The 133,470-nt window shown below is 39.5% G+C and overlaps 8 protein-coding genes and 1 long non-coding RNA gene across 20 annotated transcripts; 6 read left to right on the top strand and 3 right to left on the bottom strand.

Moving 5' to 3' along the window:
* The first annotated feature begins 8,537 nt into the window (after positions 1–8,537).
* LOC136177318 (uncharacterized) lies at positions 8,538–11,283 on the top strand. The gene is made up of 4 exons (XR_010664945.1): positions 8,538–8,849; positions 10,441–10,548; positions 10,726–10,778; positions 11,113–11,283. It is a non-coding gene; the product is annotated as an uncharacterized lncRNA (long non-coding RNA).
* Positions 11,284–40,202: 28,919 nt separating this feature from the next.
* On the bottom strand, positions 40,203–60,197 carry LOC109986767 (alpha-1,6-mannosylglycoprotein 6-beta-N-acetylglucosaminyltransferase B-like). The gene is made up of 20 exons (XM_020637555.3): positions 60,129–60,197; positions 59,329–59,419; positions 56,813–56,872; positions 56,410–56,465; positions 54,136–54,251; positions 50,752–50,881; positions 50,531–50,670; positions 48,760–48,824; positions 48,096–48,269; positions 47,824–47,991; positions 47,471–47,640; positions 47,232–47,363; positions 46,617–46,750; positions 44,984–45,126; positions 44,667–44,822; positions 44,404–44,550; positions 44,191–44,307; positions 44,028–44,102; positions 43,666–43,826; positions 40,203–43,519 (listed from the first exon to the last, which is right to left on the bottom strand). Exons 4-20 carry the CDS (start codon positions 56,433–56,435, stop codon positions 43,321–43,323), a joined length of 2,253 nt encoding a protein of 750 aa, XP_020493211.2. The 5' UTR covers positions 56,436–56,465; positions 56,813–56,872; positions 59,329–59,419; positions 60,129–60,197; the 3' UTR covers positions 40,203–43,320.
* tbc1d24 (TBC1 domain family, member 24) lies at positions 60,119–71,839 on the top strand. 2 transcript variants are annotated; one of them, XM_020637541.3, is made up of 7 exons: positions 60,119–60,272; positions 63,051–64,150; positions 65,957–66,115; positions 66,555–66,618; positions 67,398–67,493; positions 70,246–70,492; positions 70,612–71,839. In XM_020637541.3, exons 2-7 carry the CDS (start codon positions 63,171–63,173, stop codon positions 70,764–70,766), a joined length of 1,701 nt encoding a protein of 566 aa, XP_020493197.1. In that variant the 5' UTR covers positions 60,119–60,272; positions 63,051–63,170; the 3' UTR covers positions 70,767–71,839. The 2 variants fall into 2 exon arrangements, with proteins under 2 accessions (XP_020493197.1, XP_065805648.1); XM_065949576.1 differs by lacking the exon at positions 60,119–60,272 and adding an exon at positions 60,287–60,466.
* A 2,943-nt stretch (positions 71,840–74,782) lies between these two features.
* atp6v0cb (ATPase H+ transporting V0 subunit cb) lies at positions 74,783–82,697 on the top strand. Its single transcript, XM_020637554.3, has 3 exons — positions 74,783–75,057; positions 80,178–80,361; positions 81,241–82,697. The coding sequence occupies exons 1-3, from the start codon at positions 74,985–74,987 to the stop codon at positions 81,443–81,445; spliced, it is 462 nt and encodes a 153-aa protein (XP_020493210.1). The 5' UTR covers positions 74,783–74,984; the 3' UTR covers positions 81,446–82,697.
* A 286-nt stretch (positions 82,698–82,983) lies between these two features.
* Positions 82,984–86,203, bottom strand: nubp2 (nucleotide binding protein 2 (MinD homolog, E. coli)). The gene is made up of 7 exons (XM_020637550.3): positions 86,050–86,203; positions 85,450–85,565; positions 85,142–85,340; positions 84,842–84,996; positions 83,943–84,053; positions 83,759–83,828; positions 82,984–83,242 (listed from the first exon to the last, which is right to left on the bottom strand). The coding sequence occupies exons 1-7, from the start codon at positions 86,063–86,065 to the stop codon at positions 83,103–83,105; spliced, it is 807 nt and encodes a 268-aa protein (XP_020493206.1). The 5' UTR covers positions 86,066–86,203; the 3' UTR covers positions 82,984–83,102.
* A 532-nt stretch (positions 86,204–86,735) lies between these two features.
* Positions 86,736–92,652, top strand: spsb3b (splA/ryanodine receptor domain and SOCS box containing 3b). Of its 2 annotated transcripts, none has more exons than XM_020637546.2 (7): positions 86,736–86,889; positions 88,590–88,725; positions 89,849–90,032; positions 90,172–90,359; positions 90,512–90,614; positions 91,465–91,590; positions 91,686–92,652. In XM_020637546.2, exons 1-7 carry the CDS (start codon positions 86,849–86,851, stop codon positions 92,222–92,224), a joined length of 1,317 nt encoding a protein of 438 aa, XP_020493202.1. In that variant the 5' UTR covers positions 86,736–86,848; the 3' UTR covers positions 92,225–92,652. The 2 variants fall into 2 exon arrangements, with proteins under 2 accessions (XP_020493202.1, XP_020493203.1); XM_020637547.3 differs by having other exon boundaries at positions 86,780–86,889; positions 88,557–88,725.
* Positions 92,387–97,442, bottom strand: LOC109986758 (probable crossover junction endonuclease EME2). The gene is made up of 8 exons (XM_020637545.3): positions 96,841–97,442; positions 95,798–95,919; positions 95,492–95,587; positions 95,253–95,371; positions 95,078–95,156; positions 93,653–93,768; positions 93,345–93,534; positions 92,387–93,071 (listed from the first exon to the last, which is right to left on the bottom strand). The coding sequence occupies exons 1-8, from the start codon at positions 97,343–97,345 to the stop codon at positions 92,916–92,918; spliced, it is 1,383 nt and encodes a 460-aa protein (XP_020493201.1). The 5' UTR covers positions 97,346–97,442; the 3' UTR covers positions 92,387–92,915.
* A 408-nt stretch (positions 97,443–97,850) lies between these two features.
* On the top strand, positions 97,851–105,506 carry mfsd1l (major facilitator superfamily domain containing 1-like). Its single transcript, XM_020637544.3, has 13 exons — positions 97,851–98,081; positions 99,597–99,697; positions 99,811–99,920; positions 100,006–100,061; positions 100,173–100,316; positions 100,409–100,567; positions 101,420–101,535; positions 101,639–101,739; positions 102,355–102,466; positions 102,640–102,777; positions 102,876–103,015; positions 103,095–103,206; positions 103,520–105,506. The coding sequence occupies exons 1-13, from the start codon at positions 98,060–98,062 to the stop codon at positions 103,661–103,663; spliced, it is 1,455 nt and encodes a 484-aa protein (XP_020493200.1). The 5' UTR covers positions 97,851–98,059; the 3' UTR covers positions 103,664–105,506.
* A 1,563-nt stretch (positions 105,507–107,069) lies between these two features.
* On the top strand, positions 107,070–129,269 carry LOC109986755 (actin-binding LIM protein 1). 10 transcript variants are annotated; one of them, XM_065949760.1, is made up of 19 exons: positions 107,072–107,479; positions 113,004–113,144; positions 118,457–118,640; positions 118,723–118,832; positions 119,517–119,643; positions 119,740–119,833; positions 120,347–120,434; positions 120,547–120,608; positions 120,741–120,797; positions 122,324–122,398; positions 123,198–123,368; positions 124,994–125,023; positions 125,168–125,294; positions 125,438–125,527; positions 126,958–127,005; positions 127,833–127,897; positions 128,251–128,296; positions 128,398–128,787; positions 129,189–129,269. In XM_065949760.1, exons 1-18 carry the CDS (start codon positions 107,167–107,169, stop codon positions 128,412–128,414), a joined length of 1,845 nt encoding a protein of 614 aa, XP_065805832.1. In that variant the 5' UTR covers positions 107,072–107,166; the 3' UTR covers positions 128,415–128,787; positions 129,189–129,269. The 10 variants fall into 10 exon arrangements, with proteins under 10 accessions (XP_065805837.1, XP_065805838.1, XP_065805834.1 ...); XM_065949770.1 differs by lacking the exon at positions 107,072–107,479 and adding an exon at positions 107,769–108,355; XM_065949765.1 differs by lacking the exon at positions 123,198–123,368 and having other exon boundaries at positions 107,070–107,479.
* The last annotated feature ends 4,201 nt before the right edge of the window (positions 129,270–133,470 follow it).

Genomic DNA, 133,470 nt, shown 5'->3' with positions numbered 1-133,470 from the left:
TTAATTGAATAAATAATCAAGGGAAATACTCACTGAACGATGTACAAAGAATCCTTCATTTAACATGTCAAATGCATTTACAATTAGAAAACATTATTCATTTATATTTTACATGTGATGACAGAGGATTGTTTCAGGAGTATCTATGCTAAGTTGGCTTTGTGCTTCACAGGTTTCCGTGCCAAACATTTGATTAAATATGCATATTTCATCAGTGAACCAACAGGCAAGCTTTGTTTCAAACAAATCTGACTTCTTTTTGGAATACAAACATGTAGTTTCTTCTATAAATGAGCAGAGAGGAACATGTTGTGAAGAGCCAGGGAGGAATAGGGTTGACAATAAGTCTTCAAAAGAATCTCTAGTTCTGGACAGTTTTATTTTACACAAGACCCTTTCAATAGTTTTCCAATGAAAACCCATTGTCAACATTTTCATATTCTCTTTCCACAATTTTTCATGCTCTGAAGTCTTCAATTGTTGCCAATAAAAAACTAGACCTTGTAAGAATGCTCTTCTTTCCTGAAGGATGAAGCCCTCTGTCAGGTCTCCACCCAAGGCTATACTGTACCGTACTGCATTAGGCTTGGCCGATCCACTTCAGGCCCCATCTGTTGGCATTTAGCACCAGCTTCTCCGCCTCTGCACTGATCTCCGGTCTACATTAACTGCCCTAATTTGTCTGCCAAAGCCCACTCTGATTGCTACCATGTGATGCTATGTGAAAGGTGAGGGATGCCTACTTATCTGTGAAGACCGATGGACAATAAAAGAATGGGGAGGGTTTAAAACAAGACAAGCAGGTTTAAAGAAAAAAGGTTGAGGAGGGGGAAGGAAAGTGATTATAGAGTAACATGAAGAATGGATGGGTACAAGACGGGAGGAACGGGCAGCAGTTAGGAAAACATGGTTTGTGAAACATGCGGGTGACCTATGTGGTTTGAAGGTTTTATGAAGACAGGGGCCTTTTCCTGCATTTACTTGCACCAAGTAAATGCAAGTAAACTTGCACTATCCACCATTGACCCTGTCAATGGTGGATAGTGCAGTAAACGTACCGGGTAAGATTTTGAGGGACACTGGTTCCTTAGGTTAATGTGTTTTGGCTTCTGTTCTAGTCGTCACACAATCTACTGAGGGTCTATGGAAGGAGGTTTCAGCTGCTGTTTCAGATTGACAAGCAGGTTATTTGAAGCATGATGGTGCTTTCATTCTTACCACAGTTCAATGAAGCCACATTCAGACAGCATCGTTTCCCTAATGTTACATGGAAAACTAAATGTCTACATTTTCAAAGAAAGCACACTGTTCTCTGCTAACCCAGGAAAGCTTAGCCCAGTTGTAGAAGTGTGCCCTGCATGACTTGACTGCCGCTGCTCACCAGGATGTCGTTCTGCTATGAGGACACTTTACCCAGAGAGCCAATGATGGCTCTTGGACTGTTATTCCACCACCATGTCAAAATCGGCCAAGGATATTTGCACTTTATTATGTTGATGTAATGTGAAAAACCGCCAGAGGGTCGGGGACCCAAGGATTTGATCCATGTCGGTTTAACTACAACTTTTTGACAGTCTTGACGTTAAATCATTCACTGGCTCAATAAACTCTGGTCTATATAGTCTTGGTTACAATTTAAACTAATGTCACACTGTGCTGCTGATACTGACAAAAAGATTGCACTGTGGCCCACGAGTAGCATCCCAGAGGTGGTGTAATCCTTTCAAAGTAATGCCTCTCATTATCATGTTCATTTGGAGACACAATTAATCAACCCCCAAAATTACGGATTAAAAAAAAGTTTGGGATATTTTCAGAGAAGACATTTTTATGGCAAAGCTTGCTATGGGAGCAGAGGGGCACTGTTTCTCCAATTGTCCATCGCAGGAAGTTCTGGACAACCGAGGCCTTGTGTCTGCCAGGGAAAACAGGAATCAGGCTCTTGGTTCAACAGCACAGGCACCTGTGAAAATATGGGCAGTGCACCACGTATCAAACCAAATAAACTCACCTTGGCGTAGAGCAAAGGTATGTTCTGATGACAGATGCCACTCGGCAGCAGTACCCGCGGGCCAATAAAACACCTTGCTGGCTAGTGGTAAGGCTGAGGACTGGTTTTCATGGCAGAGAGGGTGCAATATGTTGTGTGGATTTATGTTATAGTAAAGCAAAAATAGAGGCCAAAAAGACTTGATTGCTGAACTGAAGAGTTCTAGGCTGAAAATAAAACAACATTAAAAAAGCATGCATGCACAGAAATAAAAATCCCTGCAGTTGCAAAACACTTCAGTACACCTAAATCAAGTAATTGAGGCTTCAACAAGTCATGTTTTAAACAACAAATTCCTATGATTGTATGTCACAGTTCAGTGGCTGGCAGGGCTGCACAGGACCCAAGACCTGCCATGGTGCTGTAAAACCAGAGGAAACCACATTTCCTGTCCTCTACTCCTGTTTCTTGAGCTGTAATGGCTGAAGCCAAGTTTTGGCCACAGCAACACAAGCAGTGGCTGCATGTGGTAGAACAAGGCCACAAACAAGAAAGCCGTTATGTTTTACTTTGGCTCTGTAACCTCAGGGTGGCATTACCAAATCTGTGTTCAGTAACACACTACAGAGCCATCCCGGCATTATCTATTCTTCTTTCCTTTATCTCTTGGTGAGGGTAATAAATGTGTTATGCTTCAAAAACATTGACATGCCTTGGAGTGGTATGGCGTGTTGGTAAATCATTACTTTCAAGCATTCATGGAAGGGGAAGAAAAAGTACCTCTTTGGGCAAACACGAGTGACTGGAAATTATCCATCGCAGTGCCATAGACCAGAAACTCATAACCACAGGCTGCATAACGACCCAAATATTTTCCTCTTTTAAATAAGGGAGACCCCACCCTTGTGTCAGGGAAGCTTTACCTCCAAAATGTTATTTTATTTCCATTATAATGTTCAGAGAAGCTGAAACTGATGATGAAGAACATGTTTTCCTCATGGTTACCACTGTCATTAATGAGGTTTACCATAAAGTGTCACTTCTGCCACCTGCAATATTTGGCCTATATAAATCATAATTCATATGTGACATGAAGAGGAGATAAAGATGTTTGCTTTTAAGTTACTTGCCAAAGGAATAGCAAGACATACACTTCAAATGAATGCAGGTGTACAAACAGTGCCACAAAAAACAAGTGCTATAGTATTCTGATACTGGACTGCCAGTAAGAAAAGAGAGACTCTTTGAGTAATGCTCCACCTGAGTCTGCACCTGCCTTTGCCATCCTAGAAACCCGAGATAGGAATAGAGGTTGGGAAAAACCCCAAGGAAGCCATTGTGACAGGGCAAGATGCGCTTCTCTGTCATTTTGTTTTTAAAGAATTACAAAATACTTTGGCTTATGTGGACTTAAAAAGTCCTTCTTATTTGCAACAATAATCTCCACTCTGATCAAACCAGTGTGCTCTCTTACGTGACCTGTAGGCTTTATATTTATTTTCCCTAATGCCTTTGCTGTGGAAAGTCAATTCTGATGTTCATATGTGAAGGCTCGGGTGTTTACATAGCCCACTGACACAAGAAGGTCATTTCAACGAGAGATGAAGCAGCTTTTGGCATAATCAAAAACACAGCAGACCTGAGCATAGCATCATGAAGAAGCACTTAACTCCTGAATCCAACTATATCCCCTGTGCTGAAGCGCTACAAACCTACAAATGACAGTTATCCCTGGGCTCCAAGCTCCTGGGCCTCTTCAGGGGGCTATGTGTGCCAGGGTGCTATGACAAAGTTATGATTATTATTTCAAGGCTGAGGTGAGGAGAGGGTTATTGGGGAAAAGGGAGGGAGGCCGTCGTACCACACAAATAGCTGATATAATAACAACCAGGTGAGAGGGCTTCGAAGGTTCACTGGACTTTAAGAGATTCCTGAAGCTCTGTGTAATTAAAAATATAAAAATGTGGATGCATTATGTTTGAGATTATGGAAATAGATAAAGCATAAAAGATAGAAAGAAGAATTTTCTTTCTAGAATAAATAAATACATACTTTACCAAATTGCCAAGTTTGAAATGAAACAAGTCAATAATACTTTCATAATTAGAACATCTTTGAATGCCAGAAACTCCATTAGTCGCTGGCATGTTATACCCTTCAACAAGAACTTCTCTTCATTCTTTATTTATTTTACAGCAAATCTTACAAGTTCGTTTAGGCTGACAGTCAGTGGGAGTCAATTACAGGACACCTTTTGATAAGTCCCTTAAGACCCGTAGGTTTGTGGTGTGAACTGCGGTATCGGGTTACACATCTAAAGTGAGCCGCAAAAGGTTGACAGTAATTAGAAGGTGTTGAGCTACAATATTGCTAACACCGGCCCTAGAATAACTACTGTGGTTATGACTTTTCAGCGGTGGTAAGCATGGCCTACTGTGGAGTTTAATCGACTCGAGCACTTTGGAGGGTACTGATGATGACCTGTAGCCGTCAGAGTTTTACATCAGAAATATATAGACCTGAATATTTATCTGTGTTTAGAAAATGTAAAGACATATGTCATCAGAAATAAGTCTCTCGAGCAGGCATGTTTAATTTTCAGTGAGGTGAGTTTTCTACTCAAATGTTTGCTACTCAAAATGCATTATTAATCAAAGCTCCAGAGGAATGTACCATTAAAAAAATGTATAACTTTATTAAGAGTCCCTTTAGTATTATCCTTTGGATTCCCCCCAAATTAAAGATTACCTGTTTCACCCCATGCCATTATAGAGGTGACTATCATATCTCGGTGAAATAAATGCGTCCTTTCTTTTTTTTTTTTTTTTTACAACTGCAACCATCTGGATTTAATTAAGGGGCCATCTGGATACCCCCACAGCATGCCCCCCCCCACCCCCCAAAAAGATTGAAAGTAACACATGCATGCAGGTCTCACTGTTATACCTGGGAGGCGAGGTCTTTCCAAGAAGAAAGGTGGCCATACAGCGAAAATAGGGGGACGTTTTTAATCTGTGTGAATTGGAAGTCCTGAATCAGTAGTGCGATTATTATTCATTTGATAATTTTCCTGTTATCAATGGTACAGTTCGGAGTTTTATTCATGTCAACAACAATAGTCAGTCTTTCATATTTAAAATTCTACTGAATGTCAAGCCCAAAAGCTAACTTTCATCCCCAACAACTACCTCCCAGCTGCCATCCTTCAGCCTTGATCCAGCCCAAGGAATCCCCTCTCTTGCTCCTGCTGTCTATTTATACTGACATCCCCTACCACTGTGCGAGCTGCTGTGTCTATCCTTCCACTTTTCTCCCACAGTAGAGAGCACAGCCTGGCTGCAGATGGCATAGACCTCCACCCGTTAGGAGTATTCCGACTCACAGCCTCATACATACCTGTGGCTGGGCCCAGCTGCAGCAGTCCAAACATACAAAAAGCCAGCATTCCAATACACCCTGTGGCTTCTGCTGCTTAGTCTGCTTACCATCAACTACTGACTCTTCAATTGCTGCTATAGTGTTGTGGCAGTGTTAGAATAATATTAGATGAAGTTTAAAGTGAAGCCCCCAAACCCAGTGTTCTGGCACCTGATTGGTTAAGTCTTATCTGTCTCCTGATGATATCACAAAATTGTTCGACTCCTGATTGGCTCAGAGCGTTTGTTCAGATTGAGTCATGTCAATGCAATATTTCCAAGCTTATGATTGGCTTAGAAATACTGTCTTGGTTTCTGAATCATCATCATCATCAACCTTTATTTAAGTTCTCGGAGAGATCATTGAGGGTGACCCTCATTTACAATGATGCTGAGAAAACATACATAAATGATAAACAACGAGAAATAAGATAAAGCTACTACAGAAAATAAAATCAATCAAAGTGCAATAAGAACAATAAAATATATACATTAAAATAATTTAAAAGCTTGAAATTACTACAGTGATAAGTCAGCAATTAAAATCAAATAAAACAGTTACAGTCAGGTATTGGGCGGTTAAAAATAATATTTCTAAAGTGTCCATAAAGGGATAAAAGTGCTAAAATTCAGGTCCTGTTGTAAAATGTTCCAGGAGTTTGCAGCACTAACACTAAAAGCAGTTTTCCCCAGGTCAGTCCTGGCATGAGGAACCTGGAGAAGCAGCCTCTCACTCGAGCGGGTTAAAAATGGACCAGGGTTCAGATTTAACAAGGAGGTGATATATGATGGAAGCTTTCCAGTAAGGGCTTTATAGATAAAAAGATGCCAGTGGTTACTGCGTTTCTCAGTGAGGGAGGGCCAACCAACTTTATTATGGAGAATGCAGTGGTGAGTCATGTAGCTATCACCGGTGATGAATCTAAGCGCAGAATGGTAAACAGCATCTAAGGGCTTTAGGGTAGTGGAAGAGGCATGCCTATAGAACACATCACCATAATCCAAAACTGAAAGAAAAACTGCTTCAATTATCCTTTTCCGACAGGACATAGGGAAATTTAATTTATTTATATGTAAGTAACCAACCCAGTCTCATGTTAAAATGTGTAATACCTACGTTGGTCCACAGCGCAAAACGTAGTCGTTTCACAATAAGGGCTCTAAAATTGTGACATGTCTACGTTTCCTTTTGTCTATTCTTTTGTATAGGCATACCTCAGGTCACGTGACTGCCCAGTTTTCCCCTGGCGAAAAAATAAACATGGCGGACATCCCTTCTATTTTCAGCGGAAAATGCAATATTTTAAGATAGTTTGAGGCTTAAGTGTCGTTTTGATAACCTTTCTGGTGACAAATGTACATTGTATATTCATAATCTTCGTTCGGTTTATGTTTATGATCTTTAGTTTGTTCGTTTCTACGAAGATTCTTTCAGGTCTCGATAGAGAAACGTTGGACTGTTACGTTTTCTACTGTTGCTATGGTGGTAACTATGGACGCTATCATCAACGAACCGGAAGGAAGTGGATGTTCGGTTAGCGGCTCTTATAACTGGTTACATCAGACCCTAAACTCCTATGCAATAAATAATGATTTCTGTTACATTTTTATGGATGTCTTTCATTACAACCAAATTTAATAAAACTATTGGAACAGATCGATGCATATTAGCAACATTATAAACTATAAAATGTAACAATCCTTGATACATAAAGACAATACTGTACAGTTTGTGTGATTTATATGATTTCATAATCTTATTTAACAAAATAATCCTGATGGATTAGATTAATACCAGAAAATGCAATCAAAAAAGTAAACGGCCGGCGATAAGAACTACAAACGGGCGCATGACACTGACATCAAATAATGACGTATTGATAATCGTCACTTGTGAGTGACCTCTTCATTAGATCTTTCAGGGGGTATTTACTGATGCTTTTTAAGGTTGGTTGCAAAAACACATTTTAAATCTGTGTTAACCAAAGATCCCATTCCAGGAATCTAAGCAAAAACCCATTCAATGCTATCGTCTGCCAGTGTACTGCTGACATGCGCAATCGTGCAGTCACGCCCACTGTCGGTTTAAAAGCCGAGGGCACGTTCACTATCGCGTTAACGCCCCCCCCCTCCCTCCTCTCCGTAGACTCAAATTTTAAATCCCTTTTTCATACACTTATGTTTGACCTAGAACCCCCAAATTCACCAGTTGTTCGTGAGATTGGGAACTGTCACCAAAACAAAAATCAACTTCCTAGGTGTCTTCTAAGAGATTTTGTGAGCCCACAAGTCACTCTCAATTTGCCAAACCTTTCACAATTGAAACACTTTTATCAAAACATCAAAAAAGGGTGTTAAAGTGTGAAAATGTTCCAAAAGACAGAGGGTCATTCTCCACTATATGCTGTATGCTTTGTGAACAAGACTGATGTTAAAAACTCCTTTTAAAGGTGATTAAAAGAGCTAATTTGACCATTTGAGGCCTAGCAGAGACATGAAGCCTTTTGACCTGTTCAACCCTGTTGCTCTATGAAAGACATTAAACTGAATATTAAAACAATGACTTATGAAAAATTAGATTACCTCTTCTGTAAGGAAAGAAGGATAAAAAAAAGTACTATGATGAATTAATATGGACAAGAGCATAAGAGATTTTTACTTTTAGCCATAATTCTAAACCAAGCACTTAAGGTTGTCCTCCAAGCTCAATAGTTCCCCAGATTTCATGATATACTTACACCAAAACAAACAAACAAACAAAATTTAAAAAAAACAGAAAAACATTTCATGTACTGGGCTTTGAAAGAGCTCTATGAAAGTATGACTGCAAGACCACTTGCCTATGAAATGAGAATATTTAAGTTTTTGGCTTAGAGCTGAACGACATACATCGTTGGAAAGGTCTCATCCTGGAGAGTAACATATGTGAAGATGAGGTTTCAACCATAGACTGTAAAAATAATGGACGGGACAAGGTCCCCGGTCTAGTGAAGCTTTTATTTTTAGAGCTCCCCCTGCTGACTGGCTGCAGTACAGGTCATAAACCCCGCCTCCTCAATAATAACAGATGGGATGTGGGTCAAACTGTAAAGTTAAAATGCTCGTCACATAGTTTTTTTCCAAACCTAAACTCTGCTGTGATCATTAGTTATTATCACCCTACATTGTGTTCAAGTGCTCATTTTTCTGTGAAGTTTGTTTTAAATAAGTTATTTGAGGTTGAAAAACAGGATTTTACGTCATATTTGACGATGATTGACAGCCGCCGATCTTGCGTAGCTCTGTTTGTGAATAGCAAAAGTTACGTAGTGAAGGAAAGCCGAGACGCCATTGAATTTTTCCGTTCAGTTTTTTCGTCTTTTTTGAGCTGGCAAAATGAGTTGTTCTGCAGTAAACTGTTCTAACCGACCTGTTGGATCTAAGGGATCTTTGCAGTTTTTTCGGTAAGTAAAAAAGTGATTTATGTGTCATTGGTTAAAGTCGTTATCTAGCTAGCTAACACATAAGCAGTCTAAGATTAGCTGAAATGTTGTAACGCGAGGTTACTTATCCAGCATGATTTATCTTTTTATTTAATTTTTTAAAATGAGCAAACCTAATAACTGACATGCTATGTTTCTTGATATTGTTATGTCGTTATTGTGATTGAAATTGTATTTAAAACCAAGAATCGTTATAAAAATCCGCTCATAGATGCGGTTCATTGACTGTACAGTTATTTTACAGCAAAAATAAATATGTCTGGTAAAGTCTCAAAAGTATCTAGGGCAAAAACAAAGTCATAATTTAAATCTGGCCTGCTTCATTACTAATGTGTACATGTTTACAGTCTGAGTGATAAGTGGACTATACCGAGAGTAACAGGTTTTACTTTCACCGTGCAGGCTGAAATTCATAGTACTATATACGAGGGTAGAATATTTATCTAGCTATCCAGATAAAACTAAAGGTAAGATCTGATTTAATATAATTGTTACTGATTTAAGAGACTAACCGAAACATGAACGCAAACATCAACAACCAACTCATCAGCGGTGTAATGTAATATTATCCGAGCATCATGCTGCTTAAACGTGATAAATGTTCTGCATTGTCTTCCACACACACCAATTCAACAGTCACAAGTTGATCATATTGTAAATTTAATGACACTCATAGAGAAATTCTTCTAAACATTGACAAAACCTGACAAACATTGCGGTGATTATGACTGTGTATCTGTATTTATCACCTTTGAAAGGAAGGTGCTAACCCAGGAGGCCAGTGTTACACACAACATGCTGCTGTTATTGTAGTTAGGAGGAGACATAGGCTCAATAAAAGAAGACATAAAGATCGCGTTTTCCCCCACACATGTTAATATGTTTTAAATGTCATGCATTTATTTTTGATTTCGCTTCAATAATCGTTAAAGAAGAGAAACACCAGGATTAAACTACAGGCTATTGTTGCCTTTCTATAGCCAAAGAAAGCTGAACTTTCACAGCCTCTGCATTCAAAACAATTTCAACATTGACATTTATGTCGTCCTATTTCCCTCTTTTCGTCAACATTATATTTTAAACAGGGATTTCCTTTTTCTCGGGCTGTGCGTCTCTCCCATGGTCTCTCCCCCAGCTCGCCCCCTCTGGTGTGCTCCTCCCTCTAAAGCTGCTGCTACTCTGTAGGACGCTCTGATTGGGGCACCTCATCAATAAACTATTTTATATTTTATAAGCAGTTTGCCACCACACTGCACTTTTACTCTCCAAAGGCATATGAGTATGTGCGTGACAACTTTAACAAAGCTTTACCACACAGTCACACCATCTGCACAGCTGGTCCAGGATTTACTGTAGCATCTTTTACAGCTCTAAAAGGTCATGTACAGGCAAACAGAGAGAAGGGAAAAGAAACAATCTGTGCTCTCAAATAACAAAGCAGTCTCAAATCTTTTTGAGGAATTACAGCTAATTTTTTTTTACTTTGCATACAGTACATCCTCTGATAAATAAAGTGAAGTACTTTGATTGCATTTCTGTGGTGTTCCTGTAGGAGACCATGATGCAGCCAGACTGAAGCAGCAGGTTGTGAAGGTGGACGCCATCATCTTGTCTTTGCAGTGCTGATTCTGAAGAGCATGTCTTCACATAGGACTCAAAGGTAAAATTATCTCATATGATTGGACCGTGTTATTGTAACCGCTATCGGCATCAAAGTAATTTTAGTAACAATTTATAATCCTTCTTAAAATGTAAGGAAGACTAGCAGAAGATTTTAACAGCCTCTATGGTTCTGCAAGAAGTTCATGTTTTAATTGTTCTTCTTTCTGTCTTCAAGGAAATCAGTGCCCAAAGGACAGAACAGCAGTCCAGACTCTGATTCCAGCTCCGGTGAGGTTCTGCACACAAATTGGCTGTCTGATTATATGAGAATGTTTAACATTAGTTTAATTTATCAGGCTGGCCCATGTGATGACAGTTTAAAATAATCTTCAATAGAAAGTGGCAGGAACACTTTTGTCTTAAAACATAAATTCATAAAGCTGATCATATTATTGAATTCATCATGTCTCATAAATAGTTCTCCTGTCTTAAAAACAAACTTTAGAACCTGAAGCTTAGCAGAACCTGAGGACAGATCTGATTTCAGGTCTGAGGCATAAACATCACAGTGAAATTCATTATACTTTACATTTAACTCTGTGATTGTTTTTCTTTATTACAGAAGATGCTCTCAGATTCAGATCCATCAGCAACCCCTGACAACATGGAGGACTCGTCCCCTGAGCGTTTCCTGTCCTCTCTCGATGGTCTTCTTCTCTTCAGTTATTAACTCTTGAAAACAGCAGCACAAAATGCCAGACTGTTTGACAAGTCTGTGATTAAATAAAATGAAATGGAATCTCATGCGTATCTTGCTATGCTTATTGGCTTTAAATGTTTAATATTAAATAAGTTTGAAGGCCATTTATCTCAGACGAGCCCGGCTGTAACAAGCTGAGCTTGTCTGTTAGCTTTGCTGTTGTTGGTCAAGAAGAAATTAATGTCAGTTCAAGGACTTTTCAAATGTGAGCTATAAACTTAACTGCTAAATTATTTTTACTGTGACCAACACTTTGCAGTGCTCCAGTTAATCAGAGACAGTCATATCAGATTTATACAAAGTTTATTTAAACATTTTATGAAAAGAAATCTTCAATAAACAACCCCTGGCTTCATTAACCATGTGAAAAATAAGTAAGGGAGACCATCAGGTCCAATTGCTGGGACATAGGAGAAAGTATAAAAAATAATTGAACAAAGAAATCCAAACAAAAATCAAATAAAGTATAGAGATCCTGGATGATTGTTTGACTGTTGAAATATGATGCAAAAGCAAATCCAACACAACCCTCCAGCATCTGGCCTTTCAAACACAGGGCAACATCATGTTAAGAAAAATAAATTAAATATTGACCTGGATCTCTGTGTTTTATCTGAGGATGACTATGGTAGCCTTCTCACTGTTCACTGTCACAAAGCACCAGACTCTGTCCACCTTCTTCAGACGTCGATCAGCTCCTCTGGGTGATGGCAGAGAGGACTCTTCATCTGGGAGAGCTGCTGGTGTAAGGTCATTTCTGCCACAGTGGATGAGCAGGGCATCTGGCACAGGTGAAAAAAGGAGGAGGTTCCTTCAAACTATGTGACCCCAGCCTGACCTCTGTAACAGGTGTACAGATGAAGGTTGAAATGAGTCATTTTTAGGTTCTGTTGATTGTAAAATGGAAAAGAAAACATCACCTTTCTAATTAATATTTAGCTAGTGTATGACTCAGTGTGATTTTTATTTTTAGAAGACTGTATTGTTAACAATAGCTTGTTTTGACAATCCTCTTTATGAAACTTAAAAACAATCACAGGATATAAACTTTTAACAGATGATTTTAACTTACGCTTCACCTCTGTGGAAGATGTCAGACCAGCTGCTTTTATCTCTTCTTTGCCTAAATGAAGACACAAAAAACAATTGATTTACTGTTTATTTAAATATATTAGAAAAGCAGACATGAATCACATTGCAGACTATCAGTTTCTAACAAAACCCAACATATCTTACCACCTGTAGCCTACGGTCTGTGGTGCTAACCTAGCTTAACGATTTCGTTAAAAACAGAGGACCCAGCAGCCCGCGTATTTTCAATAATGATCAAAATAACTGGATTTTTAAAAACACAGTGTGTTTAAATATTAGACTTTGAATACAGCAGTTTGTTGTACTTACACATTTCTTCATCGTAGACCGGCAGAGCGCTTTCGGCGTAGCTGGGCTGCGTAAGTCATCAGGGCAGTACGCTAAGTGGGCGGGGCGTGTTACCAGGGCCAAATGACGTCAAAACCGCAGGATGGAAGCGCCCCTAAGCGGCGTATTTTGGCTTCAAGAACGTTGAGTGGGAACAGCTACAGTGCGCGCCCACTAGTTTCAACATGACCCCTGTTTTGAAATAATGCCCTTTGAACCTTGACCCAAGGGCATGTTTGAAGGCTTATACCTCAGCAACAAAAGGGGGTACAGACATGGGAATAACTGTTTTAGAGAGGTTTTGGAACAAAGTACCATGTGAGGGTAGTCAGCTCATCAATACAATAGGGGGAGTTGCTATATATGGTTAAAATACATTTTAACAAATGTATCAATAATTTTTTTAATATCTGATGACATAAATGTGTTAACCATCCAATTAAACTCCCCTGTGTACCCTCAATTAAATATTTATTACTTCTTAGGTAAGGGAAACACTGAGATTTGTCTAAAAGACTACAATTCCTCAGAGTCAGGTCATACAGCTTGATACTGAATGGCGCCATAATTGTAGTCTTTTCCGTTTCCAAAAAAAGGTTGTAACTAGGATTATAAAAGGCTTACAAAAGATATATTCACTGAATATGTCACGGATCTCGTGTGGCCGAAGTATTTATTGCATAGTACATATATTTTGACTGCTATTCTAGAAATGGGAATTTTGGTATTTATGTCTGGCGTTGTGCACAGAGGGAACATAATTAGGGTTGTAAAAAATGTATATCTACCCACTATATCAAATATTTACTAAAGCCGAATGGGTTTTGTAAAATAATCTAGACTATATATATTGTAAAAAAGTGGTCAAATCAAACCTGTTTTAAAAGATAGCATTAATCTGTCAGGATTATTTTGTTAAATAAAATCATATAAATCACACAAACTGTACAGTATTGTCTTTATGTATCAAGGGTTGTTACATTTGATAGTTTATAATGTTGCTAATATGCATTGATCTGTTCCAATAGTTTTATTAAATTTGGTTGTAATGAAAGACATCCATAAAAATGTAACAGAAATCATTATTTATTACATAGGAGCTTAGTTTGATGTCTAGGGTCTGATGTAATCTGTTTTAAGAGCCACGAACCGAACGTCCACTTCCTTCCGGTTCGTTGTTGATAGCGTCCATATCTGGCAAGACCTGAAAGACTGAATAAACTTTATCATTCGCAATGGATTGTGGGATGGGTAGTTCCTTGACTCCGGACGAAAATGATGTACACAGTCTTGAACCTATACCTTTGTTTCCGTTTGTAACGCCGTTTTGGTGCCGAATTGAATGTACTATAGTCACGAGTGTTGGGGTAGCTTGTTGTCTTGGTCCCAGGCACCAATCTCTTTATATAAGGATTTTGTGAAAAATCAATGGAGGATTTGAATGGTAAAATTTAATTCCGGAACCAGAGTAGTCGAAAAAAGAGCCACGAAACGAACATCCACTTCCTTCCGGTTCGTTGTTGATAGCGTCTATAGCAACCACCATAGCAACAGTAGAAAACGTAACAGTCCAACGTTTCTCCAGACCTGAAAGAATCTTCGTAGAAACGAACAAATCATAAACATAAACCGAACGAAGATTATGAATATACAATGTACATTTGTCACCAGAAAGGTTATCAAAACGACACTTAAGCCTCAAACTATCTTCAAATATTGCATTTTCCACCGAAAATAGAAGGGATGTCCGCCATGTTTATTTTTACGCCAGGGGAAAACTGGGCAGTCACGTGACCTGAGGTATGCCTATACAAAAGAATAGACAAAAGGAAACGTAGACATGTCACAATTTTAGAGCCCTTATTGTGAAACGACTACGTTTTGCGCTGTGGACCAACGTAGGTATTACACATTTTGACATGAGACTGGGTTGAGGTAACCAACCTTTTGACATAGTTTGACAGTAAGATTATCTATGTGAAGTTTAAATGTTAGTCTGTCATATCTATCCATATACCAAGATATTTATAGGCTTCAACTCTCTCGATAATGGATCCTAGCAGGGTGGTAATGTGAAGGTTATTATCAGTTTCACATTTAGCCCTAGAAAACAACATACATTTAGTTTTCTGAGCATTTAAAACCAATTTAATGTCATTAAGTGCAACTTGGAGAACATTAAAGGAATGTTGCAGGTTCTCCATGGCAAGCTGAGCAGAATTAGCAATACAGTACAATATTGTATCATCTGCATGTAAGTGAGCATGTGAGTGGTCGCTAGATAATAATGGAATCATTTTATTAATAAAAATTGTAAAAAGAGCTGGGCCTAAGATTGAACATTGTGGAACACCCTTAGTGATTGGAAGAAACTCAGAGTGGATGGCTCCCAGGTTAAAAATAACTAAATTTTGTCAGTGAGGTAGTTCAAAAACCACGCACACGCACTTGCACTAAAACCAATAAAACCAAGAGTTTGCAAAAGCAATGAATGGTCAACAGTGTCAAATGCTTTGGAGAGCTGGCAGGACAATGTTTTTTTTATCCAAGGTATTGACAACATAATTTAGCACTAGTGTAACAGCAGACACAGTGCTGTGCATAGATCTGAACCCAGACTGATGTGGGCTTAGAACAGAGTTTATTGAGAGAAATTCCTTGAGCTGGTGATTTACGAGAGACTCTAATATTTTTGCTAAGCAGGGCAATTTGGAGATTGGCCTATAATTATTAGGGTCACTCTTATCTCCACTCTTGTGTAAAGGGGTAACATAAGCGGTTTTCCATACATTGGGAATTACTCCGAATGAAATGGAAAGGTTAAAAATGTGAGTTAATTGCTCAGCAATCAGAGAGGCTGAGAGACGGAGAAAGAGAGGATCCAATTTGTCTTCACCAGTAGATTTCTTAGGATCTAAGGTTTGACGAGCCTCTAAAACTACACAGAATGAGACAGGAGATAAGTTAAACTGAGAAGTATGATTTGGAGTGGGAATACAGCCATTGTCAGTGGGAGGAAGGTTAATGCTAGGAGCGGGTACTCTATTATCCACATCCTCAAAGATATGACCGGCTGCTGCAAAGTGCATATTGAAGGAGTATAGATCTCACTAGGATCATTCACTAAGCAGTCATCAAACCTGACATGAGCATTAGGTAGGGAGGCAGCAGAGTTGCTATTATTAGAGTTTACCACCTTCCAGAATTTTGCAGGGTTGGAATAGCAGCTAGAGACCAAATTCAAGTAATAAACTGATTTTACTTTTCTCACAAGTGAAGTGCATTTATTCCTGAGTGCTCCGAAAGAAGCCCAGTGGGAAGCCTAGCTAAGGACCAAGCTTTGTTTCTTGATAGAAATACAGCTGACAGTTCAGAGGAAAACCATGGACTAGATCTATTTTTTACCCTAACTTTTTTAAAAGGTGCATGCTTATTTACCACAGAGAGGAACTTATTAGTGAAAAAGTCTAAGGCTAGTTCGGTATCTTGAAATTGAGATGTAAGATGGATGTCACTCTCAAATAGGTCATTCATAAAAGCAGGTTCATTAAAATGTTTCATATTTCTTTTAACTAAAATATGTGAAGAAGTTCTCTTTAGATGCATATCCCTAATACAAGTAATAGGACAACGATCACTAACCCCTAAGTCAAAGACACCACTTGCAGTAATTTTTTCACTTCTGTTTGAGAACAATAAATCAATCAAAGTCGATCTTGAAGGATTCTTCAAGTTGGGCCTGGTGGGTTCATTAATTAATTGGGTTAAATTGAGACTGGATGAGATTTCCTTCAGGTAATCAGAGCTTTTGGTCAACCAATCCAAGTTTAGATCACCCATAACTATGATTTCAGAGTTTGTATACTGAGAGAGCAATTCAGCTAGACAGTCAATAGACCTAGTTTCAGCTGATGGAGGTCTATAAATCCCTATTATAACAAACAAATGATTTGACCCCTCATTTACCTTTAAAGCTATAAATTCAAAGCAGTTAGGCACAGAAACTGCATGTAAAACAGTAACAGAAAAACATGATTTGACATAAACAGTAACCCCCCCGCCCCTTCCTATTCTGGGAATGGTTCAAAGAGTGTGTCTTGGACCCTGATTGGCTAAGACAGTGTTCTCGCTCCTAAGTAGCACAGTCAAAGCTATCCTGGCTTCTTATCCACTATTATTGAGTACCTCAAACCTGGCCATCCTCCACAGTGGTCCAGTCTCTGTTGCCAATTTTATGGTGTTTTATTTTATCAATAAATCCCTGAACAAAACCTTAAACTGATTATTGTGTCCTATTGCTTGATGCATCATCCTCACACACACATAAGGAATTATTTTTAACTCAGTGAGGACATTTTATCCTGATCATGAGTTATTTTGACCCTCTGTACAGAATACTAGAGGCAATTAAATGACCTTAGATGAATACTCAATTGTAGGATTGTCTGAAACACCCCACACCACTTGTTTAAAACCAAATACCATCAGAGCAGTTTTTTTATGAAATCTTTTATCAAATATAACCATCAAAGCTCATGACAAAGGCAACAAATAAACAAAGAGAGGACCAAGGAAAGAATCCTGTGGAACACCACAAAGCAACACAGCATGATAAAATAAATGAGAAACTTTGTCAATAAAAACAAGAACATACTCATCAATACAATCATTAAGTCCAAAATGGCTAATTGTGACCAGCCAATAATTGAGGTAAATATCAGAGTAAATTTAATAGAGCAGATTGATAAGATATTTTTTGTTATTATCTTTTTAAATTTGTCTGGTGAAAGACTATTTCAGACTACAGAATCATTTGTGTTAAAGGTTAAAGTTCCATGTCAATGTAAGCCTTAGAGCTCAAAAGTACACAAATGGTTGAGAAAGCCGAAGGCTCCTGATCTTCAAAAAAAAGATCTAAAAAGACTTGAGGGTAGAAGAGTAGGCCAAATAAACTTTGAAAAGATTTGGGTCGTTATGCAGCCAGTGGTTATGAGTTTCTGGTCTAAACTGTGATTTTGGTATATCATGCCATTGATCAGTCCCAGCCAGTCTCATTAAATCGCTTGTAAAAAGCCTTCACGGAGGCACACCTGAGCTGGCTCATAAAGCTTCTAGTCCAAGCAAACTGTACAGTGACCTGTCATATCTAGCTCATTGACACTTAACTTCTATCTCTTTAATTATCTCTCTCTCACAATTTATACAGTTTATTTGTGTGCTGTAACTGTGAAATTTGATGAGTGAGATTCTGGTGTAGTTCTATTCAGAAAGTGATTTAGCCCTGCCACCTCTTACCACCAACAAACAGCTGCATAGTTATTTATTGTAAATACCTGTTGTGGTTCCAAACCCTTCATTCACTTTCCCTCATAGCTTTCCTTCCACTTGACACTGGATAAGTACATGTTTGTGTGCAGCTTAACATTCTGACAGCCTGTACGAGTTCACATAACCGTGCATACATACACAAGAAGCACAAAGAACCCCCCAACCCCCCACCTATAGGTATGGCTTCTTACAGTTATGTTGCGAATGGCCAGCAGGGTGGAAGGTGAGCTTTTCCCATTGGGAGCTCTGCCAGTTTTCTTTTCATTACTCTACTAGGGGGTTGAACCCCACTATCACAATAAGCTGTATTTTTATCGACATGTCCAGACAGAAGCGGCATTCCAGGGAATTAGGCTCAATTTCACTTGGCCTCCAGTGTTTTTAGGGAATACCATGCTCCGACAACTGCCCCCTGAATCCTCTATGTTTTTTTGTATGAGAAACATGCTGCTAAAATGTTATCTCAAATGATATTGGAATATGATTATTTCCTAAGTTAATTACTTAATTCCATGTGTTTACCTTTTTCACAGGATCAGTTGAAGCAGTTATTATTTTGGTAAACCAATAACTCTATCACTTCAGTCACACTCGTCATTCTGGTTTCATCTGCACTTGCCAAAAGGTACATGTCACAGTCTGCTTTATCAGATTATAAGCAAAACCTGCTTGGAAATACCTATCAGGTACTGTCTGTTAACACAGTAAGGACTCCCACATGTTAGTGAGGTATAGCAAACTATGCTATGCTGAATCTATAGTGGTTTGCATGCTTAATGAAGCATTAAAGCCACATATTGGTCTAGTATTCTGGATAAATGTACACTAGTCTGCACTGGTGTACACTTATATAGAATACTGGTATTTTGAGTAATGGTTGCAGTTGTTTCCCACACTGCTGTTTCTGTAAATCAATTTGCAATTTAATTCCTGTTTGCATTATTTATCACACTGTCAACATTTGTACAAGTTCTGAATATGCCACATAGGTATTTAAGCACTGGGGAAAAATGTAATACTATACTGCTCGACTTTACATTTCACAAACAAATCTGGAATATATTAAAATAGTGTGACCAAATATTAGTACTGCATGCTTTGGGGAAATTCATATTGCAATTGAAATATAAAAAAATCGTATTTTGATTCTACTTGCTTGGTAATCGAGGAACATGTAGTCTCAGGTGTTGATACAAATTGGTCTTGTTGCCACCCAACTTAGCTCCCGTTTGGTAGACATTGTGTTTTTTTTTTTTTTAAACCAACAGTTCAGCGTCGGCTAGCTCGTCATGCCTCATTGACTATAAAAACATGCTGCGCAACTAACCAGCTTGTTCATCAATAGACCCCCAACAGAATGTTACAGTTCCTCAACAGACAAGTTGAGACGAAAATAGTAAAGTAGTGACCATGTTGTTTGACAAAAGTGATCTCTTGTACTGCAACCAGGTCTCCCAAATCTGCATTCAAACAACACAAATAGTTTATGTTCCCTGTATTGCAAAGTCAAACTTCTGGAGCTGATGTGGCTGCAGTGCCCACCATTGAAGGATTAAGTTCATGTCTGTTTGTTTGGAATCATTTTATAATGCCTGACATTGAATTACCCGAAGATAACAGTGTTTGCATCAAAGACACTTTCTATGTTTGTATAATAAAGTGAGCAGGCTTTCTCTGCGCAGTCGGCTGACGTGCACACACATCTGAATGACATGAAGACGCATCTGCTCACAAACTAATTCCTGATGTGGACAGGCTGGTTAATGTAAAAAGTATCAGGTGTCGACCAGCAAGTGAAAATGTAAGTGTTCTCTACAGTAAGTTTGACTTTACTACCAGCCTGACTTTACTACCAGCCACAGACCAAACTGGCAGTCATTCCCTCCTCTTTCTCTCCCTCTCTCCTCTCACTGTACTCTGTATTGTTAATGCATTGGGCAGGTATATAACCCTGATGTCAAGCATTGTGTAAAATGGGTTGCTTAAACAGCAATACTGAAATGTATAAATATATAAGTGAGAAATCACAAAGAAGTTTATATGCAAAATATATGTTCTGTTGTAGGAGTAACACTTAACTGTGCCTGCATCCTGCCCCTTCCGCTAACCAAAACACATTGATGTAGGCCTGGGAGATAAAACGATAACGGTACATATTGCGATGTTTTAAAAATCTAATCGATTTAATTACACCACCCAAACACTGGGAAAGGGAGGCGCTAATGTGCCTTAACATTTTTAAACATCTCAGAGGAAAATAGAGGCCTTGGACACAAATTATCGGGATAATAACTAACTTGAAGGTCCCATATTATGCTTTTTCTGGTTTTCTATGCCCTTAAGTGTGTTTTCCAAGTGTCCTGTGCATGTTTAGGCACATCTATGTGCAAAAAATCAAAGTCCGCGGAAACGCGGCTTCTCCTACATCCTCCTTTTAGCTGTAGCATTAGCTGCATGTAACGCTCGGTTCTAGCCCCCCTCGATAAAAATTTGTCAGTCCGGCGTCATTGTCAGTGTGAGATCACTGATCTAAGCCCATTGGCTTGTTGTGGCAAGCCCTGCAGCTCATGTTGAAATTTCCGAGACGCGTGCTGAGCAACTGACCAATAACAACAGAGCGGATCGGCAACAGTGGGGGCTCAGCAGAGTGTAGCTGACGGACTCAGAGCGGAGAGGGAGCAAGGAGGAGCAGTACATGAAAACAGACACTTTCTTCAGACTTTAGCTATTGTGAGCGTACAAAAGTAGGTACATAGATTAAATATACCAACCCCAAAAAGGGCAGAATATGGGCTCTTTAGCAGAAATGAGAATATGATTGACATGCATTTTGATTAAAATTTTGCCTCGTGTCACATATGTAAAGACGCGGTAGAGATTAAGCCCTTTACCCCAGCCAGTCAGTAGGTGGAGCCCCACATATTTTGGCTTCACTTTCATTGAGCTGTTATGTTGTCCATCTTTTTGCAGTCAATAGTGCAAATTCATGCGAATCAGAACATAATGTGGAATCACAGGAGCATTGACCTATCTTTCTGAATGTTTCAGACTAAACTCTTAAATGCAACTGAACAGGACGAACACACATTGAAGCTTTTGACATCAACCTTTCATAACCTCCTCAACACACAAACACATGAACGCCTGCCTGTTTGCATTTTTCTTTTTCTCTGTCATTTTTTTCATGTTGTGCTCTGCCCAAGATACTGAGGTCAGTAATAATACTGTCTTTGTCTCAATTGGATCAAATTGTAAAAATAAACCACATACTCAAAGTAACATTGGCTCTCAAGGTCTCAGGTGACAGTGTTGCTTTGTGCTGGTTGCTTTGTAATTCTACTGGTGACCTTTTGGAGGATGTCTGGTATGAGAGAGTGTAGAAGAAACACTATATTAGTGGAAGAGGTTAAACCACTGACTGTGGAATCTGTGTGTGCAGCTTCTGGGTCAAACCACAAGCAGCAAGTCCTTTTCCTAACCCCTAATCTGCTAAATAAATAAATAAATAAATAACTGGAATGTCCTTGACTTCAGTGTCTACGTCACTCATCATGATGCTGTTGCTTTATGTTTGCACTTTAAAGGAGTTCTTAAATTGGAAACAGTTTGTTACAACTCTTAAAAATCCACCTGTTCAGGCTCAGTTTCTATACCAACACAGTAGGGAAACAAACTGCTGGCAATGGTGTGCTGGCCTCACCCTATTAGTGTTTTATCATCCATGCTTTGGGGTAGGGAAGTTTGGCTTCGGGGGGGGGGTTGACCTTGGGTGGTGGTGCCTCCCCTTCAGGCTGAGTCTGTGTATAGAGCAGCCCACCTGTAATTATCTGGGGATTACCCCTTTATATGAGCAAGCTTTATGGCATCCAAAGGGACTTCCTGCTTCCCCCCAGCCCGAAAAACTTGTAATAAAAAGGCACCACTGTAGCATCACAGCAGGTCACTAAACAATCAATATTCTTCCCTTGAATGTTCATCAAAAAGATTTGTAATGACCTTTCAGTTTATAATAATCTATGTATTAACATGCAGAATAATGAAATAGAGGGTCATGTAGCTTCTGTCAGATCACTCATACTAGTACTAAAAGGTGGTGTTCAATATAATAAGGTGTTATTTAACCAGCTGCTTTGACAATATGAAAGTATTCACAAATAGTGAATCTTTTAGATTGACTAGGTCAAGTGTTACCTGGTTTGAACAGTTTACAAAAACGCTGTTGCTATAGCTTTTATTTGTGGCACCGATCAAATCTCTGGATGCCTCAGGGATGCTTTCCAGCTCATGCCTTAAAGAGTCCGGCACCACTCCTAATCCTCAATTTGTTGAGGGGAACAAGGAAAAGGAAAGAATTGTAAAATCAGGCAGGAATTCTGTTTATAGGGCGCCGGAACACAGCTGCCTGTTTGAGCTGGCGAAGGAAGTTGGTGTCACAGGCGAAGCGGCGATTTGCTGAACCTAAAGTTGTGATTACCAGATGTTTAGGTCATATTGCATGCATGTAGACCAACAGATATTAACAAAAAAAAGCAGTCCAGTTTAATACAGGTGCATCAACTTTCTTGGTATTACAGTAAAGTTCACACACACACACACACACACACACACACACACACACACACACACACACACACACACACACACACACACACACACACACACACACACACACACACACACACACACACACACACACACACACACACACACACACACACACACACACACACACACACACACACACACACACACACACACACACACACACACACACACACACACACACACACACACCTCTACGTTGTACCGACCATGTTATTGCTCCTGGACTGTGCCTTTAAAGCCTGTAGCACCACTGTCGCACGCAATGTGCCGACTGAAAGCTCCCAAAGTCACAGAGAGAGGGGAGCAGCCAAACAAGGAGGGGGCTACAGAGGGAGCATGCAAAGGATTTAGACATGGCATTTAAAAAGTCCAATAAGTGACTCGTCTAGCTTTGCCAAACATACAGTCACACCCAACTCACAGGATCGACCAACTTTTACCACTTCTCCACTGCCAACTGCAGAAAACTGAATTTCATGGATCAAAATTGGAAATCTCATTGAAGCCAATGATTGGGGAGAATCCAAGTGAACATTTTGTTAAAGCCACGTCGTGTTTTGATCAAAAAAGAATCACAGCTTGTATTTCAGAAAGTGAAGTAGTTATACCAAGCCAATGTGCACAGGTGGCTCAGAGAGAGAAATGCAATAAAAATGTTTTGTTTTTTTTAACAAGCCTCAAAAACCCAATGGTACTGTATATGTTATATGCCTCATTCTGTCTGGTTTGCGGGCCCATAAACACATATTTGAAGAAAAATATGTGAAGTAGAGAGACTTGTCTTGGTCAATCAATAGGGTCCTACTCTTGTCCTTATGTCCAGTTACGCGTCTACTCCTCCATTGTTCTAGTGTGTTTTGTTCATTCTTGAGTTCTGTGTGTCTTCAGTGTTTCATGTATTTTATTTTGTAGTTGTCCTCAGTGTTTCTTGTGTTCATTCCTTCCTTTGTGTGTTTCCCTCCATTGTGATTACCCTCATTGTCTTCACCTGTGTCATTAGTCTCACCTGTGTTTGATTACCCCTGTGTCTATTTAGTCTTCTGTGTCAGTTCACTGTATGTGTTGGTCGGTGTCGGTTGTCGTATGTCAGTTTACCCGTGGCTCCTTGTTTTCTCCTGTTTGGATTTTTGGAATTAAGTTTTTGTTTGCCTTTTTGTTTAATTAAATATTTTTGTTAATTCTGCATTTGGGTCCTCCTCTTGGTTTTCTTGATCCGTGACAATTCTCTCTCAATTGTGGGCAATGTAATGTTAAATCTCACTTTATCATGTCTGGATTAGAATGTTCTCTCTGCCTCATTGAACAGTATTTGTGGTTACAAAGAGTTTTTCTTATGTTTAATATTAGTCCATCATCAATCAATCAATTTTTATTTGTATAGCGTCAACTCATAACTTATCTTGAGACACTTTACAAATAGCAGGTAAAAGACCTTACTCATTGTTATGTTACAAAAAGCAGGTAAAAGACCTTACTCATTGATATATTACAAAGACCCGGCTTATCCATCATGAGCACTTTAGCCAAACAGCAAAAGTTACAGTGGTAAGAAAAAACTGCCTTATTAAAAGACAGAAATCTTCGACTGGATCCCAGGCTCATGACGAAACAGCCTTCACAGGACTAGACTGCACCAGGCTTGGAGAGGGATAGGGGGAGAGATGGGATATATCAGGTCAAACAGTTTAATAAAACACGCATACACTGACGTTTTATCTTTTAAGTGTCCCTCCGTAACCAAATTATATTAAAGCCTCTGGATACCCAAATCCACAAAAAGCTTCTATGTTATTGATGAACATAATATCAACTCTCTTAACATAGTACGAGTTACCTACCAACCGTTTTTGACATTTTGTCATTGTAGTATCTGAAACTCTTCTGACATTGGGTGTAAAGTGGGCGGGGTTAGTTCTGAGATTATTAATGTAGTTCATTTCAAACCAATAATAAAATAAACACGTATGTCCCATCAAATGAAGTGCATCAAAACTACTCTGCTCCTGCTCAGTCTGCCTTCATGAGAGTGAGCCAACTCCTCACTGCATCACCTTTTGCTATTACTTAGCTAACTATTAGCTGCCTGTAATTCATCTGTTTATCAATCTTCTCATAAATATCTGTTCTATTGTCTGTTCAGTCTCCCCCTCTTCTCTTTACTCCTTCATGCTTGTTTGTGTCGCTCCTGGCTGCTCATCCACCGGTGAAGCTGACAGCTTGTCATGTGGTGAGTTTGGAGAAACAGAGCGCTGTGTTTTGATGAGCCTTGGCAGAGTTGTGCTGAAGCACTTCTGTATATGCTGCACTCAAACAAAGCAAACAAAAGTCTATACAGCATGTCAGTGATAGCAAAGAGTGTAGAGTGTATCCTCTGATGGCCATCAAAAAAAATATTGTGATTTCACCACTTATTGATCATTTCACATTCTGCACCAGCTTCTGTACACCTCAAGGATGTCAACAAAGATTTCACAATACATTTGCTCTGTGGTGCACTAATGTGTGGCAACAAGATGGACCAGCTTGTTTTTCATGGTTGAGTGTCTTCTAGAGCAGAAAAATAGAAAAGATACTTTGTTTATCTTTGAATGCAAAGGCTGAAATGTTTCTGTCTTGTGTGCAAATATATACAGTACCACTTAAAGCACAAGGTTATACATTCAAACAAGGTTGCAAATAAAAAAATGTTTAAAGCCCACTTCAAAACAAAACATATTACAAAACAGACTTTTAAGTGTCCTGACAGATTGGGATATTTAATGGCAACGGAGACAAGCGATGCTTTATATGTTGTTTTTTTTTGCACAGGGGACTCTATCTTTGTCATGAAGGCAGAAGCTGAAGGTGGAGATTTAAGGAATGGCTGTGGTCCGCTACAATTTTCACACTTAGGCTTTGGACTGCCTTTCAATGTTAAGATAAAGTTACGAATTATATCAAATAATACTGCGTGTGACCTGTCTGCCACCCTCATAGGCCAGGTCCGATATTAACTTTTTGACTCACCAAGGTGGCAGGTAGATGGAACAAATCACCGGCCGAGCATATTAATAACAAATTGTGTTTTTGTGTCGCATAAACATGTGTTTCGGCACATTTAGTTCTTATACTCTGTTGAAGAGATTTAAGTCAGGGACTGGATCAGGAAATTGAGAAATCATAAAAAAATATATTTGCTCGCCTTTATTTATTTATTTATTTTTTAACGGTAGTGCCAAGAAGAAGATAATAGCAATGTGTTGTTATTTCCATACCACAACAGCCACAAAAATATATCCTGCATCAGAAATTCACCTGCACAGGTCCCTGATCCAATTCTGTCACTGACTAGGTGCTTCCCCAAACAATTACAGCCACACACAAAGTTGGGGTCAAGAGAGGTCATTCCCTTTTATGAACAGGTTTATTTAAAGTAAAGGTAGAATTGTTCCTCAACAATCTTTCTGCAACACATGCATCCTCTCTCCTCAGACTATCCTTGCACTCACCCCATTTCTTCTCTCTTATTGTTCCCTTTTTAATTGCAGATATAAAAATTGCCAAATGCTGTCCTTTGATAGGGAGGGACATTCCTAGCATCTCTCAGATGTCTGTGCTGCTTTGCCGTAACCCAACTCCAGTTGAAAGCATTTTCCTGGGAAAAAGAGGCAGCTCACAATCGACAGGGCGCAGAGACACCTGCAGCCTTGGCCCAGCAGTGACTACAGATCAGCCGTGGACACGACTCAACACCAACCCTCACACACAGATCCACAAACAACTGCATTCACTCAGCCTTTGTATACGCTTCCACACATGTATGGTGGATTCCACCTTTCTAGCTGTGTCTCAGGTTCATTCAGTGATGTCCAGGCTTATGAGAGTAAAAACGGTGAAAAAGAGGACAGCTGCTTCCATAAACCCAGTCATCAATTTGTCCCAGTCATTAAAATGGGCTGTAATTGGCCTAATTGTGGTCAATCATGCTTTCCAATGGTGCAGAAAAATGTAGGGTATCCCTTTACGAGAAGAGTGGATGATGAAGTTGGAGCTGGCCGCTCTGCTTTGGAACAATGATTGCTAAGTATAACCTTAGTCTAATCCTTACCACAAATGACCTATTTGATCAAACGGGAAACAAATGATGCAGAAATGGCAAACAGGTTGAAACAGTATGAGAGCGTATTTCTGAATGTCAACTGCAACTTACGTAACTCCCTCTGAACAATGTCCTATTTTCCTCCAAAGCGCAGGTACTCCTGAGTTTGGTTTTAAGTCAATATATCATTTGATCAGTCACAGCACCTCATGACAGGAGCAGAGCCGCCACAGTATTATATTCTGAAACTTGCATGGTGGCGAGGTCTGCTGAGACATAACAGTTTTAGGTACTGTGAAACTCAATTCCTCCAACGGGGCCATCGACTGTCACTCTGAGCCGTGAGATGATTGACTCTCGGAATACCTCTCTCTTCAAACATCGCATTTCTTATGCACACAAACACGGACACATCAAGCGTGAGGAGAATGTGACAGGCGGCCATGAGTGACAGCTAAGCATGCCAGAGAGCTTGGAAGGTGGGTGAGGAGGGAGACGGTCAGAGGGTGTGAGTTTCCAAGGAGGTGTGCTGGGGCAGCTCAGGTCGAGCGGGACACATGGCTGCACTGAGAGGAATTTGTATTAAATTCAACCCCCCCCTTCCACAAATTGTTAACAGCCTGCGGCCATCAAAACACTGTCAGATCACCAACTCTCTCTCTCTCTCTCTCTCTCTTCTTTGGGCTGTGTCTTCTCTCCCTCTTATTCCCCCGACCAGCCTCCCATCACACACACAACCCTGCGTTCCCTTTCCACTTTGAGTCTTCACTTACACAAACAGTCAGAGGAAGAAAGGGGGGTGTATGGGCAGTCTGGCTGTCTAAGGATGTGTTGTGTGTGTGTGTGTGTGTGTGTGTCTTTATTATTGTCTGTGTGTGTGCAGCCTTGCTCTTGAGCCATCAGGAAAGGTCTAACCTCTAAAATGCAGTGCTTGGAATAATTTAGGTGCAACTGAAAATATGTCTGGTGATTTCATGCATGCTTGGCAGCAGTAATCAATCTCTTTGAAGTGGTTGCCTGTCTCATTTGGAAACCAAATAAATGGCCAATTTCACTGAGTTGTTTGACATCAGCTTAACTGATTGTGGAAAATAGAAGTTCTTATGCCATATCAAGTGCCTCCATTTGTATTCTGGGTAGTTAACTTATCTGCCTTTTAGCGTTTTAACTGCAACCAAAGCTTAAGAGACTTGTATACTTTTGGAAAAGGAAGACTTAAAGGCATGTTTTAGTAGTTTTTATCAGCGCCTTTATCCATGCTGATGAAACTGGTAAAAGTGAACCGAGATAAGTTTTGGACTGAAATCCAAAACCCTGAGCTGAAAGAGGCTAAAATAGTTTAGGTTTCTTGAATAGAACTTTTTTATATCATACTATCATCACTTGGGGGGGGGGGGGGGGGGGGGGGGGGTCCCAGGGTAACTCCCAATATGATACATAATACATGACAAGTGGCTCATTATAATGATATCACAATATAGCGATTCTGCAATAACTGATATATCGCAAGACAATCATATAATGATTCATTAATAAAGTGAAGACCATTTAATGCCTTTAAGGACATAAAGTGCAGGATTAACACAGGGATTAACTTCAACTTGGTGTCCCTTTTACATCTGTCTGAAATTACCCCCCCTCCCCTCCCCAATCATATTCTTATTGTTCTTTTATCAAGCTGCCAATTTCATCTTTGCCCAAATCACTTCTTTATTTATTTATTTTTAATTACAAGGACCAACAAATTAACACAATACACAAGAAACCACAACAACATACAGACACATTACAACAAAACAAAAAACGAACAAAGACTAACAACAGCAGTTTTCACAACCAGTAGAGCTAAATAAAATCATTCATATTCTATTTAATTGTATTTGATGTTCCTATACACATTACACTGAACCATTCCTCTTTTAGAAATATTGCCAATGGGGACCATTCCCTTACAAAAACCTCAAGAGTACCTCTGAGTACATGAGATAATCTCTCCAAATGCAAGATGGACATCAGTTTTTCATACCACATTGAGATATCAGGAGGATATTCATCTAACCATTTCTGTAACACTGTGAGGCGTGCAGCATACAAAGTAACTCTAAGAATGTACTGGTGCCTACGGTCACAGAAGTCCAGTCCAAGAACATAAATGATGAGGATTTAATGGAATATAACGCCCAAATATTTTCTTTATCTCATTTAGGACCGAGAGCCAGAATTCTGTTATTTTAGGACATGACCACATAAGAAGACTGTAAGTGCCACAACTACTTTTGCATTTCCGACATAATGATGAGCACGTAGGGTCATATTTACATCTGATAGCCGGGGTCACGTGCAGTCTGTGGATGATCTTATATTGAGTCTAATAGGATTTGTTTGAACATGTAATCTTTTTTGCATTTAATAAAATCTCTCTCCACATCTCACATCGGGATGTTGATAAACATTTGATCATATAAAAAACTTGGAGTTTTTTTGTTTAAAGACAACGCTTTTAATATTATATTTTCCAGCTGAGTCATATACAATACAGTATTATATGCTGGAATGGATTTGATATAACTCGTAAGTTGTAGATAACGAAAAAACGGTGTTTGAGAAAGATCAAATTCATTCATGAGTTGGGAGAAAGATTTTAGAGTCCCATCTAAAAAGAGATCTCGTATTTGTGAAATACCAGCACTCTTCCATGTTTTTAAAAAAAACATCTGATCCAAATCATTTCTATTCATGTCATAAGCAGCACCATAAGGAGTCATGAAGCAGTGACACAGTGAGTCACGTTGGCGGAGAAAACCTTGAAGAATGCTGTTTTTTTTATTGCAATATTGATATTTGGCACCAGGGATTTAATAACGGTATCCTACGAATCAGGACGACAATCTATTGCTGAATCGATGTTTTGTCCAGACCCCTAATCACCACAACACTTAACATATCTGATGTCAGTCCATAGGAAGCAAATCTAAGGTTAGTTTCCTCAGAGTTCTGATCCTAGGTTCTGGTGCTGGGTCCCAGCTGGGAGCAGTTTGATGGTTGGTTGAGTTCAGACAGCAAAAACAACCTCTCCACTGCTGCTCAGGCCAAAGGTACAAGGCTCTGTGAGTCTCATTCAGAGATGTGGGATGTGATGATGCTGCGAGAGGTTACTCAGGGCAATGGGCCACGCCTGACTGGGGGGCCCAAAGTCAAGGGGGTGGAGGTCAATTAGAAGCAAATGTCCTCCATCATGATCGGCCCATTGTAGTATGACTCTCATGTTTTGTTATGAGCAGGAGGACTCAATCTGACCCTGGTTGTATCACTCTCACTCCATATCACTCTCAATAACCATCATCCCTCTAAAAAGGGCCATATGATTGGGCAAAGCATGTAATGTCTCATTGCTTTCAGAGTATCACTAGAGTAACCGTAATGTAATATCATTGTTGATTCTGCAAGTTTAAATCAAACACCGCCTGGTGCCTTTGCTTTAAACGAGGTATGAGGATGGTTTGCATTGGCCTTTTTCCGGCTGTCAAAATTGAAACACCTTTCAAAAATGGGCCGATTTTTTTTTTGTTTCATTTTCAAGATGTGGAAACATCCAGCATGTCTGTATACAGAAGTTCAAGGCTCAAGCAGAGGATGATATAAGTCCTGTGAGGTGGACAGGTCAATAAAGACATCTCTGTTTATCATGCTGAAGCTCTCAGCACACTGAGACCACTTGGACACAATAATGCTTATAAAACTGTCTCTTGGAAAGTCAGTGGCTTATCCACTTGCCCACACACACATGCAAGCAGTCCTATATCTACTCCAGATTTGAAGTCCCTGCACAGTCATGAAAACATACAGTTAGTTTCTCTGACCTCTTGTGGTTTAGGATACAAGACCTACCATCAAAAAAAAACACCATCACACATCTCTGGAGAGGAGATGGTTTTGGCATGACTCTCTCAAAGTGGTGTGTTTTGAGAGGTGCATCCTGTGGTGACATAGTTGTGATACTCCTGTAGGAACATACTTCAAAGGTTCTGGTGTAGAATGGATGACAGGTACAGAGCTAGCTGATGTGTTCAGGAGACACAGAGAGGGAAAAGAGGAATAAAGGACTTCATCAAAAAGGTAAGACAATGTAGAAAAGATGTTGGCAAGGGATATGAGAAATATGAAAAAGAAATAAATATTTTGTGAAAGAAAGGAAATCTGCTGTCAGAGAGTCGGGAATGGAAGCTGATGGGATAGATGAAGAGACACAGGAGAGGTTTTCAGGAGAGAAAGAGATGCCGATACAGTTAAGGAGTCTGTCCGTATACAGTGGATTAAAACCACATGTGTCTGCCTGAGGTGAGGACACCGCAACGCTGCACACATGTGAAGAAGAATGGCGTCACTTGCACTCACCAGGGGCACTGCACGCTCGTTCTCCAGAATGCATTTCTCCTGCCAACTTTCTGCTGCCTGCAAAACTTTTGAACGTGTCATCTCCTCTGCGTCCTTCATCTCTTACCTCCTGCAAAACAAATATATAAAGCAGCTTTTTTTCCCCCTCGTACTTTCCCCGGATTAAAGAAGTATACTTTGGTCGAGCGTTGTCATGACAAGAAGGTCCCTTAAGGAACCTATGCAGTAAGAGAAGTCATGGGAAGAGGGCAAAAAGGAAATGGGTGCTCAAGACCCAAAGGAGGGTCTGTTCCTTAAAAGTGATGCTCTAGATTTTTCATTTCACAGATTTTCTATAAATGCTTTCATCTTCATCTCTTTCTTCAACACATCTGTAGCAACTGATCTTTCAAATGACTGACTTAAAATTCAAGTCAAGAAGTACAGATTTTTCATTTTGAATACATTTTGCCAACTTATTTCTTGCTTCACATAAATAAACATTCAATATCAAAACTTTTTACGTCTAATCTTCAGTAAAAATGTGTTCAGGACGGTTGAAAGGGAGGGACAGATGAGAGGAGCGGGGTAACTGGGGGAGAAAGGGGCGAGACGGCCATGCTATGGGAAAGTGTTTTTTGGGGAAACCAAATTAAGGAGAAGAAAGGCCGGACACAAAAGCCTTTGAAAGCGGCAGACAGTTCCCCTGACATGTGCCTTAAAAGAGATGCTGCCGCTGATGCCAAGAAAGGGGGGAAACGACGGAGAAGGGCGAGAGAATGGAGAGAGAGTGAGGGAGGGACAGGAGGAGAGATCAAGGGAGAGATTGACTGAAAGTATGAGGCCGATGGGAAGTGAGGGCACGCAACACGGGACAAAACTCCAACGAGGAAGTTAAGGGAAGAAAGTTTATGATACGTGTGACAAGTATGAGTGAAGGCATCAGTGCAGGTTTGTGTGTTTGTGTGCATGCATTATGTGTGTTAAAAAAATACTTGCTGATCAAGAGCATGCCGCTGTGTGAAGGAAAGTGAGTGTGTGGGAGGGACATTAGAAGGAGGAAACAGGCAGAATATTAAATGACTCTTAAATGGCTCGTAACCTCGATTCCATTCCTTAGGGTCTCAATATTTTTTTCAGTGTATGGAAATCACGGCGAGCCTGCTGCATGTGTTTTACATAAATGCCAATGTGCACTGATGAGATTTTTTGCTGCCTTTCCAGTCCCTGCGTGCCTACTTTAAATCAGGTTGGGGTATGAAGAGTATAATAATAATATTCTGTGGTAAAATGATCAATAAGTGATGTTAAATCTCCATTAAAGGATTAAAGATTTGAATGTATATCAACTTTGTTTCTGTTCAATCTTTACCTTTGTTTTTAGTACTACACATAATTTTTGCTCACGAGCATTAAATATTAAGATATTTTGTAGCTGACTGACATATGAGTGTAAATAATGGATGTAATCTCCTTTAAAAAAAAATGTTTCAATTCACTGAAATAATCAGTTAACAACAAGCACTCACTTTTTGTGGCTCTGCAATGTCAACAGCAAAATAGCAGCATGCTTTTTCTTGTGCAGATCCAGCCTCTTTGATGCAGGTCAGCCCCTCTCTTTTCTGTCTCTCCCTCTCTACTTGTGGCATTGTGTGCCCCTCAGAATTCACACTGGACTCTCTTGCCCCCCCTATCTTCATTTCCACACACACATAACATCCGTTCCCTGGGGCGATGTCTGACTCTGGCATGAAATCAATTGAGGATGCTGCACCTCCCAACACCCTTCTTCAGCACCCATTTTCCCTCACCACGAAGCAAGACCATTCCTGTGCCAGCTAGGAAAAAACAGTACGCCCATCCTCCCCAAGGAAGTGCCCCCATCCACAGATGAGGAAGAGGATGGGCACCTGGGAATGGGTACCTGCCGTTGTCACCAGACTTACATCCTTCCGAACCCTATTCTGTGCCAAATATCTAAAGTTTTGGTCACAACTAATTGATTGCATCTTTTGACTATCAAAGTGTACTTTACTGTGTAGTATCTGTCCTGCAGATGTACTCAAGTATGTAAAACAAAAAACTAGCTTTGATCAGCAATATTCACTACAGGCCTAAATGGGAGCCCATTAAAACTCCACATAAAAAATGAAGCATAACCACAGTTGGCAGCGTGGAAGAAACATGAAAAGGTTTTCAATCCCAAAATTGGTCTAAAGTGAGAAACAGTGAGTGAGTTGACAGAGGGATGGACATGCAGAGGTGCGGCGGCACAGCTTTTATCATTGTTATTCCCTCTGCCGGCACACACAGCTCCTTCCTTAATCTGCACTGACAGAGTTTTCATCGTCTGAGGAGGTTGGGACGATGAAGAACTCGAGGGACTCAGGAGAGGTGGGGGGAATTCCCTCGACTCTCTCCCCAGTGACGGTGCATCTCGAGCGGCCGCAGCCAGGGCTAGCAAGGCCCCCTTTGTGCCAGTTATCACCAGGTGGTGAGTGACGGCGCTGCGGCCTCCCGCTCTCTCGGGAGAGAGAGAGGACATGGTCAGGTAGGGGAGGAGGTGAAGAGGAGAAGGGGGCACAAGAGGAGCAGATTGGAATGTTCGCAGAAGAGACAGAGAGCGCTTAAAAGGAAAGAAAAGAGAGACAAAAAGATGCTGTTTGAAGGGTTGTAGTATTATCTGTGCTCGTTTCACAGGTGCACCGCAGAAGAATGTGCTTCACTGTGATGACTCAAACTATCAATGAAATAAGAGAGAAAAAAATACCAAACTTATCTTTCTAGTTCATCACATAACCTTGTTTTATTTAACAGGCTGATGTCATTGGAGCACTAACTAGGCTCACTGCGTGTTTCCTGCTATGATTTCATGTCTTGACTCAATTACACTCACTGAGACACGATTAGGAGAAGTGAGTGATGGACACACGTCTAGTCATACAGCAGACATTGAGAAATATCTGAGTCTCTGCAGATGGAGCTTGGGAACTGCCCAGGTGACCAAAAGGGTCAAAAGTCAGTTAATCCCCCCTCCGCTTCTCCTTTCTCCTCTTTTCTTTCCTGGCCTTCTCCCACGCTTCCACCAACACACCTGTGTCCTCACTAGCACCCAGGTCCTTCTCCCCCCCCCCCCCCCCCCCCGCCCCCATCGTTCACACACAGAGAGGCTCACACATACACACAGATACCAGTGTCTCGGACGTCTCCCTCTCTCTTTTCCTTCACGTTTACACACACGCACACCGACACACACATTCCTCGCCTTCCCAGCTGCCTGTGCACCTGGGCTGGCAGCTGTCATCGCTGTGGTAACTGGCATACAGCTGGCTGTGTCACTATCACCTGGCTCATCTGTCTCTGAAAGAGAGTGAAGTGGGCAGAGAAGGAAGAAAAGGATTGAAAAGGCAGAGTGAAAAGAAGTTGAGGGCAGAATAGATGAAAGACAAATGGATTCTAGAGAGAAAAGGGAAAATGAGACACAAACAAGGGGGAAAAAATTGCCAACATTTTGTCACTGAACGGATGTTATTTCTAAAACATTATTTCTGTTTTACATCTGTCTTTTAGCTCAAGTTATTATTCTCCATCTGCCCACTAGTTGTCAATATTAAGCTGTCCACTTCAGCTCATTACTTGACCCAGTCAACTGCTCACCCAACAGCTCCTAGTCTGCCATATACTGAAGTATACTGAAGTATATATTGTCTGACTGTCCTCTCACTCCTGAGTCTAAATATGCATTCCGACTATTTAATGGAAAAATCCATGAGTGAAATACCATTTCCAAAAATGCAGATGCTTACCTTTAGTGGCTCTTAATGGTTGTTTTGGAGATAATGGGTAACATGTGTTTCGGCCCGCTCAGTCACCACATGTCAATTGAGTGATTTTGGACCACTGTGGCAGACAGTTGCATTTGGGATTATAAATCTATGCAGAGGCACAATGCAGCTTTTTATAGTGCTCAATTGGCAATAAACATTGAGTAGTTTAGCTAGATAACCGACAGTGTTGTAAATGAGTTGGTTCAACCTCTGCGCATTAGAGTCATGAAAGAGGGGTTGTATTGTGAGAACACAGCTGCTAGGAAACAGCAAGGTGAACGCCAAATTAATGTTGAACTGGCATTGAGACGTCACCAAGGCTATAATTTTACTGATCTTATATGTTTTGTTAGGTAAAAAAAACACAAGGCTATTGGGATCATTTCACTACGACCTATTATTAAAAACACCAAAAACACTGAAGCGCTGTGAAGTGATTTTCCAAATCATGCAACTTAGAGATTTCGAGAAATTGTAAATACCAAGAAATTAATTTCAAGATTGAATTGAAATACTAATATTGGATCAAAGAGAATTTTAGGCATCATGTGAAAGAAACCAAACCCGACACTTTATGTAGTTTCATCGAGCGATGATGTGCACAATCAGCCGACTAAACGACCGAAGTTGGCACCCTTGCTAGTCGGCGACAGAACTACTAGTGTGTTAAACTGTAATCAAATTTCACATTGATTACCGTCAGATACTGTGATCCTCGTCTAGTGGGATTAAATAAATGTTGCTCAATTTTTACTTTTATCTGAGCATTTGTGGAACTTAAGGCCAGTCTACTTTTTCAAATCTGCATTTAACCAGCTTTTAAACCCTTTGAACATCACTAGATTCATTGAAAATTGAAACATGTTTTCAGTTTGTTGAGTTGATGTCAAATGTTGTATAGTAACAACACAACATTGATACCACCCCAAGAAAAAACTCCAGCCTACATTAATGTAAGTTCATGCACGCCCCCCCCCCCTTTCAAAAGGTCAACACCAGGGATGTAGCAAAACAAGACTTTTCGAGACCCCCTGCATGGGCGGCTTTAATTACGGCAAAGCTTAACGCAAACCACCCTGCTCGGCTGTTACATCCCATGACTCTGAATGAAAGCAGAAAAGCTGTTTAATATCTTTTAATGTGCCTGTGTGTGAGAGCCGCACGCTAGCAGTGTGTGGCAGAGGTGCCGCGCAGCATATGGACAGGCGCGTCTGTACTGCCTGTTAAGCAGGGGGGACATCAAAAGGTGTGCTTTCGCACGCACGCACGCACACACACTTTTCTGGGGACTAGCTGGTAGCTCTGTGTTTCTTCAAAACTTTCTCCTCTATAGCCTCTGTGCTAAATAAGAGGGCTGGGCCAATACACCAAAACAGAAAAGATTTCTCTACCAAGTGTCCCGTGCAAAATGTTTAAAAAGACAAAACAAAAACAAGGTCAGCTGCAAAGGAACAACAGATTTTCTGTAGTAGGCCTGTGTCAGCATGTAAATTAGGATTTGATCTTTCTACTATAGCTTATATGTCAACCTATACGCAAATGATCTCTCAAGAGGTCTGCCAATGTGATCAGATGAATATATACATAAAGACAATGGAATTAACAGCTCTCCAGACAGACGCATATACAGGCACATAAGACAGACAAAATCACGTCTGCCTTGAAGTCACTGAGGTGTGTTAAGATAGCTGAAATACTGACATGAGACGTTTGGGGAAAAGCACACAAAGGCCTTTGCCATGCCCCAACCACTCAAGCATATACAACAGCTCTCTAGTCTGTATGTGTGTGTTGCTGATGGATGTAACAGCAATCCAGGAGGATGTTTTTTTTTTTATCTCTCTGGACAGACACAAAATATGTTTCAGTCAACAGTTAAATTGATGTTCATCAATGAAATGCAGGCCAACAATGAGTCAGCTACCTTCTTATGTGAAAAAATGTTTGCTCCGTTCCCCCTTTTTCTTTTTCTCACTCTCATTGGCTTCCTCTTTAATTCATTGAGTTTAATAGTGTGTAATAGTTACCGAGTATCATTAAGGCCAATCTCTGTGGCTTCTAACAGCGCTGTAGGCAAGCCAAGTGTTTGTTGTTGACATTTTATTGGCTTGCAGGGAAGAGGTTGTTGTTGTTCAGTGTAATCTTGGCACGCCAATAACAGGTTTCAATAAAAGCAGCTGCTTTCTTATGGTAGTTAAGCCACTCTCCACCCTCCCTCCTTTTACAAGTGTGTTTGGTGGAATAAACGCAGAGCTCCTCCTTGTAGAAAAGACTGAAAGTGTCTCCATTTGGCCTGACTTAAATACTTCAGTTTTTTCTCTAATCTTTCTTTTTGCCCATATTGCAGACATCCCTTTACTCTCATTTATGTTTTATCTTTCGTTATTTTCATCCCTCTCACTCCAGGCTGCTGAGCTTTTAATTGCGGCTGCTGCTGTGCTACCTGGTTGATTTGACCACACTGCCCCCTTTTGGGAACAACATGCAGTTGCAATTCAACAAATCTGAAATGTAAAGGGAAATGTAACAAATCCAATAGTATGCAGTCAACTTTAAGTGTTTCCCATTTAAAGAATTTGAGCATTGAGTTTAATTTAATTTAAGCCTTTTGATGGGAGTATGGGGGTCCAGAGTAGCCTATAGAAAATGAATTTTTACACAACAAAAAAGAAAACAAATTTTAATAATTTAGAAAAATCTCCGTATCGAATTGAAATACATGTTCCTAGATGTTTAACGCGAACATCGCTGAATCTGTACATTTAAAATGAACTAATCCAATACAAACATTAAAGACCACAACAACATCAACAACATCATCATCATCATCAACAACAACAACAACAAACAATAAATTTAACCATGGACCATGGATGTTCATGGTACTGCAGCTGTGAAGAAAACCTTGCTGGTAATGGTTTGAGTTGGATAATGTAAAGACACACTCTTGCTAGTAGCTGCTACCTAGCTTGTCGTTAGCATTAGCCTGAGGAACACAGCACACGGCAGAATAACACAGATAAAAGCCTACACTTGTATTTATCTAAGACAAAAGCTAACTTTTAGCTCAGTATTCATTTCTTACCGGCAGTGTTAATGCAGCTCCTTTGGAAATTCCTCTTTATAAGAATTATGATGTCCTTCCCCACATTAGCAATCGTAATCCTCAATGTCGGTCCTATGCTGACAGTCAAATTATCTTCTCTCCCTCATTAAGTCATACATGACTAGTTTATCCGCTTTAGCTCACATAAAGCCACACAGTTGTTGTATTTCACAAATGAACTGTTTGTTTGCTGCTTGAGTAGCCTTAGCCTACAGATTCTGTATGAACAATCTGCAATTACAGAATCTGTAGCTTATTTTTTTGCGGTGTGGGACCGTATTATTTACACCGTAGTGTTATTATATTTGTTTGAAGTCCCCCACAGTAGGCTATAGTCCACTATAGTGTTTCAGCAGTTGCGCAAAAGGGGCGGGACGCTACCTGCTTGGCACTTCACAGGTGTTAGAAAAGCGTGCCTGCAGATAAATGCATGCACCTGGCGGAACATTTAAAAAAATATATAACTCTTTGCTGAAATTATGAGATAATAAAGTCAAAATAATGAGATAAAAAGTTTAAATTATGAGATTTTTTAGATTTGTACATACAGTTGCTGTTCCACAATTAAAATACATAATTGCGCTATGAACTCAAAACAAGTGGTATTCATGACGACATGGATATATAGCTATGAATTATTAGACTATAGCATGGATAAACCATAGACTGTAAAAGGCAGTGAAAAGGTTTGGGGAGGGGGGGGGGACAAAAATATGGCTGGTGACTAAATAAAAAGAGGAGGCATTCATTCAGTTTGATTGGATACAAGAAAGAAGTTGAGAAACAGTTGAAGGGCCAGTGTAAACATTGTGATTGATAGTAAACAATCATGCAAGTGTAATTCAGCAAAAAAATGTAGGGGTTTAAAACATTTTCCAGTAACTCTCAGGGAAAAGAACATGGGTGGGTTATGTCTATAATGTCTCTCTGATTATGTAACTTTGAGTTCATAGAGTGCAGTCATTTTTTAACTTAATGCAAACTGTGCGATTCCAAATTGTAAATGTAGTTTTAAACGGGCTTACAAATGGATATGAAAACACTCTCACCTCTCTATAACATGAGTTTAGTTCAGAATAAATCTTTGTCTGTCATCTGAACAGAAATGACACAGGTTCAAAGTTTGAATATAAGTGAAACTCTAATGTATTGCTTTCTTCAATATGATCTCTGATTTTTCTTGGCAGTGAAGTTTGATTTGCCAACACATTCCACAGTTAAGGTTTAAGAGAAAGAGTCCCCATGTGGTTAGAAATGTTCCTGCCTCCCATGTAAAATGAAAGCGCACTGAGACAAACGTTATTGAACCTGTACTGGGGCGTGAACATTCCACCATGTCTGGCTGACCCTGACACAGGTTTAGATTTCCTCTCTTGCTTTTTCAAGTGTTCCCTTTTTTTCTCCTCCATCAATTAACCCTTCAAACTGTCCATCGTTATTTAAACATGTAGAGGTGGCGTACAGCAGACATACTGTAAGTACAAAGCTCAGAATAGTGAGCCATGACCATTTGGATGTCAGCCTGCACGTTGGTCTACCACTTTGGACTGGACTAATCAAGGTCAAAAAGCTCCAGCAACATTTGTAGTAAATGGACTTGAGCTTATATAGAGCTTTTCTAGTCTTCTGACTACTCAAAGCTCTTTTACACTGCAGGTCACACCTACACATTCACACACTGATGGTAGTGATCACTATGTAGTATCATCCATCAGAAGTAACTAATCCCATTCATACACCACCACTGAAGCAGTGGGAGCAATTCAGAGTTGAGTGTCTTGCCCAAGGACACATCGGACATGTTGCCCAGCTGGGGATTGAGCCCTTGACCTTCTGGTTGAGAGGCGATGACTCTACAAACTGAGACACAGCCGCCCCAGCCTAGAATGAAGATCAACTTTATTAACAATTAGACCAAAGCATTCCGGCTTGTGGCCTTCATTGGCCTACTTTAGTCTAGACTAAAATATCTCAAATGATTATCTCAATCAATTAAAATGGCTCCTTTGGAAAAAGTATAATCATTTTAGTGATGGCCAAACTAAGCTTGTGCTTGGGGAAACATAATGCCTATCTATCTATCTGTCTATCTACCTATCTACCTACCTACCTATCCATCCATCATCCATCCATCCATCTACCTACCTATCCATCCATCCATCCATCCATCAATCAGCCAGCATTGTTATGTAACAGAGAAACATAAGATTTCAAGTCAAGTCAACTTTATACTTTATATAGCACACTTAAGAACAACAAAGGTTAACCAAAGTGCTTCACAGAATAAAAATGTAAAACATCAACAAAATAAAATCATACAATTCATAATAAAATCTGTTGGGATACAACAATCTCATATTGAAAGAAATGCCTAAGGGAAGAGATGGTTCTTCAAAAAGTATTTAATAACATTCAAGAGTGGGGGCAGATCTACTTACATACACTAAGATTTTTTCTCATAGTCCACTGCACAGCTCCTACATTGCACCTTTTGTACATTTTGTGTTTTTATTTTTTATATTTTATATTTTTAAATTCTATTTTACATATTGTAATATCTTCTTATACTGTATTATTTAAGTTGTTGTTAGTTCTGCTTTATTTCCTTGTTTATTGTTTAGCACTAATACACCAAGTCAAATTCCTGTGTAAATGTACTTGGCAATAAACCCTGATTCTGATTCTGATTCTGATTGAAATGGTAAGCTTTTCCACATGTTAAGGGAAGCTACCACAAAGGCATATTGAATAAAGAGTTCCTCAAGGAAGTGTTCTCTGACAACTTTTGTTTACTTTTTACGTATAAGCTGCCATATTGAAAATATTGTTTCTTATCACCATGTCAATTATCATTGTATGCTGATGATACTGAAGTGTACAGTTCTGGTTAACAAAATGACCAAGTAAATGACCAAGTCCAAATTATGCTTGTTGAATGTCTTGCTGACACAATTTTGAATATAAATGGCAAAAAAAAACTGTTTCGACTCATAAAGAAAACCTAAAAAATTTAAACTACAGTTGATTTGGCAAACTGTAGCCACAAGCATAACTCGAATGAGGATTATGGATCACTTTCGCTACTTCATTAAATACTACATTGGTAACCTGTATGTTGTATAGAATTAACTTTCATGTTTTCATACTTCTTTAAAAAGCTGACCAGAGGTCTCATAAGTGAATAATCTCACTCTATGAAGAACTGTTAGTTTTGCAGTCTCCCGTCATTATGCAGTCATTTGGAACACTAAAACCTTTGTCCATCCATATTAATGATTTTTCTCTATATGTACTCTGTGCAGTTCTTTGAGCCCTTAGTTTGAACCCACTGCTATCAGCCCCCTGGGAGGTGAGTGACAGCTTTTATATGCCATAACACATGTAACTGATATGAATGAACATGACTCGTCCAGAAATGACACATCACTTTCCAAATATGTGTTTCAGGGAAGTCCCTTTGCGTCTTAAGAAACTTTTGTTTTTCTGTTATCCAAACACTTCTTTGACATGAACAAAAGTTGATTTCCATCGTCTTTGGACCATGCATCAACCAAAGCAAACGGCACATGTGACAGGGCCAAATTAATAAACTAGAATCCACCAAGTCATTACAAATGATGTTTTTGTATACTGTTTCACAGGCATTTATCTGTCAATCCCATTCTCAAACGGTCCTGTGGCTGCAGCCCTGAGCAGTCTGATCCCTAAATGACAATATGCCCTGGTCACAGTACAGAGTGTATCAGAGCGAAAAAAAAGTCGCTTGTTCTGCCAATTAACTTTCAGGATGGCGTCGTTTCCAAGAAAAACCTCAAATCGATCCAGTTTAAAACCGCAGTGTGCTGCCAGTATTGGAGCCATCTTTGCTAACAGCTGTGTCATGTAAGTGCAGCACCCTATCACTTACCGCAGCGTTTACGGGTTGCAGTTTGGCCTTTCATTGTTATCATTTGTTTCTTTCACAATCTGTTCTTTAGGCAGGGATGATTGGATGAGTCTGTGTGACCATTTTAGATTTCAGAAATGGAAATGTTCAAGTGTAAAATTTCTCTTTGTGTTGTGCGTGTGTCAAATCGCATGGTGGTATGTTCCATGTTCATATCAACCCAGGGTGTAAAATAACCCTGGGGGGACTCCAAGTCTCTGGAGTTCACGAGGCAGTCAAGGAATAACACAATAACTCTGGGTGAAGTGAGTCATCTTTTATGATCATAATCATTTTGGGGTAATTTCTAGTAAAACAACACAAGAAAACATAATTAATCCTACACTCAGTGACTTTTTCTTGCTCTTTCTGACGCAGAATATGTGTTTGAAAGATAAACAATGAGGTTCTGCCTTTACTGGGCATGGAATAAAATCAAGCTAAGGGGGTTTCCTAAGTCAAAGATGGTTGGGAACCCATGGTTTATATGACAGTATAACCATGGTCATAAGGCTGTGACCTCCCAAAGGCATCCAGAGGTTATCCATGATTCACTCAGATAATGAGCCTCATCACTTAGGCTGTCACACGCTCTCCTCTGAGGCCCCGGCTAATATCTGCAGCCAGCAATGCAATGAGGGGTTACATGAGCTGCAATCCCATGCAACGCTGACCAGTATGATATATAACTGTAAGGGGTATGAATGATTGGATACTTATTAAGCAAAATATTGAAGATCTCTCTGTGTATGATCTGGAACATGAGAAGAGAAGTAAAACACAGAGGATTAAATGGCTTTAGAGGCGTAAGTGCCACTTTCACTTGTTTAAATAAACCTATTTCCCTGAAGTGCGTGGTCATTTGAAGACTATTTGCTGAAGGGATCAAGGAAAAGCTACAAAAACAAGACACCAGGCCTTGAATTCTTTATCCTTCAACAGTTTAAGTACTTTTGAAACTACATTCACAAAGTTGTTTCTCCTGAGAAATTACCGTCATAGAAAATCTTGTCCATTATAAAATCATTGGACAAATACAGCAAGTGAACACATCCTGTCATAATTAACTTTTCATGAAGGTAAAACTTCACCTTATTGGCACATTTTGTTTCATAATTGGCATCCATGTGTTAAAATACTATCATGTACTAAATACCAAGAATGCGGACACTGATGATTATGTCAGATTACTCGGGCACCAGAGCTGTTATATAAACTGAAAGGTTCCCAAACAAAATCACAAGGTTTTCAAGAACATTGGCAGAACAACTGTCTCCTTTTGGTCCATTCTTCATAAAAGCTTTACCCATACAGCGTGCATTGCAGATGGCTCTTTGGCGCTTTCTTTTTCTTAATACCTTTTCTTTTTGCTCATCCAGAAATTCCCTGAGTTCTTTCAAAGAGTTGTTTAGAGGCAGTCAGGGCACAGAGCCACCTGTCCAGGTAAGTGAGCTCTGCAGGGACACAATCTGCGATGAGAGGAGTCCGAACCAGCACAACTGAACAGCAGAGGCTCCTGCTGGAGGCCACAGTGTCGTCCCCAAGGGCTGTAGGAAGGAAACAGGTGGTTTGCTTCCTGCCCTGTGCTGGAGCAGCTTATTCCAAGTCTGCAAAGAGGGAGAAAAAGTCTGTCACTAGTATTTATGGAATGTTCATCTAAGAGTATTGTTCTTGTTGGTCTTGTCTTGTAGTTTAAAAAACTGAAGGGATACTAAAGTCAATTTGGATCCATGTGCGCCTCCCGACTTCTCACCTGCTAAACGCAGCAGGTGTGTTCAGGTGATGAAACAGAGCCGGCTCACACACATGAGAGGACTGCCGACACACACTTGCACATGACTGACCAAGGGGACCCAGGTGAATCCTTAGAGCACTTTCTGGTGGCCAAGTAGGAGCTGATTGAGTGCAAAAATTCTGGAGAAAGTTGACAATGAATGAGGTTTGAAGGAAGAAAAAACAGAACGGTTTCTTATGTCACAAAAACTCTCTTTAAATGTATCTTAATTATATCGTAAAGGCTCTTAATTGCCCACGTCAGGGATCCTAAAAGGCAGTGAAGCTCTAGAAAGTACTACAACAATTCTGCAAAACCCTAACATGGCAACAGCTCTTTACCTGGTGAGTGATGTAACTGCGAACCCTCTCCAGCATTCCTTCAGACGTTAACTCCCGGGGAGTGAAGGGCTTCACCTGCAGGAACATACACATATTTATATACTAATAGATTTATATACAGTAGATTTATATACTGTATTTTGTTTATTTTTGTAGGCCCCACCTCTGTGTGTAGAATGGCTCTCACTGCCTCCCGTACATTTGTTTTGTTGGTCATGTCTACAGTCCACACGTGGGGTTTGCCGATGAAGCTTTCGGCATAAGGGTGCTGAGAGGAGATCTGTGATGCAAAGGTTTTTACTTTTTTAGATTAAAAAGATAATGTTTGGTATTTATATTCAAACTGTAATTGGCTCCAGTTTGAGGAGTGATTCACCTGTCTTGTGGTGGGCTTTCCTTTGTAGAAGTCGTTGTTGTGTGAGGAGTGCGGTGGGTCAAAGCGTGGCTGAAGGAACACACAGCCCAGAGCTATCGCCTCGATGGGCGCTGGACCCTCGTAGGGGAATCCAAGACCTACAAACACCTGAGAGGGAAGACATTTTTATTTAGCATCTCACTGAGGATCAAGTATAAAGCTTAAACAAGGAAGAGCAGGCAGATTGAGCATTCATACAGTAGATGCATGCAGAAGTGTCTGACCTTGGCTCTGCGGAGAAGGCGTAAGAAGTCTTCCTGAGTCAGCAGGCCGTGGTTTCTGATGAAGCTGGGCAGATTAGAGGTGTGTCCTTCTGGCTGGTAGACTGTGGCATGGGTCTCAAGCGCTTCATTGATCAGCCCCACATATTCAGATTTGCCCTAGAATATACAGTAGATGCTCATACCTGACGAAGGGCATCCAGGCTTGTTGAATTAAAACTTGCACATCATAAAATCATACAGTGACTGGCTTCTTGATATTTGTCTAGCTCACTCAAAGACTTTTAACTTGTATACAGTTTATTTTTCAGTCATCATACCTGCCACATGTAGTCCTGTTTGCCATAGACTACTGCTATTCGGTCTTTCCTGTAGCCCTCCGGCTCCAGCTCTTCCTCTCTCGCTCCCTCCCTTGCCAACTCCTCGCTCACAAAGCCCAGGAAGGAGTTGTCAGGAGTGTGAGCTGGAGATGACAGAAGATAGAGGAGTTACCTTACATGTAAAAAGAAAAAGAAATTGCACTGAAGAAGTTGATATTTGAGGGCTAGAACTTTATTCAGGGGTCAGCCTCTCTGTCACTAAACACCGGTGCTCCACATGGATGTGTGCTAGGTCCACTTCTTTACAGCCTTTTTTTCCTATCACTCAAACTCCATCCTAAAATTTGCAGATGATGAATATTTAGTATTGCCATAACTTGTCATAACTATGTTATTATTATCTCTGTTTTGTCTTATTTATTCCATTCCTAATACTGCTTTTATCTTATACTGCACTCCGCTAGTCAGGGAGTCGTTTTGCTGTTTTCTTGTTGAACACAATGACAATAAAGACTTGAATCTTGAAATCTTGAATAGTATGAATCATTAAACGTGAAAACGTGAAAACTTTTCACAAAATTTACTCAAAAGAGAAACACACTGTGTGGAAAAAACACCTTTGCATAGGGATAACTTTAGGGCTAAAAATATTTCAGGTGACAAAAAAAGATTAAAATACTGTAGCAAGGAAGAACACGCTGTGCAGTATAAATCAACAGTAAAAGGAAATGAGAAATCTTTTTCTATGAGACGTTAAGGTCCTGCTGTTTGGATCGGCAGCTGCCACCCTGCTGCTGTCTAACATACTGAAGAAGGTGTGAAAGATGAGTATTTACTTTACAGGGAATGTGCCAGCAAAGGTGTGTGTGCATGGACGAGTGTGTAAATTGACTCTCTAACATTTGTATGTGTGTGTCTCAATGTTTCTGACTTCAGTAACCCTTAAAGCAGCAGAGCTTGTCTTCCTCACTCCTCCTCTTCAGCCTCATTTTGTCATCACTTGTCTCTTACACTTGTCTTGGTTTACTGCTGAACATCTTTGTCACTCATAGATAAGCAAAGTCAAACTGATATAATCAAGATATTGCAACATGTGGGGGTGTGATTAGAGTTTTGGTTATTTGAGTGTTCGTGCTGCTTGTTTACAGTTCTGCTCCAGCAGCTTATCCTTTAATCGACTATCTCCTTCTCCTCCATTTGAAAACAGAAGCATAAACAATCCGCCCTCTCTTTTCTCAAGCTTCCTTCTGCCCTTTCTCCTCCATGAGCCATCACTCTCTCCGTACTCAGCAGGTCAAATAAACAGTGATCCAGGCTGAGGCATGAAGGGTGGCTATGGGCCCAGTGTGTCCAGCTTGTCTCTATCCCCCGGCGAGGTGGGGAAGATGACAGGAAGAGGTGTTGCAATGAAAGTTCTGTCTGGGCACCCAGTTTATATAACTTGAGCTATTACTGCTGTCACTGTGAGACTGCATGGAGGAATGTGTGTGTGAAGGATCAGTGTTGCAGCATTGAGATCTGTACGTCTCAGATAATGTCACAGACATGGCTTTGCACACAAACCAATACGCATGTTTGCATAGTTACATATGTGGACACACAGATTAAATGAAATAAACACACAGAAACTCACGGAACATGGTCATGTACTGCAGAGGCTGCAGACCCCAGCTGCCCCACAGTGTTTGATATCCTGTGCTACGTGCATAGCTCCCCAAGTTAAAGGCCGGTTCAGTGCCAAAAGAGTCCAGGATCCTGAAGCGACACCTGCAGCGTATGAAAAAAATATAAATCACATTGATGTTACAACTTTATTGATGTTGATGTTACAACTTTATAAATTCAACAATTATCATGTGAACACAACAAATGCAGTGTGTGAAGCATCCTATGTGACTTTATGATTGACATTTCTCAGCAATTTTTATTTTAAGGCTTAAGAGGCCTTAGGAAGCCAAATACACTTTTCACTTCTTCCTTTTTAAGTGGATTTTGTACTTTAAAACTGCAAAGTATGACATATTATAGACACATATTAAAATGGAAATTGGAATTTGAAATTTAATACAGCTTTTAGAATATATTTTTTATGATAAAAGTAGGCCACTGTCAGGTTTTACTACTGCTTTTTCATCATAACATTAGGGGTCTTCAAATGGGAGTAAATGTAAAATAAGGATGTAGTGTTATTCAGAGAATGAAGTAGAAGCACTGTCATATATTTAAAACAAATGAATGGTGGTCATACTTGTAATGCAGGAAAGCCAGCCCCATGGCACCCTGCAGGTGAGAGAGGCCATGGTAGTCAGTGTAGATGAGGTCAAAGGTGAGGGGCCTCTGGATTGGACAGCTGCCTCGGCCTGGAGCTGCACCAATCAGACTGAAGCAATCACAAGAAAACATACATGAATGCAAACTTAGGAAACCCTTCAGGACTGGTATTTTTCTCCACTCACCATTTCAAAGACCTGATACTAATGAATGTACCTGTGGAGTTGTTGCAGTGAGGTGCTGAAGGTGAGGTTGTGTCCCAGGATTGTCAGACAGGCACTGAGGTCGGCCCACTGGACCAGCTCTCCGAGAGGACCCCCTCTTTTCACCAGGGCTTCAAAACGCTGACCAACACTCCCAGCCAGGGCACCGGTATACAGCAGCACCTAGAGGATGTTACAGAGTGTTGATTCAATAATTTATCTGAAGTTCTTTATTTAAGAGAAGCTGAGATTTACTATTGATGTGTCTAATCACTGATTCTTAAAAGTATGGCAGCCATTTATTGTGTTCTTGGTCAAGTCTTTTCAGTTTGATTGCAGCATGAGGAATCATAACGCTGGGTTTACCCTCATCTGGCCTGTGACTGTCTTGTTCCGGCCCTGCCTCATCCACAGACCGGCCTGGATCCACCGATCAGACATCCTCTCCACTCTGGACCGGATGAAGTTCATGGCAGGACCAGTGCTGTTTCTGAGGAGCGCATACAGAGGAGCCAGAGTGGTACGTGTCTCAGCCTGTCAGGAGATAATGTAGAGAGTGGTGTTGGTAGTGAAGTGCATCATGAGCTTTATTATTCTGCCCTCTAAAGTGATTCTTGACGAGCTTTGTGTGCTTGTACCCTCTCTGTGTAGGAGTGATTTTTCGGATGCCATGGCACTGCAGGGTTGTTTCTTCCATCACGTGGAGGGCAAAAGTCTTCTATTTGGCTGAGGTAAGCTAGTATGGAGCAGATGGTACCATCCACCCCATAAAAAGCATAACAGGGATCTGCCTGCCAGCGGGCCCGCAGAAACTGCAGGGAAGATACAGGTTAGATCAAAATGCTGAAAAAACTTTCATTCTCCAAATAAAATGAGTTGGCTTCTTATATTCCCTCATTATATACATACATGTTTTTACTGGACATTGTGTTTGTTGACTTGAACCTTTGATTTGTGATGTTAGAAAACTACAGCGATGATGCTACTTTTATAAAATCTGTGCTTTTTTTGGTTCTTGATTATTATGTCAACTGCTGTCCATTTTTGTAAATGTGCTTTAAATGTTTCTAAAATAACTTAAATAACAAAAATAATGATAAGTTATGATTAGAAAAACACTTTTGGTGATTAAGACTGATTCATTATAAATAAAAGCTCAGCTACATGCTGTAACTCCTATCATTTTTTAATGTTAGTTTTATATCCAGCTAATAAACTTAACACAAAAGTTGAAGTCATCTAAGCACTTCAGCTCAATAACAGTACACACACATTCTACCAGCCATATTCACACTTTCTTACCTCTACTTTCTCTGCACACAGCGGATACGCAGCATCCACTGGCACCTCACACTTCTCACTGAGCCCTATGGAGCAAACATTTAAAATCACATACTTTTTCTTTATTTGCCCATTTTGACCCACATCATTATCCCACTAGCTACGGGAACAGAAAGGAACATTGTAGAGTGAACTCACTGCAGGTAATGAAGAACAGGGGATAATAACGTTGATATACAACCTCTGGAGTGAAATATTCACAATGAACAGCAGCCATCAGCACGGTGTATAGTGCCACTGTGCGTGTAAGAGGCAGGAGAGTAGAGGCAGTGTGTTCTCAAGAGGCCCCCTTCCCGAAAGCCCCCCCCACCATCTCCAGCCAATGTCAATCAACTGAAATGAACACACGCTCACACACACTTGACCCACCTGCTTTCTACCAAACATACCCCTTTTTTTACAATGTGAGGCTTTGCCAAAACACACAGTCCATAACTTTGTAAAACAACCTATTAAAAAAAGTGGAAAAAAGATAAGAACAACCTGAAAGCATAGCTAAGGTGTGAAAGCTTAAAAAAAGTAATCTATAGGAGGAGAGAAAAAAAAAGAAAAAAAGTGCTCTCTTTGCAAAAACAAGAGTCTGAGTAGACAAGTCGGTGAAAGGACTTGTGGGTAATTTGGTGGTATTTTATAGGTGTGAGGTAATGTGGGAGGACAAGAGTAAGGGGTGAACAGGCTGCTGACGGGGAAGTGTGTTTGTGTGTATGCGTGTGGGATGTGTGTACATATAAGTGTGTGCATGTCGACATATGAATGTTATGGCGCCCCCACACGCCCCACACACACACACACACACACACACACACACACACACACACACACACACACACACACACACACACACACACACACACACACACACACACACACACACACACGCCAACTAGGGTGCATAACCCAACTCTCACCTGACACTTCTCAGGAGGGTCGTAGCGTAGCCTCCAGATGATCAGCTCCGGCTCTAAAGTACTTGTAAAACTTCTATTTGAGGACTTCATCCCCCATAACCACCTGCACCCACTGCCCTCTAACCCCCCCATTCACACTCTCCATTATCACAGCTTCTTAATTTCACTGTGTGGTTAACCTCTTTTGAGGCTCTGAACCATGCACTGGGCTCCGACTGTCACTCCGCAGCAGCAGTAAACCACAGAAAAGCTTTGCAATTATTGGCCGATCCTTGAAGCTGGAAACAGGGAGGAATGGGAGAGTGTATTTATTCTGTGTAGCAAGAACATTAAAGTATATTATAACTGGAACAAACCCTAAAATCACTCTTTAGGCTTGTATAATAAACTGTTTTAGAGCTGCATTAGATCTGTGTATAAGAGCCTGATATACTTGTCCAGCTTGTCCACTCACTGGACACAAATTCCAAACAAAGGATGCAATGTAAAAAACTGTCTCCTGAACTTTCCATCCTGAGAAATCTGGATGCACAGACAGCAGGTCTTTTTTATCACCTGTGTTTCTTTCATGTCATAGAGCATCAAGTGTGGTAATCACGAGCATGTTTAAAACAACTCTGAAATCCTAAAAGGAAAAATTATAATAAAGAGGTCGAAAAAATCGAAACCTCCTCAAAAGTAATAAACATGAATCATTTCAGACAGTTTTTTGTGATAAACGTCTGCTCAATGCGAACATGCATCCCCTGCATGTTGTATGTTCTTTGTGCAATGTGCAATGTGTGCAGAATAAAAACAAGTTTAGAAAAAGAACAAAATCTTGCCTTTAGCTGTGTGTGGTCTGAGGTCTTCATGTGGTGTTGCTGTGTTAGTCTGATGACGACTGAGGTGGTCGAGCCTCTGTGACACTCTCTTCAGCTCCCTCTCTACCAGGCGGACTAAGCCCTGCTGGTCCTGTCTGAAACTGGGAAAACAAACAGAAACCTACAGATTACCACTATAAGAACAGATGCATTAATGAAACTGTTTACACAGTAATGTTTACCTATGCAGTAACAGACTGACATCATCTCTGGTCAGACGGGTGATGTCTCTCTCTTTGCTCAGCCTCTGAACCTGAGTACTCAAAGCCTCCAAACGAAGAGACAGCCTGCGAAAGCCGAGACCACGCTGACCTAACACATTAGAGTTAAACACCATAATGAGTCATGAATGTGCAGTATGATGTGCTCGCCCCTATCATGATGTTTATGTAGTTATACTGTGTATATGTCAAACCAAAGTTTGTCTCCCATGAAACAGTAGTTACAGTTATGTTTTCTTTTCACTATGATCTGCTGTAGATGTAGCAGTCTTAGCTCTGCGTATTTTTAGATTCCATCTTAGGGAATATTAGCTTGTAATCTTATCATACAGAGGTAATTGTTTTTCTTTCTGCCAGAGGCAGAGCATACACTAAAAAATGCTGCATGCATGTTATTCTACATTCTACAATTCTACAATTCACTTAACAGACACTTTTATCCAAAGCGACATACATCAGAGAGTAAGTACAACACAAGCAAGGATCTACAAAAAAGAATCTAGAAAAAATGAAATAAAGTAAGAGCAAACGATCAGCTTTGAGTCTGATTGGACACACAGGTATTGGCAGGAAGTGACCAGAGGCAAAGCACAACATTGAGGGCAGTTCTTGAGAGCTCTAATCAGTATAGACACCATCTTATAAGTCATCGTTATCAAACAAAAACCATCGTCATTACCATCATCATCATCAATAATATGGAGACCATCATCATTAAGTTAGTAGGTATTCATAAAAGAGCTGGGTCTTTAGCTTTTTCTTAAAGGTGCAGAGGGACTCTGCAGATCCAATGGAGTTCGGAAATTCATTTCACCACCGGGGGGCAACAGAGGAGAAGAGTCTAGTCAGCGTCTTAACCCTGTTAAGGTTAGATCAGACGCCTTTCATTGAATATTGAATATGTTTTTTCCTGAGTGTTTGAACAGCTACCTTCATGGATGGATATCATCTTAAAATGTTGATTTATTAAGATGTCGGATAAGCTCATATATGATCGTGACCTTCAAAAAGAGGTGAAGCTTTTTAAGAAGAACATCAACAGCACATTTACATTGGATGAGGTCAGTATGTTATGCATTCACTTAGCCAGCGGATCCAATCCTTTTTGGCTCATCAACCAAAGATGATTCCATGTCAACTTGCAAACCAATGTCACAAGGACTGACCTTAAAGCACGACCTTAACACGTGGTTTTTAGAACTGTAGCACAGCCATCGAGCATTTTTTCCTAACCTTAAGATAGGAGCGCCTTGACATTCAAAGAACCTATTTTAGAAAAAATAAATATATTTTGCTTTGGGGCCCTTAAATAAAAGCCGTTAATTGTTTAAAAGTTTTAGATTCTGTTAGCCACCCAAGTGACCACACATGATCCAGCAGTGTGCAGCCAGAGCTCAAAAAAATAATGTTTGTGTGTGTGTGTGTGTGTGTGCATGTTTGAGTGTTTTGAGACAACAGATCAAAGATCATTTAAACATGAAGCAAAGTGGACAGTTAAAGACGTTGTGTTGTCATTGAATAAGACATATTAAAGGTGTTATATTGGTGACATCAGGGGCGATGGAAACAGTTGTCTGGAAAGACTTAATTTTTTTATTTTCTGAGGTTTGCTTCTGGAGTTCGGGTTGATTTCAAGTCAGAGTAAAGATCTCCTTTGGGATGAAGCTATAAACTGTGATACGCAGTAAAATCTCACCGACGGATGAAGTCACTTCCTCTCTGTTTGTACAGCTGACTGTCAGCGTATCTTACATTGCCAGAGGCCTTTAGAGCAGAGATGTAATGAGACATGAATGAGATAGAAGGGTGGTGATACTGAAAGCTGTGTGTGATAACTACATGAAGTGTGCATGCTTCATAAATAAATGTATGTAGCTGCATATCACACAGTAGAAATATATCATGAATTGTTTGTGCACACTGACAGACAACAAGGCGACAGAAAACATGCTGTACAAAGATTTTTATCATGTGTTTCTATAATAAAGTTATGTGTTAAAGGAAATAATAATAGTCTACTGATACCATTTCCTGAATGTCAGAGGGAAAATATTTCTGCCAATGAAGGAAACAATTTAGTTCAGTCTTTTAATATCCGTATGCTTTTCAAACAAAACTCCAGAAGGCACAAGAAGATTTTTCACAAAATAAACGTGTATTTTTTGCGATAAAGTCCCTTGACTTGACAGTAGATTTTTACAGAGACTGGTTGAAAACAGAGTATTTGTTGATAAATTGGAACTGGATTAACTGCTGACCAACCGCTTCCCCCATGTGGCATATTTTCCAACACAACCACTTTTCTTTGTACACAGCCTGTGGTTGGTCCATGTGAGCACACAGCAATTGTGGCTCTGTGGCTGAGATGCACCCGTGGGTTTCATTGTCTGGCTAAAACAATTTTCCAACAATTTGAGGCAAAATGGTTTGGGATGTTTAGATAAAAAGTAATTGTCTGCGATTATGTTTTGAAACCGATTCATCAGTAGCCATGTTTTCAAAGTCTCACACGAAAAGTTAGTTCTGTTTGATTATTCACCCTCACAAGATGGCTAGTTTGAAAGGCTGAGGATATTAAGAAATACAAATCAGCATCTGTGTAAGATTATCTTTTTTTTAAATCCAGGGTCTGACTGCATTATGAGTAAGTGATGCCAATAAATTAAACTGCTAAATAACATTTAAGACAACATTTGGATTTCTTAAAAAGAATCAAATAGGCCACTGAACATAAATTGAAGATATCCTAAACCACCTTAAGCATAAAGTGAAGCTTGCTGAGTAAGCTGTATAAGAGTGACTCAAAGGTCAAGAATTCTGGGAGACATGTGTTGCCAAAATATGCTAATGTATTCATCCGCTGCATGAGAAAAGAGTGCTGATTTTACAGGAAAAACATACTCTCTGGAGGAGATTGTTGACAACATTTGTCTCTTCATATGTAAACCAGGGAAAAGCGTTTGCCCAAACAACCTTGTCTACTGCCTTCTTAAAAACCCTCCTTTAGAGAAACAGTTTAGCCAGACAATTGAATTGGACAAGGTAATATCTTGGCCACAAACCACAACTGTCAGACCCACCACGCACTGTGTACAAAGCTTCACCTAACACGAGAAGACGGTCAATTTCTGAGAAATACACAACCCTGCTGCTGCATGTCCCAAATCAATTCTTAGTGTTAGGAACCAAGGTTTATGTGCCCAAAAATTGTGTTTGTTTGAATATCTTTTATTTACTTTATTTCTAGTCAGTGGTGCTCAAATGTCAGGTCATGTAGGTTGTTGACATACTTAAGGGATCTGTTTCTTTTAAATATCTTAACTCAACCATGTGTGTATAAGTTACCTTGTTCCTCAGGTGACCTCCCAGCTGGTTCATCACTAGTCATCTCAGCCGGCACCCAGAGGCTCTGCAGCAGCAGAGTCAACACAGACAGGCACAGACAGAGCACCAGGCAACCACTAGAGGGCACAATTCACAGAGAAACCTCTTTAAGACTACAACATACTGTACAGTACAGCAGTGGTTCTCAACCAATTTTACCTAAAGAGTTCAAGTTCCCCATGACACCACTGTGTTTAACATGACTACAAACTGTTTTTTACCCCATTTATAATTTGATTTTGTCACATTGAACTGCCAGGGTAAATATTCAGTGAGTCATTTGATAAGATTAAAATATTTTATGCATTTCTTTCAGTTAACAATACCAACTAGTCATCAATTAGACCATCTTTTAGCTATCAATTAGCATTAACTATTTAACCATTACTTTAGGATAATAATTTTAAAGTCTTATCTAATATCTGCTCACCATTACAATTGTTCATTCTTTATATTTTACAGAACAATTTCAAGAGTATATTAATTACTTTCAGCTTAAAATTTAAATCATTTATTTATTTATTTTAGCTTACAATTTCAAGCATTTGAACATTACGTTTAGCACACAATCCCCCCCCCCATGTTTGTCCATTACTATTAATTGAATCAAAAAACTATTTACTTGTTACTTCATGCAAACACCCTCACTCTCTGCTTACAATTTTAAGCATGAAGCCATCACTTTTAGCAAACAATTTCAAATATGGAGCATTTACTTTTAACAAACCTTTATAAGCATGGAGCTATTGCCATACTTTAAGCCAAAAATTCAAAGCGTTATCCATATAGGTAACAATTTTCAAGCGATTTTGGATTCTTTTTAGCTAAAATTTGAAGCATTTAGCCATTACTTTGAGATAACAACTCAAAATATTTATCCATTACATAAAGGTAACCATTTTAAGGCCGTTTTGATTATTTTTAGCCAATTTATTTTTACGCATTTAGCCATCAATTTTAGCTAACAATTCAAAAATGTATTCATAACAAACAGGTAACAATTTTCAAGCAGTTAATGATGATTTTTAATGTTTAAGCATTTATCAACCACTTTAACTTCAGCAATCATTGCCCATTCAAGCAAACAATGTCCTTCCATTACTCTTTGCTAGCTACTTTAACTAATTAGTCCATTGACTTTAGCTTATCAAGCATTTATCCTTTAATTTTAAAAGATTTTAAGGGCCTATTCATGATTTTACCAAACAATCACTGAGCCATGTTTTCCTCGCTACTTTTCCCTTTTTTAACATGGACAAAGTTTTACACAATGTATGAGGCAATTACCTTTAATTTATCCATCATTTTCTTCCACATTCCTTGTTTGCTTGCTAGCTCGACTTAGAAAATCTCAGCTAAAGGAATTGCAGCTGACTCAGTATGTGGGAATATTTTAGAGCTTTATAGCACAGCTTAACTTCAATTAATCTGTGTATGTTGAGACCTATAGCCTTTATATACACCCTAACGACTGAGTCTGAAAATGGTATATGTCATCCTGTTTTATTTTCACAGTATTTTGATTGGTTTTATGTTTGACATAAAACAGTTAAACTGCTTTTTAACATTAATAGCATTTATTTCTAAGCACAGATTTGATACTAAAAAGAGCTGGAGAGCCTGACTTTGCCTTTCATCAAGCACACTGAGAATGTGAGATATTTTGTTCAATGACTTCAAGTTAGGACCCTGGTGAGTGAAAACAAATGTTAGAAGTGTTGCACAATTAAAGCATGTGTCTGCTCACTGCTCACATGAACTCAAAGTCTCAGAGAGAGCCATCTCTTCACCCTCAGTTTCATCAGTCCAATAAACCCACCAACCCTTATCCAAAGAAGCATAGCCTGGCTAACCTCAAGTACATGCACCAATAGTTTGTAGTCTCTTAGTTCCCATAAAGCTAAAAATGCAGATGCAGGCTAATCATTTTAATGTCAGTCTATCAATCTGCGTTTCATCAAAGTTGTCAGAGCGCTCATCACAATCCTCAGGTTGAGGTAGAACAGCTATAAAGAAGCATTAGAAAAATAGTGCTTTGCTACAGTTGGCATTATATCAACTAAGGTTGACGTTACATGCAGGGGAAGTAAAGCTCCACGTCTAAACCTAACGGTCATTTAGAGATGCCCCTCAGACCAATCTGCCGTCAGAAAAAGACAGACAAAGGCAACTTCTCTGCCAAATTAGAACCATGATGTGGCATGGACATGAATGAGGTGTATCACTTTACTGTACCTGCGTGGCCTCAGTGCAACATGCATGGCCTTCTGGTTGCAGGATGTTGGATCTCACTGTTGAAAACAAAGACATTTCAAATACAAGTGAATAATGCACACTTATAAATGTATAGTTATAAAAGACTTGCATGGGAAAAATGCAATTGCAAGAGAGGTCATACTTTCAACAAATGTTACTACAGTTCAGTAAGAAGGCCAAAATAGATTTTAAAATAAAGCATGTGGCCATGAAGGGTCTCTGCTAGTAATCAAACAAAGCTGCTGCAACCAAACTGTCCTTGTGTTGTGTGTGTCAATGTGGGACAGATACAGAGACATCAGCAGTCTCTGGTTATAAATGAGGTAGCTAAAGGACAACCACACACACATGCACACAACCACACACAGACACACATCCTCACCTCCGTGGGTCTCCGTCTCAGTTCACTGGCAACCATCAGGCCTTTTTCCAAAATACACAACTTGGAAAAAAAAGAGAGAAAAGAAATAAAGTTTGGAATGGATCTTGCCTCCTTTTTTTTGTCTCTTTCGCTTTCTTTCCCTCCTTCTTTGGCCGGGTCTTTTCTCTGTCTAAGGCCTATGGGTGTGCATCCTGCTGTTGCCAAGGTAACCTGACTCCCCTTTAAAGAAAACAATACCCAGAGTGCTACTTAGGCCTTTCACACATACAATGGAGCCCACGCTATTGGGTGACACAGTTTCTTTCAGTCTCACTGGCTAGACTTAAGCCATGGATGTGAAGTGATACTCAAGCAGCGAGCTCATTTAAAAAACTTAAATGGTTCAAACCTTTGGCACAGAATAGCTCAATACAGACCAAATACATTACTAACTTCATTAAACTTAATAAAAGACCCCATAAAATACTCAGTGGAAACATAAATAAAACATTTAAAAGCTATTTAGTTGAGTTGTAATTCTGTCTCATTGTCTAATTAGAAAGACAAGAATGAGGTCATAGAATTTATTTGGTTTTATTTTGAGGTATAAGAGCTGAATTTAAATGTATTGGGGTCTTATCAAACTAAGGGTATGTGGTTGTGCTAAAACCATATTTATTTTTAGTCTAAATACTTGATTATATCATAAACAGTGATGTAGTTCAGTGTTTACGCAGGTATACGGAATATATCCACTTATTTTTCAGTCTCTCTTATTTATACCACTTCTAAATCCTTCTCTGATTCACAGCAGTGATTGATGGACAATATTCAGTAGTAGGTTTTCTATTGTTTTTCCTAGGACGGTGCAGGGATGACCCTCCCTATTCTGTCTTTAATTGGCAAATACGGACTAAGAGTCGTCTACATACTCGTGCATACTCTGCTGGACGGCCACTCAAAAACATTTGGGGAAAAATGTAAGAGTATAACCACTACATCACTGATCATACATTATAGGAAAGCTTCCCTTATGGAGAAAATCCACTCAAATCAATGAATAGCAACAAGAGGAAAAGCCACAGGAATGAATGCATACCTGGCAAGACTGCCCTTAAGAGACAGAGATTTGTTTGTGCCTGGTGCATAAGTCAAAACAGGTTAACTTTACAAAACTAAAACATCTTCAAAGAAAGATCATGATAACAAACATGCAGCAGTATGGTGGGAGCACAAAAAAATGCTAAACACACCAATTAACCAATTAGAAATTAAAAAAGATGCTTAAAGATGAAAAAACTGCTTAATCGACTGATGGATAAAAGCGTCTGCTAAGTGAATTGTAGAATTATAGTAATACAGGGGTGTTGCTAAAATGGAGCGTTTAAATTTCCTTTTCTAAAGCCATGAATACCAGCAGTCAACTATGACAACCAGAAGCAGATATGCATCCAAAAATGCTATTTACCCCAATTTCCTGTGATTTCCAGATGTTTCCAAACCACATTTGAACACTAAAAGAAGTCATTCACTGTCTGCAGTCAGACTCCAGAGTATCTGCTGTTTATGGAGAGGGACATATGACTATAGAACGACAAGTAAACATGATCTGAATTATTGATTTTTTTTCACAAACTTCCCAATCAATAAAACATGAATCAACCAAATGTGTGTTTCCTTATGTATACTCTTTCTTCTCATTTATCTGACCAAAAGTATCAAATCAAAACACAGAACAGAAGAGGAATCAAGACCTTTTAACAAACTTTAATGACATACAGATCTACAAATTCAGCCTATACTGAGTTTTTGTGTAATAACATTTAACCAATTTGTAGCTGCACCGTACATCTGGAACAGTTTGTGATTTAATTCCTTGTTGAAGGACGATAGCTGATCAGTAACACAGCTGCACATTCATTCTCCTCTACCCATAATAATCAAGTGCAAATCTCGGATCTCTCCAAGCTAAAGGGGTCTGTAAACTTCAGCTCATGTCTGATGTAAACTGTGTTAGTCAAACTCTGTGCTTTAGCATTTCTACAGAAGGCCGCTGGTGGAACTGAGTTGCCCAATGTGAATTATAAAATCAAACTTAATGGATCGGTCACAGGAGAGGTCATATATGAAAGTGTTTCAGCAGTTCTACATGTGTATTTATTCAGTCTCTGTGTGTACGTGTATGTTTGTATTTAAGTGTGTTTGGAGGATAGGGCGGGGCTGGTTCATGGAGTGATGTCACACAGCGTGTGGGAGCGGAAGTATCTGATGAGCATAAACCTCCATAAGCTTGGACCTAAAGGATTACTGGCTTTACACCCATCTGTCTCTCTCTCTCTCACACACATACACAAACGCTGACAGTCCCTTCAAATATTTTCTAATTTTTACAGTTTAATAACCCACAACTAACTTGTTCCACACCGTTCAGAATAGCTATAACATGCACACAGTATACGAGCTATAGAAGGCTCACTTTGATCCAAATGTGCGTGCAAATTAAATATGAAATGATCATAATGACATGCTCGGCTTACCTCATGTGACATGGTTTTTTCAGCCAGTTCAGAGCACAGGCTGTGTACAAGTCAGAGGATATGGATGCGGTTCTAGCCATGAAGGAGTATACTTTTGGATTTAAAAGAGAAACAAAAAACACAGTCAATATAATAAAGAACACCTATAATGATCAATGCAATGTGTGTTGATGTGGATAATTTTGGTGGAAAGCAAATGCAACTACATAACCCACCCTTCTTAAACCTACTGGTTGCTTAAGTACAGAAGGTCATTCGAAAATAAGGACATCAGGACAACATCAGCTGTGTTAGAACAAGATGAACAACATTTTAGACTGAGTTGTCCTGTAAGGCAAAGATGGCTCCACAATTGAATTATCAGTAATAACTGTCATGTGTTGGGCGGTTTCTTTGAGTGCAGGACAAAGACATGGCTTGTTGGCCTTGCGAGGGTACTTCCTGTCCTGTCTCAGTGCCGTCACTTATTTCGCATGTTTGCAAGTAAACAAGACAAATTAAGATCTGTCATGCAACCTCTGCAAGGTCACAGCAGTATAGAGATGTCTTCAAGAACCAGCTTAACTATTAAAGGAACATGCTAGTACATTTGTTGGGATGCTGGAGTGAAGAACATAATTTAGTGCGTCTATGATATCCTCTTGATATCTGTATATCACATGGAACAGTGTAAATATTTGCACATGATGTTAGCAAAACACATAGAAGGAGGCGTTAAAGCCAATAACATAGTTGATTTTTTTCCTTCACAGTGTATAAATCTTCAAGACGAGTTCCAATCAGCTGTATATTTAACCCACCTGAGCCCACCCGAGCCCCTCTGAAGCTCCAGCAGCAGCAGCAGCACACTCACACGAGAACAGTGACCGGGTTAGAGCTACTGCGCATGCTCGAGGCAACTTAATATGAACGCTGCTTCACGTCTCAAGACATCTCCCATCCAGGTAAGGATACCGTCCTTGTACTTGCTTTTAGTAAGTCAATATTTGGTTACCAGTCTTCGGTATTTGTAATAGAGATAACTCTAACCCCGTTCGTCGGGTAGAACATTCAAATGCATCGCTTTTTCCACAAACTGAAGCTCAAATCTCACCACATCAACTATCTGTAAGGAAGCCTGAGCACCAAATCAAACTGGGTTGGTATCATTCATGCTAGCGGGTGCAGCAACGTTAGCAGACGTGTGTTTACCTCGTTGTTTCGGCGTCTGTTCATATGTGCACTGCTAAAGATCTGTCTTGCATATTATGTTTTTTGGCATCTTGTTTTGTGTGTCCGATTGCGTTTTCGTTCACTGCTGTCATGCACTGACAGGAACTGCTTGTGGCTAGCTAGCGCTAGCTATGCTAACCTGGCAAGTGTAGATGGAAAAGGGTGAATCAGATTTACTCTGATGTTAAACACCTGGTGACCCGTTTTCACTTGCTTCAACTGACATGTTAACTAAAAATCAGCCTGAGCCGGCTATCTTAGGGTGATGAGTTATTGGACTGGAAATGTATTCCAGCAGCTTGGTGTGTGTTGTCAGTCCAGTTTGTGTTTACACGAGTGAACCTGCAGTCCTGTTTACAGCTCAGCCATACAATGGTAGACATTAGGACCGTCAGATAAAATGCTTGTGCTTTTGTATCTGTTGTGTTAAGTACAAGTACTTAGTCTGCGCTTGGGTAAACTGTAGCACGGATAAGCTAAATGTTTTTTGCACATTTGTAATTACTGTTTTTATATTGTTTTCGATGTATTGTCTATGCAGCAATTACCCAGTATCCAAGACAAATTTCTCCCTAGGGAGACGAATAAAGAAACATTGAACCTTGAACCTTAAATGTACCTTATCTTTTCCAGTTTTACAGAGGTACAATTATAAGGTGCTTCAGTAAAAGGTCAAATATTCTGCAACCTCTTAAATAACTGAATGTAATTTCCAATGGATATTGCCTAAAGCCTACATAAGTGGTGGTATTTCTTTAGCTTATTTTTTTAAAGTGAATTCAATAAAATGCATTGAATGCAAAGAAAAGACTAACTGTTAGCTTTTAGTGCAAAGGACATAACTTTTACTCGTTTTCATTTTTTTATTTACATTTGCTGGCTGCATATTATTGAGTCATTTTCATCTGAAAACCAACTAAACCTTTAAGGCTAAGGAGGGTTCAGTAAATCCATCCATTGAAACCTCTTATTCTGGGACAGAGCTTAATCTTTAACCTGGAAACTGACCCCTAAAGTCAACAGTCAAAATAAGTGGGTCATCATTTTCAACTGTTTGGGAATACTGCAAAGTATAATTAACAGTAATATGTAACACATGATGTAGTTATCAGCCTGGATGTGCAATCTGATTCTGACATAACATGCAATATGTTTGCTTTATATCAACAGACAGTAGAAAGTAGTATTTAAATGTATCACAAATATGAGTTAAGAAGGCTAATCTCTTTTTTAATAAAAACGAGGACACGTATTGTTAGAGCCTTTTCTGAAACATTAAATGAGACATGTTGTCAGGGTACTCTGCAGCCCCCAACGCCCTATTAAGCATTCTTGTCCAGTGTTTGAAGTCGATTTGGCATAATGTAAGATATATGTAAGTAGCTCCAGTTAAATAATCAGCAACGTATGCTACCTTGCCTTTTTGCAAGAATATTGGTTTAGTTAATCTTTTTGTCGATCTCTGTTTATCCAACTCTATGTTCTCTGATTTAATTAGGTGCAGACAGCTTAATGTGCTTGAATTTGAGAACTTATTTAATCAACTAAGATGTCAATGAGCCTTTCTGCCAATTCCATGTTTTTAGATGTGACTAGATAAGATAAGAGTAAACTTCTGACCAAACAACCTGTAGCTGTTTTCAACATATTCACCGCCAACTAGGACACTAAATCTCTCTAACCTCCAGATGCTTCCAGTTTCCATGCAGTAATGTGTTGGTATGCGACCCCATGTGACTTTTTTAGAGACAGTGTGACATGATCTGATGATTTTATGACAGTAGTTTCAAATAGATGGCAAGTGATCTTTGGACGTGCATGTCCTTGTGACTTGTGAAAAAACAGCTTGAAATCATTGTAAAACACAATTTTTCAGAATATTGCAACTGATCTTTGGCCGTGCCTCTCCGTGTATCTGTGGGTTTGCATTACCAGGAAGTGTTTTTGAGTTACACATAACTACTTCCCTCAGCACTGGAAATCCCTGTTTAATCGTTTTATTATCAAACTGTGCCTATACCAATTAAATCTGAGATGTAACTGCATCACATGTCATTTGAAGCTGTTTATGTATCACTAAGAAGATCTTGAGCTGCATTCCATTCAAACTATGAGTTAACTGGATTTGATTCTCACAGATCATGAACTGCCTTTAAATCATGTGATAATGTTTAGGAGAATTGAACTCTCAAAATGATGAAAATGCTTTATTATGGCATACTGTATAGATTTCCTGTTGCCATTGTGTAGTTCCTTTTAACATATTGAAAAATTCTCTTATTGGAACAGACAATAAACATGGTTAACAATCTGTAGTTTATTTAATCCACAACTAATTGATACCAAAGTCTGAGGATAGCCAGTAGTCCAGAAATGTCTGGGTTCATTAGGAATAGTTTTTAGCTTTAAGAGATTTAAGGCCAAGTTTACTTTACAGTTTGATTTTGGACCTGTACTGCTATTACTTATTTTTCTTTCATTATAATCTTTTTTGTTTTTGTGTCTTCCAGTAACCACCATGGGCAGCTAATGAAGACTAGTGATCTACTGTGTAGGACAAAAGGTTAGTAATACTCCGGAGAGTCCCTCCTCTCTTCCCACTCAGACAGTCCAGTAAAGTTTCCAGCATCATGGCTGAGGAAGACTATGGCAGCTTTGTGGACTGGAACCAGATGGGGGATCTGGCCAAGAGCAGCGGGCCCACCAAGGTAGACTGTAAAGACCTGAAAGAGTTCAAACAGATGGCTCGGCAGGGTTACTGGGCCAAAAACCACAAACTGAGGGCCCAGGTCTACCAGCAGCTGATCAAAGCCATCCCCTGCCGTACAGTCACCCCAGATGCAGAAGTGTACCGTGACATTATGGGAAATGCAGCCACCAAGAAGCCCTCCTCCCACATCCCACTTCCAGATTTTGTGGATGACAATGAGGTGCCGCGGTACTGTCTGAAGGCGGAGGGGTTAGCTTCAGCGCATCAGATCATAAACTGCGTGGTTGGACAGTTTCCAGATATCTCCCACTGTCCATCACTGCCTGCTATCACATCGTTACTCCTGCACTTCAGCGTGGACGAAGCTCAGTGTTTTGAGCATGTCAGCCGCATTCTGGCCTGCAATGAGCCGGGCAAGCGCCTGCTGGACCAGACTTTCCTGGCGTATGAGTCGAGCTGCATGACTTTTGGGGATCTTGCTAACAAGTACTGCGCGCCCGCACACAAACTGATCATTGCCACCGCCCAGGATGTGCTGGAGGTGTACTCTGACTGGCAGCGCTGGGTGCTCGGCGACCTGCCTTTCAGCCACATAGTCCGGATCCTAGATGTCTACCTCGTGGAGGGCTACAAGGTTCTGTTCCGCGTGGCAATTGCCCTGCTTAAGTTCTACCGCAAGCATAAAGCAGGAGTCCAGGGGGTTAACCAGCAGCAGGATTCGGGCAAAGTAAGGGCTGATATTCAGGCTTTTGTCAAAGGCATAGCCTCTACCGTCACTCCTGAGAAGCTGCTGGAAAAAGCCTTCTCCATCCGCCTGTTCAGTCGTAAGGAGATCACACTGCTGCAGCTCACTAATGAAAAGTCCCTGCAGCAGAAAGGAATCACAGTCAAACAGAAGCGGTAGGCTCTATAATATGATTTGTGTGAATTATGAGCATCTTTTCCCTGCCTTTACTTTAGATTCTAAATGGGTTTTTTTTGTTTTCAATTTAAAGGCTGAGAGAGAGAGAGAGAGAGAGAGAGAGAAGCAATACAAAAAAAAAAAAAAAATGCTGTTCATAGTAACGACATCATGTCACAATATATCACATTAATATTTTGCTCAAATACCCAGTTATGTTAGTTTTTTCTGTCAGGGAAGTCACATTATCAAAATCCTTTTCTTTGGGCTGATCTTTAAATAAAAGAAAGCCAATCACATCGTCTTTCAGCCTCCACTGAGGCAGATGAATTTGTGAAATCACTTTAATATAGTAAATTAACCAATAGAGAACAGTCTCTTAAGATTCAAAATGAAATGTTGTTTATCTGCTCGTATATCTACTGCTACAACTTGACTGGACTTAATTGAACTTATTTTAAGGTAAGACACAGTTACTGGTAAGTTAAATCCCAGTGGGATGCACTGAATGAGAGAAATGTGTCGACCAATTCATCAGCCAGCCGATATCAGCTTATCCAGGGACTATTGGTATCAGCTAATTTTATCGCCGATATTACTAGATTTAATCACCAGTCAAAAAGCATTTCAGTTGGGTATCATTGTATTACACTATCAGTTGTCTTTCACCAGCAGAGTGTGCTATATAGATCACATCAAACATGATCACTCTCCTTATTGTCAAGCGGTGATAGATAGATAGATAGATAGATAGATAGATAGATACTTTATTGATCCCGAGGGAAATTCAAAACATCCAGTAGCAGGTTACAAAGACGTACATGACATGAAACATTTGTTACAAATTAAAACACCTCCCCCCCCCCTCCCCCCCATACATGTATATTAACCTGAAAAAAAGATTTAAAGGATACCCCTAGATAAATCAAACTTAAACTGTGCAATTTAAAATAGACTTATACAAGAAATGTACATAACCCGTGCAGGGATAAAAATATGTGAGATTTAAACAAGAACCTTTAAACAGTTGAGGAAAAAATCTGTAATTAGACCTGAATATAAAAAATAGTGTTGACCTTCTGAAGTTGTGTTGTTTATATATGTACTGCAATGTTTAAAAAGAAGATGGTGAGGTTAGCATTAAAAATGATGCATGTACATGCACAGTTACCTTACGCTGAGTGACCATCTTGCCTCCATTATATATCTTTCCTACAAGTGTTTGATCTGCATATGAGCGATCAAGGGATAAATGTGTATCTCTACAGATGGAACATAGATTTAAGAAAGATATCGGCCGATATATTGATAACCCAATATCGATACCGGTATAGGCCCAAAGAAATGCAGACTGTTATGATAAATTAGACACTGGCTTCCCGAATTTCCCCTCTGGGGATCAATAAAGTACTATCCTATCCATTGTAAAGAATGTCCTCTTCTTATTACAGCTTTATTCTCAGGCATGCTTTGGGAAATGCTTTCAGTTGCTCTTGCCTCCTTGTCTCACACATGTTTGTATCCTTCTTGTTTGGTTTGTGCCACATTTTTCCACCCACCATCTTCTGTCTTATCTGCACTCCACTCCTGTTCATCTCATTGGTTATGTCTCAGCTCTAGGTGGGTTCTCTCTTCTCTATGCTGCTCTTCAGATCCATTTCTAATTCTTTAAAACAAATACATTATTATTGCACTTTCCATAGACTAATAATGTATAAAAATTAGTTTCTTTATAAGACTTTGATGGCCTGTCATTCTTTACTTCTACATCTCCTCCCATGTCTGTATTTCTCCGTCCTCTCCAGGAGGAACGTCCAGCTGGCACTTAACCCCGACACCTTTTCCTCGGAGATCGTCAGCGCCAAAGAGATGCGAGACATCTGGTCGTGGATCCCTGAGCGCTTCGCCCTGTGCCAACCACAACTTCTCTTCACAACGTCCAATCATGGCTGCAGCTTGACCAGGTACACTATCCAACACCCTCCTAAATACACTAATCCAGCTGTTGGCTGCTAACGATCCACATGTGGGGCCTGTTTAACTTGAAGAATTTGATTTATGCTAAAAGGCTGAAATAACAACACAGATATCAAAACAAAAATATTTTTATAAGAAAATAATATAATTTCCCCCTGTTTATTCCTTTTTTCTGTACATTTTTTTTCGACTTTTTCTCTTACAGCTGTCCACTTCTGTAACAGATTCTGTCTGCAGAAACCAGCAGACCTGCCTTTAATGTTATAAATTCTATAAAACACATCTTTCACCTTCCTCTGGGTTGGTTCTCTCTCTAATGTTCAGCAGAAGTAAAAGGTCTTTGATTAATGAAGAATAAAGTCCCTTAATTAACTGTACCATAGTAAAGTAGATTGAAAAGAATTCAACTTTCACATTGTCCTCCAGATTCTACTCGCACTGTGACGGCTACGAGCCCACGCTGCTCCTCATCCGGACCACAGACGGAGACGTAAGCACACACACAAACTTATTTCATGATATTAGTCATTCGTAATGTCAGGGATCTACTTGTTGTTTTTATTGATTAAAAAATAATAATAATTGAACCTTTATTTTTCCATACAAGTCCCACTGAGACAGAGATCTTTTTTTAAATTGGAGACTTTTCCAAAAAAGCAGCAACACACAGTTTCAACAACATAAATACTCAACCTCGCACAGTACACATTTCATAATAAGAACAGTAAGAATCAAATCATCAGCTAAAACAGTTGCAAACAGAAGGTTTGAAATGGTAAATGGACTTGAGTTTATAAAGCGCTTTTCTAGTCTTCCAACTACTCAAAGCGCTTTTACACCGCTTGTCACACCTACCCATTCCTACCCTTTCACACACTGATGGTAGTGATCGTTATGTAGTATCATCAGAACCACTGAAGCAGAGGGAGCAATTCAGGGTTAAGGGTCTTGCCCAAGGACACATGATTAAATGTTAAATATCATTTTAATGTTATGTTATATCTTCATTAGAACGTCATCTTTTTTTCTTTCTTCAGTAACTAGAAAGGTCCACAGGAGCTTTTTTCATTTCACTAGACTCAGCTTTTATTCTTGTCCTGGACTGAACATTAGACCCAGAGGTCATGATTTACACACGTGTATTACGATGCTACAAAAGGATCACATCACAAACACTGACAGGCTACAGATAGTGATGTTCCACATGGTAATCATCCATAAGTATAAGTATGACTTGTTGCAGAAACTCTTTTTCTTTTCTTGCTTCAGGTGTGTGGAGCCTTCCTGTCCACAGACTGGGAGGAGCGAAAGAGAGGAGGCAACAAATTGAGCTTCTTTGGGACGGGGGAGTGCTTTGTCTTCAGGGTAAGGTTAACATCTGTGTCTATGGTTGATTTAAAAATAGGACTTATGGCAAGTGACATATGAATATCATAGTTGCAGTACCACTTTTTTGCCACCAGAGGTTGATATTTGCTTTTGTTTGACATGGTACTGCTGGTTAGAATCAGCAGGTCAGGTCCTCATTAGGATAGCCGGCCTTGTAGGTCATAGTTCACAATATGACATTGCCATGTCCTCTTCAGCATAACACTAAAATAACATCCATACCATCTTGCTTTACCGCTTGTGATAGTGCTGCATCAAGTCATAACAACACCTGGGCTAGAAATAGCAGAGCAGCCTTCTGTATGAATTATTCAGCTGGCTCCTGTGTTGATGCACAGCTGCAAGCTGTCTGAGCCAGCAAACCACAAAACAGCGTCATCTCACACACTTAATACTTAAACACACACAGATCGGAAACTCCTGTAACCTGATCCAGTAGTCTCTGACCCAGCCCTCACCTGACACCAGCAGAAAATGGAGACAGTCAGCAAGGACTGATGTCGATCAGATGGTTTTTACGTTTTATTATTTATCTTATTTAATGCTTTATTTCAACCTGGCGATCATGGCGATCATGGTTCCTTTTTCAAGAGAAAAAATTGGTTTGAGTATACAGATGTACTTGCATGTTTATTCATAATTTATTACAAGGCTTTGTTTAATACTCTATCCAACCTGATCTCAAGACTTATGTCAAGAAGTCCTTAAAAATGTCAATGAGCCCCTGAACACTAAATAAAGAAAAAAATGACTTTAAAGAAAAACCATGGGAGATGATGAATAGACACAGACCTGGAAGTCAAGTCAAGTTTATTTCTATAGCACATTTCAGCAACAAGGCAATCCAAAGTATTTCACACAATACATAGAGAATACATTAAAATAAAACACATAAAAATCACTAAAACAAACAATTAACAATTTTCTAGCAATAGAAAATTCCAAAAGAAATCCAGAGATATGACATTAAGCAGAAGACACAATTACAATAAGAAAAGACCTGGAAACTGGACAATAAACAGAACATATTGCAGACTTTGAGTCTAAATACTGGAAAATGAAAGTACAATATCAACTGTTTGATACGTTGGTACAGGGCAAAATGCTTCAATCAGATCTGTGGGGATTCATGTAGCCTGGTGACCTTGTTTTCAATGTCTATGAAGTTTTCAGTTTAACTTGAATTAAGCAGCTAATTTAATGAAAACTTTCGGATTTAATGAGCCTATGAATGCAGTTACAGTAACAGTAGAGTCTAACAGAATATTTTTAACTGAAGATATTTTATCATTTTAAACCAATAAAACAATTTATTTTGTCAAATCATAATTTCTATTGTAGGAGGTTTTATTATCGTGATGGAAGAGTTAAATCCAAACACGGGAACGTGGGGTCATGATTGCTGCAGGATTTTTTTATCAGCCAAACTTCACGCTTTTTAATGCCTCCTACAGACTCTGAGTTTTGCAATTTTATATGTTTTTTGCAAACCACACGATGCGACACAGATCTCATAATTATGACGTTATGCACATACCCTGTGCATGAGGTACCTGTGAATCGTAGGCTGCAAGTCAACAGGCAGCATCAATGGTGTGCGGCTGAGGTTGCCATGGCGGTCAGTAGAAAGTTAAAAGAAAAAGAGGAGGAATAGACTCGGTTGTGCAGGGAGAAGAGGCCAATTCAGGCTGCCAGTGTTACAAAGAGAGCTTGAGATAAGTCCCCATAAGTCACGCTAGAGTATCGTCCTAGATATCTGACACTGTCACATATTTGTTGCAGGCTGTCATTGGTCGCAAGACCAGGAGATGGTCATCTTAGATCCTCTCTCACAGTGTGAAGTAGGACCATGACCACAGATATTGCAACGATTCATCATCTTTTGTCTGGGACGGCCCAAAATCATGCAGTCTGTACCCGGCAGTGTTAGGACCAGTGAATTTAGTGACCAGATGCAGGACACATAAACAGAGGGGTTGATTGGTAATGAGGTTTACTGTGGCAAATGGAGACGAAGATGGGTTGAAGAATCCGGAGGTTGGCAGAGTGAAAGGGATGATGGCAGACCAAAGCAGAGCAGAGTAGGGGTGTGAGCGTGGCTGAGTGGTTTTGAGTCCAGAGAGCAGGTTGAGGCAGGTGTGTAAATGGTGATCCTGAAGCAAAGGAAAAACAGGATGAGACTCACAAACAAAACTAGCACAAGAGATTCAAAAAAATCGTTCAAAATCTTAATTTGCCTGAGACCTAGTCTACCACAGTAGTTGATACAACGATCTGCCGATGAGTGGATGGAGAGCCGGGGTATATATACTGCTGAGGTGATGAGGAGATGGAGAGCTGGTGTGCAGGTTTGAGCAGGTGAAAGGAATGAACCTCAATCAGGAGGGAGCCACAGAGTGAGAGAGCCATGACAGGCATAAAGTAATGACTTTTTAGATACATTTTTTTATGGAGCAGCATAGTAAGAAAGAAACTAGTCATTCCCAGATAAGTGACACGTGTGACTTAATTTACAATATCCCATTACTTTTCATCCCCCTGAATTTAAATGAGAGAGAAGAAGTAATTTTGTGGTAGGGCCTACAAAAAATAGAAAAGAATGAAGTATCTCCATCAATTTATGTTGGAAAATAACTTAATTGGTGTCTAACATACTGTAGGTGTGGAACTTAATAAATGAGCTGTGCTACACCAGTGAATGTGTGTAACCTCCTGCTCCCCTCTGCAGCTGAAGCCAGAGATGGAGCGCTATGAGTGGGTGGTGATCCGCCACCCTGAGTTGGCCTCCTCCATCAAACCTCAGGACCAGGAAGATGGAGCCGCCCCCGAAGCCCCAAACACAGAAAACAACGGCTTAGCGCAGCCAGAGAAACCTGTTGGAGAGCTTTCCCCTTTCCTCTCTGCCCGCCATTTCAACCTCAACTCCAAGAATACATCGATGTTCATGGCTGGGAACTTTGACTCCATCATAGTGGGTGAGTGGATTCTTCATGTTGTGTTGGATTATTAACCTTTGATCACATGTCTTTTGATAAACGATCTAAATAGGAACAGTAAGAGAGCTGTATAAAAAGTATGTTTTGTGTGTGATCAGGTGGTGGTGAAGGCAACGCTCTCTACATCGACTCTGAGCTCAACCACGGGCGCACCGGCCGATGCACCACCTTCGACAACCCGCCCCTCTGTGCCGAGAGCTTCCAGGTTTCACTGCTGGAAACGTGGGGCTTTGAGGATACCATGTCCAAATAATGCTGTCCACATGAACACACAAAACACATGTGAATCCATGCATACACAGCTCACACTTGTACATAGAAAAAAACAGAAATCTTCATATATAATGTCCAGCAGTGTTCGAGTAAACACACCGATATGCAAACAAAACTACGTCCGTCCTTATTAAGAAATTAAAATAGGTAACTTTTTTTATTTATTAAAACATTTCAACATGTGAATAGAAATGTGATTTCATTTTCCCTGTTTATTTTTGTATTTACAGATTTGTCATTATGGTGTACTAATTATGTGAAGGTGTTCAGTGATATGAAAGATATGTTCAGGACTACAGAAAAAGCCTATTGAAGCAGTTTGTAAGTGGGCTGTAATGTCTTCATGCTCATGCTGGACTGAAAAAGGTTTAAATGTCTGAATGTAAATGTGGTCTTTAATGTTCTCTGTTTCAGCTTTATCTGCCAAATGAACTGTACAGGTAGCTCTGCAGTCTGTTGAAACACGTCGCTAGGCTAACCGTGTTGATAAAGTGGGGTTAAAGGTTAAAAAACGTGAAGTCAACGATGATTATTGTGGTGAGATGCTTTTTAATGTATGAAAAGAAGTGGTGAAGTTGGTCCAGCTATGATTTACTTTTGTCTCAGTTAAAAAAAAAAAATCCCTGGCTTGAGATCTCTCCTGTATCAATCGTGGTAAATATTTGTGAATATCAGTGGTGAATTTGAGTGTTGCCATTTCTGCACTTTATATGGAAGCTTTCTTTTTGACCCAGTGACAGTCTCTCTTCTGTATGGTGAATGGATTCATGTGACTAACAGGACAAACTTTTTAAAGAAAATGAAAACTCAAGGTGTTTTGGTTTACAAATAATGACTATAAAAGCAGTTCTTTCCTCCTCCTCTTCTTACCATTTTCCTGTTACTTCCGTCCTTCTCAGTGTGAAGATAGCAACAAAACAGTCCAAATGTATGCCCTGACTGCAAACTGTGTTGTTGGGGTTTGTTTCTGTATGTTCAGGAGTGCTCCAGTGTAATATCAGTTAAGAAACTAAAAATGTATTCTACATGTGAAAATACACAAGTATACTTTGAGCAGCTGTCTTTGTCTCATTGTGTTTGTACTCTTTACTTTTCCTTCAATCAAATCTGTCCCATCTCCGTCCTGCAACGAGAGGAGAACATTCCTTCAGACTGTCACAGAAGTGTGCCAGATGCCTTTTCACAGTCATGTGACCGCCCCCCCATCCCTATCTCCTTGTTGTGTGGTTAACTCTACTCTCATAGCAGTTACAGCTAGCATGCTTTTTCCCCAAAAACATGTTTTCTTTACATGATAAAAATATACATTTCATAGTGCAAATCGAGTATGTAAACACTTTTCAAATGTTTGAGCAGATACAGCAAATGACAATTGACCTGATCTTCCCTTTTTTCATAATTACTCATACACACTTCTTGATGCACTTTGTCTATTTATTGGACATTTTGTGGATGTGTCTAAGTGCATGACTGGAAACTGTTTGACAGAGATGAGTCAGTTATACTACAAATAAATCTACAAAAGCCTTCCATTTCTTTTTTTTAAACTATTAGCCATCTTGCAGATTTCAGTAACACCTAATAGGGGAAAAGGAGCCTCCTCACAGCACTCTTTTTTTTTTTTTTTTTTTTTTTTCTTCCCACACCTTTTTAAAATTAGATATAACAGTTTAAAACCATTCCTTGTTAATCGATGTGTCGCAACTCCTTGAATAGAGATTTCATTTTCAGTGGGTGTGGCACATCCTAATGCATCTGCAGTAATATTGTATTTTAGAATGCAAAGTGTTGGAGTAATTCCTTTGTTACAGTAAGAAGCATCGACTCTGAGCTATTCATTCAGGATTCACACTCTGCTAATCGCACATGCACTTCTATATTTAGCCTCTCCTTTGGGTGTTGGTCTGGCGCATCTCCTGAAAACCACGCTTCCCTGCCTCGAGGAGTAAGATGCTTAAGTGTTTAACTCTACACAGAGATGGGTCTCTTCTCGGACAGCCCCCTGCCCCTTAAATAAAGGGGAGTGGACAGGGGGGGGAATAAGACGCAGACTGAGGACGTCCCAACAAGTAATGTTTTTATGCACATGAATATAGATATTTGGTTAATGCTTACATTTACAACACATTGTAATTGATTACTGCCTTGTGGACTGTACATCAGCCCTTTAATTTTTTTTATTCATGACTTTTATAGTTTTTCAGCTAATGTCTGAAGGAAATAAATTAGTAATGTAAACTTAAAAAAAGGCTTAACAGTTGTGTTTTTAGTTGCTGAAACCATCTTTAATGGGGAAATCTAATCGAAAGATATAGGACTATCCTTTATGTAGAAGCTGGACAAGCCTTACACAAAGTACTGTAGAACCTGTCCCAATCAGATGAGAACGTACCAGACAGAGCCATAGAAAGATAAAGGATCTACATTTAGGATGGTCATGCATTGCCGGTGTACCTTGAATGATATTGTAACAGTTAGTGGGAAGGGCTTCATGGTACATCTTGATTTTTAGTCTTGATTTAGTCATGCCCTGGTCACAATGTTCCCTAAACACCTTTCTTGGAAAAATCTGAATTTGAAGGACCAGCCTTATAACAAAGCTTGGTCTTATCTTGTCCTGTTGATACACTCCACTCAAGGACAAGGGCATCAATCTAACCCTTGATCCATTCACCCAAAACAAACACGAAACAATGATCTGATACATGTTACTGTTGTACGCTTTTAAATGAGCTGGTTGTTTGTAAATGTCTCCAGAATATAGAAACATCATATTCCAAGCTGAAGAGAGGGGCTACATCCGTATCCACCTTAAGGAGTGAATCCTGGATCAATGGCCTGTCAGTCAGCCGAGAACAAATCCTCCTTTTAACTGTGTGACCTTTCTGTTATTACTGATTAACACACACGCACACACACACACACACACACACACACACACACACACACACACACACACACATCATCCATGCCTCCAAAAAACATCTTCTCCTTATGCATAATTTGGCAGCAGAAGTATGGTGTTTGCTGTGTAAAGCATTTGAAAGGAAGGAGGCCTCTGATGCTGCTGTAGAAATTGCATCACTAGTGGAGGGGCTTTTCAGTGATATGAGGGGGAGGGGTCCATCTCTGGTGCTGACTAGACCAGGCAATGCAGAGAGGAAGCAGGATGGAGGGATGGATGGAGGGAGAGCACGGGAGGAGGAGTAGGAGGAGGCATGGGGACTGCAAGCTCTTTCTGACTCACACACAATCACACACATTTCATTTCTCCTATGGTGTCCTAGCTCTACCGACCCCCACCTCTTTCTGGATCTCTGAGCCTACACTTGCTGGGAGCTATACAGTGAAACGGGGATTCTCGGTTCCCTCCCCCACCAACACGTACACACTCAACCTCAAATTCTCTCACTCTCACGCTCCACGTTGCTGCATATAACGGCTGACTGTGAAACCACCCTCTGCTGCATGGTAGAGTCCTGGTGCAAAATGCAGAAATGTGTTTGGAAACTTGCAACATTGACAATTTGAGCATTTGGAGAGCTCCCTTTAATCAGTTGATGAAGCAGGACATTTAGTCTATTTATTAACAAAATGTTGGCATACTTAAACATTGAAGAATTTGTATGATTCTGTATTTCCTGTTTATAACCTAAAATTAAAAATTAAAACAATGTCACCACACCCTCTTGCTTAATCTTTTCATTTGATCCTTCAGCCTCTAAAGCGTGAATGCTGGATAATAACAAAAGGGAGCCTGCAGCGGAGCACACCAATATGATGCCCAATAGGGGTGACCTTCAAAAAAAAAAAAAATAACAAAACATTTAAATACTTTCTTTATTCGTAGTAGTTCTTAATTCGTGTTAACTATCGCCCCTAATGTCACAAGTTTCTTCCTGAAACCCGGTATATCATTAACAAACCCGGTTATGGTACGCCCCCCACACCCAGTAGATGATAGGTTTTATCCATACGGCCAGTCAGGTGATACATTTTCCGCTTCGCCATTTTGTCCTGCTGCGCCGGGTATTTATCAGAGAGTCGTGACTATCCCGTTTACACTGCTAGTTAGCTGCTCAGACGGGTTTCACTTCAAGTCTGTGGCATTTGATAGGTTTCGCGAAGTGCGATTTTTGCGTCCATACTTATAATAAATTTTGTATATTTAGTTTATTTTTATACTGTGTGAGTAAGAATGTCGGCCGAAAGCCCCGCATATTCTCCGTTCTTTGCAGTGATGGGAGCCTCTGCGGCTATGGTGTTCAGCGGTAATTATTACACCTTTTGCATTTAATCTGTTTATTTCTAACGAAATGACAATGTATGATATTGCTACTAGCCCCTTGTGTATTTAAATATTCCCAATAGGGTGCTTTTAATTGTCAACGATGGTCTCTAGTAAAAGCCTTCCGCTAGCATTAGCCTCGCCAATGTTAACACGCAATGCTAATCTTGAGCTGTCATATATTTAGACGTAACTGTCAGTTAGGGTAGCCCTTGAATTAGGTTAAGTTTAAACATGGGAATGTTTTTACAAGTTATAGTAAATTAATACTATTATTTCAACAAAAGACAGATAATACTGGTAAAGTAGCTGGTTTCTGACGATGACATATGTTAGCTTTGTCGTTAGCCTAGTTAGGTTAGCTAGGTTCGCTGTAACGTTATGCTTTATCTGAATGTTAGAGAAATAACAGGATGCTCACTCTTCATAAACACGACTGATCTATAGAGACAGTGCCTGTTAGAGTACAGCTATCTGAAGGTGTCGACGTGTATTTCATTTATAATCCAACAGCTTGATACCTTTTTCTCCCTGAACTTTTGTATTGGTTACGTTTATGTCCGCTTTAGGTTCCACATTAAGATATAAATTGAGATATTGAAACTATGAAAGTGTATGTGATAAAATATATAAAACTGTTTATTGAAGCTGTACGTATCAGTACCCAGTGACGCACAGTAATTGTATTGACGTCGTGCTGCGTTCACTGTCGCTGCACTGCCACAATTTGCCATCTGTCAAATCTCTGCAAGCAAAATCACATTTATTGGCATTTATATTTATCTGAAAACCGATTTTCCGATGACCACTGGTCTGGAAAACAGGATCAGCTGGTTAACTTCCTTATTGCTGAGAAGGATGACATAAGGTCACATGATTATCACATGATGAGACTTCTGACTCGTCTAGCTACTGATCTATTGAAAAACGAGTGTATTGTTACATAGTAAGCAATTGTCATGTGCAGAAAATAATATTTACTTTAATTCATGAGACTATTTGACAGCACATTGGTGTCTTTGGGTAGAAAATGAGAAGTGGCACAGAAAGGGAACTTTGTAACTGTCTTTCTTTATTGTTGGTCCTACCTGTTTTTATGGGCCCTTGTTTATTATTTTTATTTCCTAAAGATAGGAGCTTCATCATATGCCAAGGGAATGCTTTATTATTGCAGCAAGTGGCCTGCATGTGACTAGGGTGACTGGTGGGATTGATGCAGCTCCAATGTGAAATCCACAAGCTACTAGTGCTAATTGACCATGTCACAGAGGGCATGTCCTGCTGTAGCTCGAGGCCTTTGGCCAAAACTGAGCAATTTTTGGTAATAGATGGTGCATACATACATTTCTGTCCAGGAGTTTTTCCTGAATTAAGATTAAGTCTTTCCCATGTGCCTATTTATCAGTCAAATAGCAAAAATAATTTGTAATCGCCTTTCAGCAAATTATATTAGGCTGCACACTGAACAGAAATCAGATTTATACTTTTTTTTTTTCAGCTTGAGGTTTGAAGAATTTCAGATTTAGATTAATCTAGCAATTCACAATTCATGATGTAAAAATACCCTATTGTGCCATGCAGCTTCTGTATTTGATTTTTACATTGGGCAGTGTCCAGAGCCAACACCAACTCCAGTCTTGTCATAGCTCAGGTTTAATGTGTAGTGATAGGGAAGGGCAGCGTGGTGGTGGTGGTGATGGCCCTGAAGGCTAGCAGTACTACTGGTCTGTTGTAGTGAAGGAGTGACAGCTGGGGAATTAGCTAGGGAGGGGATCAAGCTGGCACAAAGCAGGGACGTGGTAGTGGCGGGATAGACAGGGAGACTTGATGATTCAGACATCAGCTTTAAGGGTCTTGAAGTGCTTGGTGTCAGTTAAAGGACATTTTGGCTTGAGATTTAAGTCACTGAAATTTAGCTAAAAGACAATTTCAGCTGTTCACTTCCTATGTATTCAGTGAGTTATATTTTGGGGATTGGTCCTGGTTAAATTTTTTAAAACATCAAACAATGTCACACTCAGCACAATTCTCAATTAGTGTGAACATTGATTATTTTAATATCATCACTATGCTGAGGAATATCATTTATAAGCCATGATCCGTAGCATTCAGGTGTCAGAAGATGTTGCACTGTTTGAGTAGTCTGCTGATGGTGACCTGTCGTGAGGACTTCCCTTTTGAGTGATGCTTGGCTCTGAACAGGTGACACTCACAAGGGGCCATAACCTCTGAGACTAGAACAACCACACCCACTGTAGCTCCGTTGAAGCTGTTTCTATCTGTCTCTCACTAATTTTATTAGTTTATTTTATAGTCTTATATTTGATCTCTTTTTAAGTAAAACAAGTTAAGCCGGTCTTAAGTCTTTGATAAAGACTGACAATGTACTTTTAGTTGCGCTGACAACAATTCTGTTTGCTACCAAGATTAGAACAGCATCTCTCTTTGTCATGAGCATCTGCCTTTCTAAATCCCTTTTACAATAAAATGCCTGGTGGTTCTGGCACACACTCTTCAGTGCTTAGGTATAGTTGGTGATGGCAGAATATTTTCTGAATTTCTAGCCAGTCTCATTATTTCCACATGTACCTTCATAGGCAGTGTTGGCTGAAGCTGGCATGCAGCTGGAAAAACGTTTTTACAACTACAGTATGACCTTCCTCCTTTTTTAGTTCTTTGAAAGCAGTGTGCTTCCCCATTCCCCCACTATTCATAACAGACCAGTGTGCTGTGTATTGCGTGGGCTTATTGCATGCAAGATCATCCCTGGCTGCGGGCACCTCCCACTCTGACATCACAAGACGTCACAAGGGCATCCCATACATGAAATATTCTGCAGGGAGGGGGAAAAAGGAGAAAAAAACTGTTAACCTAAACTGAGGGGATTAGGATTATAAACCCAGACGTTGTGCTTCCACACAAATGCAGAAGCCGACCTACCATCCATCAAATGTTTAATCGTCAGGACAGTATGATGTTTGAGAACTTAAGGGCTTCTCCATCAAGCCTCACCTGTCACAACTCAGTGAGGCCAGGCTTACCGAGAAAGACCACAGGGGGAGGGTAACGTTACCGACGGTAACATATAACACTGGTTGTAAAAGCTGTTTAGCTAAAGGCATAGATGTTTCCAGTATATTCTCTTGAAGCTGCTAAATTTGATTTGAAAAATATCTTTATTTCTTCTATCCTTGTCAGGTTTTTTTTTTTTTTTTAACTTCTTGACGTTATGTGGCTTTTCTTAGAGTGCAAGTCCCTTTGTCTAATGTGATGCACTCAGAATAAATTATATAAAGCCAGCACAAACTATACTGTGAGCAATCTGACATTTCCACAAAGTCAGTAGAAAAAAATCTGAGATGGTTTCTTGTGTTGAGCCAGGTTTTACTCAGACACATCGCTATAAATGTGCAGGAGTGATTTAACCTTGTATTGACGGCAACAGTCTGATGATAGATCAATGTAGGGGATGTGGCCAGCTGCCATGAGCACATTTGAAGATTGGCCCTCATCATCCTCGTGTCTGCCTCCCAGATCTTTTTGCCAGAATGCCTGACAGCTAGTCTGAGTTGACCAGAACTACCTCCAGGCTTGAGCAACACATTGTCCCAAGAAATAGAAGAACTGAAGGCAGGGACACCTCAGGCTGTGTGCACAATGCTGCCTCCAAAGATCATCTCTCAGGACGCATTTCTGTTTTAATCATCATCAGTTTGGTGGCTATGATGCTGCAAGAAAACTTCCACTGCCAGGTCTTTCTTTAATACTCCAATAACATGACAAGATGTGCACAATAATCCAAGGATGTATTAGCTTACTCCTTTATGATATTGCTTTTTTAATGTTTGATTATGTTGCTTAAGTTTGTATGACAGAGCAATTTGGCTCTGTTTTACAAATTGCACACAAGTGACAACAAGATTGTGTTATTGCAATAAAAAGCTACAGAGGGCAGACAGATATTTTAACATCAGAGCAGCATCCTAGAATCTGTAGAAGTTGCAAATATCTTCCCGTTTCACAATAAATTACATGTAAAGATGTAAATGTGTGCGACGCTGCTATTAGTGAACATACTGCTGCTGCACAATGGTTCAATCATCTTTTTTTCCCTCTCTAATTTGTTTTGCTTTGGCTGAGGAAATAAACAGGTTTCCATCAGCACTTGTACACACCTGTGACATTAGCTTCTGGTTCATGAAACATTCTTGAGATCTGTGAGCCTTTGTTGTTTGTTGTAAAAGACAGATTACAGTCGATTATGTAAATATGAGATCTATTACATATCTGCCTATTGCTCTTGAAAGAGGGATCTTCCTCTGTTGCTCCTTCTGGTGTTTATTTCTGATTTCTTTGTTAATGTACACATAAAAACTAGTTCCTTATGTACACTTTCTGTTCTTTATCTGTATACACATCTTTTCTAATTTTAGAGCATAGTGATTATTGATTTTCACGCTCCTGCAGTCAAACTCGTGTGACGTAGGTGCACTCTGCTTTCTAAGCTAATATGCTGATGTAGCTTTTTCTTCCCCTCCCTCCCCGCCACATTTCACTGATGCTAGCCAGAGAGCACAAGAAGATGCACACAGCAGATGTGTATACTACTAGTCTTCCTATGATGCCCATACTGCACTGATGCTGCTTCTGGACGTGTGGAATCCTGCTCTTTTACGACATCAGCAGCACATGTGTACTTAAGCCTTATGAGGCTTTTTCATTCAGATTGTTATTTACAACTCTGCCTCTGTCTGGCAGAGACATCAGTGAAATCACAAGGGCTGAATACGTTTTATGGACATGAGAAAGTGTGACAAAGGTGTATTTTGGTGTTGAGTCTGCATCAAGAAGGAGATCTGTTATTTCCTCCTTGATACCAGCAAAAATTCCCCCAGTGGAAACATATTGGAATTTTTAGAGGAAGAGAAACTGAAACAGTTGTTGTATTGCTCCATCTCCTATTTCACTTCTGCTTCATTATTCAGCTGTGCCTTCTAGTTTCTCTAGTCAGCCTGCTAGCATATTGCACCTTTCATTGTATTGCCTGTACTCTAGTTTTTAGCTGTTTATTTATCTTAAGTTATTCTCTCTCTGCCCTACCAGCCTTGGGAGCAGCCTATGGCACGGCCAAGAGTGGTACAGGGATTGCCGCCATGTCTGTGATGAGGCCGGAGCTCATCATGAAGTCAATCATCCCTGTAGTCATGGCGGGTATTATAGCCATCTACGGCCTGGTAGTAGCAGTGCTGATTGCCAACAACATCTCAGAAACAGTCTCTCTCTACAAGTGAGTTTGCTTGACCTCATGTATGTTTTTGTTATTAGGCCACACATCTCATGAAAATGTCAGGGGGGTTCAATTAATTGGTTTAAACACAGTCGTGGTTTGGCCCTGTCAGTCTTGTGGGGCTTGGTGTATGCAAGATAGGAAGCAAAATGCAGACCTAGGTGTTACTCGGTCATTAAAAAACAAAATACACAAAACAAAAAAAGAAACCAACAATGTACTCCTGCCAGTACAGTTTAAAACTTTGGACAGCAGTTCAGGCTATTTAAAGCATATGCAGTAAATGGCATATACTTTGACTTAACAGATGTAAACTTGTTGTCCCATACTTATGAAGAAATTTGTCTCCCAATGCAGCCATATACCTTTTTTTTTATGTATAACGTTTAGGGGAACAACAGATGTTTAAATCTAGATGCAGCATATAGATACAATAATGTCAACCATACCAAATAAAAATGAACTAAATACCTTTTTTTTATATAATTTAAAAACATCTGCAAATGTATGAGTCATACGAAAACAGTTCACTGTTCTTTTAAGAGAAGGATGTATGCATTATAAAGATTGGAAAAAGTAAAACTAGCAGAAACCACAGAGATTTGGTTTATAGCCTGACCGAAGTACATGTGCAGTTAGTTTCCAGTTGAGTGACCATCTTGTATTCATTAAATATCTTTTCCACAATTGTTGAATATATGTATTTGAGGGATCAACGCAATACATCTGTATATCTATCTCCGAAGAGCAGACATCGATCAAAGAAACATATCGACCGATATCAGAATTTTTTCTCTTCCTAATATGAGCCCCTAATATCTCATATCTGAAACCTTTGATATTCCTCCTGCTGACAAACACTTCTCTCTTTGTGCTCAGGAGTTTCCTCCATCTGGGCGCTGGGCTGAGCGTGGGCCTCAGCGGGCTGGCGGCAGGCTTCGCGATCGGCATCGTGGGAGATGCAGGCGTGAGGGGCACAGCTCAGCAGCCGAGGCTTTTTGTGGGCATGATCCTGATTTTGATTTTTGCTGAGGTCTTGGGTCTTTACGGGCTCATCGTCGCCCTCATCCTCTCCACGAAATAAAACAAACACCCAAACATCTCCACTACAAGATCTGTCCTTAATGTTGCTGCTGGAGAAAAAGTTTTAAACGGGAAAAAATTGTAAAAAGAAAGATAATTCTGCCACACAAGATGAAAGGCGGGGAAAAAATGAATTAAAATGGCTTCATAAATATGGTCTTATCTCAACAATGTGTACAGTCGTCCCAATTTGATAGTCAACTTGTAAATGCGCAATGTAGTGATTTGTCTGTCGTGTGTGTGTGTGTGTGTGTTTCAAAACAGTTGTATGATGAAGATTCCTTTTTTTCCCTCCACTTATTTCTGGCCTTAGGGCTGGCTGAGGCAGTCCGGCCTCTGGTTATAGAGAGCTGACCAAAGGGCCGCACAGCTGTTTCTCCTCCTATATCAACCTGGGAGTGACACAATTTCTGCATTAATCTCGAGGATCTATTTGTAAAGAGAAATGTATATGGACTTAAGATTTTTTTCCACTGATTTTATTTATAAGAAATTGTTCATTGAACTGTTTAATGCAGCAAAGTCTTTAAATCCCCAGGATATATTATACATATTATATACAGACATATAGATAGATTTAATGCACTGTGGGGTAATTGTGATAAGTGGTTGGAATTCCTCTGGATGTAATTCTTGGTTTAATAATTAAGATTGCCTTTAGTATGTTGCTGGTGAAGTGGGAGTTTTTGTGTGTAGCTGTATTCTAATCATTACGCAAACATTCTCAAACTTCAGTGTTTTTCCTGTAGTACTGCTGTTTGCATTAAAGGTGTGTGTGCCCCGTGTTGGGTGTCACAAGTGTAATTTCCAAAATTCCATCTCCATCTTTTTCACCCACTTCCTCTCATGTGGCTGTTCTTCATCTCATCCACATTCCAGCCATTAAGATCCTGCATGGGTTTCAGTGTCTTGTTGCTGTTGGATATAAGGCTGACGAACAGGCTAGTTTCAGAAGATCAAACCAAATCAAAATGTGTGTTTAACGTCGTACAGCTCCTCCCCCCAAAAAAGAGAAGACTTGATGCTATCCTGTGTAGTGTTTAGCAGAAATCCAGTGAGATTAATGCTCAGGTTTGGCCTAGTTTCATGAAAACACTAGTACATTTTGATCTGGAGTTTGTTTTCTGAAAATGGACCGGCTGCTGATGCATTTACTGAAGCGCCAATCTACAATCCTGTATTACCACTGGTATTGAAGTTAATCCTGATGTGTCGACGTGTCACAATCAAATTAAAGAAGATTCCAACTTCGAGTTGACTGGTTCCGCACACGCACACGACAAGGGGTTTTCAGTCCTGTATGTTTTACTGGGAAACAAGTTTTATAAAGGCAGAGTGATTTACAGTTGTATCACTGCATGTCTTTAAACTGGCTGTAAAACAGTAGCACTCTCACTGTTTCCCCTCTGCAGTAAAACATAATGATCTTCACACTGTGGTTAACACCCTGCAGAGCTGCAGCCCTGAGAGATAACTGATAAAAGTCTGTATTGTACTGTTAGCAGTTACACATTTGAAATAAGGTATCCGCACAAGATGATAAGTAAAAGGCTTTATACGATGTTCAACTGTACAAGATGAATATCAAAACAGAAATCATTACATCTGCATTAATCAGGACTTTTCACAACAACACAATCCAAAAAGAAACTGATGGCTTAAGCAGTTTGGAGGCTGTTCAGAAGAATCTGAGAAATACTGCTGATAGCACTGAAGGTGGCACTGTCAGGAAACAACTGTTGGAAGTCTTTGCCCTCCTCTATGCTCGAGCTGAGCAGAGGATCCAAGGGCACAGAACCTGGAAGAGAGGAAAAGCATTGAATGTATTTAACACCTGATATATCAATGTTCATGAATGCTTTACCAAAACCTTAATGCCTCAATATACTACTAAATAATCTGATAATCAATAGTAAGAGTCAAGTGGGTGTTTCAGAGCATTGACCTATCAAATACTTGGATTGCTAAAGCATCGCAGCACAAACACACAGCTGCCTTCTCGCAGCCACAGGCGAAGCTGAATAAGCTGCATCATTACTCACAGGAATGATCCGCAAACAAAGCGGATAAACACTGAGGCAAATGTAGTAGATCAATTCATTTGAATGAGGATCATTGATAACCTGCATCGTGCCTTTACTGAGCTATTTTAAACCTCTGCACTGGAGTCTGGATCGACCATTTTAGCAGCAAGCTAGTGATGTAAAATGCCTCCTAAATCATGAATGGATGGGAGAGGAGTGATGTGTTGTCACGGTGTGATGTGACACCTTGTGGCTGGAAACGAGCACTGCATGTTATTTAATGAGCTCACCTAGGAAGACCGATCCAGTCAGCTTGGCCAACTCTTCACCGCCACCCTTTGAGAAGATGTTGCTGCATTCCTGCAAAAATGTTTTATTACATTACATATCACATGAGTGTGACCAAAAATTAATTAAGCCTTTTTGATATTTCACTTCTGAATAGTACACATTTGATGGTATGAAAGTATTTACTGAACAATGTGGACAAACAAAGCCGCTCATGTTCTCGACGATGCCCAGGATCCGAACGCCAGTCTTCTTACAGAAAGTGATCTCTCTCCTCACATCCCCTGTTGACACTGCCTGGAGGAAACAACACAAGACAAACATTTTCACTGAATGTCATGATGCCTCTTACAAAAATGTTTTAATATACAGCACAATCTCAGTAGAAGTTCTGCACATTATGTCATACTTTATGTCATCATTATTGGGATATGAAAATGCTCAAATAGCAAGTCACTAAAGACTGCAAGAAACAATTGCAAAAAAAAAAAAAAAATGCATTCACAATTTGAAGCCAATATAATCGTGCCCCATCTAGCTACTATTTACCAAAGATGAATTGGGGTCAACTTCATTGCGCTGCGAGGCAAGCTAGCACATTGACTAAGTAAGAAGTGAAGAGCAAGGTAAATAAAATGTTTAATAAAAGAAGCACTTCTGCTGATTGGAATTATTTTGGATTCAGAGACATCAGTTAACTTGTGTACTGCAAAATAACTGAGCTTTCAACATCTGTACTTCTGACTGTTTTTGTGAGTTACATGTAAGCATTTGTTGGAGGCATTTTTTAAACTTTGGTTTCAATCTAGAGTTGAACAGCAGTGATCAGAGTAAGCTCTTAAATATGACAAGCTAATATATATTAATTGGTTTTCTGTCAAACTGAGCCATGGGCTGGTTAATTTCTCTTACATTGCTATCAAAGCCTTTTTCTTATCTTATCTCAGACTACTTATTGCAACAGGCTGAACGTATAAACAGCCACATGTGAGCTTTCTTTAAAGCGGTGTGTGAACCTTCCCTTACACTATCTTTAGTCTTCTTGCTCATCCTATATGTAGAGGCTTTCACAGACTCGTGGGTACCTGAGGTGTGGTGACCAGAATGGCTCCATCCACTCTGTGTTTTTTAAGGTTTTCCAATACTGCTAAATGCTCATCAGACGTCCCTGGTGGTGTGTCCACTAGCAGCACATCCAGCTCTCCCCACGCTACATCTGACACAAACTGGCCAATCAGAGCTGTAGGAGAGAACAATCAGAGGTGGAGAGAGAAAGTAGATAATAGAGTAGATACAGTGGGTGGAAATAATACAGTGTAAGACATGAATGTTAAAGCAACAATAGGTCTGTTTATTAATGTTAAGAGCCAAAACAAGTGGCATACCCGTCTTCTTGGGTCCCCTCCACACCACTGCTTCATCGGGGTCCTCCAGCAGGAAGCCGATGGACATGAGGGCGAGGCTCTTATCTGCGCCTGTATAGACAGGCACCCATCCTGAATCACACTGGTGCACATCAGGCCTGCCCATATTCAGCATGCGGGGGATACTGGGCCCACACAGGTCAACATCCAGGATGCCTACCTGATGGACACAGTTTAATATCCAGTCAGTGTGCTCATTCCTTGATATTTGAAGAATGATGTATGTGCATTACAGCCACCCTGTATTCTGGTCTGAACTTTAAACTCACCTTCTTACCAGCATGCCTGAGAGCCAGAGCTAACTCTGTGGTGATGGTGCTCTTCCCCACGCCTCCTTTCCCGGACAAGATCAGGACGACATGCCGGACCTGATCCAAGCTCCCGTCTCATGTGAAAAGTAAAAACATGTTTTTATTTTAACGCCAGGACAGTAGATACACAACCAAATATTTCAAAGTTAACTGTCAGCAAATAACCACAAGACTGCCACGTGACTAGGTTGTGCATTAGCAGGTGTGAAGTAACCCGAGTGAAGACGGGTCACAGAGAAATGTTTCATCATCCGAGTTCAACACAAGTAGGTCCCCCTCTGGACTTTCACGTTAGTAACTATAAACTAGCTCTCCGTAACTAATACGAGCATTACAAACACCTCTCGGTATGTTTTGTGTGCTGACATAGCTGAATTTTAAAACTAAAGCTGCTTTATTAGCTTTCTCTAGACAGCTAGCTAAACTCTTGGTTAACACGCAGCCTTTTCTTACAGCTGCCTTCTCTAAAGAACGACAAATATTTTCATGTTCGGATTAACAAGCTTCAAAAAGAGCGGTACACTAATGGTAAAACTTTTTAATAACTTCTTGTCCTACCATTATTTGGTTCCATACTTTAGATATGAGATTTCAATCATGCACGCTGCGCAGCTCAGTACTTCCGTGTATCATCATGCGCCACCTAACCAATCACTGGGCGTATTTTACATTTTAGTCCCGCCTTTAATCCAATCCCACCAATAGTTTACCGGCGCAAACCATGGCGCATGATTTAACTGCGTCACATAGCTAAAAAAAACAAAACAAAAAAACAAAAAAACAAAAAAAAAACAAGCATGATTCTGTTTTCGACATTTGAGGTTTAATTAATTGTAAACTTTGAGGAAAATGTCCCATTCTAAAGGTAAGCAGCTTTCTCCAGACAACGCAGGATTTCTTTTTGATTATGCTATTTTACCCAATTGTCAGATAAACTTCATGCGCAATTCAATCACCTTAAGAGTCATTCAACATCATTATAAGCTGCAATATACGCTAGTTTAGTCCTAAAGAATGCTTGAAAGATATCTACGTAGTATAATATTTGTATACATTTTATTATTAAATATAGGACAGCGCTTTTCTTTTTTCTGTTTGTTTTCTTTTAATTGTTTTGCCCTTCATCTACAGGATGTACACATTAAGGTACAGCATAATTCGTGAAAAAGAAAAGTTCCCCATATTAGCTAAAGTTCAGTAAATAAATGACATTAACCCCTCCCCCAATGTGACTCTTAACCAATAAGAATGAGATAGGGGCGTGGAGCTGTAATGTTTACGTCTAGCCTGTCAGAAGTGGGACAGAGTGCAAACTGCACCTGTCACACGGGCGGATTCAGAGGCACAGCAGCGTTTAATGAGCCACTGCAAGACTGTGTATAGAAAGACTACTGTAAGGTAAGAACATACACCGTTTTTCAAATGTAGGGATTTGTACTGGACTGTGGTTGACTGACTTTCCAGATAAAGTTAACGCAAAACAACAGTTATAGTGTTGAATGTAAATAAAGTATGATGAGTTTTAAACACTGAAATGATGCTCTTTGGTGACTAGCAGAGCTTATTAAAGACAGTCCATGTGCTCTGACTTGTGTCTAAACTTGTGTGGATCGCTAAGAAAAGACACTACTGTTGTGTTTGAATAGAAAGTCGTGTGTAAGACAGTCTGGGAATAGCTGACATCTAAGAAAACCATTGACGTCACTGTCTTTGTTCTAATATGACAGCATCCATATCATATCAGTCAAAATTATGGTTGGCAAAGGTACTGTAGTGCGTCTTCACTGGGTTGTCCAGATGATGCATTTACAGTATGTAGGGTAAAGACCAATTAAATTGAGACTAGCTCCAGACTAGCTAATCTAAATTAATGGCAGTTATCTCCTGCACCTGCTTGCAAAGTAGTCACCAGCTGCTGTGTTCAGAGGAGGCATTAACAGAGACATGCTATCAGGCTGACAGTGTTGACGAAGTAAAAACTTGTTGCAGTCATTTCTGGGTTATTAAAGAGTGAACTCATAATAATTGTTTGTAATGTAAAAAAAGAGAGAAGTTTCAGAAAAACAACTATACAGATAACTAAGAATAAAGCTTGTTTTGTTTTATTCTGTAAAAACATTTCACCAACAAAGATGGAGGACAAATTCCTAAAATGTTTTTGTTATTTTTATTGCATCAACTTCCCTGATTGTTGTTTTGTTTTTAGAAGAAACACACTTGTTCAGTGTTCATTTGTCACATTAAAATGTCTCCCATTGTAATAATGGTGTAAACTTTGACCCAGGATTTCCTTTAAAATTACAAATAAGTAGGTCATAAATGGAAAAAGGAAAAAAAAAAAAGGGTCTCACAAATCTATAGATTCACTTCACAGAAACACATCTTGTTTAAATTAAATTGCCAGATCCTCTTGTAACAAAGTGTTACAGTCCATATAAGCAGCAGTAAGATGTTTGATTTATGATCAATACACAATGCAGTCAGCAGGTCATGTGACCTTATCTGTGTATGGGCTGATGCAGCTCACTGACAGACACGCTGCCACAGTGGCAGAGCAGAGGGATAGGTTTAAAGGTTAAACAAGTGCATGGAAACACTTCCTGCTGCCAACTGTGACATATGGGCTTGATGGAAAAAAGGCAGGATAGCACACAGGGCTCAGTCTTGATGTGTGTCGTTTCCTCACAAGGATTGTTTGCAACTTCACAATCAATGTGAGAGCTGGTGTAGAAGGGTGAGGTAGTTAAAAAATGTCTCCAGGTCACTGTTAATAACTGACCTACTTTCAGCCGCTCAAGTTTATGAGACATATGAGAAACATGCAAACATGCAAATACGTTTTAAAAAGTTGAGTCAGTCCCTGTTTGCTGTACAAATCAGCATCATTTCTCTACTAAACCCCTCTTTAATATGAAACATCATGTCATGCTCTCTTCCATCCTGAATCTCTTGTATCATCTGATATGCATCTGTTGAGTAAGAATATATAAGCTGGGAAATGTAGTTCACCACTGACCTTACTTGACCTACATTGGTGTGTGTGTGGTCTATGTGGCCCCTGCCAGCTGGTGGTAAGGTGTCAGGTCTGTTGTCCACAGAGCTGCCATGCTGAGGAGAGGCAGGAACGGGCGAGCTCGACACGTGGCCTTGACTGAAACACGGCACGAGACAGATGCCATGGCAGTGATCCAGACATCGGACAGGGAGGAGTGGGAGGGCCGGACGACTACACAGGTGAGATTTTATGAGGAGGCAGTAACATTTGAGAAAGAAAAGAGTCTGGAAAGTGAGAAATTTAGAATTCAAATATGTTTTTATTAGTAGGTTGCTCAATTTGACAATGTAATTTCAATTGTTTAAATATATACTCCTCCTGGGGACAATAAAGTATATGTAATCTAATATATACTTTAATTTTTTTGCATTTGATAAATTTAAAAACAAGAAAAATAGACACACTGCACAAATACACAATACTCCAAAAGGACATTTACAATCAATACCAGTAACCTTTTTTATCATGCACTTTTTAATTCTGAGTTACAATGTGTTCATTGTTCATTGTTCAAGAAGCAAAATAAAACCGACAGGTCATAAAATCATGATCATGAAAGAAACAATTAAGAAATAATTATTCAAAAGACTTAAAGTGAAATTAATTAAAGAGTTATAAAAGAAGGAAAATGAGGTTGGAAGAAATAAAAAGGAGGCCAAAATACCCCCCTGGGATTACTCAGGATGTGTGTGGGGGACACACACATCCTGAGTAAGGCTTTGTATTTGCTTATTAATATGATAATAATTAAGTTTTGGCTGCAGACTGAGACACTTAAGCATCTTTTCTTAGCTTGATATAAGAAGTGTTTAATATAAAGAACAGTTAAATGAACAAGAAGGATTTCTTCTGAGCACCAGTAGTTTTCCACTGGGACTGCCTCTTCTCTGAAAAGGCCATCATGGAGACCCGGTCAGGTCATCAAAGGCAGGGAAAGGGGGGCTTGTTATATTTGGAAGGGGTCTAATTTTACTTATGGGCACACATGTCATCTTTCACCAATAGGAAGCAGGAACAGCTTTCAGGGAAAAGGCATTCTTGTTCAGCCTGTGAAACATGACATACAGGTCAGATGGCTCTCACTTTGCTCCCAGTGAAATCCAAACAGGACAACCTTGCACTCCTTCAGTTTCTCTCCCTGCCGGCGCTTTACAAAATCACAGCTTCCCTAAAATCCTTAGGCTCTTCTCTTGTGCTCTGATCTAATTCCTTTTTCCCTCGTGCCGAGCCAACATCCCTGCCTGGACCATGGCCACATCTATGGACTTACCAGATGCTGTTTGCAATGTTTGTGTCACCCAGATCAGCGACCCGCAGGAGTCTGAGGTGGATTATCTGTCCAGTTCTCAGATGGAGTCTGAGGCGGTGGCCCTGCCCAGCACGGAGCCAGTGATAGGGGAGTCCTTCTGCCAGTGTGAGCGACAGGAAGAGTTCAGCCCGGGCTTTGGTGTCACCAGTGACTGCCTCTGTGGGGAGGAGGATCAGGGTGAGCAGAATACAGATACAGCATATGACTGATGGGACACTATAAGGACTTGTTTGTCGATAAATCCCACTTAAATTAACTTCTCTAAACAATAGCTACACATTCAGATATATTACTAACACAGTTTGTGTCTCCTCAGGTTTTGATTGGGTGTGGGATGAGCACTTTAAGTCTTCTGGAGCCTTCCTCAACTGTGACAGTAGGAAGGTGACCTTTCACTCCGACTACAGCTGCGGCACAGCGGCCATCCGTGGCACCAAGGAGCTCGCAGACGGCCAACACTTCTGGGAAGTGAAGATGACATCTCCTGTCTATGGAACTGACATGGTGGGTAGCAGAAGCTTTACTTCTTCAGATAACAAAGGCACCCGGGCTTATTTGGAAATCTCACTTTGGTTTTTATTGATGTTGAGGCTCATCAACGACTGCTGTTGATGAACCTGGTTTGATCCTTTTTATTTGAATGTTTGATTGTGCAGATGGTGGGGATAGGGACCTCAGAGGTGAACTTGGAGAAGTTCAAGTACAGCTTTGGCAGCCTGCTGGGCCATGATGAGGATAGCTGGGGGCTCTCATACACAGGTCAGTAAAACAGGTTAAATGTACCACTGAGGCTTTCCACCACTGGTATGAAGAATGTTGAAAAGTGAAATATTGAGGTGCTTGTACTTCACTTGATTATTTTATTGTATTTAACTCCAAACTTCTTAATTTGACTTTGTGGATTTTTATAATTTATAAGTTTTTTTTTCTTTGACTTTTTTTAACTTTGAAAATAAAAACATTTTTTATATTAAACCATTGTGTCATTGTGTAAAATAAGCAGTGACTGGTCAAGACACATTTCTGAAGTTATTCTTTAACTGTTTCTAAAGGTTTCTTTAAATAGGGCAGTAAAGAGAAGACAACATAATCTTCTGCTGCACACATTAGTCCATTTTCTTTTTTTGTACAATTCTCAAATACATGCAATCCTGTCAGGTTTTTCATAGTTTTGCTCCATTTGCCCTCAAAACTGTTATTTAATAAATTAAATTAAATTAAATTAAATTAAATTAAACTTTATTTGTAAGGGACCATGTGCCACTAAAACATAAATGTAACCATTTGATGCATTGCACTAGAGTTAGCTTTGGGCTAATTTACATCTGCAGTCCCTTGAGACCCTTCAGATTCATCTTGTGACCCCTAAGATGGGGCAAAGCTCTACATTGGAACTGGAACTGGATTAAAATACCTACAGTGTACATGAAGTTAATTAAAAGTTCATTTTTTACTGCTGATAAATCGTCCTTTTACTTTCACTTAGTAAGATTTTAGTTGGCACAACCTGTAGAAATGTATTTTGTAGTATTGCTACGTTTACATACTTCTTCCATGGATACTTGTTTTTACCATTACTCACCTATTTGGCATCTCTTTGTGTTTAAAGGTCACTTCCAGCACAAAGGGGACAAAGTGAAGTTCTCCACTCGGTTTGGTCAGGGCTCCATCATCGGAGTTCACCTAGACACCTGGCACGGCACTCTGACCTTTTACAAGAACCGATACTGCATAGGTGTGTTTCTCTGTAATACTAACAGATCTTATTCATCAGCAGCATCTTTATCTCCCCTCAGGCGATCTCACTGTACCACCTTTCTGCTCCAACAGGTGTCGCTGCCACGCGCCTGCAGAACAAGAAGTTCTTCCCCATGGTTTGCTCCACAGCAGCTAAGAGCAGTATGAAGGTGATCCGTGCCTGCTACACACCCACCTCCCTGCAGTACCTCTGCTGTGCCCAGCTCCGCCAAGTGCTGCCCTCCTGCCCAGACGTACTGAATGCTGTGGAGCTCCCCCCCGGCCTGCGGACCCTCCTCCACACACAGCTCGGCTGGGTCTTCACCCTCAGCAGCAGCAGCCCGGAGCCTGACTTACCAGAACACCTGGACTTGAATGAGGTCTTCACGGAGGAGATTTGTCGGCCTTCCAGCCCTGTCCCGAGTCCAGTTTGCACCCTGAGTGCCTGCGCCTCCCCAAGCCCCTGCAACAGTCCACTTCCTGACTCTGTCCCCTACCCGTGCCCATGTCAGACGTCACTGCAGACTCAACCCTGCACATGCCACTGCCCTCCCACTCCCCCCAGCAGTGACTACGACAGCTGCTGCTCCGAGCCAGAGGATTACCAGTGCAAAAGATGCCGCTGGACATGACTCCGCTGTAAAAACTTTTAGGTTTTAATTTCATGGCATTCAAACAATGAACGGGCGAAATAAGAAACTATAAAGGCAGTGAGACATTCAAGGGAATTGGGATACCAGGGTTCTCATTTTATCCAACATCTATACGCGGGTCAATGAGAACCATTTGTACTGCACCTTTTCATTTTTTATTTATGCCAACCTAAGAGCATTTCAGGTAAAACTGTTCAGAAGGATAGAGTCCAGACAGGACAGGAACTGCTTTTTTGATACAGAAGAAATGACTTTTTGTACAGTTAACATGTTGTATTATCAGCGTCTGGCTCAAATACCAAAAGTTGTTTGGTAACCTTGCCGACAAGATGATTTGTTTTTCTATATGCAGTTTGTAATGAACTTTCTTACTCAGGAAATTCTGTAAAATAAAACCAAAATGAGAATTTCTGTTGCAGCTCATTTTTATAGGACATTTCAAATAAACAAAAGTTATGAATAGGGGCATCTAAGAATTTATCTCACATTGATACATAAACAGAGCACTGTATCAGAACAATACATCATATACTGTACATCCTTTGTGATCAGATTTCACTCCATGAGTTAGAACATGTGTATAGAAAGTGCTTTTGGTAAACATCTAGGGCTCATTATTAGACATCAACATATTAGCAGCTCAGTAGTTACATCCATTCATGTTGACATGTTAGTCCAGGACCAGCTGGGGGTTGGTGGCTGTGATGCAGCGGTAAACTCTGGCAGAAATGTCCGGTCCTACACGTCTCTCTTTACCTCCACTGTTCACTAACACACCGGCCAGCAGTCCTTTTCTGTCCGCCTCCAACTCCAAGCTCTGGTATGCCTAAAAATCATGACATATTTTATTTAACAATGTTTTCTACTTAATGTATGTCTTTTTCTGATTTTATGAATTCACTTTTAATTTGATTAATCTCAAACATTTCCAACATTTAATTTCTCTTCATCAAGCAAAAGACAAAACAAGTTTGCTTTTATATCTCATTTTCAAAGAATCATTTTGGATAAGTTGTTATGCATGTAACTGTGTCTTGCTTTGAGAGTGAATGGTTTAATAGGACTTAAGGCCACTCCCCCTGCCTCTCCTCATGCGTACCTGCAGAAGCAGCTGCGGTGACGGATATGCTGCTGTCACGGCTGAAGCCACAGCAGGACTAACTCTGTTAAGCTGTTGGATCTGTTTGCACCAGACCTGCGTCAGCCCCAAGCCGTCTCTCTCTACCCGCACCCCGCTGGCCCAGGAACCGTCCACACAGAAGGGCAGCTCTGCTTGCTCGCTCAGCAGTCTGACAAAATGAAGATAAGTCTACTTATTATCAATGAACAACTAGTGATCATGGATGTTTAATGCCTGATAGAAAGTTTGAAGTCTTTAATGTGACAATGACTTTGATGGCTGCGTACTTGAAAGGGCGTTTGGATAAGGCCTTGGTGACAGCATATACATGGTCAGTGACCTCCTGCCAGCCATCCAGGAACACCACTGAGATATTTTTGTAGAGCTCTAGGTAAACAAGAACCTGGAGAGGAATGGAAAAATAACATATGAAACCCCTCATCTTGTAGATCTGATTAGCTTTAGCCATGAAAGGTATAAAAAAAGATGGACGACACGACAGCTCTCCAAAAGTGAAGCCAAAACATTAAGCACTCCTCGTGCAGACCTAATGTTGACACAAGAAAAATGGGTCAAACTAAATTTTAAATACTTATGGAAACAGAGGTCTCACAAATGATTTTGTCTCATTATAGTTAGTTATTATCAAGCTGATTTATCACCAACTGTTCATTTTTCAGAACTTTAGTTACTTGGTGGTGAAAAGAGCGGATGTAACATTATGATTGAAGCTCCGTTGTCAATGCCGCTCCTGTGGGGATCTTTACCGGATTAGCAGAGTAGAGGAAACTAAACAAACTGAACTGAAAACCAACATAAGAGTCAGTTCTGTTGTGGACTGTACCAATCTGAGGCAGTGAAATGTGTGCTTTGATTAGCAGAAGGTGCAGGATGTCCATACATTAGCAGAATCTTTGTTGCACAACACAGGCTTCAAATGACATCACCAGCGGAACTTGTCAGCGCCTGTTGCAAGGGGTATTTGGCTTCACTTTTAAACAACAGGAGTGGGTGAAAACCTGTTGTCCATGTTTATATTCATTTCATTTCATTTCACTTGTTTATTTCTTTCGCACATGCCAAAACACAACGTTCACAGAAAACGATTCACAACTTTTTATCCCAATCCATGTTTGGAAAGGAGCAGGGAAAATAATAAATCTTATTTTGCCTGCTCCTCACTCAAAAAGAAAACAAGAAATATCTAGATGGTCTGTCCAATTACAATCGCTTGGCAACCATGACCCAGCAACATAAAAAAATCTGACAATTCAGAGTCTTTGACTTCACTTCCACATAAATAGGGAGGAAAACAAACACAACTAAAACACTAACTGCCAATTTCACAGTCTAATAACTGAAATATATTCACACAGCTCTTCAAGTCATTACATACAGACATGGTTTAAGCAGCCCAGCTCAAGTACTATAAAGAGTTAATTATGTGCAATATTTAAAAAATGTTAACTTTCAACCTTCAGAAAAATCGTTGGATAGTAAAACATTGGAAAAAGAACACTTTAGATCAACCAGCTGCAGAGTTACAGTCATAGTCCATTGTAATATCTTCTTATACTGTATTATTTAAGTTGTTGCTAGTTCTGCTTTATTTCCTTGTTAATTGTTTAGCACCAATACACCAAGTCAAATTTCTTGTATGTGTAAATGTACTTGGCAATAAACCCCGATTCTGGTTCTGATTCTGAACTGACCTCCTCTATGTCCACATTCTCCATCCCAAATTTGGATTGGAGGGTCTCGTCTAATAAACGCACATCACAAGCATTTGTCCTGTTGGCAATAATAACACGTGTGTTAACACCATAGGTAATGAAAGCTGGAACATAAGAAAGTAATCATTCTGTTATCTATGGATCATACACTCACCTGTAGTCTGTCACTAAGAGAGTGACCACCTTCTTAGCATCACTGTTGAGACACTCCAAAAGAAGACTGAGGATGGACCCTGTCCCTATCTCCTCCTCTTCACTATCAAGTACCTGGAGCTGTAACAAAGGAATATGAAGGAGTGCTTAGAATGCAGCATGGATGTAACTAAGACCACCAGAGACATTCATGTGAGCGTGCAACAAGCATAATTATTAACAATTTAAGAGGTTGCTTACTTTCTTCACGGAGATCACCATGTCCATAAACTCAGTCATATTCAGCACCAGAGTCACCTGCTCCTCCTCTAAAAAGCCTACTCTGCCATCTCCTCTCTAGGTTAGGCAAGGCAAGTTTATTTATATAGCACATTTCAACAACAAGGCAATTCAGAGTGCTTCACACAAGACATGAAAAGCATCATGACAGAGGAAAGAAACAAACATACATGCAGATGAGTACGTGTGCATTTAATATTTTCACCTAGTCAAAGCTACAGGATTGCAGAAGTGAAACACAGTATTTATGTTACATTAAGTCCCTACCTGGGGTAAGTCCCTCGTCCAGGTGATGCTGTGTGGAAGCTGTTTGCTCTCAATGTTGAACCTCCATTCAAATGTAACCAGGGTGTCGAGCAAGAAGTCTGAGCCATCCTGCTGCAGAAGAGCTGGAGAAGAAAAGCCCTAAACTCTTTACAGATTTACAATATGAACAATTCTGGTTTGTTAAGAAAAATGAAGCTACTACCCGAGTACTTCTGTTGGCTGATGGACGTAAGGAAGTGTGTGGTAAGCATAAAATAAATTTAACTAGACTTTTTATTGATTTATCATCCAGTAGCTAGAAAAATGTCACCAGATGTGTTACAACCTCTGGATCTGCATGTTTATTAAATTATTTGTTGCTATGTTTAAGGAAACCAAGAAGTCCTCATCCTAAAAATAGTTTGTTTAAATACAATTTATTTAGTAAACTTACAAAAATAAATGTTGAAAACCTAAATGATGAAACTCATTTTATGCAATACAGTTAATAAGCACTGTGAACCAACTTCTTTACAGCAAGTTGTTTGTACTTATTTGTCTGCAGCTTGTATGGCACCACAGCATACAAAAATATATAAACAAACAAGCTGTGTTAACATGTCTTAAAATCAAACTTCTCCAGATGTTATATATTACGGGGTTCCAAATGTGCAAACAAAGGGATGTGTGTGTTTAACTGTCCTTTAAAGGTACATTTAGTGTTACAGACCCTAGTTTCGGTGTGTCTTTTGCTCACATGACCACACATTTGTCAGTGTCTTTTGCTCACCTGGTGATTAATTTGTCCATCAATTCTGCTACAAACGTTTGTAGTTTTGTTGTACTCCCTGTTATGTGTCCTCTGACAGCCTCCTTGTTGTTCTGATGAGTTGTCTGAATGTGTCGTTCTGATGTGAATCATTATACACTTTTCTTTTTTTATTTTAACGTATTATGCCAAAGAAATGTCAATAAATCCCTGACTTTGGACAAGCTTTCCCTGTACACCTCCTGGAATTATATTTTCCGACAGCATGAGAAGGCAGCACGGTCAGTCTGTGTACCTGGATCTATGCAGACAGTCAAACACTTCAGGCAGTTCTCCGGCCGCAGACTCTTTAGGTTCTCTGCCGCCTCTCTCCTTCTCTGCTGCTCCTGTCTCTTCTCCTCCTTCTCCCGGGCTCTGGCTGTTCTCCGCTTCTCCCTCTCCTCCCTCCGCTCCCTGGCTCTGGCTGTTCTCTGCTGTTCTCTCTCCTCCCTCCGCTCCCAGGTTCTCTCTCTCTCCGCCTCTACCTCCCCCTTGGTGCGGCATTTTCTTGCAGGACTCGGTTTTAGTAAATCTGTTCGCGGTGGAGACAGTGAAGAACTTTTAACTGACTCACTTGTGTTGTCTGCAGGTAGTTGGGTGATTTTGCAGGAATGGTCTGAAGTCTGATTCTTTATGGACACTTTGCTGCTGACTGTTGCTGCATGTCTGCTTTCCTCCTGGTTTAACTCGGTTTTCGTTTCAGTGTCGCTTTCCTCAGATTCAGATATTTCCCATGTTTTAGCTCTGCGCAGAACAGACATTTCATATGTTTAAGACATATTCAAAAGCCTCCCAAACACCTTTGCGTACACCACATTCTTCTTCCTAATTGAAATCCGTCTCAACTCGACGGTGTCCGCTGAGGGACAAAACAGTAAACCGCGCTTTATAATATAATATAATATAATATAATATAATATGATATTATATGATATGATATGATATGAAATGATATGATATGATATGATATGATATGATATAATATAATTAAATATAATATAATATGATATAATGTGGTGATTTTATACTTCGCTCACGTTGATGTAATTCACTTGCAGCTTTATGGTAAATACTTTAAAATGTATTTTTAAAATTTAGAATATAACTATTCTATTCTATTAATCTTATAACCTATATTGTTGCTTCGGCTTCTAGTTTTTCCTTATTCATAACTGTAGAAAATACTTTAAATGGAAAACTGAAACTGCTCAATAAAGTTTTTGGGAATAACAAATAAAAAAACCCACTGAATCCAGCGGAACGTTTGCTGTCTGCGCAGATTTCCAAACGATCTGCTGCGTCCCTGCAGAGCTGCAAGTCTTTTTAGGGTTAGTAAAGCTGTGGCCGGCGGACCGCAGCAGGAGAATCGTAGCAGCAGACTGCTAACCTGTTTCACCAGCTTTCCATGTAAACAACTCTGAAATGATGTGATTAGAACGTTTTTGTTTTGTAGTCGCTGTGCTTTTTTTCTTACCATGACGCAGCCAGCAGAGAAAGGTACGTCTGAATATATTTTTTTATTTGACCGAAGTTGCTCAAATCATTGTATTGTGAACATCCAGACCCCTGTCTCACAACCCTCCGGATACGTCCCTAAAAAACTGACCGGGCCACAGAACCACCCACTCAACTCTTTACACTTCAAGTCTCTTGAAAAAGCTCATGTGAATAACTAGGAAGTTGCCTAATGGTTTGTTATTTCATTAATGTCTTATTCGCTGTTTAATTTAGCCTACTAACACACTAAGCTAACTCAGCTAACTCTCACAACAACAGATTGTTTTCCTCTGGAGGCCAACATGAAGGTCTTCAATGGACCGAGTTAAACTATAGATACTTCAAGACCAAACAGGTTGTTTTAAGGTTGTTGTTTTTTTCTCAGTGTGAGAATTTAGTAAGTAGGCTACATCTGTTGAGGTACTGCACTTTCGTATTTCCACTCAGTACAACTTTATACTTGTTTGGTATTCAAATATTTATTTGGCACCATGAGGTATTGGGTAAATATGAGATTCAGATGATTACTATGAAATAAATCAATTACAGTCAGTATAATTCACATGATAATATCCTGTCTGTATTATGAGTACTTGTTAAGTTTGGCAGTAAATCGTAATGCTCACTAGTTTAAGTATGAAGGGCATTTATTTGCTTCTTTCAATGATGTAAGTTTAAAGTGAGACTGTACAAACCAGAGTGTTTTATATATGAACACATGCTTTTCAGTATGTTTAGAATGAACATTGTAATCAATGGCTCTTGTGGGTGTCAATGCCCAAACCACTCAATGGTATCAGCTTGCCAACGCTCAACTTTTTTAAATACTGATTTGTTTGTTGACTCTGATTAATCTCCTTCTGTTGTTTGTTTGTGAATATATCTGCATTATCTGGGTGGACTGTGGAACAGAATTGCCCTCTGTGTTGAGGAAATGACTAAGACTTGACTTCACACAATAAGACTCAGTTGACTCAGATGGCTTACGTTGATGAAAGTTTATACATAAGAAGAATACTCATGAGGAGACATGATTCAACATCACACTTCTGTACTCGTGTCTTGCTCAATCACATCTGCTGAACTCTTCAAAAGGCATCGCATATATCCTAGAAGACATTATCATTATCAGGGTCGTGTCACATTGACCCACCTAGACTAATCTGTGACATCAAGTAGACAATAAGTCTACCAAACATCAGATATCAGGAAGAACAGTTGACACTCTCTAAGATGTACTTGGTGTTCTAATCACAACTGAACTCTGTCAGGTCTGACTGACAATAGAGAACAATAAATAAACATAACGACGTCTGTACATTAGAATCTAAATAATTACAGAGATTCCACCACACTCTGGGATAAATGAAGTTGTCTTAAGTGATAAATGCAACAATAAAGTATAAACTTTCATGCTGATTTTCTATGTATAAAAAAACAGAGGTGTTGGTTTTTCTACCTGTCTTTGAAATTGCCAGGAAGGACTCATTCTTCACTCTTTTTGTTATTCTACAGCGTATTATCGCTTTGTGGTGCTGTTCTTCAACTGTCTTCTGACATTTGGCTCCTACTTCTGCTTTGACATCCCCAGTGTTTTGCAGGATCAGTTCCAAGGGGTAAGAAAGTCTGAGGTCGCAGGGCAGACCAGCTTATAGATGATGATATCTCCACATACCACGATGATATCAAATGACTTTAATCTCTTTACTGGCTTTCTCTCGTCTGACAGAACCTGACATGTCCCAATTCCACCGTGATCAATGGGACAGTGGACTGTGTGGAGGGACTGGGGATGAGTCCTCAGCAGTATAATCTGCTTTATGCAATATATGCTTGGACGTAAGTAAACACACACACACGGCTTGTGCTGTAACATACTGAACGTAGAAAAGCTTGACTTTGTGTTTTTCTGTCCTATCTACAGGAATGCAGTCGTGGTTGTCCTTGCTGGTTTCCTGATTGACAAATTAGGAAATCGCTGTGAGTTTAAATGAAGTGTATCTGCAAATCTTTCAATCAAACAACAACAGAACAACTGCCTTCTGTAAAGTAGCTCTGTGTGAATTGATTCTCCTTGCATCCTCTCTGCAGTCGGAGTGTTTCTCTTCTCCTTCCTGTGCGTTCTGGGCTCGTCGCTGTTTGCACTGGGCTCTCACTTTAAAGGAACTCCCTACCTGCTGCCGCTCATGCTCACAGGCCGATTACTGTTTGGATCGGGCAACGGATCTTTGACCAGTAAGGCCTCTTTACAGGAAGTCACATGCTTGTGCAGTGTCAGCTCAGAGAAAGCTTCCTAAACCGCTCTCTCCTCTACTTTTTTTGATCAGTTGTTCAGAACCGCATCACAGCCTTCTGGTTCAAAGGGAAGGAGCTGGCCTTGGCATTCGGTGTGACCCTGGCATTCTCTCGCCTGGGGTCGGTCCTGAACTTCTTCTTCACCCAGAAGTTTGAGGAAAAATATGGCATGCAGTGGACCCTCTGGGGTGGTATGTAACGAGGGGATGGAAACCTCAAACTGTAAAGCATGACAGTAGAACGTATACAAGAAGTGGACGTCGCTTCTTGGTTTCAAAGTGAAGCCAATGTGGAGGTGCCTTGAAACTGTTTTTTTCTAATGACCAACAGGGACTCTACTTCTCAGCTGATTTATTACCTCAGACAAACACAAGTCTTCAAAGGAGCCGCCGATGACGCAATAATCGTCATTTTGCATCATCGGCAGCTTCTGTGGTTAGCGGGGTGAAACTGTAACGCTAGTTACTCATGTTTTCGTCCACTGAAGCTACAGACCAATCACAGATCAGTGGGTGGGACCTCACGCCCAGAATCAAAACTTAACGTCGGCCATATTGCTTGGTAGCTTGGTATGTGTTGTAGTAAATGTCTGTAACTAGAGGACCCTAGCTTCAGTGGGAGTGGCCTGTGGTGCTGTGCATTCTGGGAGTTGTTGTCTTTCATCCACATGAGCCAAAAAGACACTTTCTGCCTTTTCTCGGCCAAGAAGGCACCAACTTCAAAAGTTATTTCACATTTCTACTACATATATGACCCAATGTCAATACAGATTCATGTTTCAACAGGTGAAGTATCCCTTTAAGGACGTACCTCTTTAAACCAGGATAAAGTCATACCAGTGCAAATCCACCCTGTTGTTGAAACATGGTCATTTCTAGTTCCAGAAAACCAAGATGTTGACGGCCTAAAGCTGCCCCCAAGGCTTCAAAAGAGGCTTTTATATAAATGTCTGACTTTAGGGTGGCTACATCCATTTCTGTATTCAGGGTGTGAACGTAACATTTTCCCTTCTGCTTAATGTCACTTGATGCTTTGTTTCCTAGGTGCTATATTATGTGTGCTTGGCTTCGCATCCGCCATTCTCGTCAGCACGATGGACAAGATCGGAATGAAACAGCTTGGTCTTGATGGAGCCATTCAAGAGGAGTCCCGCAAAGTGGTACGAACACGATCTGACCTCCTTTTTTAAAAATAACATTTGATGAACTTCTTGATTTGTTTGTGTCCTGCAGTGTGAAGACTAAATGATTGTGTTTATTTAGAGAATTCAGGATGTGAAGCTCCTCTCGCTGAGATACTGGCTGCTGGTTCTCACCATCATGTTCTTCTACAATGGCATCTTCCCGTTCATCGCAGACGCCAGGTAGAGCCACTTAGACCATTCAAAACTGGATTTATCCCAGAGGGCAATTTGGTTCCACAGTCTACCCAATACATGCAGACATTTACAAACATCAGGCGGAGTACGTCAGAGACTACAAACAAATCAGTCCTTGATAAAGATGAGCGCTGGTATTCTGACACCCTCGTGTGGTCTCCTTGGGCAATGACACCCACAGTTTATGGACAACAGTGATAGATAAATAAGTAAATAAATACATAACCAAGACATTCTAGGATGCACTGCAATCACAATGAGGACTACATAAAAGGAATGTATGTACAGGCCCCTGTTGCAGGAGTCAGGAATAAACCACTGTATGGTTCAACATAAGAACAAGGGACCCGATAGAGATAATATTAAATCAGTGTTCCTAGGAAGCTAAGTGATCATTTATTGCCTTTAAATACTATAAAATGTTATAATTAATGTCTTGTATTTAGTTTTCTTCTGTGCACGTTGATTTGCATTGTGTCTTAAATGTGCTGCGTAACTTTACCTGCCCCTTCAAGACTATGTATAACTTCAGGACTGTGTTATTATGACCCAAGCACACTAACAAGAGTCCTTTTTGTCCGCTGTTTGTTCATTGTCCAGTAAGTTCATTCAGGATAAGTACAGTGGCTACAGTCAGAAGGAGGCGGCATACATCGCCGGGGCGGTGTACGACAGCTCACTGATCCTCTCGGCCAGCGTGGGCATTCTCATAGTAAGTATCTGGAACCTGGATATCTTATCTGTTGACTTACTTGTTCCACAATCTGTCGTCAAAAGTGTTAGACAACAAGTAACCATGTTGTGTTTTGTTGTCTACTTTGATGTTTTAGATGTTATCCATTCCACTGCACTATTTGAATTTCTCCCTCTACTTCTTTGTTTCAGGATTTTGTGGGTCTGAGGGGCATATTTGCTCTGGCCTGTGCCGTCCTCACACTGCCCGTGTTCGGGCTCCTCGCCTTCACATTTGTACCGCCTCTCGTCTCCACCATATGGCTCGGAATCACCTACTCTTTTGCAGCAGTATGTTTACTACCCCCCAAAAAGTGTCCAAAAATAAGTTTGTTATCGTGTTTAGAAAAGCGTGTTCCTTTAATTAATCCCACTGTGTCGCCTCCCAGGCGAGCATGTGGCCGTCCATCCCCCTCGTGGTTCCTCAGGCAACTCTGGGGACGGCCATGGGTATGGCCACCTCCATACAGATGATTGGGATCGGGGTGTCAAATCTGGTGGTCGGGCAGATTTTGGGCACCAAGTCCAGGTAGGAAGTAGTTCAGATGAGGAAGTTGTTGCAGACAGAATATGTCATGTGTTTGAACTCTCTGTTTGCTCCTGTCCAGTGAAACCAAGATTCCATTGTGGCGTTGGCAGAGGATGATGATCTTTATGTTAGCCAACACGGTCAGCTGCATCGTCACTTCAGTGCTGCTTAATGTTGTCGACCGCAGACAGGTCAGAAATCTTACACACTGCTCCTTTATTTACTACAACAAAAATCGGAATCCACTTTTTTTTTTTGCGTAATAAAGAGAATTTGTCTCGGAGTTTTGGTGCAAAACAGTGGACATAAAAACAGGAAACACGTAAACAGATGTCTGCTACCATCTAGAAACTGAAATAGAAGTTAAACAAAGAACAAAAATGTAAAACATATATGATACAAGTATGTAGAAGAAGCATGTGTCATTTGAAAAGGCATTCTCTTTGTGTCTGTTGTTTGCTGAATTTAGCAGTGTGTTGAGTTAGTCTGATTTTTCCTCTCCAGGGCGGGACCCTGAACAAGACGACCAAGAGGTCAGAGGCAGCAGAGAGAGACTCGGACAGAGAGCCGCTCAACCAGGCGGAGGAGGAGGAGGAGGAAGATGAGGAGGAAGAGGAGGCGGTCAGATCTCATTCTATCAACTCCTGAGCTTTTCCTCAAGTTTCAACAGTTTTCTCTTTCTCTTGATATATTTTTGTATGTACTAGTTTTTTTTTTTGATCATGGACTTGATGAATTACCTCATCTTACTACAGTGTATGATAGAGCAGTGCATTGAATCAGAATGATTCATGGTTATTAATAGTCAACCAGGTCAGGGCTCGACATTATTACTGGCCTGGATGAATGATTGACAGAGTCCGGCCCAGCTGATTGCACGTTCAGCTGACCAGCTCGGGTCAGTTCAAATACTGCCTGAAAAAAAAAATAAACAGTAACACGTTCTCAATTTCACAGCGCTATCCCGTCATACCGGTGTTTTGTCAGTAATTATTTTTAAACGTCGTTGTTAGGTGGGGGTTGTTTTTGTTTGTATAAATCCAATGAAGAAATCATGAAACAGACTGGAGATTATAACACCATTTAATCGGCCGAGGTCAGACAACTTCATCAAACAAGCATGCTTCCAAATCACTTGACTGACAAAGTGCTGACAAAGTAACAGTGTTCACAGTGCTGCTTATATTCTGTCAAATAGGTGCAACACACAAATTCCTTTATATTTGGGTGCATCACCATAAACAATGAAGATGACATGACACTGATTTGTATACGTAACAGATGTAGACTCTCTGTCTAGCAAACAGTTGCTGACAACATATAGTTGGCTCCTATCCAAACATAGATCTGCTACTAAATAGGTGCTTCACCCATATAAGGTTACAGCTTCAGACACCTAAAGGTAGGAGTGTTAACAGGTGGTAGACAGACTTGAATAATACATTTCACGAAGTTACCAAGATGAATGAATTTCATGAAAATTCGTACTAACAGTCGTGCTAATAACTGCTACAGCATCAACGTATCATAAGCGCTTGTGCGTGCGCATGTGTGTCACAGTTGAAAGGCAGCCGAGGTTTCACTGCTGTCACTCCTGCTCGCTACTCTCGAATTGAACACTGGCACACAGATTTTATCGCAGGTTTTCTCTGATAAAAAAACATGTTTTAAAACCATCATATCCCGACAAAAGCAGAGCTAAAAGCAGAGCTAAAATCAGCATTCAAAGGAAAAAAATCACCGGAAGAATAAAGAGTGACAGCAGGGCATGACGGAAACAGAAGGGAGAAAAGTTTGAGCCACAGTGACAGACAGCTGGAGGAGCTGGAACACATTAAAGTTAAAGACTAGATCCTGGTAAAGATAAAAGTTATTTACAAATCATCTTAGCCCTTAAGAGAGCTCCTAAAGTAAAGATCTAAGAATTAAGAGTTTCTCACAGAGAAAGAAGAAGGAGAGATTCCAGATCGATCACAGCCTCATAATAATATCAGATTAAATAGACTCTTACAGTTACCAGCATGGTGAATAAACATGAGCACATAAATATAAGAAAAATACAAAATATTTTTATAATTAGAGTTCAATTAATTAAATAAAAGTTGTAATTGACTTTTGCATCAGAATGGTTCAAGAGTAAATTGGTGACTGTTATTTTTCGAATCAAAAGTAATGTTCCTGGGCCAGCGGTTACTGCTACATATATTCACTTTTTGAAGTATTACACAAGACAGACAGTAGTGACAGAAACATGGCATCAGAACATAGACAGCCAAAAATAAATCTTTTTATGTCATGTAAAGAAAATGTCACAAATATGTCAGGTCTGTGTGAATATACTGTAATTGTCTTTTATGGTTCTAACCCAACACAGTGAATTATTTGTATGTTTTGTCTTTGTGTTTTTGGATATCTCTTCTTGTTTTGAAAAAAGGGATTTTTGATCTATTTCATATCACAGAAAAGCAAAAATAAAATCTTATTACCTGTTTCCATATGTGATTTTGCGTTACATGTATGTCCTGAACAATATTAGACACCAACAAGTTTGTCATAGTCTGTCTCTTTGCTACGGTAATCACATTCACACAGTAGCATCATGAATCCACATTTCTAACACTTTCTGATCCAAAGAGGGAACTTTGGGCAGACCTAATTAAATAGTTTCACAGAAACAGTGTTTAAATGTAACAGTGTAGCCCTGGTTAATAAACCCTGCAGACCATTATCATCCCTGAGTTGCAGCTCTGCATAACATTGAGGAGCTTGACAATGATATATCTCTCCTCCCAACATATTCCTGTCTCTCTTCTGCTGTCTAATCTAATAAAAGCCCCAAAAATAACTTACAAAAATAGACATAACAAAAAGGGACGATATTAACACAACTACTTTACAATATATATGGTTATAAAATAACGATATAAATTCAAAGAACCAGAATCATTTTTTACTGAATACTCAGCTCAGCGTTTGTACCACATTATAACCACTAGGTAGAGCTCTTTCCACATTTGCTTTCAATGACCAGAGAAACTTCAGTTTATATAGTCAGTGTGTCATTGTTTGTTTTTCTCCGTGGATTTTACTATAACCTCGCTCTGGGTCTTCAGCTATTTTTTCTAATATGCACTTTTATATTTGATTTACTTGGAATCCCTGTAACAAGATATTTGTCTATATATTTGAAACCTTTGTCTCAGTCATTTAGAGTATTTTAAGGGGAGGTAGTCATGACAACCGCACTTCAGGTCACATCCATCATACTGTCATCGACTGAAAGAATGTAGACTACATTTAAAGAGCTGCAGCAACATTTCATTTGTGCTTGAATAGTGAATGGACATGTTTGTTTTTCTTCATGGATAAAGTTGGTCACGTGGTAGATCTTTAACGTTTTTTTTACCCAATCGGAATAGGTTTAGGCAGTGATATCCCCAAAAGAAAAAAATCTGAGTTTGTAAAAGGATCTAGGTTTACTTGTCTACCCTTAAATAAACTTGAGTCCTCAAATACTCAGGTGAGATTACTATAAAGACTCAGACACAGGGTGCCAGTGTCCTGACTCTGTGCTAGGTTAGAAGTGGAGAGTCTCCTGCTCTAAAGACAAGAAGGAAAAGACTGTGGATCAGGCTGAATGTTACAGCAGATTACTGAGACTGCTTATGAAAGACTCCTCAAATGAATAATTGTGTGTCCAGCTGTTCTTTGTATTTAAACCATAATCCAAACAAAGATTATACAGAACATGCTCAGCCTTTACAGACACGGTGGTAATTTATGTTAGATTAAGATAATATGATTTTATGATACGATACCGGCTCCACTTTATAATCTGGATTAGAAGGATGTATTCTTCTTCTGCGGCGCAAAGGTCAAAGTCAGAGGAACGGAGGGAAGGTCAACTGATTAAGAGTCTCTCATCTTCTGTTTACCACGCAGATACAACCTAAAAATATACCTTTCTTAATCTTCTTAAGGGGGTGTTTGGTAGGAGTTAGTCTTTGACTGCCCGGTGGACACACACACACACACACACACACACACACACACACACACACAAACCCACGCTGAGTCAGTCACAGAGTCTTAGAGGACAACTTAATACCTGACACTCAGCAAGCGGCTTTTATTTTCTTGACATTTGCTTTATGGTTTCTCACTTAGAGTCCATCTGCAGCCTCAACTGTTTGGCTGACGGCCTGGACAGCATGAGCATGTCAGGCCTCCTCAACCTCAGCGGCCTGGGCCGGATCTGCGGCTCCAGCAACGACATGGTGGTGCTGGACCGGGTCAAGAGGAAGAACTCTGTGAGGAGGATGTCGATCATTGAAGATGGTGAAATAGCCGAGGTCCTCTATCTGATTCCCAAACAGTCCATGATGGAGCAGCTGCCTTTCCTCAACCCCAATGACTACATCGTGTGTGAGAAGCTGGCTTCTTCCACTGCAGACATGTTAGACAGTGAGTATTAACTTTATCCCTCCATGGCTGATGTGTTTTAGGTGATCGGTTGTAGTGTTAGTAGCTTTTCACAATGCTCTATCTGTTGTGTATATAAGTAAAAAACATGGATCTTTAACGGGGGAAATGCTGAGTAGATTGAACGTTTTCTTCAAATTCGTCAACACAGTTTATCAGTTCTAGTAATTACTGAAGGTTGTTGGTCAAACAGACAATACAAAAATACATTTCTGCCCTGTCATGTAAGAACTAGACAACTTTGCAAAAAAGCTAACACATCTAAACTTCAGAATCAGAATCCGAATCAGATTTATTGTCCAGGTATGCTTACACACACAAGTAATTTAACTTAGGTGAAGTGTGCTCTCTTATGTACAGGTACAACATTAAATATCAACAATAAACACAATCAGAAAAGACTAATATTTACATGACTAAATATGAAACAGTGCAGTGGTGAATAGTGCAAAAGATGCTGAAGTAACATGACAAGTAACATGCAGTTATGTGACGGTGTCTGTGTCAGCAGTCTGTGAACGGATTGCAGCCAAATTGAAATATTCTCTTGTTCAGCATGATTGAGGGCATGGTTCAGAAACACGAGGGTAACAAATGCCACTCCCACTGTCCTCTTTGAGAACACACACACACACACACACACACACACACACACACACACACACACACACACACACACACACACACACACACACACACACACACACACACACACACACACGCTCTGGCCCTCTAGCTGTGTTTTGGACAGCCCTCTTTTCTCCTGGACCAGCCGTCCAGTGAGTTCCTCTCCTCACTCCCTCGTGCTGCAGAGAGCGCCGACAGACGAGCAGAGAGCAGCTGTCATGAAAGAGAAAGGTAGATGTTTTTTTAAATGCCTGTTAGACACATGGGTGTGCATGTTTGTTGTTGAGGCTGAAAAAGTTAGTGTCTGTTTGTTCTCACACTGTTTTCTGTTTGCCTTACATATGTGTGATTAACCAGTCAGTCCTCTGAACATGTTTACCTGAGAGCTACACTGATGGGACATTTGTCAATTAGCATTTCTTGGGAAAACTTGAGCCTTGTCTGTCTCTGATGAGAATGAAATTTTCAACATGTCTTATTTCTGATCTGTTAAGACTTTAAATGTTTCCTAAACTAGACACTAAATCAAGAGTTAAAAACTTTGGCTGCCAAGTGGGTAAAAGTGTGAGCACAGCTGCTGTCAGGGCTAATGGTACATCATCATGTGATCTCAACAATACTAGAGAAAGTCAACAGTGTTTCAGCTTGATTATACTGTTAGGTAGCAACAGGGATAACAAGACCTGTGATTGTGGTTCTTTACTTAGTCAGACTGAAGGTATTCAGTTATTCAGTCACCTGTGCAGCAGTAATAAGTGACATCACGCTGTCGGGACAAAATATAACTTATTAATGATCACTGAAACGGCTTCATCTTTACTTAATAAAAGAAGTTTAATAGAAACTTTAAACTCCATTTTATAATTCAAAACATTTGCTGTAACTTTTGATTGTGATCCTGAAACAAAACATAAAACCTTTGCATGTCCTCTTTATTTTGGCAGTTATATTCCTAACAGTGACACACACAGAAAATATTTAAAGGGAAACATACAGTAATTTTTATTAACAGTGTGAGAGAATCTGCATCACATGACCTTATTGTACTGAACCCGGTGGTTAAATTTAGTGAGCATACCTAACATTTCCATTCTTTATACTCACACATAAATAGAATCAGTTGTACTTTTACACTGAAACTTCTGGAAACTTAAAATAGAGCCTTTCATCCCACTCCCCTCACCCGAGCTTCTTCCACAAATACACACACAAACGCACACAAACACTGATGCAGGTTTTCATAGCTGGAGATAGTAGTGTGATTAACTGTCGATCTCAAGTTTCTCTCCATTTGCTGTCCGTCTAAATCCACCGTTTGCTAAGACTTGACACCAGATCAGCTTCACATTGTGGGAGAGATGAAGAAAGAGTTTTATATCCAGAGGAGTTCAGACACACACATACTGCACTGTTTTCCTCTTGTTTGTACGTACTTTACAGCCGTTCTGTGTCAGTCCTTTTCATTTATGGTTTCAATGCGTCTGTGTTGGCGTCACAGCTCTGTCGCTAACATCAGACATAAATATCTGAGGTGTTCTAGGACAAAGGGCAGTGAAGCTGAAACCAGAAAAGACATGAGGACTTTGTTAAGTTTGGCAGAAGTAACAATCTCAAAAGATTTAATGGCATAAATTAATGTTTTACTAGAATCACAATGTGCAGATATAATAATAATAGATTTATTTATTTGGCATGGACATCACAGATACATTGGACGAAGCAGATGCATTGTTTAAGTATTTAAGCAAGCATGCTAGTTCTCAACACCTGTCCACGGAGGCTTTTAAAAGGAAAACAATTCAGATAGGGAGAAAAGCGATAAAACAAAGAGAAACAATAAGGAGAGAATAAATAAATAGACATAAACCGTAGAGCAAAGGCAGCATGATCAAACAATAAACCAGTCTATTCATGTGAGCACTGTTGTTTTGATTTTGATATAGTATTTACCTTTTCAATGTGAGCGTGATAGTTTGTTTTGTTTTTGATACTTTCACACTTATCACTTCCATAACATGAGATTGTTTACAAACTGTTCATATTAAATATTAAAATCTAGAATGTGTGCCTTATATTTAAATGTTATATATAAGGCACACATTTTAGATGTGTCCTCCCCTACCTCATACATACAACAGAATAGAATAGAGTAGAAAAGACCAGAATAGAACTGAATAAGAATAGAATAAGATATAGATCAGTAGTATCAAAATAGATAGAATAAAGACTACAATAGAACATATTAGAATATAGAATTAGAATGGAATATAATAGAACTGAATGTGATTAGAATTAAGTATAGATTACAATAGAATAGAATGAATATAGAATAGAATAGATTAGAATATAGAAGGGGATATAATAGCATAGAATATCTCTATCGTCGTTGCACCAGGAACAACAAAAAACAGAATATGCAACTCACCATCAACACAACATAAAAAGAAGATTGCAGCAATAAGACAGTAAAAAAAAAAAAAAAATCCTGTAATCATGCGCAGTTATCTTGTGTAACCCTCTCCTACATCCTGCAATATTACCAAGGCATTTTATCTTAACCTCATATCACAATTATAAACACCATGTTTTTTTTTTAAACGTGTGTGCAACTTTCTGTGCAACAAATAACCTTAAGTATAAATCCACAAGGGAAACAGGGTACATAGTGTGTTTAGTTATTACACTATTATTATTTCTATTCAGTCATTTTTTATCATTTCATTAGCCCCTTTACTTCTCTGTCTTAATCACTTGATGACTATATTTAACAAAGCTCATCTTGTCTTTTCACAAACTATCATTAATGCAGCCTGAGTTAGAGCAAATGTTCTACAGTGACATTTTAACATCACATAATGTACACACTGCATCTGTACAATCAGTTACGGTGAACTTTATGTTGACCTTTGTGAAAGCTTGGTCTCTTAATCCGGTTTGTTACTGCATACTTGTAACCATAGCAACAAATCTCTCATGTTGTGGGTCTGCCTTGGGGCCGCATACCAACGGTGTCTGACTCAATTTTTGAGGAACTTGCAGGGAGTAGAAATAGTTCAGAGAACATTTTCACTTCCAGCTCTGGGTGTGTGGAAATATTTCTGTTTCAGTCAAATAAATGTAGTCATCCATGCGATTGAGGCTGGGATTATCTGAGGTGTATTTCCAGTGTCGCTGTTATTTTCTTAAGATTTGATGATATTTTTCTTGGACTTACCGTGTTTAAAAGAAAAAAAGGCTTAGCTCATGTGTCTCTTTATCTTTTTAAGCTCTGTGTTGAAACATTGGGAAACGGAGCGCTCTCGACGCGCCACATTCTTTCCTCTCTCTCCTCTGCTAATCACATTCAAGACCTCTCAAGTGGGCTGTGATTAGATTGTACAGGCATCCACTGCTTCTGCTGCCATACAAACATGAAATAGACAGAAAGAGAAGAAGGACGGTTAAGGTTTATTGCTTGTAGCTAATAACGCTACTTTTTTTTGGAAGCTCTCATCTTATTTAGGTACTCTTCAGACTAATATGACTGTGTGTATGTCTGAGTTTCATGACCGTGCGTTTCTGTGCAAAAGCAAGGTTATTTTGTACATTACATTCTGTTATATAATCATTGTAATCACATTTCTAAGGGACTGTTGTATGAACAGATCAGACAGAAAAGGATAAACCGGCTGTCTGAATGATACAGTCCTCTAAACTGACAGGATTGTGCTTCTGATTTGCTTTTTCTAATCAAACCAAAACATTGAAAATGTGATTTTACACATATTTCACATTTGTCTCAACATCAACTTAAAGGATTGTCTGAGCATGTTGTACAGACATTAATATTTTCCAGATAATGGGATAAATTTGGCATTTCCATTATGTTTCCTTTAGCGCCACCATGATGTTAGCATGTTATGTAACACAAGATCCTTATATTCACTTTCAATATAGATAGCTAGTCTTTTATTTTTGATAAATACTTTGCCAGCCTGGCTAACTTCTAAGGCATTATTTACAGGCTTATAAATGCTTATGGACACTACAACCAACCATAGCACTTATGTGTCACTAAGAAGTAGTAGGCTGATAGCTATTAGCAACAAGTAAGACACATGGCTTCTATTTTTTTTATTTGCTGATGGAATTACATAAAGAAGTAACGATTTATTGCACATTAATACTCATTCTTTCAATGAACCACCCTCCAATTTATTACTGATGCAACTTAGGACAAGGATAAATCCACGGTATTGGCAGCCATCTTGGACCTTTATGACAAAATCATAAACATTTGTGATTGGTCTGACCAGAATTTGGGGGGGGATGGAAATCAGGCTCAACTGTTGGAGAAGACTTGTCTAGTTTCTGGTTAATAACCTGAGCCAAATACCTGAAAAACTCTACCGGTTAGCTAAAGTCTTACTTTGTGTGTTGCCAGTTCCTTACTAATTTGTTAACGGGGTCAACTAAGTTTAGCTTCTTAAACAATATTAAAGCACTAGTTTCATAGCATGTTAGCATTGTCATTTTGAGCATATTGGCATACTGATAGTGTTTAGTGTTAGCTCAAAGCATTGCTGTAAGGAAGTTTAGCCTCAAAGAGCTGCTAGCATGGCTGTAGATTGTAAAAGACCCCCTTCACTTAATGTTCAAAAACATGTCACTTTTCAATTTAACTTGCCTGTTAAAACATTGTGCGTTGCAGATTTAGCCTTACAGTACTTTCCTAAATAAAACATTAGTGTAAAAAATGGGCCTAGCCTACTTGCTAACTTCCTTAACAATGCTACAATTCAACCATTTGCACCTTTGCAGGCATTATATAATTTAGCTGATAGCAGACAATGCTAATACATTTGTCAGGATTCATTTAGCCTGTTTTTTCTCTCCGTAGTCCTGCACAACCTTGACAGCCACACGTGTCCTCCGGAGGGGAAACGTGTCATCCAGTGTTTCAGATGTGGGGATCTATGCAAGGGAGAGGTACTGCGTGTCCAGAACAGCTACTTCCACATAAAGTGTTTCTCATGCAAGGGTGAGTACAATCATCAGTGGACCTGTGTTTAGGCCAGCCCAATGCTGCGCTCTCTAGTTGTTTGGTACAACTTGAGAGCAAGAAATTGTGTCAGTAGAGATGAATTTGTGTCTGCCTTGAACACATTATTACAGACATTCAGACTCCAGGGGTGCAGGATAGCCTAGTGGTTATGTGGCATGTCCCATGTAGCCTACAGAGGCTATAGTCCTCATTGCAGCATCAGTTGGGTTCCTATTCGACATCGGCCCGTTGCTGCATGTCGATCCCAGCTCTCTCCTCGCAACACTTCCTGTCTCTCTTCATGTGTCCTATACAATAAAGGCAAAAACTCTTCTTTTTTTTTAAGGGTTGTCTGTAGGCTGGAAGTCATTAGAGGCCTTATCATGTGATCATCAATGCATGTCTCATTTAAGCCTTTAGGTAGCAGTAAGATAAAAAGAAACATGTATTTTATTAAGCAGAATTTTCTTATCACTCATGATTAGTCAGTCTGCCTCATATCAAAACATTTCTTCAGGGTTGTTTTGAGAGTTGTCACACAGACATTCACAGGAGTTACTCTGTTTCGTGGCAAACATATTTCCTCAGCATGCTTTTGTCTGCACTAATTGAATCAGACAAGCTTCTCGTGTTGTTCCCCTTTCATCGCATTGTGATGGTGATTACGCTGGAGAGGAAACAAAGAGACTCTCAGTACTTTTGCGGAACTTTAACAGTGAGGAGACCTATAGGGACTGAAGGGGTATTTGGCCTTCACTGAATCAGACTTTGCTTTAAAGTGTTTCACTTTGAATGAGATTCATTTAAATTTAAATCAACTGTTTGGGTTTTTTGTTGTTGAACATTTTTATTTAAGTAAATGTAACTTTGTGGTGCTTAAAGAATAATTATGACAATAATATATAGATTTTTTTAACAGTATCATTATTCTAAAACTAAATATGATTTACACTATTACCTTATGCCAGTGATACTCAACCTGAGGCTCTAGAGCCACACGTGGCTCATTTGGGACTAGTTGTGGCTCTTTTAGGTTCTACTTGGAGAAAAAAATCCAAAGTAATTATTTAAAAAAGGGAAACATTGTCAGCAGGAATTATTCTTTGCAAGTCATGTCACTGTGTTTCCTACGGAGACCTGGAGGTGACATGGATGGTTTTTTTTTTATCTTGCACGCGCGACTTAGTATCTCGCGTGTGCGACTTATAATAAGTGAGGAATTTTAAGGACTAAAGAATTTTAAGGACTATCTTGCAGATAGTACAGAAAAGCAGTAGCAGTGAATGCAGGCCTATTGTAATGGATCGAGACAGTCTCATCATTTTCTTCTTCAATTTAGGTCTGCGTCAAAGAAATACTTAGAAGCATAGCCTTATATGGTTTCATTTTAAGCCAGAGGCATCTTATCAGAATCCTTGGAGAATACAGACTTTGTCGTCGACAATTTTCGGACTTGCAGGAAGTAAGTATTGATTGATTGATTGATTGATTGATGTAGCCTACTGTATTAATCCTAGCCTGTCTTTTATTGTTTGTTTGTTTTGTTTAGTTGGAATCCCATTAGTTAATATACAGTATAATTTACAGGAAGAAGAATATTACATTAGGATATGTAAAGTAGATCTACCTATCTATCTGATTGCAAGAGAACTGGGTCCTTACACATGTGTATATCTGTATGTATCTTTGTCTTTAGCATTACCTTAAATTCATTAATTAATTCCAATATTTGTTAACCAAATGTATATGTGGGACAGTGGCATAAAAGGACATCCCCCTATGTATTTGTTTATTTATTATTTCAGTGCAGGTCAGTCATTGTGTTGTTCTGATGAAGCTCAGAGAGGAGCGTATGATTTACAATGCTGCTATATGTTTATGTTTTCAGAAAAAAGTAAAACAACATGCAACTCCAAGCGCACTGTGGTTCATTCAAGTGTGCTACATATACCCTTATATACCCTTATACCTTGAAATACTCACCTGTGCAGTTGCAAGCAAGGGGAATTTGTTTAGAAAATATAACTTGAGAATAAACTTTGACCTGTAATCCATGTAATGTGTACACATATGTAAAATGTATATTTAACGTGAAATACTGTTTAGTTCTCCTCCACTGTCTCTCTCTCTCTCTCTGTCTGTGTGTGTCTTTCTCTGTCTCGCTCTCTCTCTTTAAGAGTAATGTATAACCTGCATCTCTCTGCATTTTTTCAGGAGGAGTTAAATGAGATAGGAAATGTCTGGAACACACATCGCATCCAACCATCTAGGAACCCTACTGTGCCCAGTGGGATACCTAACATCATGTTTTCAGCACCTCATTTGTGGGGTGCAGATGACCACATAATCCATTTTAATGCCATTGCCCTGGCTACAGCCAAGCAGACCTGCAAGTTCCTAACAACCATCCCATGTGATGAGAACATTTTTGATGTCTGTACCATCACCATGGAAGAATCAGGGTTAGGCTTTCCAAACAACACATCAGAGGCACTGGATTTATACATGTCATTGAGGGATGTTATCCGTCCCCAATTGTTTGAGTAGTATTTTGTGTTGTCTCTCTGTCTGTGTGTAAGTGGGGAGAGGGTCCCTATCCCACCATGTCTGTCGAGAGAGGAGTGGACACTGGCGTGCCCCTCTCTCCAATCATACCTTGCCTGGAATCATTTGAATAACATTTTTGTAAACATTTTGTAGTTTTAGAAATACTGTATATAATATAACATTCAATTCTTTACATACACCTTGTAACTTGTATGAAGATTTACATGCCTTTGCAACTTTCTTAACTGACTGAATCTTTCCCTGCAAGTGTTGCAGAGGTACAGTTTCTCACCTGTGTGAGTTCTCATATGATTCCTAAGAATTCAGTAGTAGTATTTTTTGTTACTGAGTGACACATTGTCCATTCAAAATAGTCTATTTGTCATAAATATATTCTTTAATAAGTTCTGATCAGTATAGGTGAGGAATACAGTAAGTAAATGTGTAAACCATTGTTTTGTGAATGTGTAGCGTGACATTTTGTTGCTGAATGTTGCCTATAGCAGCTTTTAAGGAAATATAAGAAAATGGGAACAATGAAGGCTAATGGTATTCATTTATTGAAGTACTTTCCTTGAAAAGTAACTGCTGCTTCAGTTGCTGTGACTTCACACCTGTAACATGCAGCTATGTATTACTGTAAGACCTTGAGTTGACTTGTTACTGAGTGTCTACCTCTGGGTTTGTCACTGTATAATGTGTTTCAAACTTTTTATTTCATAAATAAAACATTGCGTGTAATTACCATACATGTACCCATACCCATTTGTAATCCATTTGGTTCAATTTCTACACTCTAGAGGTACGGAAATAGCGTTTAGTCAACTTGATACTTGATCTTCATAGGAGACACCTCCAAATACTGCAAATGTGCTAGTTATATTGTATTAACACACTAGACCATTCAGACCGGTTGAAATAGCATTTAAGTAAAAAAGTTTAACTCAGAGCCAAGTTAAATAACAGACTATTGAACAAAGTGCTATTGGCAGAACCGCAGTAAAAGAACATGCATGCCAAACATGAAAAACAAATGAATACTACAATGAATGATCAACGATCTTTCTCCAGACTGCATTCAAGCACAGGTAAACAAAATTGATGACTCCTAACTCATACTCCCCACTCCCTACATCCATTTATGTCAGTGGCAATTCCTCCAATCCTTTGAGCCAGAGTGCAAGTGAGATACAGTAAGTCGCACGTGCGAGATACAGTAAGTCGCGCGTGTGAGATACAGTAAGTCGCGCGTGCGAGATACAGTAAGTCGCGCGTGCGAGATAAAAAAAAAAAAAACCCATCAATGTCACCTCCAGGGCTCCATAGTTTCCCACACATATTTTAGGAAAGAAAGAGGTTATTTGATTGTGACTCTTGCAGAAATATTTTTTGGTCAATATGGCTCTTAAATCTAAACTAGGCTGAGTACCACTGCCTTAAGCCATGTATCAAACTGTACGGGAATTCATTCATCTGTCATATGAAACAATCTTTGAAAATTAAGATTCATGTTAGTGCATTTTTTATTCAGACTGAAAAAAAGCATTTCTTAAAAAGAAAGACCATGCACAGCCACATCCGGACAGAAAAATACTTTGTTGTGTCAGAAATTACTTTTTTCATAAAAGCTTCATTAATTGTGATCTTTGACGACTTTGAGAGAAAAAAGCTGAAAACACAACAGGCATGTTACTCTGATATAAAGCTACAGACAAGTTTCAATGAATTGATTCAAGTCTCTCCACCGCTTGAGCTACTTAGCAGGTAGCAACTCTTCACCAGCTGGATTAGCTCTGTAGCTAGTAGCTAGCTTTGACTGGCTGCTGGGTATAGCATACATCACCCTAACTGAAGTTGTTTGGATGAAAGACATGTTAAAAAATAGGAAACGCTGCAGTTCCTCAAGTGTCAGCTAGATGCTAGCTGCAAAAGGCTCGGAAACCGTATTAGATCCCATTACCCAAAACACAATTTTTGAAATAATTATTTTGGGGCTCTTTGCCTTTATTTGGATAGGAAAGTGGATAGCATGGGATATCTGGGAGAGAGTGGGGCGAGACATGCGGGAAAGGAGTAAGACCTGAACCCCAACCCTTCGATGAAGGACTATAGCCTCTGTACATGAAGCACAACCTAACCGCTAGGCCACCGGCCCCCAAGATGCCCGTCTTTAAAGCAGAACTAGAAATGTTTACAGCCTGGTACAAAGAAAATCTTGGTCCCAAAACATTTCTTAATTTGTCTACACTATTGAGGGTGAATTAGTTTGTATAACTCCTCTTTTTTTGATAATAATAAGGTAAAATAAGGATGTAGCTGATTTGATTAACAGGTGGATGTGTTGTGACTGTTTGTCAGGAGGCTCTAGGCTTTATTTTAGCTGAACCCCTTAACTGACCTTAAACTGTCGACTTTATTTATGTGACGAGCTAGATTGGCCATCCCCATCTTTAGGCTTCATAACGTCTTTTCTGAAACCAATGTGTGACATCACTGAAACAACGTCCATTTTTGATACAGTCTATGATGAAAACAGCTGACAGCTTCTTTCTTTCAACCATAAAAAACAGGATACCAAAACAATGTCCTAAAAAAAGAAAAAGACTGTTTTAAGCAGAGCGTAGCTGTGTTGGGTGCTAATTTATTGTGGGGACAGAACAATACAAGCAACACTCTCTGTGACACAAAGTGCTATGATTCTGTGTCAATGACTTCTGTTAAAAACAGATCTTAATGTATCTATTTTCTGTGTGTGTGCGCAGTATGTGGCTGTGACCTGGCTCAAAGTGGCTTCTTCACGAAGAATGACGACTACCTGTGCCCGCTGGACTTCCAGAGGCTCCACGGCACACTGTGCAGTGGCTGTGGGGAGTTTGTGGAGGGAGAGGTGGTCACAGTCCTTGGGAAGACGTACCACCCATCATGCTTTGTGTGCACTCTTTGCAGGTAATTCAAATCTTACTTGTGCAATTCTGTTCAGAGGAAAAGGACTGTGAGGCATAACTTTGTGTCTTTATCTGTTTTTCAGACAGCGCTTTCCTGCGGGGGATTGTGTCACCTTCAGTGGAAAAGACTGCCTCTGTCAGCGCTGTATTCGACCCATATCACCCACTCCTAACAACGTCAGCTACCCCAGCAGTAAGTTAATTCTTATACAATTTATACTCTCAAACAAAGGATATCGTAGTCAGGTTGAAAATACTAATTGATATATTTTATAAATAGACTTGATCCTCTGCAGACATAATTTAAAAGAAGATCAAGGCAGTTGTCCAGTTTTTTTTGTTTACTGTATTTTAAGTCATTCATGATCATGTGGAGATGAAAACGAGCGTGTATTTCCTATCATGTGATTATTTGGGTGTACTGTTTTTGATTAAGGCTGACACATCCAGGAGATCCCTCGTAATGTCTTGAAAGGCCTCTCTGTGCTCAGTCAGTCCCAGGAATAGAAGAGAAACACTTTCTCTAATTCCAGTCTTAGTCCCTCCTGGCGCACTGTATAAATCTTTTTCACAACACTGAGTTTACATTACCTTAGAAAATCCAGGCAACCTCTTGGATCTTTCCAGGTCAAGTACGTCAAGTATAAGAGAAAGAATAGAAGGCAGCCCTTAGACTATAAATAGAAGAGGGATCAATAGAGGATCCAGACTCGCAGAGCCTCTGGATTATCAAGATCCCCCTATAGGACTAAACAGAAAGTCGAGTTCTGTATTGACAAATGGACTTTTATTGGTTGGTTTATACAATTCAAGAATAAGCAAGACACACTGTACCAAATAGAGGCTGTAAGTTTTCTCTTAATGTGTGTGTTTTCAGATTGCTCTGGCTGCGGCAGAGACATAAAGAATGGACAGGCTCTGTTAGCCATGGCTGCTCAGTGGCACCTCGGCTGCTTCAAGTGTAAAATCTGCAACAAAGTGCTCAGTGGAGAATATATCAGCAAGTAAGTATCTTGTCTCATTCCTATTCTTCTCTCTGTTGTGTTTTCCTTCAGAGCTTTTACAAATATAGGAATATGTTTTATCCCCTTGTCTTTCAGAGATGGTGTTCCATATTGTGAGAGGGATTACCAGTTTCAGTTTGGGGTACAATGTCATGCATGCCAGAAGTTTATAACTGGAAAAGTCTTAGAGGTGAGAAAATCAATTCTAATTGAAGTGTAAGGCCTTGATTTAATCTGTGATTGCCTTTTGTGATGATTTCTCAAAAGTGTAATGGACGCTACTTGACCAAAACAACACACAAATGATTTAATTCTTTCTTTTTCTGGCCATCTTATCTAGGGTTTAAACCCTAGATGTAGAATGGAGCAAACAAAACTCTATTTAAACTTAATTAAATATCTATGTCTATATCTATGTATATGTGTGTATATATGTATATATATATTTATTTAAATAATTTTTCAATTTTTCAATTCTCACAAATCATCTTGAAAACAAAAAATAAAACACACACTCATAAATGAGTTTTCTGTACCTGGACTTTTAGGTGTCATCGTGCAGAATGAGTTTGTTTTGACATATTTCAGCTAAAGCAGAAATGTTACACCTGTAAAAATTTGAAAGTCTTTACAGTGAGGAGAGTAGCATGTATTTGTTTGCACTTGAGCTCTAATTCTTTTGCTTCTGACCCTGACTGTCCAGGCAGGGCACAAACATTATCACCCCAGCTGTGCCAGATGCAGCCGCTGTGACAAAGTCTTTAAAGAAGGGGAAGAAATGTTTCTGCAAGGTCAGTTTGAAAAAGCATCCACACAGATATACATTTACATACATGTGCATGTCTTTGGCACGCTGTAATCTATTTTATAATAATTACTCAGATGCTGTCCCTGCCTTTACAGGAAAAACTATTTGGCACCCTCATTGCAGAGACATCAGCAGCAGAACGGAGGATAACTACAGGGTAAGATCTCAGTCAAACATATGTTTAACACGTGTTACTGCTGTTACAGAGAGAATGTAAGTGGGATATTAGTGTAAGTTCCTAGGATGACGTGAACACTGACATTTTATTCCACATTCTCTTCCTCCCCAGGTCAGCAGACAAAAAACACCTTGTCTTGATTTCTATTACCCCCCACGTGAAGTCAAGGTTAATATTGTCACAGAGCCTGCAAGCCATTTGCACTGTTGTAGTTTTCCTATAGTGAGTGGGTTTACATGGGATTTAATCTTGCCTCTTGAGATTAACAGCACTTGCTTGTTTCACATGCGATGTGAACACTTTGCTCAATGGGCCAGTTAGATCTCATCTCTGATTCAAAAAAGCAAAAAAACAAAACAACCTTTGGATCATTTGAATTAGATTGCTTTGAATATGTTACATTTTTCAGTTGAAAAATGGTTTGAAAAAGATTTATTATGAGTGCTTGTAAAGGTAATGTAATAAAAGTCCAACTTTAATGCATTCCTTTAATCAATAACTGTCTGTATGAAACATGAATGATGACAGTGCTGCATTCTGTGTTCTTTACTGACATCTACTGTACACTGAAATATACACTTTGTGTTGAAGACGATGGAAACCCCAATCAACAATCACAATTAAATATATACTCTGGGGTGTTATGTACATTGGGTTTGAATGAGGAGTAATAAAGGTTAGAAGAAAATAAAAAACAATTACACAATATTTCTAATAAGACAACTCTGTAAAGTCACGTTTTCACTGTTGCAGATGTTGAATGTCGACCACAATATAATTTTTATTTCTTTTAGCTGTGGGTGTTTAGTGTGGGCTCTTGATGATACACTTTCTGCATGGGCGTTAGTTTTTTGTGCCCCCTGTGGACATATCAATACTTTTTGTTTCTTTGCTGATTTTGTCCTGTTCATGCAAAAGGTTTTCTTTAAACACTTTTTTTATGTTGCTGTCTTTTAACGGGAGACTGAAAAATGAACATAAAAGTCTATTTCTGCAGAGTGCTGTCAATCAGTTTATTTGACATCTACCGCTGACAGCAATTTCAGACATTTCAGACAGAATTTTCTAGTTGATAGTCTGTTTGCTTTAATAGGAAATAAATAGACATAATCATTTCAATCTGAAAGAATGAATCTCAGCTGACATTGCACAGCGTCATACCTATTATATGGCTAGCAAAGCATTTTGTAACGTACAATATGCAGTGTTCTTGCTTCCTCCTCTGATTCTTACTCAAACAGATCAAACATACTGTTAAGTTTTGAACTTATTCTCACATTGGCTTTTGTTGTGTATGAGCGGGGGGATGTCTATCAAAACATGATCTGTCACTCCAGCACAGCCTGCAGGAATAGTCTAAACAGCAAAGGAGTTGTTTCTGACAGTTATGGATATTTAGTTCAATTAGGCTAACATGTGTGAAAGCTTTGTGGGACTAAAAAAGTGTAAATGAATTGAGCATTTTTTTTTGAGACACATTTCTACATGTATTGATACCTAGAAAACAGTTCCTTTTCATTTGTACTTATTCTACACATGATTGTTCATGTGACTGCATGATATACTGACACTGTTCACTGCTTCATAATGATCCAAAGACAAAACAATGAGAGGACACTAGCTGTGCTTGTTGTAGTGACACACTTCAGAAACAAATGTAAACCTGACCGCTGTATTTATTTATTTTTCTTCAGCCAACATCCTCATCTGAAAGCTCGTCCTCCAGGCCGGGCTCGTGCACCCCAGGGAGTCCTGGTCGAACCATCTGCGTAAGTTGGAGCAACAATGTCAATTTTGCGTCTTCCGTGGTGCACCATCCACTGCTGGTTGATTTACAGTTTATCCTTTATTCAAACAGGGGAATCGCATGGACAAAGGGTCTCTCATGCAAGATGTTTCTTTTTGACAGTTAATGCAGACTTTTTTTATTTAGGAAAATAGAAAATGTGAAAGCTGAAAACATTTTTTGATAATGAAGGTTTTCAGCTTTACCTTGACTGGTCGGAACTAGTTTCATCTTGCCCATGAGAGAGAAATGGGGTTTCAATTGTGGTTGAATGATGCGTGAACAATTTCTAAATGTAAACATAGATACACAGCAAAAAGATCAACCACATATTGAACGGGAGTTTAGATTAATTTGCTCGATCAATTTGAATTTGCTGGCAATTCAGATTGTATTTGATTGTAAAAGAAACAAAAATCCAGTGCTTTCAATGTCCTTTTGATTCCTCCACTTAGTTTGTTATGATCCAAACCCTGGTGGTTTACCGTGTGGAATAAACTTCACATCCATTAAAACACCTATTAAATATGAGCCAACTAATATTTACTTTTTGTTTACTGAAAGCCTGAGTAACACTTTATGTTTTGAACAGAAAGAGGCTACAGATAATGTTTATCCGTTCACATCTTGTGCCAAAATGGTGTTGTTGGATTCAAGTTTCATTCCATGATGTAATGTAATGAGTGACCCTTGACCCTTTATTGTATGCTCCCTCTATCTTCCCCCTCTGTGTCCTTCTCCTCACTCCTTTCCTCCCCTCTCCTCCCCTCTCCTGGTCCCAGGCAAAAGTAGATAATGAGATCATTGATTATCGAGACTTAGCGGCGATTCCCAGAGTTAAGGCTATCTATGATATAGAGCATCCTGATATGATATCTTATAAGAGTGTGAACGACACCCCCTCTACTTTGGACAACAAGAGCCAAAGACAGGACAGGCAGAGCCCTGCAGAGGTAAACTCCATTCACCGCTCCGAGCATTGATCCACTGATATGTTTGTGTGTCATTGTTAGGTGTCTGTTTTTCTTGGTTTGATATACGAGTCAAACCAAGTGAGGTTGTGTTTTGTCCTTTGGATATGTGACTGTATTTGGCCCATTATGCAAAGGACTGTGATCTGAAAAGAGATACATGTTTGTAGGTGTCAAGATAAGGCAGGCAGGATCTGCAACATTCCTCTTAGTAAGCATCTTAAGTATTAAGTTACAATTCAAATTTGACATGTGTCTTTTTAGGTTCTTCAATCTTCCCTTATACTGGTTTTAGTACAGTTTGGTTATTAAATACAGAAATGACACCACAAAAAAAAACACAATAAAAGTCTCTTGGGCAGCTAAAGTGCTAGCATCACCCATCAGTTATTACTGACAGTTTTAAAGGTTATTGATGTTGACCTGAGTGTCAGTTTTTGGTTGCAGGACTTTATTGCAGGCTGTTGATGATTTATTTACAGCATGGATGGAGGGTTGAGGGAGTTAGCCATGTGTTAATATAGCAGTAGCTTATGCCACACTTAGCTAGCATACATTTGTGAACATACGTGCATTTTAGCTAACATTGCATTTTTATGCTAACTACTTTTGTAACTTACTTTTCAGTGACCAATTGAAATTAACTTAAAATCTATTAGCAGGGCTTCTGCTTCTTCATAATCTATTTTTGACTCGGATGTCTCAAGCACAATGTTTAGGACAGAAAGAGCTGCATTACACTGAAGTCACATGCACTCACACATTCTTCAAAAAGTGAGGTTTTCTGATAGTAGTTAGTATTTATTTTGTGGATGCTAAAAATAATGTTCTACCATGATTTTACTTTTTGATGCCACATGTCTCGAGGCTTTAAAGAACGAGATGCTTATTCTGAGTAACTGACATTACTATCAGCAGTGAAATAACTCTAAACCAAACCGTCACTGTGAATATACATATATGTATATATATATTATTTAATTTAAATGATAATACACGCACACTTATTTATGTAAATACTGTAATTGACATCTTAATTGACCCATCTGTCACATAACTGCATTTTACTTGTCATGTTACTTCAGCATCTTTTGCACTATTCACCACTGCACTGTTTCATATTTAGTCATGTAAATATTAGTCTTTTCTTACTATGTTTATTGTTGATATTTAATGTTGTACCTGTACATAAGAGAGCACACTTCACCTAAGTTAAATTACTTGTGTGTGTAAGCATACCTGGACAATAAATCTGATTCGGATTCTGATTTAGATCAGAGAATGTTTGCTCGCTAAATGTGTCGTCAACTCATTAAGAAAATAAAGTCTTTAGTATTTAATGGCTTCTTAGAATATCTAGCCTCCTTTTAACCCCCCCCCCATATGTCTTTATGTGAAAACCTCTTAACTCCAAATTTATTTTGAAATCTAGCTGAAATATTTCAGTTAAAAATACATATAATCAAACAGTCAAAGATAAGATTTTAAATTCTGAAGCTCGAGGTTGTTTGTTGTGATATCAGACAAATTTGGAGATACAATGTTTTCACCGCACGCGTACAATGCTTTGTTTTAATGGTTACTACTGCACTTTTTTTTTTGTTTAGTCACCAGGAAATGTATCTGTAACCACTGAGGTAAAGAAACTGTTTTATTAAAGATCCTTACATAAACATATTTAAGAGATATTAGTATGACCCCTGTAAAATTCTATTATATCACTTTAATAGCTTTGGTTTGTTGTGATTTTAACTCTGTTTTTTTTTTTTTATGTTTTAAAGGACAATTTAGAAATACGAAAGTACATACCTCAATCTACAAGCCACGGATCTTTTGGAGTTGGGATGCACACTCGTCATAGCTACACCCCAACGCTGTCCAGATCCCCACAGCACTTCCACAGGCCAGGTGAGAGACGACATCCAAGAGTCTCATTTCCTTCACCACCTTTGCAAAGATAATTAAAAAAATCCCACACATCTCACTTCTTCCTCTGCAACCTCAAAATCTCCTCCACTTTCTTCCCACTGTTCTTCTTCTATAATAAGCAGGCTCGAAGCCCTCTCCCTCTTTAGTCTCTGACAACAAAATCACCAGCCCCACCTCCCCTATATTTCACCCCACCCTCCCTCACTTCAAAGGTAAGATCCCCCATCTGCTCTGCAACTCCTCTTCTCTAATTACTGTTGCCTTGATTATTGCTTTGTTCTACTTTTCCTATTAAACTCATACACAATCTATGCTTTACAATGTAAGGGAACATGGTGAGTGAAACAGTCAAATTAAATCCCCAAGTAGTAAAAATAAAGTGATTTAAGGGTGGGATTTGAAGTTTAGGAGAAGGCTGTGAATAACTTTGTTCTTAGAAACACTGAGCCATCTAGTGGTCAAAGTTCAGAGAGACTGTCAGCCGCCCACACACACCTCATTCACCTCTTGGTACTTTATGAGACAGCTCAGCAAACACACAAGCTGCTCCCTCAAAATATTTCACTACACTTTGTCCTTTCTCTTTCTATCCATTTTACCTACATCTAAAAATAAACCTGCTCAAATTGATTTCAAAGTTGTAGATATATATATATATATATATATATATATATACTGTTTGGATTGTGCCTGTTTCCTACTTCAGTCAAAATTCCTCTACACCTGATTCTATTTATAGCAGCACTGTGAATATTTCAAAGCCTGCTTTAGTGTGTGTGTGTGAGTGTGTAAGAGATATGAAATACTTTGACAGTTAATCATTAGCAGGTTTTTTTGTGGTGCATCTAAAAATAACTAACAACCTGCACTGCCTGGATTTTTGTTTACAATGGCGAGCCGTGTCTCACTGCATACTGAGTCCTCCTGAACCGCTCGATTTGAAACATGAGATTCTTAAATTATGTTGATGATCATTTCAGAAAAAAAAACTCCATTGACTTTTTATTCTTTTGCACTGCTGGCCTGTTTTATGCTCCCTGATTAGACTCAGGTAGAATGTGATATAAAGGTCACCATAGTTGTTGTTTACATGTTAAACCTTCACCTCAAGCTTTTGAGCACTAATTCCACTTTATATTAAGATCGACATGTTCAAATGCTACTCCAAACTGATTCTGTTGTTTTATATAGAAAACTAAATTGGTGAAAAGTCTTGGATATTGTTTTATAACTTATAGCCCCCTAATTTTTATGTATGCCTTTTTTTTAAAATAATGTTTGACAGGTTGAGCAGAAACAGGTTTTTACGTTACTGCATATAATTATTTGATATTGAAACACTAGTCATACTACTAGTACTATACTAAATACTGTAAATACTGTAGCACTTCAATCCCAACCCGTACTGTTATTTCTCTTTATTATAACAAAACAAGATTCTATATGTCCAATACTCTGTCATCGAGCAGCTTTTTTGCATGTTGTCTCAGTTTCTGTATCCTATTTCACAATGTCAATAAGACAAATATATAGAGAAGAAAAAGGGTTTGACGGACAACTGCATGCATCTGAACCACTATAGTATAATTCCTTTTCCTTATAATTCATTTTCTGCTGACGCTCAACTCTGTTCTATCTGCAGATGAAGGCTTCAACATGTACAGGAGGCCTCCGATATACAAACAGAAAGGTACAGTATGAGTCTCTCATCTTTCTGCTGCTTCAAACAGTCTCTCTGTTCCTTCTTAAGTTCTGATAGCTGTCTGTCATCGTCTGAACTATCCTTTGTTGCATCATAACCAAATATCTTACTGTGTCCTCGATTTAGTCTTTTATTTAAAATGAGGTTATAATGTCTATATTTGTATAGTATCACTATTTCTGTACTTCTTTAAGTCTAATGACTCTGTTTAAATCCTAAAAGCTGAGCCAGGGACGGGGTGAAAATTAACCACCGCGAGAAACCTGTCTGCACGGCATCTACTTTGTATTTAATATATGAAGCAATTTTTACTGCATGTGTCCTGTTCAATAAACAAATAACAGAGTTTAAGTAAAAGACAGTGAAGTAAATGCATTCTGTTCAAATTAAAGTCACAATTATAAACAACAATTTACATGAATGTATTGCTTCAGTTTTAGCAGTCACACATCAGGTCGACTTGATACATCCTTGTATTTGTTTTGTGAGATGCCTTAGAGTTATAGGCTGTCTGGCCCCTCCAGAGTTCACACCGTGTGGTGTAAGGTCACAGTACAATATAAATCAGTATTTACTATAAGCTGCAGGTAACCAGTTAGTGAAGTAAACACGTTTGACCTCAACAGCAGCGCCAAATGGGCTTATGGAAAACCTCAAAATAGAGCAGTGCTGAGAATTCCCTCTCAAAGAACAATTAGGAAAGGCTAATTAAAGAACTTTGTAAGGTCTATTTCTTCTCATTGAGTCTGATCTAATTTAAGCAAAGACCTGATTCTGACTCCAAGTGCTAATCTGTCTGCTGTTTCACTTCCAAGATCCTCTTTCCCCAACATCCCAAACATTTTCCCTGCCCGGATACGGTCGCAGCGGTCTCAATCCGGTAAGAACAACACCAATGATACCTGACGTACTCTACTATGTAATACCATTCAGAGAACATTCATGTGATTCAGGAGTTTGAATGTAGTGAATATTCAAATTCAAATGAAGAAACTGTTCAATTCAGTCATGTCATCTTCCAGGATTTATATGTAGACTTCTAATATAATATATATATATATATATATATATATATATATATATATACACACTGCAAAAAGATAAACTATAGTCGTAGTGGTACATAGAACTGATGTTGACACACATCCGAGTTGCTGTGTCAAGAGTTTTGAGTATTCATTCTTGTAAACTGTGGACAAAAGAGAGGTTTGAATGTGTTTTCTTCTCATGTAGCCAAGGTCTGCTGATTTCTCCAACTACAACAGTGACAGATTCAAAGGTAGGTGTGTAGTCACCATGTCCATTAATCACTAAAGTTATAAAACAGTAAGCGATGAATCCATTAGATATTAATTGTTTTTTCTTTTCCTTTCTCTTCAGACTTTAAGGTATGTTAGAAGAACCTGAATGGAGTGATCTCAATCTGTGTCCCTCTCCTGTTCACTGCCTCTCTAAAGGACCGCTCTCTCTCCTCACTGCCTGCATGAGCATGTTTTTTATGAAGTGTTAATTTCTGCTCAGCTTCAGTGCAAAGTGCACTAATAGGTTTCTTAATTGTAAACAACCTTTATTGCACTTTACACAGGACTCTATGACTTTCATTTTCATTATTTATCCAGTAAGTTTGCAGCTTTGCAGTGACTAATCCTGTCATGACATTTCCCCCTCGTTGCATGTGTTTGCTTCATTCTGTAGCTCATCTGTGGCGGTCAACACCCATTAACATACATGGACAGAGGAGTGTCTATGCCTAACTTGTTGGAACCAAAAGCAAGTATTATTTGACCTTTTTTATGTTTTTTTTTTTTACCACAATTGAATTCATTTTTTTGTGTGCTAGAGAAAAACTTAAACAGCAAATATTTGTTTGGAATACAATGGAAGCACAAACCTTCCAGTAATGCTTTAGCACGATCCAGTGTGAGAGCATTATGAAAGTCATGACTAGTGCTAATAAGAACATGCTCCTAGCTGTATTCCTGACCCTTAAGACTCAAACACTGATACTACAGATTATAAGTATCTGTGATAAGTATACAGTGGTTACACAAGATGCATCTATGCATGCTACAATATGTATATCTTCTCTTTTTCTATTTCAGAGCTCTTTGGTATATTATGTTCAGTTGTTTGTGAATTAACTAATAGAGAACTGTCTTTGTTATGTCAAGATCTATCCGTATGAAATACTCACAGTAGTAAACAGAGGACGAGTGAAGCTTCCCAGGGATGTCGACAGAACACGACTCGAGGTACTGTTACATTCAATTCAATTCAATTCAATTTATTTGTATAGCGTCAACTCATAACAAGTGTTATCTCAAGACACTTTACAAAAAGCAGGTAAAATACCTTACTCTTTGTCTGTTAACATTACAAAAGAGCAGGTAAAAAGACCTTACTCACTGTTATGTCACAAAAAGCAGGTAAAAGACCTTACTTATTGCTATAAGTTGTTCTGGCAGGCCGTCAACCAAAGATCCGGTGGGGAGGGGGTAGGGGTGGGGGTTGTTCTGGCAGGCCGTCAACCAACGATCTTGAGGAGCCTAAGAGCGCTCAAGAGCGCTCAGGAAAGTAGGTGGTTAGTGACTGAGATTTACAGATAGATACATGCAGTAATATGATGTACTGTATATGCACAGAGAGAGAGAGAGAGAGAGAGAGATAGAGAGAGAGAGAGAGAGAGAGAGAGAGAGAGAGAGAGAAGCTTAAGGTGCCAGTTCCCCCGGTAGCCTAAGCCTATAGCAGCATAACTAAGAGCTGGTCTACACCAGCACTAACTATAAGATTTATCAAATCTATTCTTAAAAATACAGACTGTGTCTGCCTCCTGGACCCTGTCTCGAAGGCGGTTCCAGAGGAGAGGAGCCCGATAACTGAAGGCTTTACCCCCCATAGTACACTTAGAGGCTGTAGGTACCACCAGCAGGCCTGCACTCCGGGACCGCAATGCTCTCGAGGGACAGTACGGCACTAGTAGCTCCTTAAGATAAGATGGTGCCTGGCCATTTAGAGCTTTGTAGGTGAGAAGAAGGATCTTGAATTCTATTCTAGACTGTATGGGGAGCCAGTGCAGAGAAGCCAAGACAGGAGTGATGTGGTCCCATTTCCTGGTTCTGGTCAGTACACGAGCTGCAGCGTTCTGGACCAGTTGAAGAGTCTTCAGAGATTTGCCAGAGCACCCTGACAAAAGAGAGTTACAATAATCCAGTCTGGAGGTAACAAATGCATGAACTAGTTTTTCTGCTTCATTTTGCGACAGGATATTCCTGATCTTGGATATATTACGAAGGTGAAAATAGGCTGTTCTTGAAACTTGTCGGATGTGAGAGCTAAAAGACATATCTTGATCAAAAAGAACTCTTAGATTCCTAACAGTGGTGATGTCAGGCTGATGTCACTAAGGACAGTCATATCACTAGAAAAAGTCTCTCTGAGGTTCTTAGCACAATAACTTCAGTCTTGTCTGAGTTAAGTAGCAAAACATTTCTGGTCATCCAGGTCCTAACGTCCTTAAGGCATGTTTCTAGCTGACATAACTGACTGGTGCCATCGGGCTTCATTGATACATAAAGCTGAGTATCATCTGCATAACAATGAAACTGTATGGAGTGTTTCCTCATAATATTTCCCAGAGGAAGCATATATAATGTAAAGAGAATTGGTCCAAGTACTGAACCTTGTGGGACTCCATGGCAAACTTGTTACATGTGACCGTAAAGGAGAAAAAAAAGCCATGTGGGCAGTGATTCATGTCAAACAGAATGTTAAGTACAATATGTAATAATCTGCAGCTGCTTAATGTCTTTCTTTAGAAATAACTGATGTCAAAGTCTTTATCAAAAAATGCACCTTTCAAATCAACTGTATTGACCTTTGCTGTTTTCCTTTGCAGCGCCACCTATCCCAGGATTCATTCTTTGAGGTCTTTGGCATGGACATTCAAGAATTTGACAAACTGCCACTTTGGAAACGTAATGACATGAAGAAGATGGCAAATCTCTTCTAAATGCTGCCTCAAGAATCTTTCAACTCATTGAGAATATGCAGTAAATGTAAAGTTTTGCATTTGCTACAAGAAACAAAACAAACAAACAAAAAAAATATGCCAAGAACTGGATGAAGTCATCCTTTCTGGGGCTACTTTATTAAAAATAACGTTTTTTTTTTTTGTTTTTTTTACCTCACTCTATCTATATTTGTAGCTTCAGTAATAATCAGCTGTCAGCCTCCAGATATTACATTTGCTTTGAACAAATCAGTTTACCTTGCTGTTGCTAAATCCAAAAAGCAGCAGATTGCATGTCATTCTTATAGCATGCTGGAAGTACAGTCAGTTTGTCCTACTTAAAAGCCTTTTGAAAATACTACCCATACCTGATATCTATGGTGCAATGATTTATATAATAATGGATTCTTTTAAGAACTGGATGCATTTTACTTTTGTTGATACTTTCTTATGCTATTCCTTTTTTGTGACACCTTTCATATTCAATATGATGAAGCATCAAAACTGAGAAAAACCAGTCTTGTGTATCTGTCACTGAATGATCACTGAAATGTGCTTTGTTTTGGACTCTTAAAAAGACACTGAATTTTGTTTGATATTTGACTTTGAAAATTGACTTTGCTCTATTAGTCATCACAGTATATTTTTTGTGGATGCTGTTCTCCCATCACAACAACTCAAGCGCCCTTAATAAAATCTCACACTGAGGAAAGAATGCCTTTGTATGATGATGTTGTGATTGTGCAAAGAGATATTTCTTCCTAGAGAATATGTGTTCTTGTATGTAAGGCACAGCTCCCTGGAGAATGTAATGTCCTGATAGAGTCACATTCATGAACACTGCTATATAGTGCTTTTCTAGTCTTCCAACTACTCAAAGTGCTTTTACACCACATGTCACACCCACCCATTCACACCCTTTCACACATTGATGGTAGTGAGGATTGCTATGTAGTATCAGCAGTAGTAATTTGGGGTTATGTGTCTTGCCCAAGGACACATTGGACATGTTGCCCAGCTGGGGATTGAACCCTTGACCTTCTGGTTGAGAGGTAACAACTCTACCAACTTAGCCACAGCTGCCCTCTCCATACAGCATGCATTTTTTAAAGCGTGCATATTTTTGTCAAAATCAACAATAGCTACGGTAAAGAATGCCTTTTGAGGTATTAATAAGCTGAGCTTTCCTTTCTCTTAATTAAGACCAAATTACAAAAAGAATTGCACAAGATAAACTTCATGGAGAAGAAGAAGCGATAACCAAAGTACCGCAGTGTTTCCATTATCACCCGCCAAGCAGTTTAAAAACGTTTAAACGTGACATCTTATCTATGGTTATGAAGTGAATGCAGTGATTGATTTTAATAGACAACATGTGCCATACCAGTATGCTGCAACGCATGACAGCATTTTCATCACATCACAACATCGAGTAACACTTCATATTTACATGGAGAGCAGTTTATCAAAGTCAGAGTCCTTAAACAGCATACCTGGCCAGTATAGCTGATTCTGGTATTTTGACTCATGAAAGTATTGAAAATTCCCCGTCTTAACTCCAACTGTCCATAAATCCTTAAAACCCATTAGATTTGGCTCCCTCATTGTACAATCTTAGCCCAGGCCATTGATAGTCTAAGACCAACAGATGGTGCTCTGGAGCCGGGAATCAAAACATGAATTCAGGATTGGTTTCCATGTTTAAAAGGTTCATTAAAGAGCCGTCTTTATGCTTCTCTTTGTGAAGTATGTTTTCTCTATTTGTCAAAATGCCATGCAGTAGTGGTGTGACAATGGCCTCCATCACTGAACCATCGTTTGATTCTTTCTTTATCAGCCAATTACAAGACAGATATGATCATGTCAGCAAACGAAATCCCCATAAAATGTACAGTATTAATGTTCTTTTATTTACCAATCTGTTGTTAAGCCCCTTGTTAAGGGCTACACAGAATATACCCATATCATCAAAAACGTAAAACATTTCTGTAGAGGTTTTTATTTTATTTTAAATATTTTGTGTGATTTTGTTTCACCAGATAAGTAAATCATGAGGGAACTTTCTTAGTTTTTTAAATACGCCTTTCTGTTCATACCGGCTCCCTCTAACTTGGAAAAACCTCTGAATACATGTTGGTTGTACATTTTTCTCTGTTTTATAAATGATTCTTGCTGTTTTAAATTAAACTCAATCATCACATTTCTGAGCACATTAATGAATAAAAAGTGAGTTGGTTGGTTTATAATCATCACATAGATTCACAATTCTTAGACTTCTTCATTAACATACAATTAGAATATGTGTTTGTTTCGTAGTCTGTGTACTCTATCCTTCCTCACAGTAGGTCATACACTACAGGCCTGCTGAGAGAGAGCGATGAAGTGTGTGTAGTGAGTTCTGATTTAGAATATAAAGCCAAGTATAACATTATCTATAGGCCTAT

This window comes from Labrus bergylta, chromosome 21 (genome assembly GCF_963930695.1).
Source record: "Labrus bergylta chromosome 21, fLabBer1.1, whole genome shotgun sequence".
Lineage (NCBI taxonomy): Eukaryota > Metazoa > Chordata > Actinopteri > Labriformes > Labridae > Labrus > Labrus bergylta.
This window is presented reverse-complemented; position numbering and strand designations above follow the sequence as displayed.

Bases quoted from the DNA above. Each gene is read 5' to 3' on its own strand.
- LOC109986767 (XM_020637555.3), bottom strand. From the start codon at position 56,435: ATGCATGTTGCACTGAGGCCACGCAG. The intron at 48,825-50,530 runs GCAAGATTTTGT...TTTGCTCCATAG, and splicing joins CAGACCACACACAGCTAAAG to GGCTCAGTGAGAAGTGTGAG. The intron at 44,308-44,403 runs GTGAATCACTCC...TTTGCATCACAG, and splicing joins GAAAGCCCACCACAAGACAG to ATCTCCTCTCAGCACCCTTA.
- tbc1d24 (XM_020637541.3), top strand. From the start codon at position 63,171: ATGGCTGAGGAAGACTATGGCAGCTTTGTGGACTGGAACCAGATGGGG. The intron at 64,151-65,956 runs GTAGGCTCTATA...CGTCCTCTCCAG, and splicing joins ATCACAGTCAAACAGAAGCG to GAGGAACGTCCAGCTGGCAC. The intron at 70,493-70,611 runs GTGAGTGGATTC...GTGTGTGATCAG, and splicing joins CTTTGACTCCATCATAGTGG to GTGGTGGTGAAGGCAACGCT.
- atp6v0cb (XM_020637554.3), top strand. From the start codon at position 74,985: ATGTCGGCCGAAAGCCCCGCATATTCTCCGTTCTTTGCAGTGATGGGA. The intron at 75,058-80,177 runs GTAATTATTACA...CTGCCCTACCAG, and splicing joins TGCGGCTATGGTGTTCAGCG to CCTTGGGAGCAGCCTATGGC. The intron at 80,362-81,240 runs GTGAGTTTGCTT...CTTTGTGCTCAG, and splicing joins GAAACAGTCTCTCTCTACAA to GAGTTTCCTCCATCTGGGCG.
- nubp2 (XM_020637550.3), bottom strand. The intron at 84,997-85,141 runs GTATGCCACTTG...TCTCTCCTACAG, and splicing joins GAGGGGACCCAAGAAGACGG to CTCTGATTGGCCAGTTTGTG. The intron at 84,054-84,841 runs GTACCCACGAGT...TGTTTCCTCCAG, and splicing joins TTCTGGTCACCACACCTCAG to GCAGTGTCAACAGGGGATGT.
- spsb3b (XM_020637546.2), top strand. From the start codon at position 86,849: ATGAGCCACTGCAAGACTGTGTATAGAAAGACTACTGTAAG. The intron at 90,615-91,464 runs GTCAGTAAAACA...TTGTGTTTAAAG, and splicing joins CTGGGGGCTCTCATACACAG to GTCACTTCCAGCACAAAGGG. The intron at 91,591-91,685 runs GTGTGTTTCTCT...CTGCTCCAACAG, and splicing joins CAAGAACCGATACTGCATAG to GTGTCGCTGCCACGCGCCTG.
- LOC109986758 (XM_020637545.3), bottom strand. From the start codon at position 97,345: ATGTCTGTTCTGCGCAGAGCTAAAACATGGGAAATATCTGAATCTGAG. The intron at 95,920-96,840 runs GTACACAGACTG...TTTCTTCTCCAG, and splicing joins GACTGTCTGCATAGATCCAG to CTCTTCTGCAGCAGGATGGC. The intron at 95,157-95,252 runs GTGAGTGTATGA...TATTGCCAACAG, and splicing joins CTCTTAGTGACAGACTACAG to GACAAATGCTTGTGATGTGC.
- mfsd1l (XM_020637544.3), top strand. From the start codon at position 98,060: ATGACGCAGCCAGCAGAGAAAG. The intron at 102,778-102,875 runs GTATGTTTACTA...GTCGCCTCCCAG, and splicing joins TCACCTACTCTTTTGCAGCA to GCGAGCATGTGGCCGTCCAT. The intron at 103,207-103,519 runs GTCAGAAATCTT...TTTCCTCTCCAG, and splicing joins ATGTTGTCGACCGCAGACAG to GGCGGGACCCTGAACAAGAC.
- LOC109986755 (XM_065949760.1), top strand. From the start codon at position 107,167: ATGGTTTCTCACTTAGAGTCCATCTGCAGCCTCAACTGTTTGGCTGAC. The intron at 120,798-122,323 runs GTTAATATTGTC...ATTTTTCTTCAG, and splicing joins ACCCCCCACGTGAAGTCAAG to CCAACATCCTCATCTGAAAG. The intron at 125,528-126,957 runs GTAAGATCCCCC...TTCTATCTGCAG, and splicing joins CACCCTCCCTCACTTCAAAG to ATGAAGGCTTCAACATGTAC.